At 39.4% G+C, this 144,179-nt stretch overlaps 2 protein-coding genes across 2 annotated transcripts; one reads left to right on the top strand and one right to left on the bottom strand.

The window, feature by feature from the left end:
- Positions 1–31,680: 31,680 nt before the first annotated feature.
- LOC126365780 (U3 small nucleolar RNA-associated protein 18 homolog) lies at positions 31,681–108,660 on the bottom strand. Its single transcript, XM_050008345.1, has 10 exons — positions 108,588–108,660; positions 82,613–82,774; positions 60,578–60,802; positions 60,036–60,219; positions 59,665–59,850; positions 56,498–56,695; positions 44,258–44,426; positions 38,323–38,621; positions 31,955–32,094; positions 31,681–31,872 (listed from the first exon to the last, which is right to left on the bottom strand). The coding sequence occupies exons 2-10, from the start codon at positions 82,762–82,764 to the stop codon at positions 31,848–31,850; spliced, it is 1,578 nt and encodes a 525-aa protein (XP_049864302.1). The 5' UTR covers positions 82,765–82,774; positions 108,588–108,660; the 3' UTR covers positions 31,681–31,847.
- Positions 108,661–108,855: 195 nt separating this feature from the next.
- On the top strand, positions 108,856–112,914 carry LOC126365783 (nucleoside diphosphate kinase A). The gene is made up of 4 exons (XM_050008359.1): positions 108,856–109,127; positions 109,205–109,306; positions 112,493–112,605; positions 112,708–112,914. Exons 1-4 carry the CDS (start codon positions 108,951–108,953, stop codon positions 112,826–112,828), a joined length of 513 nt encoding a protein of 170 aa, XP_049864316.1. The 5' UTR covers positions 108,856–108,950; the 3' UTR covers positions 112,829–112,914.
- The last annotated feature ends 31,265 nt before the right edge of the window (positions 112,915–144,179 follow it).

Genomic DNA, 144,179 nt, shown 5'->3' with positions numbered 1-144,179 from the left:
ATTTGAAAGTGTTCGAATTCGTAAATGATTTTTCTGATCAGTCAGTGTTAGATTCATGGCACTAAATCTGCATTTACATTCAGCTGTAGATATAGATAAAATTTTTACTGCTTTCACAAGTTCTTTCTCATGAGTGGGTTGAGTTCAGGATTTTCTTTATAGATTTGAAGATCTAACTAGTGATGCACATGTGCTTTCACTTAATTTAAAATGCACCTTCTTACATAAACAAGGAATTTATATGCCTCCATAAAATGTCAATTCATATTAGCCTGAAAGCCTCTTGTATGAATTCAGTATGACTCCACGTCAAAAGATATGCAAGTTTTGAAGGAGTTTTTTATATTGTCTACCAAAGACTGAAAAAAATTCTTCCAAAATGTTTGAAATTTGTCATATTCAATGTCAGATGGTTCTTTAATTATGACTCAAATGAGTATGCACTTTTCCTTCAACTCTTCTACTATCATCTTAGTTCGTGACAAGTCATTTATTTCAGTGCTTCATGAGTTTTTATAACCATGTCAGTTTCTTGTTTTGCATAAAGAACGGCAATACTTGCAGAACTTCCAGTGCCTAGAAAAGCACGACTAATTCTGCTACAAGCAACTACTTTGTGAAATATTTTAGCAGCCTTTTTAACAGTCCTTCAATTTCAGTGCTCTCATGAATTCATCGAGAACTGTCATGACTCAGTTTTTCCAAAAAGACTTCCAAGAAAAACTCAAACAGCAATAAACGATGAAGCAATGTGAAACTTGAAAAACACAACCTACTTTTAACAGCTGAGAAGATAACTCTTGAGAAACACTCTGCAGCAATTCTGATTTTTAAGATTTAGAAAACAGATAATATAAGGAATCTAAAAAGCCTGTATACTGTATACATCTGCCACATCGTTCATAACATCATTGACAGTTGTAGTTGAGTCGACGTAAGTTGATCCCCGACAGCTGGCAATACTGTTGCCAGCTTTCAACTACGAACTGCAGGGGGGAAACAATAGCTGTCTATACAGCTCTGACAACACTGAGACTTTCCGCAGAGACATTTACAAAAGCACATAAAGTGACTGGTTGCAGTAGCCATGAAGAGCTGCTACATCCAGCCCATTGCAGCTCTCAGCAAACTTTTTACGACAATTCAACTATAGTTCCATTTTGTGGATCATACATTGGATGCAATGTCCTTATGTAAATGAATATGTAATTGAACATCTACACCTTTGTAAGGTGCAATCATTGTTGATGTAGCAACATGGTTTTTTAGTAGATCATATTTAATATTGTATGTTTCAAGAGTTGGTAACAATGTACTGAAAATACCATCTCTTTTCCTACTTTCTAACTCAACAATATCGAAAAAATATTTTCAAGCAACTCCCTCAAAGGACAAACATACATATATTATTAGACAGGTTTTACTGAAAATCGTTGTACTTTTGTCCATCATGGTACTAAAATTCATACTCTATTTTATAAGGAGAGAGAGAGCAACATTATTTTTTATTTCTTCTTCTATAAACGTAATATTTCGACATGAACGGTCAGTATTATTCATATCCCCATCTAATAATCCTCTTAACTTTTCTGGTTTGATTACTGCAGTGTGTGAGTTGAATGATAATTTCTGTTTACCTATTACATATGCAGATCTGGAAAATATGTAGCTTTCACACAACTTTTCACTTTCACTTACGCATTTCTCTGTACTTTGTTTTTCCTTGTTGTATATGATTTCTAGATATTTCACATGTGATTTCCACTTTATGTGATTATCGATTTTGTCATTTAGGTTTTTAACGCTATTAGCAGAAAGACAAGCTGCAAATGATTTTCGGTATGTACATGTTCCTTGCTGTCTACTTTAAGTTCACAAACTTCTAAACACTCTGTGCATATTACCAAGTTCCCATCACTTACATCAACCAAGGCTTAGTCTTTTACTATAGGATAAAGCGATGGTACAGTTACCTTCTGCAATTTCAAGCCTAGTGTTACTCCCATTCCTGGCCTGTGTGATGTCCGAAATTAAAAAAAAAAGGGTGGTTGGTAATTTTTTGTTTTTGTTTTGTTGAAAGGAAAGAAAGAAAAAAGGGTGAATAAAGGTGAAGGGAAGTGGTTCTATTTTTACTGGAATGAACTTATTGATGGACATCACAAAAATTTATTTTACCTATTTTTTTTTTTTTTTTTTTTTTTTTTTTACTCATCGAAGAAGACAACCCAACACATATAAAAGAAATCATCACACTAATATTATCCACAGAATGATCGTTTCACAAGACACTTTCTAGCTCGACTGACTCTTAAGACTGAACAAGACTCGACTGACTCTACTCTCTCTCTGGACCACAGCCTCTTCACGTCCCTCTGGACCAGAGATTTCAACTGTGAATAGCACGCCGATTATTTAATTATATTAATTCCAAGACTTACCAAGCGGGAAAGCGCCGGCAGACAGGCACATGAACAAAACACACAAACACACACACAGAATTACGAGCTTTCGCAACTGGCAGTTGCTTCGTCAGGAAGGAAGGAAGGAGAGGGAAAAATGAAAGGATGTGGGTTTTAAGGGAGAGGGTAAGGAGTCATTCCAATCCCGGGAGCGGAAAGACTTCCCTTAGGGGAAAAAAAAGGACAGGTATACACTCGCACACACACACACACATATCCATCCGCACATACACAGACACAAGCAGACATATATTTAATATATTTTTCCCATGTGGAAGTTTCTTTCTGTTTTATTTACATCGATTATTTAATTAATCGTACAGCCGCTGGGTGCGTGCTTGGCGCGTCATTTAAATGGGGTTAAATGCACACCGCGAGAGGCGTGGGCTAGCGGTGTCTTACAGGTATGCCACACCTGAGACTTCTCTTTATTTGCAGTCCCTGAAGATTCACTACTTTCTCTTTGTTTTTAACATAATTAACGTTTTGCCTTTTAGATTCACCATCTATTTTAAAGCTTTTAGCACCGCAGTTGGTATCTCAACTGTCACTGTTTGTACAAGTTTGCAGTAGTGCACACTTTCTGGGCACAGCTCCACAAATTTAAATTAAATATTAAGTTTTATATATATACCCGTTGAGTGACAAACAGCCCCGGTTAGGATGGGTAATTTTAAATCAGAGGATGGGGTGGTTTGATGCAGACAGAGGCAGATCCCCCCTTGGTTCTCCACTGCAAATCCCACATTGCATTTTATACAGCCTATCTCCTTTCAAAGCAAATAATTTAAGTTACTGTCCTCATCAAAAACTTTTCAGGTGTTGCATACAGCTGCTATTCCAGCACAAATAATAAAATTTCTATCCCTTTTTTATTTCAGTTGGGGTCATTCGTCGTAAACTAAAAAATAACTTATTCTGTTTGCTATATTATAGCTTCTAAAACTTTGCTGTCCACAATGTTTGCATTTATAGGCTCTTTTACTAAAGTTATGCATCCAGAAAAATAGTTTTCAATATCAGTAACATGAACTGTGCAATCCCTGTCCAATAACTAACCAATCTGTACATTGTTACCTGACTCAATGTTATTGCATGTCATCATGGGTTATATGTCTGTTACAAAGCTGCTTATACCAGTTCCGTTCTATTGCTAGCCTTCGTGTCCTCAATACTGACCACTTCTTCAACTATATTGCTCACCTTGACCATGTGACCAGTCGTTACTGTTATGCTGATCATTTTGCCCACGTTGCCAGTTTCCATGACCGCCTCCTTGATGGAGTGCACCAAATATCCACGGATCTCTGCTTGTTCATGACTGGCGACAGACCCTTTTAAAATGGCCTGGTTTTCTACATCTGTAACACAATTGCTACTGGTAGCTCGTACTGGTTTCCTTTTCAGTATGAAATACTTTTGATTTTACACCTTCGCTTCCATCCTTACTTTTAAACCCATCATCTGAAGTTATTATGTTTGAATTTATTCAACTGTTTGATCATCTTATTTCAAAACATCAGCCAAGTCCCAATGTAGCTCAAAGATTACGTCAAAGTTCTTAATATATATTTTTGCCATGCATTTTCTGTCACTTCCACACCTGCTAATTTTAATTCATTCACTGTTTTTTCCAAAAGTACCGAAGAATATTGCCATCTCACTACAGGCTCCTAACCTCGGTTAGACCAACTTGTTTCCACAAGTTGCTCTGCTATCGATTCCTTGGAGCTCAAACTTCTTTCTTAATGGTCTCTCAAATGTAGTTTTCTTATCACTCACAAATTACAGTTACTTGTTCGAAATCCTGTAGTTCATTTCAGTCTCAGATTTTCTTCTCAAATACCTGCGTCGCCAATGTTCGTTTTTGATCTCGAAACAAATGTACAATATTTCTTCATTTTCAGATACATCTCCATTTGCCTTTTCCAGTTCCCTAGTCCTCTCCATCAAATACCGGTATCTAAATGACAGGTTTATCTAACTTCATGAATTACACTTCTCAAATTACAGTTTTCTTTTCAGTTAAAACCAACCACTTCTTTTCGAACAACAGCCTTCATTTTAGGGTTCCAGACCTTGATAAAAACACGATCCTTATATGATCGCTTTCTGGTCCTGTCTACCTGACTATTAAGATATATTAAAAACAAAGATTCCAAGACTTACCAAGCGGGAAAGTGCCGGTAGACAGGCACAATAAATAAAACACACAAACACACACACAAAATTTCTAGCTTTCGCAACCGATGGTTGCTACTTCAGGAAAGAGGTAAGGAGAGGGAAAGACAAAAGTATGTGGGTTTTAAGGGAGAGGGTAAGGAGTCATTCCAATCCCGGGAGCGGAAAGACTTACCTTCGGGAGAAAAAAGGACAAGTGTACACTCGCACACACATACATATCCATCCGCACATACACAGACACAAGCAGACATTTGTAAAGGCAAAGAGTTAGGGCAGAGATGTCAGTCGAGGTGGAAGTACAGAGGCAAAGAAGCTGTTGGAAGACAGGTGAGGTATGAGCGGCGGCAACTTGAGGTTGAGGTCTGGCGGATATCAAGAAGAGAGGATATACTGAAGGGCAAGTTCCCATCTCCGGAGTTCGGATAGGTTGGTGTTGGTGGGAAGTAACCCGGACGGTGTAACACTGTGCCAAGATGTGCTGGCCGTGCACCAAGGCATGTTTAGCCACAGGGTGATCCTCATTACCAACAAACACTGTCTGCCTGTGTCCATTCAAGCAAATGGACAGTTTGTTGCTGGTCATTCCCACATAGAAAGTGTCACAGTGTAGGCAGGTCAGTTGGTAAATCACGTGGGTGCTTTCACGTGTGGCTCTGCCTTTGATCGTGTACACCTTCCGGGTTACAGTACTGATCTTTCCTCAGGAACGGTTAGACGCATAAAGTTGATATTTATGTCACATCCTGAGGTTTATGGTCCCTTGGTGGTGAAAATAATATAACCTGCCATTTATGTCACATATTTTGATAATTGCGAAATCTCTCATAAAATCACATGGGGGCTTACAGTTGACATAGAGTTATGAACACTGGTAAGAAGCAAGGTTTCAAGGTACAGATAAGGGGAAAATCCTAAAATTGTTAATTTGTAACTACCACATGAAAAAAATATTTTTGTCTTTTATTTTCTGACTCTTTTTCTGTCTGCTAAGAACCCTTTATCTCATGAGTTACAGTAGCAAATGCGAAATCACACAAAAAGTTTAAACTTAAAACTTAACATTAAAATTTCTCGAAGGTCTTGGAATTCCCGGGACCTATATCGTAAGAGTATCGACATTGATAAAAGACAAAAGTTGTCGAGATTCTAATCCTAACAGCATGAGACCTATATGCATTTGGCCGATTTTTTAGTTAACAATTGCCATTTTCTATCTTGTTAAGAATATTTACTAACAACTAGGTACATGTAATGTACATCACTCTTTACGCACACAACACAATCCTGAAATGGAACTGACAACTGTTCTGTAAACGTATAGGCCTATATAGGCACTGTTAAGGATGTACTCTCGACCACGTAGCAAGTCACTGTTTTCAAATGTCAGCGATCTGGTCATTTTGAGTTTCTGGCTGAACTCATCTTCTGTATTAACGTAACATAAGGTGTGAAGTCTCCTTGTTTTTATTCTTTTGTCTCGCACCTGTCTTCACATATTTCCTCGTCCTTTGTAATTTCAGTTAAAATAATGAGGTTACTTAAGTTAATTGATATTTTTATTTAGAAGCAATTGGCCCCTATTCATTTACTGGTACCCCTGCTTTGAACCTGACAAAAATACCTTATTTCAATGCTGTATTTTTTCAGTTGTGAATGCAATGGCTGAGGTGAGCGGGCTCGGTTACAAAGTTGAGGCTCTGTGTGTGTGTGTGTGTGTGTGTGTGTGTGTGTGTGTGTGTGTGTGTGTGTGTGTGTGTGACAAAAAGCAACCTTGGTTGATTGAATTGGGAGAAACATTCTTTCGATTCGGACAATGCCATGGACAGGTTTAAATGTGGCTGTAAGAAAACATGGAAGGAATGTGTGTCATCTGCATTAAAGTCCATACTCACTGGCCACTTAGTTACAGAAAAGGGTTTCCACCTAATTTTGCACATTACGAGGGCTATTCGGAAAGTAAGTTCCGATCGGTCGCAAAATAGAAACCACTGTGAAAACCAAAAAGGTTTTATTTGCAATTGTTAGCTACACCTTACAGCTACTTCTCTATATAGACATCGCTCTGACTCTTAGACATGTGTAGCATTGTGCCAACTTTCCAACACCCTTATCACAGAGGGTAGCCACCTGTGCTTTCCAACAATTCTCTACACTCGTTGTCTGTGTCAAAATGTTTTCTTCATAGCTAGCAATTAATGTGAGCAGAGGTGAAACTGAGGACAAGCCAATTATGGGCTGTGGTGTGGGTGATCAAATACTGAGCATCTTCATTGCCCTGCAGAGTGCGGCCAAAAATTGTCATTAAGAAGGAAATGCATGACTGTTGTGTTATGTGGGCTGCACGATATCATGCGAAATCTCTCACCAGGCCCTCATGCTTGGCGAGACACACTATTTTCTAGGCACCGTTACGTGCTCACTTTGCACTCAAAACTGAAAAGAGCAACGTGCCGGGCTCAACAGGCACACTAAAAACACTATGCAACACATCTGTGCCAAATTTTTATCGGATTCTCAAATATTTTTCCATTTCGCAATCAATCGGAACTTACTTTCTGAATAGCTCTTGTAAATTAGTAGGAAAGCTGCTACTTGGCAAAGGTCTTCTGCTTCACCAATACATGTCTACTTTTTCCTTAGTGGTAGCTTAGCATTTAAAAGAATAAAATTATAGACACTGCCTGACAAAAAAGTTAACTGCACAGAAAGGAGAAGACGAAATGAAATGAAACTTCGCGGGCTGATGGGGTGTGATGTTATTTCAGTGATTACAAAGTCAAGTCAAATTCGTAAAGACCTTGGTATATGAACACACTTACCAGTATAATATTACACCCCTCTCTAGCCTGGATGCATGCACTGGTTCATTTGGGAAGTGTGTCATTATGCCATGTGTGGCAAATTAGCCCACAACTGCTGTCACTAGTCCTTGATATCCTGAACACTGGCATTTGGGCAAATCTGACATCCGAGCTGGGTCCCACACGTTCTATTGGGGGACAGAGCTGGGGATTTACTGACCACAGGAGTACCTCAACATTATGCACACAGTCGATAGTCACTCGGAGAGAGAGAGAGAGAGAGAGAGAGAGAGAGAGAGAGAGTGTGTGTGTGTGTGTGTGTGTGTGTGTGTGTGTGTGTGTGTGTGTGTGTGTACGCGCACGCATTGTTCTACTGGACAACTGCACCACTACCCAATGCATGAAAGGAGGCAGGATGGATGTCCATGATGTACCATTGTGCTGTCACAGTTTCTACAATCACTACCAGCCATGAAATGAAGTCATACCTGTTGAGCATCATAAGAACCAAGAGTGACAGCAATCTGCCTCTTCAAAACAATGAACAGTCGATACCATATTCACCAATGCTGGTCATCCAGGGTAGTGTAGAACCGTGATTCATAGCTGATCACAATGTGATGATGTTCATTAGCTGTCCATGCTTCTTGATCATGACACCACTCCAACTGCAGTTGTTGGTGTTAACAGTGGCTTAGGACACTAATTCCCTAATCCAGTTGCTGGTGGTCTAATTAATGGTGTGGATGACAGGAAATGTGGCAGGGTATGGATTACTAGTTCTCAGATTAAAGGCATAGATGTGGAGTCAGTTCCTTGTTCTCAGATGGAAGGCACGGATGTGGAGGTATTATGATGTGCTTGGGACAAGTACGATCCATCTCCCTTGTGAGAGCCAGACATGTCTGACCAGAACCCTGCACAATCATGTCTACCCCCACATTCCCATGCTGTCCAGTGTCACATCTGAAAGGCCCACAAATTTGGATACTGCACAATTTGAGCAGCCAGCCAAATGGAGACCCATGATGAGACCACTTGCAAACTATGTCAGTCAGATGCTGATAATGCTGTCTCACGCAAGTATGCAGCATCCCCGTGTCTTCCGCAGTGATCACTCGACATCTGACACTGCTCGTGCCCCTATGTACCCTACGCAGACCAGGAATCAACACTAAAAATGAAGACCATTAATGCACTCTAATGGCCGTTCTACCTTTCACAGGGAACTGTAACACTAATCATATCCATACTCACTGATGGTGTGTACGTGACATCTGAACATGTCTTCTGGGTGCTTCTCTACTTTTATCAGGCAGTGCATTTCAAAGAAAATAGTTTTTATATACATCTATAACAAAGGCCTACTACTTGATGATGATTTGGGAGAATGACACTAAACAGCAAAGTCATCATCAGTGCAGTACTACTAACACTGCAATGTACACTGGTGTCTATGGAAAATTATCTGGGAAGGTGTGTCATGGCAAGACTGCAAAATTACCATTTCATACAGCAATTGTTAAAGCCACAGTATTGTCTCGTTGCAAATCAGCTCCATAATGCTACAATTGGCTGGATGAGAGGTTTAGTAGAATCAGCTCTGAAAGTGTATGAGAATCTTAAAATAACTAGAAACTTTGAACTCCAGATAGCAAGGGGTAGGGGGCAAGTGCTTCCTCTTGCGAATGCCTATGGCCATACAGCTATTGGGTATTTTGGCTCCCAACCAGATAATTTGCTGAAAAAATGGCTGATAAGGTAGGTTCTTAATTTCCTTTTGAATTGGTAGCATTTCCCAATTTCTTGCTATATGTAAGTTGGGAGTTTGTTGACTTTTGCACTAGAGTATGTAAATTTGCTTGGAACTAAAATCAATGGCCTGGCACAGAAATTAGCACACTAGATTTGCATTTGGAAGCACAACATTTCAAATTTGCATCTGGCCATCCAGAATTACATATAATCTTCTTCCTTCCTTCCCAAGGAAAGAAGGCAAAGTCTAGAAGTAAATTATTTGCGTCTTATACTGGGATTATTCTGTCTGATGTTGATTTGTAGAATCAACAACCAATAGTGTTAAGGAGTGGATTTATTGGGAAGTTAATGTATGAAATCCAAAACGGCTGATGAGGCCACTACAAGATGAGGAATTATTTACTCTACACAATATTCTTACTGCTAGCTTCTGTTGATTAGATACAAGATATGTCACAAAAGTAAGTTCTGCTTTCGAAAAGAAACTCTAAGACATTGTTTTTAGACCAAAATTTATCAAGAAAGAGCATTTTTAAAATATTTTTCTATACAGTTACCAGCTAAGTTTAGACATTTGTCACACTGAGAAACCAACTTCTCTACACCATCTTCATAGAATGACTCCACTAGAGGAGCACTACCACTGCAGTCAAAGCACCTTCCTCCAAGATCAAGACCAAGTGGTAGATGAAAACATGAGCTGTACGGTGCGTTATCAAACTGCTCTCAAACACGTTGTTGAATAAGCTTTTGAGTGACACCCACAGAATGGGAAAATGAATTCTCTTGAAGTAACAGAATGTCTTGACAGAGCATTCCACATTTTTTGTTTTGAATTGCAGACCAAAGCTTTCTCAATGTTTCACAATATTGTACCACATTCACGGTTTCACCTCTGGAAGTAACTCAACAAGCAGAGTGCCCTGTCTGTCACAGAACTCAGTGCACAGGAATTTTTGTGTTTTGGGGGACTGAGTGCCTCCACTCCATCTACTGTTTTGATTCTAGGGTGACATGACAAACCCAAGTATCACCACTGGTCACAAGTCTGTTTAAGAATTTACCTCCCTCATCGGGTAAGAAATGTCGAAGTACTGCCAAGTCGCTTTATTTTGTGGACACCTGTAAACATTTTTGGAACCCAAAAGGAACACAATTTGCAAAAATTTAAGCAATTTACAACAGTCTCATACAAAAAAACTTTTTGAATTTGTGGTAATTCATAGCAAAGCATTCTTATTGTGAACCATCTGATTTCACGAATTTTCTCTTTCACTTTCTCAATCAAGCCTTCACTGACAACAGAAGGCCACCCCACTCCGTGCTTCATCACAAACACTGCTTTATCCATTACATATTTGTCTCACCCATTTTCTCAACATTCCAGTCAGTCATCGCATTTTCACCACAATTCTCTACAAGTTGAATTTCAGCTGGCTTAACATTTTTTTGCATTCAAAAACTGTATTACAGAACACACCCCACAGTCAGCAGGCTCAGAGTTTATCTCAAAACACAACAGAAGCCAACTGTAAACGTGTCAGTAGAAAGACAATGAGCCAGAAAGATGAGTGCGAATGTGCAGAACTATGACACTAGAGTTGTGATGATGATACAATGAAAAGGTACTTAATTTCTGCACACCTTGTACTACAGAAGCATTTTTTTTAAACAACAGGTTGTGATAACGTGTCATATTTGCCACCATCCTTGTCCTTTAGGACAGCACAGAGATATCGCAAAAGTGAAAACATTGCTAAATAGAGCTGCTTCAGTACATTATCAATATGTTAACTTCATTTTAACTTTTTATCCACCTGGGCCCCTTGAATTTTTGTGATAAGTTTCACTGATATCTACCTTTAGTACCCAAAATCCATCTGATCAGCCAGAACATTATAACCACTGACCTACTATCTGATACAAACCTGTCCAGGCAATAGTATTGTCACCTGCCGAGGATTGATTGCCAGTCAGAGACATGCTCGGTGCATGTAGCACCAGTGAGTGTGCTGTCTCTGTGTGAATGAGGCGGGCATGTGATATATCACAGTTTGACCAAAGGCAGATTGTTATGGCCCAAAGGCTCAGCATGAACATTTCGGAAACTGCACAACTTGTTGGGTGTTCGAGAAGAGCTGTGGTGATTGTCTTCAACACATGGCAAAACCAATGTGAAACCACATCCAGACATCATGGGGTTGGGCAGTCACCCCTCATTGCATATGTTGGACATCGTAGGCTGGCCAAATTGGTAAAACAGGACAGGCGGCGAACTGTGGCGGAGCTAACATCAGACTTTAAAGCTGGGCACTGAACACTGCTAAGGGCCTCCGCAGTCAATGATCCCTGCATGGCCTAATGTTAACATCACATCATCAGTAACTACAACAGAAATGGGCATGCGAGCATTGACACTGGACATTGGCACAGTGGCAGAGCATTGTGTGGTCTGATGAAACCTGATACCTTCTTTGTCATACGAACGGGAGGGCATGAATCCTTCTTCTTCCAGAGGAACAGCTCCTTGACACCTGTACTGCGGGATGGAGACAAGCTCGGTGCAGTTCCATTATACTCTGGAGAACAGTCACATGGGTGTCCATGGTTCATGTGAAGCTCGTGCAAGAAACCATGATGGCAAGGAATATCATACACTGAATGCAGACCATGCACACCCCTTCTTAACGATCATGTTTCCTGACTGCAGTGGCACTCTTCAACAAAATAATGTGCCATGTAATAAGGTCAGGAGAGTTATGGAGTGGTTCAAGAAACAGAGTATCAAGTTGCAGTTGATGTGCCAGATCTGAACCCAATCAAACATATCAGGGACATGACTGAATGTGGCGTAAGAGCTCATCGTCCCCCTCTGCAGAATTTATGGGAATTAGGTGATTTGTGCATGCAGGTGTAGTGCCCACTCTCTCCAGCAAACCTACCAAGGCCTCACTGCTTCCATGCCAGGTCGTGCTGCCACTGCTATCAATGACAACTGTGAACATACTGGCTAATAGGTAGGTGGTCGTAATGTTGGGGCTGATTAGTGTATCTTGTTCGATAAGAGCTCCTGAAAAAAAAAAAGGGTATTGTGGAGAAACCCACAGCTTGATAGTTGTTTCAGTAAAGTTTGCACTGGCACTTACATTCTTTCTGAGGCTAATTAAAGTATGTGTGTTGCATGAAGTATCAACAATAATTAATGTTGTGGCAGTGTGTGTTATATGTGTGTGAAAGGAGATCTTTTGCGGTACGTAACAAGCAGCTGGATGAAACTGAGAGCAGAATAATGCTGACTGTCCAGCAAATCTGCGTGTTGTTCAAACTAGAAGCTAATGTAGTGGCCCTGTTAGATGCATATGAAACAGCTCGAGATATTTAGGTGAAATTAAGTAGAAGTTTCAAACAAAACCTAAAGCAAGCTATCCGTGCTGTTCAGTAAGAACTTTTTTTATTTTATCATGAATCAAAGTATTGTAATCTTCATTGCAAACCTTTGGTTTGAGAATAGCTTTACTTTCAATGTAACTCAAGCCAATGATGATGAGAGTCACACAGCCAAAATCAAAAGGGTATACTTACACATTGTTGTTATGGTCACGAGTCCAGACTGGTTTGATGTAAGTCTCCATGCTGGTCTATATGTGCAAGTATCTCCATCTCTGTGTAACTACTGTAACCTACACTCACTCGGATTGCTTACTGCAGTGTGCAGTGAAGTCCTGATCTCTCTCTCTCTCTTTTACAATTTGCCAAATTAATTATTCCTGCTTTGGCCATATTGTGCCATGAAACTCTTCTCACCAAACGAGTGTAGTATTTCCTCATTGGATACTCAATCTACCCATTTTATACTCAGCATTCTTCTATAAGACCACATGTCAGAAGCTTCATTTCATTTACATATAAAACTGAACTCCAGACATATTTTCAGAAGAGTTTAAATTTTTATCTGATGTTTAATGCACTTTTTTGCTATTGCCAGTCTGCATTTTATATGCTCTTTAATTTGGAAGTTGTTGGCTGTTTTGCTGCTTAAATAGCAAAACTTTTAGTATCTCATATCCAAATCCAGTCCCCTCAGCACTGCCCGATTTAATTGGCTAGACTTCACTACTGTTGTTTTACTTTGTTTCATAATCATCTTATAACTTTGTGGGTCACCAGAAGAACATCTTTGAATGGTGATGAGCACACAGACAATCTTCTTTTTCTTTGATTTTTATAACAAATAAAAGCAGCACTGTTCAGTATCGTCTATCACAGAGTCAGCATGTCCCTGCGACACACAGAGCACTACAGATCGGCGCAATGCTTTGTTGAAGCACATCAAAGATTTATGACATGACATTGAAAACACAGAAAACGCTACATTGACCTTTTCTATCGCATCAAGGAATGCCATTTGGCAGATAACAGTAGCAAGACAGAAATACACCCAACACAATTCATTCCTGATAAACCTGCATTAGGACTTGCATGCTCGATCTGACTTTTCAGCACCGTGGCATTTTAAACAAAAATAACAAATTTATGATCGCCGTTAGTGCACTCAACAATAAAACAGCAACAATCAGCACAGAAGTATACAAATTTTAAACAGTTACTCTTTGAGCGGCTACGTCAGCCGGTGTAACAACATATCCAACAAGCATTACTTGGTGAAAGGGAGAGGAAATAAGTCGCTTTCAGAATTTTGGCAGCACTTGCAAAGCTTAGTTGACAAAATCAAGTTGCCAGATATGACACTGCAACATATATGGGATGTACAGTTGCCAGAGGCAGTTAGAATGTCTGTGGCTCTTTCTGATATAAGCAATATTTCATCATTGCTCTCACTAGCTGACCAGGTTATACCTCGTTAGACGCAGGGCATACATCATCTGTGACGTTCGAATGCAGCAGTATGGGCCTGCAGGAGGCAATAGCGATAACGACTACGTCAACTATCGAAAATTACTCAACAACTGCTCGAGCTACAAAATTACATTGACTGCTTGCAGTGACAGATATCGTCTTGCTTGGAGGCAAGGCAGGCATATACATGAAGAACAAGGAAGATGGCTTCATTGTGTCTAATGAGCTTATCTGCTGGTATCGCTGTCACTTCAGAAACAAGGCGATGCAGTGCACATCTCCCTGCACTCACCCAAATGGCGAAAGTGGCTGGCAATAGGTGCCGCCAGTCACGAGTTCGAGCACCAGCGCCTTCCACTGTGAGGTGAGAGCAATGAGAGGCAACTGCTGGTAAGTAACCTTTCTTCTTTACCCTCGCTGTCCCATCGACACTTTGTCACAGACATTAAATCCGCCCACACCTATGTTCGGACATGAGTGCATTGCCTGTCAGTAGTTCCAATGTGAAGCTTCCTCCATCTCAATCAAAGCTCACAGTAGAAAACCAAGCTTCAATAATGACTTAAGGAAAATGCCATATAGATGTAGACCTTTGCTTCTAAGAATGTTTACCATGGACTTCTGTGATTGCCGATGTGTCAAATGCAATACTGGGAGAAGATTTTTTGCTTCATTATGCAGATGAAGTAGCTATTGGCTTGTCAAGCATCCACTGGGGTACGCAGTGCATTGAAGGCACCATAGATCAAGGTTCTCTGCCTACATTCGATGATAGACGGGATGAAGCCACATATAGCAAACTGTGAATCCAAGCTGTGTGCACAGACAGTTACACACAAAACGGTGCATCACATCAGGACTACACCCAAGCAACCAGTGTCTCTGCACCTGTGCCGGTTAGCTCCTGATTATTTTGCCACAGCGGAGGCAGAATTTGAAGAACTACTGTGCTCGGGATTCATCCACAGATACAGTAGCCCACGGTCATCACTACTTCATCTAACACCCATACTATTCCCGATCATTATCCAATACCACATATTAGGAATTTAAGCACATGCTGTCAGGTGTGACAATTTTCAGTGTCATCGATTGCCGGAAAGCATATCACCAGATACCAGCTACAGCTGCTGTTATACCAAAGATGGCTGTCAAGACACTATTTGGCTTATCCGAATACCACCATGTGCCATTTGGTTTGATAAATGTGGCATAAACTTGGCAATGTTTTATCAACGAAGTACTGAGAGGTTTACCGTACTGCTTAGCATACCTCGACAACATACCGGTCTTTTCGGTATCCAAGAAATTCCATGAACTGCAACTAAAGACTGTTTACCAAGGCATTGATTCATACAGCATTTTGGTCAATGAATTGAAGTGTTTACTTTGATGGCGTGAGATGCCATTCTTAGGATACTCATTGATGACAGCTGGTATTAGCCCACTGCAAGATAAACTTGCCATTATCGAAGAGATGACTCGCCCCATTGATCATCACCAGCTATGCTGGTTCTTTGGAACAGTTAATTTCTATAGACATCATCTGTCTAATGTGGCAGCCATCCAGGCACCTTTGACATCAATACTAGCCAGGAAGGACACAGTGGCAAATGACCTTTGCAGTTGAGACTAGAGATGCTTATGTCATTTGATAAGATCAAGGCATGCCTATGTCAGTCAATTATGTTGGCACACCCGGTTCCTCAGACGCAACTGGCAATTTTTGTTGATGCTACCCAGCAAGCCATTGGCACAGCTCTACACCAGTGCATCTAAAGTCACTGGCAGCCCCTGGGCTGTGCTTCTCCATAAACTCATGTCATCAACAGTTAAATGGAGCACTTATGACGGGGAACTGCTGGCAATTAACAAAGCTGCCAGACACTTCTGGCCACAAGTGGAAGCTAGACCGTTCACAGTTTTCACAGACCATAAGCCACCTACTTTGACCTTCAGTAAAATCACAGATGACTGCTCACTGCGACAATTTAGACAACTTGAATTCATTGCTCAATTCATGATGGACCTGCAGCATATAAAAAGGAGCTGAGAATGTCGTAGCAATTTCCTATGTTGGTGACAGGGCTTGTGCGGAAAGCTCCAGTGGCGAGTTGTATCCCGCTGTGAAGGATGGGGTCTAGCAAGCGCAATGCAGAAGGGGATGCCGAACAGTAAGCCAAGCTCCCATAATCTATATGGGACTGAATTAACACCTGGTACAGTCATAGAAGGGTAGACCGATCGACACCCCAGCTGGTGTGACTCAAGCAATGAAGAGCATTAAGATGCCGCCAGCACATTTGTTTAAGCTGCCGAATATGAGGGAGTATCAAAAACCAATCCCAAAAACCGATGCATCTCCACCACAGAAAGAGGTTCATCGTCAAGATAAAGCCACGGCTCAGGGTGATCAGTGCGACACCGGCAGAAATGCATAACATAGGCCTTGCCAGCTGAAAACTGGAAGCCATGCGCTACAGCATAAGACTGCATCTTGTGGATGGTGCCCTGCAGCTGCCATTCAGCGGCTGCAATGCCAGTGGAGCTATGGACAGTGGAGCTATAGTATGGGCAGAAGTCATCAGCATAGAAGGAAGCTGAGACAGACGTTCCCAGCACTGCAGTGAGCCCATTAATTGCAAATAAAAAGAGGCCGACGCTCAAGACAGCGCTGCAGTGAGCCCATTAATTGCAAATAAAAAGAGGCCAACGCTCAAGACAGATCCTTGCGGGACCCCAGTCTCCTGAACTCGGGAGGAACTATGGGAGGCCACAACTTGCACACGGAAAGAATGAAGTGACAGAAAATCTTGTATGAAAATCAGGAGCGGGCCCTAAACACCCCACAGATGAAGCGTGGAGAGGATGTGATGTCGCCATGTCATATTGTATGCCTTCCGCAGGTCAAAAAAGACGGCAACCAGATGCTGACAGCCAGCAAAGGCCATACGGATGGCACACCCCAGACAGACCAGATTATCAATGGTAGAGCGGCCCTTACGGAACCCACCCTGAGGCAGAGCCAGAAGGCCCCAAGACTCAAGTAGCCAACTGAACCTCTGGCTCACCATGTGTCCAAGCAACTTACAAAGAACGTTGGTGAGGCTAATGGGGTGGTAGCTGTCCACCTCCAGTGGGTTCTTTCCATGTTTCAATACGGGAATTACGATGCTTTCCCACCAACTCGACGGGAACTCACCCTCAACCCAGATTTGGTTGAAAAGATCTAGGAGGCGTCGCTGGCAGTCCACTGAGAGGTGTTTGAGCATCTGACAGTGGATGTGATCTGGCCCGGGAGCCATATCAGGGCGAGCGGCTAGGGCACTTTGGAATTCCCTCTCACTGAACAGAGCTCTGAACGATTCAGGGTGGCATGTGTGGAATGAAAGGCTACGATGTTCCATCCACTCTTTCAGAGAGTGGAAGGGTAATTCACAGAAGCGGAACTCTGAGCAAAATGCTCCACTACGCAGTTTGCAATCGTGTCGGAGTCAGTACAGACTGCTCCATTCAGTGAAAGCGCAGGTATGCGGACAGGGGTCTGATAGCCATAGTTGCCTAGTCTTGGCCCAAACCTGCGATGGAGAGGTATGGAGGCCAATGGTGGAGACATACCTTTCTCAGCACACCTGCTTGCATCGGCGAATGAGGCGGCGGGCTTGTGCACGGAGCTGTTTAAATGCGATGAGGTGTTCCAATGATGGATGCCACTTATGACGCTGGAGGGCCCGCCTGCAATCTCGGGTGATCACCATGGCACAGTCCTCCGCCGAGGGGACCCAGAAGAACAGGGAAGTGCAGATTCAGTGGCAATAATGATGCCGGTGATGATAGAGTGAACCACCCCATCAATGGCATCATTGGAAAGAGGCTCAATAGTGGCAATGGAGATGAACAAGACCCTGTCAGCCTTATTCATAGCCCATCTGCAGGGGCACCCAGAAGAGTGACACTGTGGCAGTGACAGAAAGATCTGAAAGTGGTCACTACCACACAAGTCATCATTCACACTCCACTAGACAGATGGTAATAGGCTAGGACTGCAGATCGAAAGGTCAATGGCTGAGTACGTGCCATGTGCCACACTGAAATGTGTGAAGGCACCATTATTTAAAAGAGGAAGGTCGAGTTGTGCCAACACTTGCTCAATGGCGCTGCCTTGGCCTGTTGCCACTGATCCACCCCACAGAGGGTTATGGGCATTGAAGTCATCCAGTAACAGAAAAGGTGGTGGCAATTGAGCTATCAGCACAGCCAGGATATGCTGTGGGACACCACCATCTAGTGGAAGATAGAGACTGCAGACAGTAACAGCCTGAGGCATCCACACCCGAACAGCGACAGCCTCTAAAGGTGTTTGAAGAGGAACACACTTGCTGTAAGGAGAGTGAAGGATGTGGATGCAGACACCACCAGATACCCTCCCATATACTACCCGGTTCTTATAATAACCCCAATATCCATCGCCGGAAACCAAGTTTCCTGAAGGGCAATGCAGAGGAAAGGGTGAAAGCTGAGAAGTTGGTAGAGCTCAGCAAGGTGGTGGAAAAAACTGCTGCAATTCCACTGAGGAATGAAATTGTCCATGGCCGAAAATGGCGTGAAGGGACCGAGAAGGCAGATTACACTGCTGGGTCATCTGCTACCACCGATTGAGTATGTGTGTGTGTTTGACATCCATCATGTCTGAGGTTCTGGCGAGATCTAGGTCCTCAGCGGACGCCAGAATCTCCACCTCATCTTCAGATCCAGAGCTTGTAGGTGGTTGTGGGGTGGTTGCCACTGCAAGTTCCTTGGTATTTGAGGTCTTCTTCTTTTGACTTTTATCACTGCTCCTTGGGTTTCACTGGCTGGGAGGGCTTCACCTACTGAGTCTCCGGGACTGAGGAGGATCGTAAAGCCCTACGACCAGGACCAGCTGCTTGTGGGCACTTACGCCACTGCCACTGGCGGGCATCACCCTTCCCACTGGTGGAAATCTGAGAAGGGAGGGAAGCCAAACGTCTCCTCCTGAGCGAGAGGAGCCGAAGAAGTTGGATGATTCTCCGGCTTAGTAGTGGGGATGGACCTCCCCGGAGAGAGAGAGAGAGAGAGAGAGAGAGAGAGAGAGAGAGAGAGAGAGAGAGAGAGTGGTAGCGGTGGCATAAGAGGTAGTCATGCGAACAGGATGGAGGCATTCAAACTTCCACTAAGCCTCAGTGTAGGTTAGTCGGTTCAGCGTCTTATATTCCATTATTTTCCACTCTTTCTGTAAGATCCTGCAGTCTGGTGAGCAACGTGAATGATGCTCTCCACAGTTGACATAGATGGGAAGCTGGGCACATAGAGTATTGAGATGTGATGACGCCACAGTGGTACACCATCACCTTGACCTTCTCAGGTAATGTATCACCCTCGAAGGCCAAGATGAAGGCACTGGTGGCAACCTGATTATCTCTCGGACCCCAATGAACATGCCATACAAAATGTATGCCTCACTGCTCTAAATTTGCATGCAGCTCGTCATCAGACTGCAAAAGAAGGTCCCTATGGAATACAATACCCAAGACCATATTTAAACTCTTATGAGGCATGATGGTAACTGAAACATCCCCCAACTTGTCACAAGCAAGTAACCTTCATGACTGGGCAGATGATGCTGTTTTTATCAGAACTGAACCTGAGCTCATTTTGGACAAGCCCTCCACCTCCCCAAACTTGTCCTCTAAATGCTCTACAAAGAACTAAGGCTACATGGGCACAAAGGATTCCCCATCAGCTCTCGTACATAATAGGTAGTGGGGCGAATAAGCTACACTGCCATCCTTAGATTTTAGTTCCTCGCATGGTGTGGCCAGGGAGGGTAACGATTTGGGGTTATACACGTTTGCATTAAATTGAGCCCTTGAACGCTTAGAGACTGCTGGCAGCTGGCCACCAGCAAGAGATGATGTACCACACTTCATTACGCGTCATCTGCCCTGATGCCACCCACTCCGACTAAGGGGCCTCCCCACAGGCACCACCCAGCCTCAGCAAGGGCCACCTGGCAGGATGGCCATTGCTGGGGAGTCCCGATGCCCGAGGGAGATGGGTATCTACTACTTGACATATGTGGGGAGTTAACGGCACAGGCATCAGCAGAGCAATCCCTGTGTTGTCAGGGGGCTACAACCAACCAACAGGGTACATGGCGGCCCTACCCCAACAGACTGGCTACCGCGCTGGATATTAGGTGCAAGGAAATTCATGGTCATCGTCTCCGCAGAATGCGACACTGCACAGTGAATGGTGGAAATCGCATCCAGGAATGTATCCTCGCCCAAGAGATGGAGGACGAGCGGGACTGCAATGCGACAATGAGAAAGCTGGCTAAAAGTCTCAATGCATGACAGACACAATGCACCATGTAACACGCCCTTCCCCAATTGGCTTGCTCTTCAGAAGAATTTTGAAATATGGAGGTCAAACCCTACAGGGGACCATCACATAAAAGCCAAAACATGCAGGACTCCTTTTAGTTGCCTCGGGCCTATTCTTACCCCCCCAGAACCCGCAAGGAGGGGGGGCTGATTTTTCACATTACCAAAGCGAAATTACATTGTTCGCACTTATTATACAAAAATACGTCCGATAACATCAGAGACGAGCTTATGACTTCACACTCTGTGGAAATCACAGTACTGCAAAAGGTTTACAATTTTTCTGAACAAATGAATTCCTACTTTTTTTCATTACATTATTATTTCATACATGAATCCAGAAATAAACAAAGTAAACAGTGCAGATCTGTGTAATTAATAATAGAAATTTTAAGTGTGCAAATAATTCCTAATTAAAAATGTGTCGAAAAAAATAATTTTAACTGTACATTCAGAATTAGTACTTGTCGATTATAACAAAAATATTTTATAAAGTAACTCGTTTTCATAAATTTTAGCTTGAAATATACATACTGTGTATAAAATGATATGGAAGTTTTCCAGGGTGTATACGTAGACAAGGAGAAAAAAATTCCCGGATCTCCCGGTTAAAAATACATTTTCTCCCGGGTGAAAATACACTTTTGCCATGTTAAGTGACTGTATACTTTCCCTCGGAACTGTAAAATTTATCCTTTGATAGGATATGCTTTTATACAGCAGCGTAGTTTCCGGCACTTTATAAAACTATACACAGGGAGAAAAAAACAAGTTTTTGAAAGATCATTGATGTGGAGCAACAGGTACGCTGCATATTATCGTATTACGGAGGAATAAATTCGAATTCCACCAACAGGAAAAGTTAACGGTTTAAACTACACTCCTGGAAATTGAAATAAGAACACTGTGAATTCATTGTCCCAGGAAGGGGAAACTTTATTGACACATCCCTGGGGTCAGATACATCACATGATCACACTGACAGAACCACAGGCACATAGACACAGGCAACAGAGCATGCACAATGTCGGCACTAGTACAGTGTATATCCACCTTTCGCAGCAATGCAGGCTGCTATTCTCCCATGGAGACGATCGTAGAGATACTGGATGTAGTCCTGCGGAACGGCTTGCCATGCCATTTCCACCTGCCGCCTCAGTTGGACCATCGTTCGTGCTGGAAGTGCAGACCGCGTGAGACGACGCTTCATCCAGTCCCAAACATGCTCAATGGAGGACATATCCGGAGATCTTGCTGGCCAGAGTAGTTGACTTACACCTTCTAGAGCACGTTGGGTGGCACGGGATACATGCGGACGTGCATTGTCCTGTTGGAACAGCAAGTTCCCTTGCCGGTCTAGGAATGGTAGAACGATGGGTTCGATGACAGTTTGGATGTACCGTGCACTATTCAGTGTCCCCTCGACGATCACCAGAGGTGTACGGCCAGTGTAGGAGATCGCTCTCCACACCATGATGCCGGGTGTTGGCCCTGTGTGCCTCGGTCGTATGCAGTCCTGATTGTGGCGCTCACCTGCATGGCGCCAAACACGCATACGACCATCATTGGCACCAAGGCAGAAGCGACTCTCATCGCTGAAGACGACACGTCTCCATTCGTCCCTCCATTCACGCCTGTCGCGACACCACTGGAGGCGGGCTGCACGATGTGGGGGCGTGAGCGGAAGACGGCCTAACGGTGTGCGGGACCGTAGCCCAGCTTCATGGAGACGGTTGCGAATGGTCCTCGCCGATACCCTAGGAGCAACAGTGTCCCTAATTTGCTGGGAAGTGGCGGTGTGGTCCCCTACGGCACTGAGTAGGATCCTACGGTCTTGGCGTGCATCCGTGCGTCGCTGCGGTCCCGTACCAGGTCGACGGGCACGTGCACCTTCCACCGACCACTGGCGACAACATCGATGTACTGTGGAGACCTCATGCCCCACGTGTTGAGCAATTCGGCGGTACGTCCACCCGGCCTCCCGCATGCCCACTATATGCCCTCGCTCAAAGTCTGTCAACTGCACATACGGTTCACGTCCACGCTGTCGCGGCATGCTACCAGTGTTAAAGACTGCGATGGAGCTCCGTATGCCACGGCAAACTGGCTGACACCGACGGCGGCGGTGCACAAATGCTGCGCAGCTAGCGCCATTCGACGGCCAACACCGCGGTTCCTGGTGTGTCCGCTGTGCCGTGCGTGTGATCATGGCTTGTACAGCCCTCTCGCAGTGTCCGGAGCAAGTATGGTGGGTCTGACACACCGGTGTCAATGTGTTCTTTTTTCCATTTCGAGGAGTGTAACATACATAGTGTTGTTACAAGAAAAGAAAAGCTTTCGCATACAATATTTGTCTCGGAAGATTAATAAGCTACAAGAGAAGCTAAGCTTTCACTTATAATGTTGATCTGTTTAGCGCATGTTACACTTGAAGTGCGTCACACAAATACGCCAGCATAATTTTTAATACCGGCATAAATTTCTGAACTTCTGGGCTCGAAATTCTTCTAAATGGCTCGTCATCAAAGAGTTGATTTTTAAAAGACGGCAAACACACTGTGATTTAAGAAATCCATCGTACATTCTCGCATATAGTTCATCTTGCGTAAAAGGAAATTTAGTTCGCAATATTTTTCCGTGACCTGTTAGAAACAGATTCATTTCAGCAGTTGTCAGAGAGCTCCAGATAAGAGGTGTCACCGTAGGAAGCCCGTTTAAGTTCGCAGTGTAAAATATTAAAAGATCTTACATTGTCATAAAAGAAACAAGACGTCAGACGATACTTCAAGAGCGTCAGAATTTCGTGAACCATACTAAAATGCATAGTTCGCCTTACAGTGCACAATCGTATGTCCAGATTCTAAATGACTTAGGCCTCGACCAGATATGAAGCTTTTCAGTGTGGTTTTCGGGACTTAATACTTTACTGGTACTCCAATAAAATTTATCTCATGTTTGGTTCTTTATTATGGCATAATGCCATACCTGCTAGAAGATGAAAACGTGCACCTGAAATGCAGCGAACAGTTGAAACTAGCCTATAGTGTGGAATAAATTGACTGCCTCAGCAGGAAAGCTTAATAAAAGCCAAATTTATTTATCAAACCGACAAAAATAACTTCATTGTTCTGCAAAGCTATTAATGCTTGACTGTCAGAAAGGTGGAAATAAAATAAAACATGAAACTAGTAACATAGTTTGCCCTTTCGTAATTATGTGAATGTATTTTAATTCGCTTGATAGCTCCCGCCCACAGAAATTCGTTTTCATTTGACGTGAGAGCAGTAAACGAAGAGGAAACAGAAAAAAATCACTAAATGTAAAACGGTTCACGTGGAGACTACCATCCCCCCCCCCCCCCCCCCCATCTACATCAGAATGTAAAAAATTAAAAAACTTCAAAAATAAGTTCATTTTGTAGCGCACATCTTTCTGAAGAGTCTGATACATAGAAGATATATCTTCGAGGAAATGTAAGACACTTTATTTGGTCTTAAGTGTGCATTGAGGTGCCACCCATCTTCAAACAATTGTTATACCTCACGTCACTGTATTTCGCTCTGTGGAATTGAAACGTGTATATTTCATATTGGATGCCATCAAACTATCCTGCTCCCAATCTGACAGTTTGACATCCTGCCCTCTTTTTTTTCTCTTTTATAAAAAAAAAAAAACTCGCAATTAAAACTGGATAGGATTATTTGTAACCAGGAGAACAAGAACTCTTCAGAAAAACTGGTGTTTGAGCTTAAAAATAAAAAGTCATCGCCTGACTACTTCCGTGAACGTCTTTATTGGACAGAGGTAATCTGCAGTTTGTTAAAACATCTTTTCAAGATACTAACCATCCCACTCAATGGATTTTCCAAGTTCTTGGCCATCTTGGGCAAGATTACATCATCATCATCAGCAATCCTCAGAATATTTGTTTCTTCTTCCTGAATTTCAATTCTCTTTGCAAACTGCTCTTTGATTTCTTTTACTGTAAGCTAAATGAAAATACTGGGTAATAGGGTGGTTAATCTTTTATGCTCTCTTCTCAATTAGTGCCTTATTTTTATTTCCTCTGACTTTTATAACTGCAGATTCTTTTTTTGCGTGGTAACTTCATAATTTCAAAGAGTTTATACCAATTAAACATGTTTTCTATACCTACAAATGCCTTTCTTAAACCCACATTCTAAGATAACAGATAAGGACAGTACTGTTTTGTGTGTTCCTACCTGTCTCTGGAATCCAAGATGATGATCCCCCCCAAGTTGGTTTCACCAGTATTTTCATTCTTAATGTTAGTGACTTACTAAACTGATGGTTTGGTAATACGTCTATCAGCACCTACCTTTTTTTTTGTATAAGGATTATTACATTCTAGAAAGCTGAGGGTATTTTTTCCATCACATATATCGCACATTTAAGATGGAACAATTTTATTGTGGTTGGGTCTCTGAATAGCCTTAATAATTATGAAGGTATGTTGTCTACTCCAGGTGCCTCTTTCTTTCAGTGGTCTGTCAAATTCTTCTTTCACTATTGCAACCCGGATCTGATCTTTACCCACTCACTTTTCCCTTTCCATAATTTTAAGTTGCTTTCCTTTATATAGCTCTTTACTTCTATTATATTGACATATGCAACAGTGAAATATTAAACCTGACGATGTGTGTTTGATTTTAATTCTTTGATTCCCTGATAAATGGGAAGCAACAGTAGAATACTGATAATGGTACTCTGTGTGTTATTGTTAACTGTAGTTAATCACAATGACAAACAAATGAAATTATCTGTCAAACTGAGAAATCAGACATTTTTTTAAAATGCATGGTAAATGGCATTCACATTACCCATAACACGTGCTTCCCACTACTACCAAAAATTTGTTTTCAGTGACATCGGCACCTGACAGCAGTTTTTTTATTCAATTCATCCAAGGCATTTGTGAAAAACAGTTTGGTTAAGCACGAGGGACTACCGAAAATTTAGGCCAGAATGAGACAAAGTGGAAATTCTCTTACACAGTGACCAATGGCCTAGGTAAAAGTATAAAGAGTAGTTCAATAGAAGATGAGTAGAAGGAAAAAATTAAGGTAGGAATGAACATGGAGTGTAGCAAAAGCAGGGGTTAAGAAGCTATGGACTAATCATGAAATACTTGAGTTTATGGGTGGTATATTTAACTGAGGTATGGGGATCCAAAGGCATGAGGTTTGATCTCCAATCCATGAAATGATCTTTTCTGCCAGTTACCAGCATTTTCACCTCTCAATAACTTGTTAATGTAAAAACTGCCACATCAAACTGTCATTTAGTGTCCATATTGGATTGTACGTCTCCCTTCAAGTGGGTGGATAAATAAGTTCAAAGGTCAAAGGAAAGCATATAAGTATCACCTCCAATAGGATCATGGCTAGTAAAGCAAAGTGGTGTCCAGACAAACTTTTGGACTGGATGCAGCTTTATGCCACTGTTTTAAAACTGACACAGGAAGATATTAGTATAGCATATTTAGGAATGAAATTAACAGGAAATGCAAACAGGTTAAATCAGAATGTATGAGAGGATCATAGAAAGATACTGAGAGAGATATGACTGTAAGAAAAATGACACATCGTACAGGAAAATTAAACATAAGATTCGAGAAGTACTGTCGTTAATGATTCTTCTTCATTTCTTGTAAAGTAGGCAATTTTAAATGGTCTGCTGACGGAAGAAAAGTACCTTCACAGCATTTATTGACAACAACGAATTTTGACTGCAAGCCATTAAAAAAAGCATATACATGTCAAATAGCCTAAGGGATATCGGGGTAGCATCAGCAGAATATGTAAATTCTTCTTATGTCTATGCATTAAAGCAATCTGCAAAACATTGTTATGATCCATTTAAATATAAGTTGGCTAATTTTAAATTAATTGAAACCAGTTCATTTACTGTGTCCTAAAACATATGCGTAGACACTGACTAAATGGGATGCCTATAGTTCACTTTCCATCAGTCAGAAGATTTACAAAGTATGTATATTCAATCAATTTGCCTTAACACTAAGTGACAAATATGTACATTTGAAATATTCACAGTTAAGCATCATGACATTTATTTTGGGGTGAAATGTGTGACACATTTTCCATAAAAACAAGAAGATTGTCCACAGCTCATTGTTACGTGTGTGTTAAAATATGTAAAATGGATATTGTCACCTGATTTATGTGTGAAGCTGCTTAACAGTTAGATGAACTGGAAGCATGAAGTGACATTGGCTATTTCCTAAGATGACAAGTCTAGCAGTGTGGCAATCTTATGCGAGTACATTGGCGTGCTTGTTCTCGTAACGGGTCGAGGAAAAAGGAGCAGCAACAAGAAGAACGACAAAAACAACTTTTACTTCCATAAACCAGGAAGAAGAAAATAAGCAGGAGTGTGGTATTCCATTAATTCTTTTCAATTTCGATGCTACATTTGCCCTTTTCAGCCATGCCTTCACAGGATATCACTTTTTTTTTAATCAAGGAAAAGGGTAATTAATATACCTTATGGAGCAACAGCCACACCTCAAGGTGCAAGCTGCTGAATTTGTTAAACCCTCAGTCTCTCAAGACTTAATAGCACCAACAATGGATGTAGCAAGGTGGCACTCATTGCAATCCTACCATCAGATGCAATTTTGGCTGGGGAGGAAAACTGATCCATGCTAGTGGGGCTGGAAGAAAAACTGAGGCTTGTTTCTCGTAAGCATGACGAAATATGCTTAACCACATGCACATACAAAACAGGATGCACAGTAGTATGTGGGTGTGCAATTCTGGACTGAACTGCTCCTCAACATGCAAACACTGTTGTGGCTTATCTTGTGAGAACACTCCAGAAATTGGGTTCAACAAGGGTGAGGAAGAGATCAAAGGTATGGTCCAAGATGAGGGAGTTGGTGAAGGCATGCAATGAACCCTGAAGATTGGATGCTGGAGCTGCTGTAGTCTCCCAAATGACCTGGATGGAATTGAAATTTGATAAAATGTTAATATCTGATATTTAATTTTTTTTACATATTATCACACCCTTTCATTTTTTTGGGTTTAGTTTTGGCAACCCATTCTTACCAATTAAGGCAAGGATAAAATTAAATAAAAATAGACACATAGAGAAAACACGTGTGCTCATTAGAGAGCACTCTTCACAATAGAAATTTCATTTCATTGCATAATTTTGACATAAAAGTAAAACAACAAAATTGAACTGCTTTGGCTTATATAAACATTAATAGTGATTTAAACGGAGAAACTAGATGCTTTTGCAACATGAAATTTCATGCTCTAAAACTTTGGTAACTTGACTTTAGAGATACATTTGTTGGAGCCAACTTTTTAGCCAAATTGGTAAAAATGAGTGAACTTTGACAACTGATTGCGGATGAACAGCTGCACCAATTTTCACATTTAAATAGATGATTCAACACAAAATGTAATGTTTTTCATTTTGGTAACGATAACATTTTCAGTAGGATGCAGTTTCCAAGTAATAAGCGAAACACTATAAAAGGTGCCAATTTTTTTTCTTTTTTTGTCACAAAAAGTTGTTCTGCAATTTTTGGAGGTTGAAAGCTTGGATTCAGCATACTCTCAACTATATACACAAGACAAAAAAATAAAATAATCTGCCTCGCTTTTTGCAAGCAAAAATTCCCCGTTACCGGACTATGTAATATTAAACCCATGATAAATCTATGATGTCAGGGATCAAAAGAATACAGTACCTTCCAGACAGGAACACATTTTAACTGGGTTTATGAAATATACAATACTATAATGTAAAGCAACAGCTGGAAAATCGTCTTTTGTCACCTAAACTGGCCTCGGCAGCCAGAGACGTTCTCTCTCTCTGTATCTGTATGTGTGTGTGTGTGTGTGTGTGTGTGTGTGTGTGTGTGTGTGTGTGGCCAAAAGTGTACTTGTTTGACAGTATTTTTGTTGTGCCTAGCAGTGACTCGACATCTCTGCTACATGGTGAGCAGAAATGTCAAATATAAGAAAATATGTGATACATTCAACCTTTGGTGAGAATCACTTTAAACAATCAAAACTCCAGGTAGGAATAACAACAACATAGAAAAAGACAGAGTGCCACTAACCGTAAAGACAACATGCTAAGCTGCAGCCAGGCACAATTAAAAGACACAAGTACGTTTTCGGCACAGCCTTTGTCAGAAAAAGACAAACATACACCATTTATTCACACAAGCAAGCACACCTCACGCACATCTGGCCACCACATCCAGCAGCAGCAGAAATTCTCGTTTTGATCTGTTAGGTAGTCTGAAATCTGCCTTCTATTACTCTTGCTAAACAGATAAACCTTCCTCCCTTTCTTTATTTTCCTATTAACTTCCATATTCAGGGATGCTGCAACGGCCTTATGATCACTGATTCCCTGTTCTGCACATACAGAGTCGAAAAGTTCGGGCCTGTTTGTTATCAGTAGGTCCAAGATGTTATCTCCACGAGTCGGTTCTCTGTTTAATTGAGCGAGGTAATTTTTGGATAGTGCACTCAGTATAATGTCACTCGATGCTCTGTCCCTACCACCCGTCCTAAACATCTGAGTGTCCCAGTCTATATCTGGTAAATTGAAATCTCCACCTAAGACTATAACATGCTGAGAAAATGTACGTGAAATGTATTCCAAATTTTCTCTCAGTTGTTCTGCCACTAATGCTGCTGAGTCGGGAGGTCGGTAAAAGGAGCCAACTATTAACCTAGCTCGGTTGTTGAGTGTAACCTCCACCAATAAAAATTCACAAGAACTATCCACTTCTACTTCATTACAGGATAAACTACTACTAACAGCGACAAACACGCCACCACCGGTTGCATGCAAACTATCCTTTCTTAACACCATCTGTGCCTTTGTAAAAATTTTGGCAGAATTTATCTCTGGCATCAGCCAGCTTTCTGTACCTATAACGATTTCAGCTTCGGTGCTTTTTATCAGCGCTTGAAGTTCCGGTACTTTACCAATGCAGCTTCGACAGTTTACAATTACAATACCGATTGCTGCTTGGTCCCTGCATGTCCTGACTTTGCCCCGCACCCTTTGAGGCTGTTGCCCTTTCTGTACTTGCCCAAGGCCACCTAACCTAAAAAACCGCCCAGCCCACGCCACACAACCCCTGCTACCCGTGTAGCTACTTGCTGCGTGTAGTGGACTCCTGACCTATCCAGCGGAACCCGAAACCCCACCACTCTATGGTGCAAGTCGAGGAATCTGCAGCCCACACGGCCGCAGAACCGTCTCAGCCTCTGATTCAGACCCTCCACTCGGCTCTGTAGTTACCAATCACAATCAGTCATAGCAATAGATTAATGTACAACTGAAGCTAAAGTTTAATTACGAAATTTGAACATCCTGTGTATCAAATGGGGCAAGATCCATCTTGAGGAAACGTTCATGGAGCTTAGGGCATAGTGAACCTTCTTGTGCATTGCTCCAACACAAAGAACAACTGTTCTGATCATTTGGTTATGGCGACACATTGGTTAGCACAAATAACTGCATCTGTATTGCTCTGATTATTTTTACCTTTTGTAACATGGGTGAGTCTACAGTTGATACTTTCACATATCTGTAAAAATATTAATAAATTGCTTATGCTTGTTATTACACCATGAACTCTTGCTCACACTGATCGATCAGACTTATACGAACAGTTGTACTGATAATCACGTTGAATGAGAAGGAAGTTAGTTATCTTCTTTTCAGATGATGCTATCCTATTTGTCAAAGTCAAAAAACGATACTTAAAAAAAGTTAAACAATTTTTTAATTTCAAATACCTATATGAGGAATGGGTTTTTCACTGCCATAATTACTTTCAACAGAAACATTTTTAAATATATTTGTGTCTTTTTGTCCCACACTTGACAGAGAATGTTTAGTCAAGAAGCATATATCACATCAATATCTACTGGTTCATGGTTTTACAGCTGAGGAAATACTTAATCCTTAAATACAAACTAACAAATGGACAAATGATGTTTTGTTTTTTTCCTTTTCTAACTAGAAATTAAAATCATTGCCAATGACTTATTGATTTTGTATTCTTAGAAATTTGAAAAGCTTTGCTACAATACTACAATGATGCCTTGTATTGAGAGGGGAAAAAATCATGTTATTTATCTAACCAGGCTTGTATATGAACTGAAAATTTCTTGGCACGTATGACACATGACCTTAACACACAGTAGAATAGAAAGTACCCTCTGTCACACTGTGTATATATGCAAAAGATGTTACAAGTAATGTTACCGATACATTATGATGTCCCTATGTATCTTCATTAGCAAACTTAAGTTATAAATCTGCATTACAACCATTATTGAGAATTTTTTGGCTCTTATTAAAGGGTTTTCTTTATCTCTTGAACTACTGTAATGTTCTATATATAAAATATTAAGAATTATTCAGCACTGCCTTAAGCAAAAGGTTGCAAATGACGAAAATAAGCTGAGAGTCTTTTAGTTTCCAAACCAACATCTCTTTTACCAAATAAAAAGTGAGAAGACCTAAATCACCTACAACTGAGTTGTTGTGTACAAAAAGAGAGCAAGAACAAAAATAATTACTTCATATTAATTTGTCTATTGGAAGTGGGCAACAATGGAATTAAATAGAGGGATGAAAAGGCAACAGACTCTACTGAAACGAAAGGCGGCAAGAGCAAGGCCGTAACATGGGATAAGGATACAGGATCTAAATAAACAAGACACAGCTGGGAGGGTATGCAAAAGATAAACTGCCTAGTGGAAAAGACACTGACAACAAGAAACGCTGAACACTGTAAAGCCAAGTTGAGATTAGATGCTTGTATGCTGAGAGGTGTGCCAGATGGAGAAGCAGCAAAGGAAGGGCCAACATAACAGATTCAGGGCATCAACATTAATGCTGATGGGACAGAGCAAAATGGCTGTTGGCAGAAACAGCTATTGTCATTAAAGGACTCATCAACTAGTCAACAATGGCTTAATTTATTTATGGACAGTAAAATATTTGACAATGACTGCTAATTCTTATAGAATGTCCTCTGGTGCTGGTAGGCACTGCAAACAGACTTTTCTCTTGGAGTGAACATAGTTTTGTTCTGAAACAATCATTAATAACTGTAATCAAGTATTGTGTAAAAGGAAGGACAGGAAAAAAAACTAACTAATTACACATAAGCGACAACAGTAATAAGTTCTGTAATTATCAGTATATTCACTATTATTTTGTCTTAGATCATTTCACATTTGACAAACATGAGTTACTGATATACACAAATGCAGGAAACGCGTAATTATGGCAATTCTGTAGTCAATTATCCCATAATGTTGACTTCATTAAAATAACACTTTTCTTCCTTAGTAGTTCCCATAGTGTTTCAGCCTGTAAACAGAATAATGGGTCTCACAATTATACAAAGATTTTCCATTTTAACACTGAAGAAATTTATAAAGCAAATACAAACCTGTACAGAAGAGCAGTACTTTTGTTATTTCCCACAGACAAATAACCACTGTTTCTAGAGAAGTTCAGGCACTGTGGCCTGGAAATTTTTGACTCAAATGCTGGAAAATTGCTAAAGACAGTCATCGACGGGAAGTGAACCTGAAACATACAACCATGAAAGCCACAGATAGGTCGAAAATTTTAATATTAAATCATCATAATTTTTCCTGGTAAGAGTGCAAAGAAATAATTGCCAAACATTATCCCTAGAAGATACAAAAGAGAAACCTATATCAAACAGTTAAAATCTGCGTGTGCTGTCATTTGTGAGAAAATTGGCACGTTAAATAAATAGCTATTAAGTCAAACTGTTTCAATTTCCTAATCTAATCTATAGGGGGGGGGGGGGAGAGACCTGAAAACAGTGAGTTCTGTATCAAATGTGTTTCTATTATTATGCCAAATTACAGCCTTAAACTTCTACTTTCCTGGATAAAAAAGTAATCAGCAACTTCTAAAGTTAAATTAAAAACTTTTAACTGAGTAAAATATATTTTACTTCCAGTAGATTTGTAAAACGTAAAGCGAGAAAATTTATTTTGTCACCACAAGCAAAACAGTTCAATTCACTGAGAGAAAAGCAAAGCTAAAGCTTCAATTACACTGCATCAAAATAGTGGACAACTCAGACCTGAAAATGGAGTTAGGAGAGGTAGCCAGATTTAACAAAAAATTTATTCTGTTTTCAAAGGAGATGTCTGTAAATCATTAATTTTCAGTTAAACAGGAATAAAAATGGAATTAAATAAAGCTTGATAAGAGAAGAGCTGCAAATTAAGAATGATGATTAGTAATGACTGTAACAAACCAACGGAAGATGGCAAATGAATGAAAAAGAGAGATGATGACTGTAACATAGAGACTACCATCAAACTGAAAGAGACAGGACATATAGACAGATGAACGTAAAGAAGATGACCTAAACACAGTCATCTGCAAGCCAGCCGACCTCCCCCCCATGATGTGGGAGATGAACTGCCGTGGGTGGGAAAAAGAGACGATAATTCGGATGCGCAGGAGAACTACGAACATGGGCAACGTGTCAGCAGACTTGTTGTAAATGCTTCTGTTGCTAGACGAATGCCACTGTGGTATACTGGGTCGAGTAAACGCAATGCTGAGGGCGCCGCCGAATTATAAACCAGACTCCCATAGTAAAGGCGGGATTGAACAACGGCTCTCTAGAGCTGCAGCAGCATAGAGCAATCTGCACCCCAGTTTGTGTTGTTCAGGCAGCGGAGGGCATTGAGGTGCTGCCAGCACTTCTGCTTAAGCTGACGAAGGTGAGAAAGCCAAGTCAACTGCGCATTGAAAACCAGTCCTAAGAATCGATATCTCTCCACTACAGTGAGTGGATCGTCATTAAGGTACAGTTTTGGTTCCAGATGAACGGTAAAATGCCGACAGAAGTGAATAACATATGACTTTGCGGTTGAAAACTAGAAAATGTGGGCTAGAGCCCAAGACTACACCTTGTGGATGGCTCCCTGTAGGTGCTGCTCAGCAACACCAGTACTGGTGGAGCAGTACAAAATCCGGAAGTCGTCTGCATACAGAGAAGGTGAGACGGATGGGCCTGCAGTTGCTGCTGGACCATTAATGGCCACTAAAAACAGATATATACTCAATAGAGAGCCCTCCAGGACCCCATTCTCCTGGATATGGGGGGAACTACAGGAGGCACCAATTTGGACATGGAAAGTACGAAGTGACAGGAAATTTTGGATAAAAATCAGGAGGGGGCATCTGAGACTCCAGTCGTATAATGTGGCAATGATATGATGTCGCCAGGTGGTGTCGTGAGCTTTTCGTAAATCAAAAAAGAACGCAAGCAGGTGCTGGCATCTGGAGAAGGCTGTTTGTATGGCGCACTCGTGGGACAAGATTATCTGTGGTAAAGCGAGCCTGGCAGAAGCTGCCCTGACATGAAGCCAGTAGGCCACATGACTCCTGGGCCCAACCCAACTGCCGACACACCATATGTTCCAGCAGCTTACAAAGAACGTTGGTAAGACTGAGGAGCCGATAGCTATCAACATCAATTGTGTTTTTACTGGGTTTCAGCACTGGAATGATGGTGCTCTCCCACCATTCTGATGGAAAGACGCCATCGCACCAGATCCGATTGAAGGTGACGAGGAGATGTTGCTTGTAGTCAGATGAGAGATGTTTAATCATCTGACTGTGGATCTGATCTGGGCCAGGAGCTGTGTTGGGGCAATGTGCAAGGGCACCGACGAGCTCGCACTCTGTAAATGGGGCGTTATAGGATTCACTGTGTTGTGTAGTGAGCAAGAGGTCTTTCCCTTCCAGCTGCCAGCTGCCGTTTGAGAGTGCGAAAGGCTTGGGGGGGGGGGGGGGGGTAATTCTGTGACGCAGAGGCTCGAGCATAGTGCTCGGCAATCAGGTTTGCATAGGTAGATAACACACCATTTTGTGTCAGTAGATAACACGCCATGTATGTTAACACCGAGAACACGTTTGATCTTTTCCCAGACTTGGGAATGTGACATATGGCACTCAATGGTTGAGACTTCTCTCTTCGAACACTCCTGCTTCCATCATTCGATAAGTTGGCGAATGTGGGCATGGAGCTGTTTAAAGGCTATGAGGTGCTCCAGGGAAATGTACCACTTATGCCACTGTAGAGCTCACCGATGCTCCTTAATTGCTTCAGTGACCATGTGGGGGAGACTCAACGGTGACAGCAGAGGTGAAAGTTTCCCAGTCTGCCTTGTTTAAAGCCCATCTGGATAGGTGTCCGTGCGCCTGACACCGGGGCAGTGACAGGAAGATGGGGAAGTGGTCATTACCACCCAGGTCATCATGTGCTCTCCAGTGGATAGATGGGAGAAGCCCTGGGCTGCAAATTGATAAATCAATGGCTGAGTAACTACCATGAGCCATACTGAATTGTGTGGCGGCCCCAGTATTTAAGAGGCAAAAGGCAAAGGTCGAACTAAGACAGTAAAGTTTCGACATCTCTGCCTCGCCCAGTAAGCAGGGTGCCACCCCACAGGGGTTATGGGCGTCAAAATCACCCAAAAGTAGAAAAGGTTTAGGGAGTTAATCAATCAGTGCAGCTAATACATTTAGGGGTACTGCACTATCTGGAGAAAGATATACATTGCAGACAGTTATTTCCTGCGCCGTCCTTATTCTCACAGTCACAGCTTCAAGAGGGGTTTGAAGGGGCACAGTTTCACTACAGACTGAGTTTAGGACACAAATGAAAACTCCAGTTGACACACTATTATAGTCACTACGGTTCCTGTAATTTTTTTATAGCCGCGGAGGGCTCGGGTCCGCATTGCCAGGAACCAGGTTTCCTGGAGGGTAATGCAGAAAGCAAGTGTAAAGATTAACAGTTGCTGTAGCTCAGCCAGACAATGGAAAAAACTGCTGCAATTCGACTGGAGGATGACGTCATCGTGAGACTGGGAAGGCATGGAACATTCTATGAGGGAGGTTACACCTCAAGGTCACCTGCTACAACCTACTTATTGCCTTAGCATTGCGTCTGAGGATCCAGCATGACCTAGATCCTCAGTGGACACCAGAACCTCAACCTTATCCTCAGACACAGAGCTTGTAGATAGCAGTGACGTGGGTGCCACCACAATTCCCTTGGTCTTGGGGATGATCTTTTTGGACTTCTCTCACTGTTTCTTGGGCTTCCGTGGCTGGGAGGACTTCACTGATTCAGTCTTCTGGACCGTGGATGAGTGTGAAGCCCTACAACCAGCATCTTTTGGGCTCTTCAGCCACTGGCAGGTGTCATATTTCCCATTAGCAGAAACATGGAAAGGGAGTGACCCAAGGGACCCCTTTCTAGCGAGAGGAGCCGAAGAAGACTTACACTTCTTCATCTCAGAAGTGGGGACTGATATCCCTGATGTTTGGGGGTTTGTTGCTACAGAAGTAGGTGGTGCGGGAGCAACAGGGAGGGAAGTGCCCCCCACCATCAAGGGGGCAGGTGTAGTCTTCTGGTTCTGAGAGACGACAGGAATGTGAGGAACTGATGGGGCGAGAACTGTTTTTGCAGCGGCGGCAGAAGAAATGGTCATAGCCACAGAATGTAGTCACTCAAATTTCCTCTTAGCCTCAGTGTAGGACAGTCGCTCCAGAGTCTCATATTCCATGATTTTCCTCTTTTTTTGTAAAATTCTGCAGTCTGGCGAGCAAGGTGAATGATGCTCTCCACAGTTGACACAGATGGGAGGCTGGGCACAGGGAATATTGAGATGTGATGGGCACCCGCAATCTCGACATGTGAGGCTGGAAGTACAGCAAGAAGACAAAATGCCGAACTTACAGCACTTAAAAGCATCACATTGGGGGGAGGAGATATATGGCTTGATGTCACAGCAGTTGACCATCAACTTGACCTTCTCGGGCAATGTGTCACCCTCGAAGGCCAAGATGAAGGAACCATGGCAACCTGATTATCCCACAGACCCCGATGGACGTGCTACATGAAACTAACACCTTGCCGCTCTAAAGTGGTGTGCAGCTCGTCGTCGGACTGCAAAAGAAGGTCCCTGTGGAGTATAATACCCTGGACCATATTTAAGCTCTTTTGGGGCTTGATGGCAACAGAAACATCACCCAACTTGTCCCAAGTGAGAAATGCCCTTGACTGGGCAGAGGATACTGTTTTTATCAAGACTGACCCAGAGCGCAATTTGGACAAGCCCTCCACCTCCCCAAACTTGTCATCATAATGCTCCACAAAAAACTGAGGCTTGATGGACGTAAAACATTCCCCATCAACTCTCGTACATACGAGGTACCAGGGCGAATAAGCTTCACTGCCATCCTTAGCCTGGCGTTCCTCTCATGGTGTGCCCTAGCCCGGGAGGGGAACGATTTGGAGTCATATTTATTACCACTGAGGTTAGACTTTGCCCACTTAGAAACTGCTGGCGGCGGACCACCAGCAAGAGATGATGTACTACACTTCACAGTGTGTCACTGACCCTGATGTCACCCACTCCGACCAGGGGGCCTCCCCACGGGCACCGCCCAGCCTCAACAACGGCCACCTGGCAGGATGGCCATTGCTGGGAGTCCCGATGCCCCAGGGAGATGGGCATCTACTCCATGGCATATATAGGGAGCTAAAGGCTCTGGCATCAGCAGAGCAATCCCTGTGTTGTCAGGGGGCTACAACCAACAGAGTACATGGTGGCCCCACCACAACAGACTGGCTACCGTGCTGGATATGAGGGGCTAAGAAGTTCATGGTCATCATCAGCACAAAAAGTGACACTGCATAGTGCATGGTGGAAAAGGAAGGTGTCCTCGCCCAAGAGATGGAGAATGAGCGGGACTGCAATGCGACGACGAGAAAGTGGGCTAAAGATGTCAATGCTCAATGGACACGATGCACCATGTAAGGCGCCCTTCCTCAATTGGCTCGCTCTGCGGGAAAATTTAGAAAGATGGAGGTCAAACCTGACAGGGGACCATCACATTAAGGCTGAATTGTGTGAGACTCCTTTTAGTCATCTCTTACGACTGACAACAATACCTCGGGCCTATTCTAACCGACCTAGTGAAGCAAGTGTAAAAAAAAAAAATCAGGTTGGGTAAATAGTGACGTTTCAGTTAGAAATTTGCAATACATGAAAAGCAGTTAAGAGAAACCTGTACTGAGCAGTTTCCTGGATGAAATGAACTGAGAACATTACTTGTGAATGAGCAAAAGCGAAAATTATTCATACAAATTCAAAGGGAGCACAATAAGCATCATGACCATCCAATCGATTGACAACAAAACCACAAAACTTAGGGACACATGACACAAAAACCAGAAGAGACTGCTCATAAAGGCACAATCCTATGAAACTTCATCAAACTGTCATCTTGCTGGGGAATGAAGATGTTTTGCAATATGCATAATGTTTCAATAACTGAAGGTAATTAACATTTTTCACCTGAACAAAATACAATTTTCTGAAGCCATATGCAGTGCTTTCAGGAAGTATATCCTGATGTTCTAAACCTTTCAAAATAAACAGGTTAACTGAATTACAGTAGTCAAAGAATAAGTTTGAGTAGAATAACAGAATGTTAACAATGTTCAGTAAATAATATATTGTCAGATATCTAAAATTCTGCATAAACATATTCAAAGTGGTTTAATGTGCACTCCACACAATATTATTAGCATGCAAAATCAAAATTTATAACAAACACACTAAAATAAAAAGTAATTATTTATGTTTGAATATACAAATTTGTGATGTATACGATCTGATACCAACTGCTTTCTGACAATACGACACTGTTTCACAGTAAGTATCTAGCAACATAATAACTTACCAGTTTTAAAGCGTTCTTCTTATCATCAGAAGCCATGGCAAGAATCTCAGATGATGAGTTAAACTGCAATGAAGTAACTGCAGTAGTGAGATTAAGTAAGATCTTGGCAGGTCGAGGAGCAGAACTTAATGTAAGGCTTGCTGATTCATATATATTTACGACTCCCGAACGTGACCCACAGGCCAAGTACTGTCCATTAGGAGACAATGCAAGGCTTGAACCAACAATGCAGCCATCATCAACAAATCTATGCAAACACGTCCTGCTTCCCATATCCCAAACATAAACTTCACCACAATCTAAAAGAAAGGAAATTAACCACTCTCAGATACACATTAAAAAGTTTTTATCTAGAATTTATTGCAAATAACTCAGGGGTACTCTCTCTCTCTCTCTCTCTCTCTCTCTCTCTCTCTCTCGCACACACACACACACACACACACACACACACACACACACACACACACACACACACACATGCGCTACTGTGACAGTCTGAAGTAAGCAGCAATCTTGGAAATACAGAAGCGGTATAGGTGTGAACAGAGAAGGGTGGCAGGGTGGAAAGGTGCTATCATTGCCCGTGGGAGCATGCAGGGACATGGTGGGGACAGAACACAGCTGCCAGGTACACTGTTGGGCTGCATAACATCTCTGAGCGAGGGGGCAGGAAGGATATTTCTCATTTCAAGGCATGATGAGAGGTAATCAAAGCCATGGTGGATAATGCAGTTCAGTTGCTCCATCCTGGGTGGTATTGAGTCACAAGAGGCATACTAGTCTGGCTGGACAGTGGATATATGGGGGTACAGTAGATGACAGGACAGACATGACACAAAACATCCTTTTCTGGATGAGGTGGGGTGGGCTATTTTTGTCTATGAAGGATGTAGTCCAATAGCTGAATGTATCTAGCATTCATTTCCATTGTGCCCATTGATCATTAATTGCCACTATGGAAGGTCTTCAACGTTGTACATCATTGATTGACTGCCTTGCTGTTGTAGTTATGTAAATAAACACTCTGTTAAAATGACTGGCGTGTATTTCCTTACTTTCTGAACTTGACGGAATTTTGTGGTGCTAAAACTTGTGAACAGGGAGCTTGAGGGATGTCATTGGGCAATACACTGCCACCTTCTTGCAACTGATGGAGGACACAGCTGCTAGATTAAAAAGATTCCACAAGTGTGTGCTGTAGAGTAGGCACACTACACAGAAGATTACTGATGCTGACCACTGCTCTAGTGGCTGAGAAGAGAATAACCATGGCCCACATAGCCTGCTGCTGCCATAAGAAAAATACTAGGAAATGTCTTGTCTAACCCAAAAAAGATCATATCGTTGTACATATTTAATTTAAAATTACTTGTCAATTGGAGTGTGGTAGGCACTAGCATCTCTGACCAGTGAATAGCTTCATTTATTCAGTCTTGGCTTACTTGAAACAGTGGAATATTTTGACAGCATGCACAGCATTTATTTTAAATGCTAAGAACAACAATGCCCCTTTAAGAGTTATAAGGTTTGGAAAGAACACAATCTCATCAAGAGAGGTCTTGTCATGTGTCTAGTATCCAGACTTAAATAATGTTCATATGACACACTGTAAGAGGATATTAAATATCGCAAGACATGCTTGGAATAAGAGTTGTTACTTCTTTCACAGCTTGATGACATTTTACACCATCTTATCTCGGATGAGGAGTGCAACAAGGACTTAGTTCTTTGCTACGGGTATTCTGACAAGCTGAAACATTCAATTTACGAGGCCCAGAAAGGTATTAAGGAAAAACTTGTCTACTTCTACAGTGGCATCATGTGCGACTGATGCAATCTCGTTACTGGTTCGGATCCCTATGCCAATTAAGTTGCCATGTATTAAGTTTGAACCATTCTATAGAGACACTGAGACCTGGCCCAGATTTTGGGAACTGTTTAAAAGCTGTATCAACAGGAATGCTTCTATGTTTCCTATTCTTAAATACATGGTCCTAAAATTAGATTACATTAGATTAGATTTACTTTCATTCCAACTGATCTGTAGTGAGGAGGTCCTCCAGGATGTAGAACATGCCAGAAAAACAATAATACATGACAAATATTTACAACTAAAATGAATAAGCTAATGTACCTTCCACAGGTCCCACGTGTAATGACTGACAGTTTTTTTTCTTCCCACTATATGAAAGGATCATTTAACAACACTCATTTACTAAGATCACACTAAATTTAAAATAAAAGAGTTTTATTATTTATAAGATGATAATAATATAATAGAATTACTAAAATACTTATTTAAATGAACACATTACTGCACTGGAATGGTGCAGAAGTTAGCCACACACACACACACACAAAATCTGTTGGTTCTACTGAGAAATTCATCAATGGAGTAGGAGGAGTTGGCCACCAATAAATTCTTTAGGCTTCTCTTAAACTGAATTTCACTGGTTGTTAAGCTTTCTATGGCTGCTGGCAAGTTATTGGAAATGTGTGTTCCTGAATAATGATATCCCATAGGTTACCCCTAACAAGTGGGTGATGGCACAGCAACCGCACAGAACTGGCCCACTCAGAGTATTTACATGAATCGTGATCCACTCGAGCTGAATCTTCTGAAACTTTTAATACGGCACTCACAGAATGCATTAAACACATCCAAGCTCTGGAATACTTAGATAAGTAAGTAAGTGCATATGGCAAGGTCCTTGTGCCAAAAGTTTGCGCACTTTTCCTACAGACATTTATTGGCATTGGATAATTAAAAGCAAAAGAGAGAAACTATTCAAAGGAGACATGCTACACACTGCCGCATCCACTCTCAATGTCAACTTGAAGCAAGGTTGTTTGAAACACAAAGACATACCGTGATGCTTTACTGTGTGTATTGCAAACATAGAGATAATGGAGAAAAAGACTACAAGACAATAAGGGACATTCCAGAGGGCCTCAAAAAACTATGATTAATAGATTTGATCTTAATCAAGGCCACACTGTCCAAAGACGTTCTGAAGAAAGAAAGAGCTGTCTGCTCTTACTGCAAAGGGAGTCATCACTGAACAATTTGTGATGATTCAAACTATCCAAAGCTACCCCACAAACAATCTGATTCACTCATCATCCCAGTTAATAGGTCAGTGGGCAATACCATAATGAGATCCACAAGTTTCACACATCTTCAGACAGCAAGCATATCTGTATTAGGGTCAGCAGGAAAGCTTACTCATATGTTGTATTTTAAAAGCAGGCAGCAAAACAATTTTCATTTGCTAAAATCTAGTTGATTATATAAACCTACGGATATCAATATTCGGCCTCTGTCAGTAGATGCATTTGAACCTTCTTTGACATCCATGCCTCGCAGATTTGTGCGATTCAAGCTAAGCAATGCTCATGTTAGGCTCAATGTTTTCGAGAGTATACATAACACCACAAAACATCCAAGTGTGCCCAAAGATGTTGCAGTAAACATTTCCTACACTTACAATTGGTGGATTCCGCTGAAGGGAAAGCTGATATTCCTATAGAATTACTTATTGGAGCCGATCACTAACTGGAAATAGTGGACAATGCAGTGCCGATATGCATTTCTCCATCTCTAGCACAGTTTCTCTCTAAACTTGGGTGGATCCTCAGTGGATTTTGCCTGGATGTTTTAGCTGAACACACAACCACTAATCTCATTAATTTAACTGAATGACACTACACACAGCTTTTGGGACTTAGACTCTATTGGAATGAGTACCAATCAAGAACAATTAATGAGTGAGAAAGAGGCAATAGTACTGAAAAAGTTTCGGGCAACACACATGCTCGCGGATCAACGATGAGTAGTTAGCTTCCCTCGACTATCCACTGTTGTACTACCTAATAACTTTTACAATGTTGAGAGGCGTTTTGCTGCCTTACAGAAAAGGCTATGCAGAAATGGTGACCTAAGATGCACTTATGACAATTTAGTGTGAGAATACGTTAAAAACAATCACAGAGTTGATTCCTTCAGACGAATCTATTAATTCATGTTATTTGCCTCATGAACTGGGCAAGTGAGAAAGACGGGGAAGGTCTATATGTCACTCAGGTAACCCAAAAATAAATGCAGGTTGAGGAAAAATAATCTGGCAGTTAATGGGTTATGACTCGTCAGAAATCATGCCTACTTTGTTGCCTGATGTGATTGAGGTCGTTTTAAGATTCTATCTGTGACACCTCATAGTCACTGCCGACATCGTTCAAGCTTTTCTGCAGGTTTCTATATCCTGATGGTAGAAATCGTACTAGATTCTTCAGGTCCAAGCCCAACAATAAGAAGGTTGAAGATTACATTAATGCAAGGCAAAGAACAATTTACTGATTCTCATGTCTTCCTTTCGACCTCACATCCAGCCCATTTCTGCTTTCAGCAACCATTTATGAATTAGCAGACACTTGTCAGTCCCAGTTCCCTGAACAGCTGCTCTACTGTATTAGAACATGTTCATGGATGACTTTGCTGCATGAGCTGAATTGGAAAGCAGCCTCTTGCTATAGCATGAGTTAATTTATAAAGAAAATACAACTGATGTGGTCAAAGTGAGTGACTAATTCACTACAATTATCCACTATTTGGAAGGTGGAAGGAAGATATGCCGAAACAGGTCACAATTCTAGGGATGACATGGAACTCAGAATAAGGCACAATGTCAGCGAGTCAGCAACAAGTCACCAAAAAGAAATTTACTACAAGCAACAGCAGGTCTTTATGATCCATTGGGATTAATAACTTTGATATCCATCACACTAAAAATTCTGTTTCAAGACACTTGGCTGCTCGGACTAGGCTGGGATAAATGCTTGCCTCACAACTTACCAGTTAGATGACTCAGCTGGATGCCAAACCTCCCGGAGCTACCTAATATTACTATTCCAAGGAGGAGCCAACTGTCAGAGAATGACTGTACCTACATTAATATTTTCTGTGATGCATCTGAGAGAATATGACATTGTCATATATATCACTTCTAGTGGTAGCATTGCCAAACTAATGTGCATTGAAAGTAGATTAATGCCTGTGAAAGAAAAAGTACTTCCTTGGCTTTAACTGCTAGCAGCACTGATGATATGGAAAGTCAGCGACATTGTACATCGTTGTCCTGCGTATTTTATTTTTGTACCTGTTTGTATAATATTGTTAACTGCCTTGTTGTTGTAATCACATAAATAAACCCTACCAAAGTGATTGGTTTGTATTTTCTTACTTTCTGAACTCTACAACAACAGCCTACTCTATATGATGAGCAGTGATCGGCCTTTCCACACTGTTGTTGATCCAACCTGGATTTTCCATTTTTTAATGATACATTCTACCTACTTCAAGAGGCTGTTTAGTTGGGTCCTTTAATCAGTTGAATCTTATAGGAATGCATTTGTACATAAAATTTTACAACTTCGTGTATAATGCTTCTCCAGCTTTTAAATATTAGTGGATAAATTTCTTTGGGCCCCTCCTTTCCCCACCAGACTTATGAATGCGAATACACCGATAGAATATTTATTTTCACAATTGACACTGTATTCAAACTTCTTTGTTACTGAACAGTACATTTCTTTGGAATACTGTGTCAATAAAAGATTCTTCTCATAACATCTCTCACATTTGTAATATCTTCTCAGCATCACACACACACTGTTCCCATGCATTGCCTCCAAAATTACTAGCTAAAAGGAACAACTTTGATTACACAAAGATTAAAGCTGCCAATACAACAAAGACAAGGCAGTGTATAACTCAAAAGGTGTGAAATTTTTGGTAACATTTTGCAATATATTCATCAACATAATGTTAAGATTACTAATTGAGTCATAAACAAGTATCATGAGCTCTTGCTTTTATAATTACTAAATATTGCAACAGGACAGTAGTAACAATAATGTAACACAAACTGAATCATACCGCCATGAGAAAACAACCGTGACCCATCTGCACTAAATGCGATTGACGTGACTTCTCCATTCATTTTCAATGTGAAAAGATATTCATCTGTGTGGGCAGAAAGGAAATGAATATTGCCAAATTTCCCACTGACAGCTATAAGATGTCCATCTGGTGACATTTCAAAGTTCTGAAAAATAAAAATGTTGCAATTCAAAAAAATTTTGTAATTCAGGCATACTTCACAAACCAATGTGATACTGATACAAACATAATATTAACATAACTAAAGCGTTTTGGCTGTTGCTTAACTCAGAGAAACTATGAATGGTTTTATGAAATAAATGTGCATCAAATCAGCTTTACAGGTACTACCCATTTTGCTCATAACTAGGACCCAGATTTTTACGTTTTTACAAAACAGATTTTAGTTCTTTATTTTTTCAGAATATCCCCTTTTACGTTTAAACAAACTATTTTAGTCTTTCTGGAGACCATCAATGAAAAAGAAAAGAAATGAACAGATACTGACATACAAAATTTTATTGTAATTTTAACTAAGTTATTCTAGTTCTTTGTTGAAAATAAAAAAAATAACTCTTCCATAAATCAGTACGAACCGTTCCCTAATGTTCCAACTAACATGAAATTTTGTATTTTATTTTGGTATTGCAGCACACCATTAACCACAGTCTTGTAAAGTGGAACATATTTCCATTGTCTCTCAGTGCATTTTTGTACAAGAGGTTAATGGTGCTAATTTCAATGAAACAATTGCTCATGGCCCCTAATACAATCCACCTTTGAACTTTCCCCCCCAAATAATGGTGAACACTTTCCATTTACTCATATCACAGATTCCTCAGAAGAATATTTAGTGACACATGCTGTAACCTCTGAGCCAGGTATTTCTCCAACATATATCTGCAGCTCAGAGCTCACATTTACAGTATTTTTCAGTGGTAGATGTGGGGCCACTAGGTGTCGAACTGCAAAAAGGAGATGTAGGAAGCGAGCTCTTAAAAATGCCAAGGATGCAAGATTCTTGTTATTCTTAAGGGCTATCTTTGCTTTCTCGATAAAAGCTGATTCACTAGAGTCTAACGTGTCTACTGCCTCTTTGTTTTTTTAGTAGTGTTTGACACAATACAGAGCCTGTATACCAAGTCGGGAACAATTTTTTCCTTATCTGACAGTACTTCGCACTATGCTTGTTTGATGTGGGGGTTGTGTCCTTCAACACATGCCACGTTTGCCAGTTGCCTGTTAGCATTTTTTCAGGTGAGATTGTGTTTTTAGTGAAACTCAGTTGAGTGACACAGTGCAAGTGCAAAATGCAGCGAACAACTGAACAGCGGTACATCACCAAATTTTGTATTGGATTAGGGAAATCTGGTATGGAGACGGCCATGATTTGCCAAGTGTTGAAGGATGAAAGCACATTACCCAACCCAGAAACAATGCGGCAAAGTTACAAATGGCACACTGCGGCACCACCTCATCCAAACAAGCTCGAATGAGGAAATCCAGAGTGTCAGCCATGCCCAATTGATCATACAGAAATAATTCTACTGGGATAGAATTCTTTCACCGTTGCTCCCACCTTTAACACACAGGCAGCACAGTCTGTCACCAACAGCAATAATTTCTTGTCCATATCTTCTCCTGGCCATAGGATGCAAAGGGCAGTCCTGGCACTGAGGGCTACAGTACTAGGCTTCAGCTTCTGTACTAGAGCAGGTGGGGTTTCCCTGGTGCCACAGAATATAATTTCCCCACTACATTACCTATAAATATTCCATAGCTGCCAGCAGTTTCATCGACTGATAGCCAAATATAGTTGTCACCAAAGGCTGTTTTAATATCAGCAATGCGTTTCAAATCATTTCTGCACAATGTCTACTCATTTGGTATACTGTGGCTGCTGATATTTTCCAGGAAGCCCTTAAAAGCATGTTCTTTAGCAGGTTCCAGGGTGTTTTAGCTGACACTCAAGCCTCATATAAGTTTAGACTAAAGCTGTCAACTGTGCTAAAGGACATTAATGGTTGAATTTGTTGTTTGTTCTTCTTCCTAGCGATGCTCGTAATGTGAGCTGTGGAATTTGTGTGATGTTGAAAGAAAAGTGACCTTTCGTCATTTCAAAAAAAAAAAAAAAAAAAAAAAAAAAAAAAAAAAAAAAAAAAAAAAAAAAACACACTAAGAAATGGCAGTAACTAAAAAATAAAAACATGATAATGTAAAATATCAACTTCAATTGAATCACATACACATCTGTAAACAAATTCTAATTTTCGACTTGAAAATCTGAGGGAAGAAGACTAGCAAGAAGAATGTCGTGCACCTCACAGGGAGCCATTTCTGTCACTTGAGAAGATCAACGATTTTTAATTTACAGTTCTTGAAAACTCTAAATGAAATGGCTGAATGGTGATTTGTTTTCAGCGACCTTTTGATTTTATTGCATACCTCATTCCCATTTACAATCATTACTGTAAAAACAGGAAGAAGAAGAAGAAGAAGAAGAAGAAGAAGAGCTATTTCTGTCTTATCTGTTCCCAGAACTTTTGTCTCTATGAAGTTATTTTTCTCTGCTTGCTGATATTGTAAAACCAAAGCAACCAGACCAACTGTTTGATTACAACAATGTTAATAATCGAATATATTTTATTTTCTGCTATTTGTTTCAATTGAGCCATATACATTCTATTACTTCACTCTGGTTTGATTCTAAGGATAGCTGCAGCATGATTCTCAGGATCGCTGCGGCACACCACAACAGTGTAGCCCCACCGAATCTAACTTAATTTGTGCCATGCTCACCCAGTTCCCTCATTCTCTACCAAAAATTACATGTTTCAAGTGATCATGAAAATTTGGTGAAATTTGTGAGATGCTCGCTATAGTGCAAGGAGTTCAGATACATTACTTCACGTGGCATATTCTAATGACAGAACAAATGAAACAGACCATGTTCACTACTATACAGGCTTTTTAAAATGAATGTCTCATAACAGTGTGTCCGCTGGGTGAAAGAAAGTGTGTGGTAATTGTTATAACTGCAACCATGCTCAGTGTCAATAGCTTTAGTGGAACAGTATGTAGACTGTCTGTAGGAGAGGTTTGATTCTGTGGACTGCCAAGTGAATACTGTACATTTCATGTGGACAACACTGGTCATTGCTGCAACATTTGTTAGTGCATTAGAAATATAATTAATACATGCATAGTACATTACTGTCACCCTTTCACCCATCAGATGTAGGAGAGATGTAAAAGTTCTTTGATTTGTTTGTTCCTGTAGCACTGGAACTATGTAATTCTGCACATATAATCTTATTTAAATCATTATGTAGTACTCTAGGAGATTTTAAGTAAAAAGTTTCCTGATAATAGTAAAACGTTGTGACATGAGCCTCAGAGACCTATCATGATCTATGATCACTCAACTGCAGCCCACAACTCAATGCAAATTGGTCAGAGCAAGTCCAAATCATTCACTTTTTGTTTGGTAGTGTCCAAGATATACTCAGTAGGATATGTGTGACGCCACAGAAGCACCCTCATTTGTGTCAAGTATTACTATACAGAAACAACAAACCAGTGCATTGGCTGGTTGGAGGTACAGGTCACTCGCAGATACTCATGATGGGATAGTAGGTTCCTGTATCATTTGCCATACCCTGACAGTGGCGTGTACTGCAATTCCTAAGTTCACAACCTTTTCTCATTATTTAGCATAGCCACACATGTAGAAGCTTTTGTACCCCTTTGTGAATGATGGTGTGATTACTTTCTGTCCAAGTGATTTCAGTCATACTAACTGTTCTTAACTTTGTGACAGCTGATAGTGACCCCCATCATCAATGTACTGTTGCCCTTGGCAATTAACTGTAGTGACAAAGTTCACCAAGATCTGAAATATTTGTGGTAAGAGAACTGTTCAAAAAGTATCTGACTTCTATTTGTAAAATCAGTCTTCATTCACACACAGTTGTTTGACACTAGTCACCTTCAAAGAACTCCCCATTAGCTTCTAAACGCCTCTCCCTCTCCCAATACTGCTGCGGGTGTTGGAGGCATAGCTGGCAAGCCTCTTTTGGTATGGTGTGCAGCTACTCTGTGGAATTCTGAATAATGTTCTGAAATCTGGTCCCTTTCAGATCTCTCTTAGTTTAGGGAAAAGACAGAAGTCACTTGGTGCTAGGTCAAGGGAATATGGAGGCTGCCAAATCACAGCCATGTTGTGTTTGGTCAAAAAACTCTACATTAGTTGAGAAAGACAAGGGTGTGTGTTATTGTGGTGAAGGTACAACTGCCTGCAGCCCACAAGCCTGACCATTTGCATCTTTCTGCTTCACAAAGGTGGTAGTACTTCCTATTGAAATTAGTAACATACTTGTGATGAACTACACCACTGGAGTCAAAAAAGGCAGTCAGCATGACTTTCAAATTGTTGTGGGCCTGCCACACTTTTTTGGGTATCCAGGACGATAGACGCTATCATTGCAATGACTCAAACTTTGTTTCTAGGTCGTACCCATAAACCCAGGACTCATCACACCAGTGATTGCCGTGCTAAAGTTGAGATTACTGTTCATAGTATAGCATGTCCTTTACAATCTCTGAATGAAGCTGCTTCTGCTCAGTTTCTAGCAGCTTTGGCACAAATTGTGCTGAGATCCTCCTGAGGTCGAAATGTTCTGTACAATGGAATGAATGGATGGAACACTAATTCTAACCTCATCTGCAAAAGTTCTCTGATTGTGATTCATCTATCCTGGGTCCTTAGTGGTCAATAACCACCTCATTTGCAGATGTTGAGGCCTTCCTGAACATGCTTCACTGTTCACTGATGAGCAGCCATATCTGAAGTAGTTGTTCCTCTTTCTTATCTGTGCTGTACCTATTGATTCATCCCCAAACACTTGCCAAAACTTGTTGACTGTGTGAACTTGAGATTTGCCAAGCTTGAAATAATATTTGATGCAATAATGTTGTTCCATTTTTGCTGTCATTTTGCACACTAAGCAAAATCCAATGATTAGCACTTACATGTGTTCACATGTCAACAGCAGGCCATCAACTGGTTGTTTCTGCAGTCGTGAGAAAAGTCAGGCACGCGCACTACATATGCTTACAAATATGAAGAACACAAGCCTTCTGATACCACTGTTGCTCTCGACAACAAAAAATCAAGTCAAATGCTTTTTGAACAGTCTTCTTACACTCATGGCACTACATCACGTGAAAATCCAGTGTTTGCACAACCATCTAGATGGAGTTTCTCAAGTGTTGGGTACCCAAAATCTTGACATGATCCTGAAGTATGTGGTACAAACACCACTTATAAAAGTGGCCAGTATGAGGCCAGTACAAGGTTTGATGACACTCCAGTCACATGACAAACTGAACTACTACCTTCACTGTGCCACCTGGAAAACATTGTCTCTTCAACACAGGATTTCTCACTTATTTATCATGATAGTAAATGTGAGCTTGTTCGCAGATAATGGAGTAGTAGATGACATTACCACAATGCATTTCTTTAAATGAAGTATTATTTCATGTGGTAACTCATTCTGGATTCCACCTGAAAGCTTATCACATAAGCTGTTCAGCATTATTGCTTCATTGGATGATGTTATATCTCTCTTCATATTTTCTTCCTTCTCTGTCTCAATCAGACTTATGACAGCTCACACTTTAATGCTAGCATTGATTTCTCAATCCTGTTCTAGTGTTCATCTCCTTCATGTCAATCTCTTCTAAGGGATCTGAACAGAGAACTAAAGGAATTTGTGCCAATGAAGAGATCACTTTTTGCAGTTACATCGCAATGAGACACTAATTCTGCAATCAGATATTGGTTTGTAAGGCACATCCAGGAGCAAGTACACACTAAGATCATGATTAATCAATGATGAGGAACAAGCTGATGTTTAAGAAAATAATCAGGAAGAGTCAATGTACAAAGTACTGCGGAATAATTGTTTGCATTCAAAGGTCTCTGAGGCTTTAGATTTTATGATAATGGTAACCATGGTAGGTAGCTGGGTTCAGTAAGAATGAACATCCCTAAAAAGGGTAATCACATCAGTGGGACAGACAAATATAGGCAAGAAGTAGGTAAATGTGAACAACTTTGAGTAGCAGAAGAAATATGACAATTGTTTGATGGAAGAAGAAAATTAAAAAGTTCAGGAGAAAAGGAATTAAAAAAACTGGACATCTTTGAAAAACACATTGCAAGTCCAGAATTTATTAACTTTTCAACAATTCTTTAATATAAAAATAATTTTGAAATGGACATTGTAATATTTTCAAATTTTATGTCAGATCTTTTGAAGGGATTTTCAGCAAGATTCCAAGACTTCACATACAAATAGGAAGTGGTTTGATTTTTAATATCGCCTTTTGAATTTTCTCCCGTGGCAGAATGTACTGAGTTCTGCATTTTAAAGCCTTTACTCCAAATGGAGATAATGAACTCAAAAGAAACACCTTCCCTCACAAACATTTAAAACAGTGTTCACTGCAGAATTATGGGGTATAGCTCATACAGAATGCAGTGGCCGATGCGCAGTGACCAGTTTGCATCCAATGCACTGGGTGAGTTCATTTGTATGTTCAGAAGAGGAGGCCGATAAATGTTTACCACTTTTCGGCCGGTGAGAGATGTCAGAATTGAGGTGTGCGCCCTGCAATCTTTCTCAAATGATTATGCAGAAACTATTTGGTAAAAGAATTTCATTTTTGCTTTACTTATAGCTTTGTATTTCAGGTTCATAATGATGTGCCCATTATTTCATTAATGGTTATAGTTTTGTGATATTTCCATGAAAGTAACACAATGTGAGAAATTCATAAAAGTGTGCAGTGAAAAATAGAGGTTGCTATGACTTTGCGTTTGGTGCATATAACGTAATATGTTGTTGCATATGAAATTTGGCTAACATATTGAATTTTTCATTAGGCTTGGGTAGAGGTACCTATCCGTCACCAATCTCATGAAAACTGATCTGATGTAGCACCCTCATTTGCAATCGCACAGCAGCAGCAATTAAGCCATAGTGAAATTTAACAATATTCCTCATATTTTATAAACAGTTTCAGATATCAAAATGAGACTTTGGTTCATGATAGCACGCAAAGAGGACAGTATTTTACAATATCATTATTACGTAAAACTTGATTATCTACCATGTTATTGGAGTAATTACACACTTTTTTGATGATGATTATGATTGGTTTGGAGGGCACTCAACTGCATTGTACAAATTCCCAATATTTGTACAGCCCAATGATGAGGACAACGGAAACACCCAGTTCTTGGGCAGAGAAAATCCCCAACCCAGCCAGGAATAGGACCTGGGATGACGTGATCCAGAGGCAGCAACGCTAGCCACTACAATACAAGCTGCGGACTCACTTTTTTGGTGAAAGAGCATAATTTTTAATGGCCATCGATAGCCAGTGAAACGAGGAATGCTATGGGTTTTGGAACAACATATGTGACAACATTGCTATTTCATAAGCTACCGACTTTCCTTTTCCTCAGTTCCTCACTTAACAAAATTAATAAATCACCTTTTCAGAATTCTCTCGCAATTGTGTCTGCACAACATGGTAGTGAGGTGAGACAGTATAGACTCCGCTGTGTTTTGGCAACAGAAGCAAATTTGGACATGTCATCCAGAGGAATGCGAGGTTTTACTCAAAATTCGTCACACGATGCTTCTACAAATGGCTAACAAGCCAGGCGAAAATAAATCTCTGCATTTTCCGCGGAGTTATTTTTAGATACTAACAAAAGTAGAGGTGACCGTAGATCTTTTCGAATGGTCACCATGCACGTGTGGGCGCGAAGGGACTACACTTAACATTTACAGAAAATGTGTGCGAAGGTTTCAGTTTAGAATGGCACTTCCCTTCCAGCACTTTGCATTTCCCCTACAATGCCTGCCCACAACCCCCATCACTACCATTCTCTCCACGTGTTCCCTGCTGTCTGTTTATCTAGCGGCCACGGCACTCTGCGCGGACAATACACATGTCCCAGACAAATATGTAAATTGCTAAAAATTAGTCATTTATCTGGCTACTACATTTAGCTCCACATATTTTTGTGAAACTTCATTTTCAAAAATTAATTTTCTGAAGAACCAATATCGCTCAAGATTAACAGATGCCCACCTTGAAGAATTCTTCATATAAGCTGCTCCCCGCATGAAAATAAGTATAAAAAAAACTGGCTCAAGATCACAAATGTGATTTCTTCCACTGAATATAATTATGCCTATCTATTGTATTTTGTATTATTTTGGAAGTGAAAATTAAAATAAATGTGTTATTTTTGTTTAACATTGATAAAAATTTTCGAAAGTTTTCGCACCCTACCTGAGATCACTTGCCAACAGCTGCTCTAGATCAATGGTCATCACACTTTTTTGCTCAAGAGCCAATACTGAGATTTTGGGGCGGCACCTAAGGTTGTATATGTGATGACCATCATCTTAATTAGTAACCTACATACATTAGTGAGTTAGGAGGCCTCAATAGTCTAGTTAATAGTAAGGGAGCAATAAATTGGCCACCAGCCGCCTGATACTGATAGGAACCATTCGGAACACTGTGTGCTGACAGTGGAAGATGAGGCACTTGGTGTTTGCAGAATACACCAAAAAATCTACTGTCTAAGAACTGAAGGGTAATTTATCTGTTGGAGATTGTAAGAATGACAATGATGTGATATGTGCACGCCCTTCTCCTCTGATGGGGCCAGTAGGATAATAGGAAACTACTCAGCAAACAGCATCGTCAATCGCCACATTCCAGTGGAACACTTGTGCTGAAAGTGAAGAAGACAATATTTACAAGTTCATTATTTGTCTTTTAAAGTTATTTCTCACGAAAAAAAGCACTACAGTACTGTACACACTGTCCTTTGAGGTACAGTACTGTAGTACTCACTATTAAAATAAAAAAACCATGTTGTAACAGTAACCCTGCTATAACAATATCATTTTCATGGTCCCACGAACATTGTTTTATCGAGGTTTGACAGTACCATAAAATAGGGCCGAGAACTGTGAGCCACACGAACACTTGATTGGGGCTGCATGTGATCCACTGGCTGCAGTTTGACCACTGCTCTAGTCTATCTGGTGTTATTTGAGGATATAAAGTTAACAATAGAACAAATCACTTGTCCAATGCTGTACAACGACCTTGCTATGAGATTCAGAAGTAACCACTGCACTGGAATACATCAGCTCACTGCATATCAGAGCACAGAAATTGGAGTGGCTGCAAGAAAATAATTGTTTGGCATTCAATACATGGAAGAAGTTCTGCTACTCTGACAGGTCACACATACTTTACATAAGTGTTGTAGCGTATGAGAGTGTCGGAAGTACATAAGGTAATCCATCCCTTCTGTCACTAGGGCAATGTTCAGGCAGGTGGCTGCGGTAGTCATGAGCATAAGTTTTTCAAGAAATGAACTGAGGCCCCAGACAAATCTACTATGACTAACCCAACAATAACTTTTATCCTGACCATGGTAACCATACTAGCCTAAACTGTTTACATGTTGATTCAACTCCTAATTCAATCGATTAAAGATGCATGTATGCCGCTACCAATACAATGTGAATCCCAATCAGTCTGTCTTTTGAGGAAACAGTAAGACCAGGCCTGATGATTTCAATGCTTTCTGCTCCTCGTTTCATCTAGATCCTGGTAGCATGTATAATTAGCCACATAGCTTTTAACAATTGTGTCAAACTCTGAATATGTCTAAAGTTGATCGCTAACAATATTCACATGTACTGGGAGCACTTCTTGTGGTTTGGTATTTCTGTGAGCTGTGATGTATTCATTGCAATATAGTGATTAGAGTCACTGTCTAGTGTGCTGCAGGTTGCCAGTTCAAACCCCGCCACCAGGGATTATTTGTTACTTAGTTTGTGATGTCTGGAAGGTTATTGTATATCTTTTCTTTGTGTATTCTGAAATATTTAATCTGTATAAATACAAATATTCTGGAATAGCCTATGTTTGTAAAATAGCTGCACTCTCCGTCCAAGAGAGTTCAGTTCTATTCTGTTCTGTTCTGGTTGTACATTGGAGCCAATAATGTATGTGCTTCCAGAAGTAAGTACTGTATTTCACTGCCTACAGATTTAGATTTGATTGTGGTTTCTATGTGATAAAAGTTTCATTCCATCAGTTTTTGGTAAAACTCCACATTGCTTGGTATTCCAAGACCACTCCTTTCTTCCCACATGCATAAAATTACTTTCTGACTGTTATAAAAAAACACAGATTTATTTCAATAGTTATAGAACTATGCAGCTCATGTGTTGTGAAGCAAAGAGGGAACAAGTTCATAGCCACAGAATAATTTTATTTTATTGTTTTAAACCTATACTGCAAATCAAAGAGACAATGAATAATCAGAAAGCTGAAACTTCCTGGCAGATTAAAACTGTGTGCCCGACCGAGACTCGAACTCAGGACCTTTGCCATGGCTAAGCCATGTCTCCACAATATCCTTTCTTTTTTCAAGAGTGCTAATTCTGCAAGGTTCGCAGGAGAGCTTCTGTAAAGTTTGGAAGGTAGGAGACGAGGTACTGGCAGAAGTAAAGCTGTGAGTACCGGGCGTGAGTCGTGCTTCGGTAGCTCAGTTAGTAGAGCACTTGCCCGCGAAAGGCAAAGGTCCCGAGTTCGAGTCTCGGTCGGGCACACAGTTTTAACCTGCCAGGAAGTTTCATATCAGCGCACACTCCGCTGCAGAGTGAAAAATCTCATTCTGGAATCAGAAAGCTAACAGGTGGTATGCTGAAATATAACCTGATGAACAGACAGACATGTAGTCTTTTCTAAAACTTCTGTCTGCCTCTTGGCCACTTTACACAACATGAATGCACCCCATCAATTGTAAATCACTTGTTCTGTAACACTGATTTAGTCCATCAATGTGGGATCGTTGGATACACAGAGTGCAGAAGAAACTTTGTATCAATGTCATTGCAGGTTGGACAACACTGAATCAAGTAAAACTCAACAGATAAAAAATAGGTTGGAAACACACTATTGTGGGGTTGCACACAGAAAATTTGTGGCAAGCAAGCAGGAATTTGTGCACCTATCCTACCTTTCTCCAGCAACTAACTGTTACACTAAAGACCCCACAGACCATTCAATTTGGTTGCTTAAGATGAACAATAAAAAATATAGCTTTGTATATAGAGCTGGTTACATAAGATAAGATTTTGTGATTTTTATATAATTTTGTTATTTTTAGTGGGCAAAGCTTGACTATTAAATCAGCTGCAGTAGGAGTACTGTAACACTCCTACAGTCAGATAGTTAGCATGAAGTACTATACGCTGTAATGTTGCTTATGATTAAATCCAATAGTCAGGTGCTTTAATTTCCACTAATGTACAGATAACAAGAAAATTTTGTTTCTAAAAACTAGAGCAGTTTCGGTCAAACAAGACATTTGTGAAAAAGAAAACAATTTAAATTTAATACGCATCACTTTCACCAATACTTGACTCAATCTTCCTGACTAAAATTGCTATAAAGTTGGTGTGATTAAAAATGTTACAGCCATACACTGTACAAATTTTCCTAACAACTCTTCATGCACTGCTGAGCACATCCAATCCAATTCACTTACTTGACAAATTTTTGGAAGATACTGATTGTCTAAAATTTGATGTGATAGATTTTGCATCATTTCAGTAAAACTATTGTGAAGTTGGCAAAACATAGCCTATTTCAGATGTCTCTTGGGAATCAAATTTCACAATACACCAGCAAAAAATTAAACAGTACTTCATGAAAGTTGGCAAATATTTCATAATTTGACAAATTCTCCACAAATTATTAGTAGAGGGTTGAAAGATAACAGTGACCCATGAAGCACTCAGTATTTCTTATCAACTGCAGCGTAAAAAAACATTGACCAAAGTCATTGTACAAGATTTAAATGTCCCTGATCCACATTCTGTTATTGTTGTACTACTATCATAAAACCTTTTTTACTGTCTCCTTGTATCCTAGAATTTATACAAATTCATCTCTTAAGCAACATTTACTACAGAAAGCTCTACCACATCATACCAACACAATAGCTAATTCAGAGTTTCGCATAAGTATTAAATTAATTTCTTTTGATATTTAATTGCCTTTTGGATAGCTTTACTACAATCATAATTACTATGTTCAAATAAATTAAAAATTTACCTTCATATTTGTAATATCACCTCCTTGCGACAAGTTGACACACATACTCTTTCCAGCTATCATGTCATACTTGTAATAATGACTATGATGCTGAGAACCAACAATAAATTTTTCTCCATCCATTGTAAAATGAGAACAGCGGATTGGAAACCGCTCAAACTGAACTGACTGTAGTTTTGTATTGTTATGGCCATCAACCTGAACCAAAATTAAAAGCAAGTTTCATTGGTAACAAATCGTTAAGTATCTGCAATTTCAAGACAACTAAATTACATTAAACATTCTAATTCATTTAAAAAGCTATTTAAAAATGTTTCATCAGAAGCTTCATATCATTATAGTTCCCCAACTATCACAGTACTTTCCACCGTTGAAAATATTTTTCTTCTTCAACTCGTCATAAAAATAATTACTCACATTTCAATATTTTATTCTGCTTAAAATGTGGAATAAAGAGAACATTTTTAACAGCTGGATAGGGGACAATCTCCCATATCCTCGGCTGTAGACTATGGCACAGCCACTGTCTACGCAGCAAGATGTCTCTGCTATTTTCTCCAAAAGGAAGAGGAATGTAGCATCGAGCTGGTGCCTTATGATCAGTCACATGCTACACAACAGAGCGCTGTGGGTTGAAACCCAGTCAAAATATCTGCAAGTTGATGCAGCTCATCTTGTTTGAGACACCTGCTGCATTATGAGGGTACCAAATCCACTAGGTACATCCAGCACTAACTTGTGTCTGTGAGCTATGCGACACCAGACTAACTTCCCAATATTGCTTCGCCTGGGCGGCCCTTTATAGCAAGCTGCCCAACAGCTCAACAGTCATACCTCAATGTCTCAACTCAACATCGGAAGTGCAGCCAACCTACTCATCAGAGCACAGTGCTCATCAGTAAAACTAGGGACCTCACCAGTGCCGTGTATAAAGACTCTTCCTGTGGCACTATTTCTCAGTAGAGACTGACAATGTACTCTGTAAATTCAAAAACTGTTGCAGTGTTTGTGACAAATCTTCATCAGATCAGGAAAATCTGTATGTTGTTTTGACTATGAAGGTGTTTCAGTGTGCTTTCTATACACACTACTGGCCAATAAAATTGCTACACCAAGAAGAAATGCAGATGATAAAACAGTTATTCATTGGACAAATATATTACACTAGAACGGACGTGATTACATTTTCACGCAATTTAGGTGCATAGATCCTGAGAAATCAGTACCCAGAACAACCACCTCTGGCCATAATAACGGCCTTGATAAGCCTAGGCATTGAGTCAAACACAGTTTGGATGGCATGTACAGGTACAGTTGCCCGTGCAGCGTCAACACGGTACCACAGTTCATCAAGAGTAGTGAATGGCGTATTGTGAAGAGCAAGTTGCTCGGCCACCAGTGACCAGACGTTTTCAATTGATGAGAGATCTGGAGAATGCGCTGGCCAGAGCAGCAGTCGAACATTTTCTGTATCCAGAAAGGCCCGTACAGGACCTGCAACATGCGATCATGCAATATCATGCTGAAATGTAAGGTTTCGCAGGGATCGAATGAAGGGTAGAGCCACGGGTCTTAACACATCTGAAATGTAACATCCACTTTTCAAACTGCTGTCAATGTGAACAAGAAGTGACTGAGACATGTAACCAATGGCACCTCATATCATCACGTTGGGTGATATGGCAGTATGGTGATGACGAATACACACTTCCAATGTGCGTTCACCCTGATGTCCCCAAACACTGATGCGACCATCATGATGCCGTAAACAGAACCTGGATTCATTCGAAAAAATGACGATTTGCCATTCGTGCACCCAGGATCATCATTGAGTACACCATCGCAAGCACTCCTGTCTGTGATGCAGCATCAAAGGTAACCGCAGCCATGGTCTTCAAGCTGATAGTCCATGCTGTTGCAAACGTCATCGAACTGTTCATGCAGATGGTTGTTGTCTTGCAAACGTCCCCCTCTGTTGACTCAGGGATCGTGGCTGCACAATTTGTTACAGCCATGCGGATAAGATGCCTGTCATCTCGACTGCTAGTGATACGAGGCCGTTGGGACCCAGCATGTCATTCCATATTACCCTCCTGAACCCACCAATTCCATATTCTGTTAACAGTCATTGGATCTTGACCAACACGAGCAGCAACATCGCGATACGATAAACTGCAATCGCGATAGGCTACAATCCAACCTTTATCAAAGTCAGAAACTTGATGGTATGCATTTCTCCTCCTTAAACAAGACATCACAACAACGTTTCATCAGGCAACGTCGGTCAACTGCTGTTTGTGTATGAGAGATCGGCTGGAAACTTTCCTCATGTCAGCACGTTTTAGGTGTCGCCACCAGCGCCAACCTTGTGTGAATGCTCTAAAAAGCTAATCATTTGCACATCACAGCATCTTCTTCCAGTGGGTTCAATTTCGTGTCTGTAGCACGTCTTTTTTTTTTGGTGTAGCAATCTTAATGACCAGTAGTGTAGTAATAAAGTGTTATTGTTCTTGGGTACCTTGGCGCTTTTCTCTGCTTGTGTATGCATAACCCACAATGGGATACTACACAATCTAATAGTCTGAAGGTTGTATTTAGCAGTCCCACACAGCAAATGATGAAACATCACAAGAAGGTTATGTATGTACATCAATTCTACCATTTCGTAGATTTGGTGGACAAATTCTTCTGGTAGGTCCTTCAAAACCTTTTTTATTGTTTTGTTTTGGAATTAAAATTAATAAAACAATACTTTCACTGAAATTTGTTTCATTGTACCACAGCATACAACCCATGCAGATTCATGTATGTGCATATGGTTGTACCATAATTAGTTATTTCACTCTATTTTCCAATTCCTGCTTATTCCTTAACATGTAAAGGTCAGTGTAATTTTACTTATATTCTCATATGTCTGATGACATTTTTGTAATTTTTTATATTTATTCAGAATATTAGAGAAATGTTCAAATCAACTAGCATCTATTTCATTTTCAGTGCTACCATGTTTCATTAACAGACACTCGACAAATATCAATGTTGACAGTAAATCAATTGGAAATTAAGGAAATAAACATTAAACTGTCTTATCAATGCTCTTACAATAATGAAGTTGTGTGCTTGATCTCTTAAAACCACTCTTCAAGCATACCTACAAATGGGCATACCTGGAAAAGGGATGCAACGCCAGACAGACCAGCAACTAAAGCTACAGTTGCTGACGGATGGAACTGCACAGATTTAATTACAGGCCCCTCACTGTAAGTGTCTCTATTTAGGTCTTTCAGTCGCTTCAGTTCTATTGTTCCCCGGTGTAATATAGATGACTTTTTGGCAAGGAAGTTCCCACAATGCTGCAATGAAAATTAAGTAAATTTATTTGAATTAAAAAAGGAAAAATTCCACAAAGTCCAAATAAAGACAAGGATAAAGGGAGAATGGGAGAATGGGAGAATAAGAAATAAGAGGCAGATGGTCAAATGGTTGTATGTATGGACTGAAAGATAATATTTTTTAAAAGATGCAATAATTTTAATACCTGCAGTAATTCATTATCTGATTCATCATCTGTATCATTTATTTTATTTGATCTCCCCAGTTCTGCCCACTTAGGAACACCCATAACTGATTCAAATTTTCGTTTGAGAGCATGGGTGTACTCATCTGAGGATGTGCTTGGTATTGCCAACCTTCGTCCTTGGCTTGCCAATGCTTCTTTGACACTATAAAAAAAATATACATGATGATGTACAACGAAGGTCATTGCATCATTCAGTAAGACTTAAAAGCTACTTCCATACAAATGTGTATGGAAATGAAACAAATAAAATGTATGTAAGAAGAGAGTGTAATTTATACAAAGTAAGCAGAAATGATTCAAGGTCAATAAATAAACTGAATGTGTAGTGTTTACTTGATTCAGAATATTACTCTGTTACAACAAGAAACATGAAATTATTCCAAACAGATGCTCTAACAATCCACTTACATAACAACAACATGAACTGAACAGCACAAAGTGCACTGATGGTCACTGGTTTAGCAGAATACATTTCTGTGTCATTTGATGGTAGTACTTACCATATCTCATTATCCTCATCATCATTCCAGGCAGGTTGTCTCTCAGGTGAGGCGAGAGTATCAGATGCTGGAGAGCTGTCAGAGTCTGGGCTATCATCCCCTTCATCAACACCAGAGTCTTCAGGATCAGAACCCTGTTCTAATACACGAGATACATCATCAGATTCCCATCGGTTGACATTCTCTATCACTTCAGATGGGTCTCCAAATACGAGTCTCTCCAGCCTGGAAGAAAGTTTAAAAGGGACGTCGTGAAATTAAGTGCAGTTCAACTCCCCAAGAAAGACAGGAAAAAGAAGGTCATGTTTGGCTTAATGCTGAGAGATAAAGATAGCCAGGAAGAAGGGGTAGGTACAGAAAGAGAGGAAGTTCAGAGGAGAGGAGGAAGGGGGGGGGGGGGGGAGAGACGAGAGGGTGCTCACATGCATGAAAAAACAAGTAACTGTATCAAAAGAAAAATTCATTTGGAAAAAAAGTACAAAGAGACAGTTTAGTTGCCAGTTATCTTCTAGTGGCAAAGTTCCAGCACTACCAGTACACATTTAAAAGTGAAGAATCTCTTCCTAGCCTTTAGAGCTATTAGTTCCTTCCTCAGAAAGGAAAGAGGGATTGGTTGGGAAAGGCTTCAAGGGAGAGGCTGGTCACTCAGAACCCACGATGAGATGGACCATTCTCCAACAGGTTAAGGGAACTGCCGCCGTTTAAGAAAGTAGGAATAGCCGTTTCACTTTTAAATGTTTCAACTGGCAGTTCTGGAATGTCACCCCAAGAGGGCAAGTACCGTTCACCCATTAATCATCTTTGCAATTTTACATGTATGAAAGATTTCATTTCAGATATAAGTCAAAATAGCAAGATTTGATGTTTAATGTTCCGCTGACTATAATATCCATCACAGAATCATGAACAGGTTTAAAATAGATTCTTTTTTAAGTTATCTTTAGACGTCCCACTGAACAATTTTAAGTTGGATACAGATGGCAGTCTTAGAATTCCTCCCTGCAGTTATTAGTCACACAATTACATAAGGGACTTACACCCTGAACTTTCCCAAGGCTTGTTTTGAAGTACATTAATTTTATAGGCTATTATTACAATGACGTTGCCATTAGCAAAGGCATTTTATGATCCATTGCCAGCATAGGTTTAGGCTGCTCCTAATGAGGAGAACAGATACCTTTTGTTGCCATTCCTCTGGAGTACAGGCACTACTGGTAATATAATATGAAGACAGTTCTTTCACTTTTTCCACTGTTGCACCTATTGTATTCTCTTCCACTTTTAAAATTGTTGACTGTCTTCAATTGTTACCCTGGCAAGGGGCCCTTACATAGTGCTACCATCTGAAGTTAGATGGATCCAGCATGCTGAAAGCATGATACGTACAGTATGCTGACAATGAGGAGGTAGTGAAGAGAATTGGGGAGAAGAGGAGTTTGTGGCACAACTTGACTAGAAGAAGGGATTGGTTGGTAGGACATGTTCTGAGGCATCAAGGGATCAACAATTTAGTACTGGACGGCAGTGTGGAGGGTAAAAATCATAGAGGGAGACCAACATATGAATACACTAAGCAGATTCAGAAGGATGTAGGCTGCAGTAAGTACTGGGAGATGAAGAAACTTGCACAGGATAGAGTAGCATGGTGTTGTAACCGCAGAAAAGCCAAGTCTAAATGCAGTTGTTCTCAGACGATACACCAGAAATCATACGGGGAGATAGAGTTAACAGGGGACGCCAGGCGTGTCAGAGGGGTCACAAAAGATAACGACGCAGCCAGATAGCTGAGGCGGCGGTCCAAGCGGCCAGGCAGCTGCGCGTGATAAGCAAGGAAGCAGACTCAGCTATTAAGATAAACAGGGCGCTCTGGGCAGGTCCCTTAATAAACAATAACTTGCAGTACCAACACTCTTGGCTAGAGGGAGAAGTCTGGGAGCGGAGAGAGAAAGAAAGAGGGCCCTAGGTGGGGACCGCACTACGTCATGAGGAGCCAATGAAGGGCTCAGGACGCAGTGCGTGACCATATAGGGAGAGGCCCCTCTACCCCTCCACCCAGCTTCTGAAGAAAAGTACTGAAGTTAATACTAAAACAATCCCTAATAAGGAAAAGTTGCACTCGACGCTACGTCATGCCAAGCGCTGGCGGGGTCGAAGGGGAAGAGCTAACAAAACTCGGAGGCACGCCGCTCCGGGGATCTCTCTCTCTCTCGGGTTTAGGCAGCGACGGTAGTCAGCGTGAGTAGCAGCCGACTTGGGCTGTGGGCGGGCTGCAGGCAGACAGTTGGAGATAGTCGCCGATGAGCATTTAGGCAGCGATCGCGGGACTCTGACGTAGGGTGCTAGTGTGGGCAGCAAAGTGCTGGAAAGTTCTATCAGGCAGCCAGAACGGTGGAAGTCAGTCACCGTCTCTGTAATGGGCTTGGCTATTCTGTAGGTACAATCACTACGCAGTTAGGGTGATCTGTATTCTTTATGAATAAATTAGAACTTTTATAACGTCCATACGAGTTTACTTCTACCAACATCCTAGCCTTGTACCTTCACACCAGGGAATTTAACATCTTAGCCAGATCAAAAGTCTCCCTCTCAATTAGGTCAACCGGCTAATTCCCGTTTACGAACCGTGTCGCTCAATCCCTCGCAAAACCCACGCTTGGGACGCGACAAACCAGTCTCAGGACTGAAGACAACAACAACAACAACAACAACAACAACAACATACGCATTGCAGACCATGACAATGACAAAAAGAAAGGAGAGTACAATTCAAGACAGTGAAATGAAGTTGCTAAAAAGTATATTAGGGAAATGAACATGCAAGGAACAAAATTGGACTAATAAGCTGAATGAGAGAATTGAGAAGAACACATCAAAATGGTTATGACATGTCAACAGAATTTAAGCTGGAAGAATTCCAAAACAAATGCCGGAGGCAAAGTTTGACACCATGAGGGAGACCTGGAGCAAACTTTGCTTGACAGAATAAAGACCAGTTTAAGAAGAAGGAATCTAGATCGGAACAAAATAGTTATAGACGAAGAATTGTGAACAGATAGGGGAAGTGGAGAAGTACCATAAATATACTAACTCTGCCAATTTCTGGATGAAGGGAAAAGATGACGATAAATATCACGTAGAGTCAAATGGATATAATAAATTCTATTCTTAACATATGTTAAAAGATTGAAAAGTGCCTTCAAAAATGGTGATACATTTGTGTCTTAAAGATGCTGCATAATCTCTTTACTAAGTCTCCATTAGAGATACATGAAGCCCCTAACTACCTGGGTTAATGTGAACCCAAAACAGATAACTGAAAAAAACGTGGATACTCCAATATTAGTATGCACTTCTGTTTGAGATGTTGAAATTAGTGTAGGCGTGTCCTTTAGGTTCACCGAGCGAGGTGGCGCAGTGGTTAGACACTGGACTCGCATTCGGGAGGACGACGGTTCAATCCCGCGTCCGGCCATCCTGATTTAGGTTTTCCGTGATTTCCCTAAATCACTCCAGGCTAATGCCGGGATGGTTCCTCTGAAAGGGCACGGCCGACTTCCTTCCCCATCCTTCCCTAATCCGATGAGACCGATGACCACGCTGTCTGGTCTCCTTCCCCAAACCAACCAACCAACCTTTAGGTTCCGGGTTAAAATGGCTATGTTTGATGTTACTGAAGAATTCATTACAAAAAGCACCAGCTGTTGTCTTTGTTGGCATTAAATTTCTCATCCTGAACAGCACTTTCTTGAATCCCTTGACGACATTTAAATCACGTCAGCCATCCTGATGAACTATCATATTTTCCTTCAATCTCATGAATTTCACTGAACTCTCCTCGTTTCTTTATTAACATCTGACGGGGAACAGGAATGCCCCTTCTCTCTCTTCTGCCTCAACCACAAGTGGATTGAGTAACTGATTTAGTTTTGTTCAAGCTGATGCTTTAAGGCACTTACACTTTCATGGGTTGGCTTGGTTATCAACCTCGCTTGCAAAATTTAACATTTTCTTCTTTATTTTCCTTATTTTCCTTTAAGTCTATCCCTGTCTGTATGCCCATCTCACAAACTTAAAAAAGTTTTACTGAAGATTCAGCATTTTCTAACATTTCTATAGCTTTGTCATCTTCCTAGCATGTGGATACTGTCTGTAGGTTCAGCGACAACAAGAAATGTGATACAGGTTAACATTTACTGTCAAGTTTTATTCACAGAAGCTCCACTATTACTAACATCTGTTGGCAACTAAAAAATACACCCAACAATGCATTCTTTATGGCACTGTTAAACAATATGCTTTCATTTCTTATCAGCGTAGAGCAAGAATGCTGAAGAAAACTATCCCAGAAGAAACCTAATTTCTTTTTTTTTTCTTTTTCTTTTATTTTCCTCTTGGCTTGAAGTGGGTCACAAATATTTTGCAAGGGTAGATCACAGAATGTACAAGATATAATTGGAAACAACAATTAAAATACTTCACAAATTTCCCACAATGGGACTGGGAGTTGCAGCATCTTCTGGAGGTAAAACATGAGTTCCATGCATAATACTCCTAGTGTACGCTAAATGAAAATATTCTTTATAACTTTAACAGAATACTTCACGTTTCTTTTTTTTCCAAAAAAATGCCCAACCATATATAGATAATCCACAAACTGGATAACATACTTGAAAAATATGTAGACTAAATGCACTTGTTACCATTGCTAAACTGCGAAAGAGACTGCAATTTAAAAGAGGGGGTAACACCTCACAAGTCTGTTAAAAACTGTGTTCAGCTGATAAATGGTGAAATTTAACAAGGATTCATTTTATTATAAGTTTCAGGCCACTGTCACAAAGAAAAACTACAAATATTCAAGATTGCTGGTACAGCCATTTTCCACAGCAAGTATATAAATATTGTCAATCATAATTAAGTCCTTGTCAATCATAATTAAGTCCAAATCCAAAAGCATGGTCATGAATGAAGTATAACACTCAGCACTGAAATCCCATAATATTAATATCTGAACACAAGTCTCCAATACCAGAACATCAAACATTTAAGAGCTACCAGCCTATGCTTTGTGCACCAATCAGGTGCTACGGTAGAAACAACGCACAAAAGTAACAACATTATGTGAAATTGAATTCCTGGGGTATTCATGTTTACATGCTTCATTTGCAGTTAAAATATTTATGCTGGGAAGCTACAATGTGACAACATTAAGTCAATGAGATTGTCAACAGTGACAGTCAACATATCACGGTAACGAAGCCTGTAAACAACATATATTGGTGTCGTTATTTTGCTTACTTTTCTGTGAGAATAACTGTGTGGTCACTTCCTGCTATTACCAGAAAATTTGAAGTAAGTTGCTAATTTTTAATTTTTGTCATTTTGAATAACTACAACTTCAGACTTCCCTTACTAAGCAGAAACTATTTGTTTTAGGGTACTCCTAGAAGGAGAAAGCTAATGGGTTGGAGTGAAATACACACAATTTTTGCATAGAGAAAGTAATAGCAATATTGACATTCATAATGATAATGAATCTGTTTCTTTTAATTATCATAATATTAATATGTGAGCATCAAAAATGGAAGTACTGATTTTTAAAATTAATTGTATATGGGAGACAATGTTGAAAGGAACATTGACATAAATGTGCACAAAAGAAAGGATCATATGTATACATAGCCATAACGAGAGATAAAAGGAAGATGGTAGAAATGTCAGAGACAAAGGAAAACACACACACACACACACACACACACACACACACACACACACACATACACACACACACACGCCAGAATGTATATTAACGAACAGTTCTTCCCATAAGTGGACAAGGAGAATGTGCTAATGACAGTATGTGTTGAAATACAACTTACTCACACACACATCCATGCAGCAGCAAAAGAAGTGAAAACTGACGAATAAGAATTCATTTTATCAACAACTCAAGCTTTTATCAAGGCTAATATTCCACTGGAAAAGGCTGATAATCCAAAGCTGAGAGAGAGAGGATGAGCACTGTGTAATATTACACATTATTTAGGGGGAAGAAATATGAGTTTAATTAATATTCGTGCAAGTTCGATTGCGGAGCGGGGGTTTAGCAATTTTCTTAGTGGTATTAAAATTGACAGGTGCGGTTTTGTGTAACAAAATGTAGCTGGGAGGAAAGAGAATTTGTTCATGCTTGCCTTGAACCCACCGTCCCACTTCAAAAACTATTCTTACTTTTATAGCAAGACTGAGACAGTTCTTGTGAATCAGGAAAGATCGGACTTTTCGGTGCTGCCAACTGTCATGCAATGCGACCACTATGTTGGCAATTAGAAGTCCTGTAATCAAACCAAATTTTCTCACAATATTGTTTACTCCATTTACTCCATTTACATAGGAACTGGAATCGAATTGAATACAGTTTCCGTATTCAGTATGTTAGTTATTATTCTGATGAATTTTAGTGAACTGAAAACAATTATACACAAATGCAAACACAGGTACAACACATGTGGCACAAATTAAGATCAAATACCAACAGGAGCTTTTTAAAATTGTTATCAGTACCCCATGAAAATTTAATAATCATGTTGTTATGCTCTTTTTCTCATTCCATGATACTTACGTATTGGTAATGAATGCTGGATCCCTAATTCATTTCAAATACAAGAAGACTAATAATTTAATTCCTTACATGGTTTTAAATAGTACTCTAATATCAGGTCTACTGACATTTTTAAGATGCTGGAGACTTGTTCTCAGCTGGAAGACTGCAGAGCAGTTCTGTAACTTGAATCTTTAAAGAGGAGTAGAAGGAGGAAAGGTTAAAAGAAACTGAAAGATGAGTGCATTTCATTTCTTTGTAATAAAATGACGTACAGAAGATGACAGTGTGTGTTCATGGTTCTGAACAAAGTACTTAGTAGTGCCAATGGTATAGTTCAGAAGCTGTTTGTTAGGGTAGTGAAAGTTATTGCAAATGCAAAAGCTACAAAATGTTCACAAGCAATGGCGAGCGTACTTCAAAAATTTGGAATGAAATGTAGTTTTTATAACTCTGGATTCAACCTGTTACATGGGCAAGCATATAAATGCAACTACGATTTTAGTTTCAGAAGGATTTCTACAAACAGTGCTGCACTTATAATTTAAATCTGGTGGGCAGTGTGTGTTGGTTATGGTACTCAATGGTTTGAATCATTGTGTTGTGCAGGCAAAACATATCTTCCTTAACATCCGAAAGAGAGTGCATGCATACAGTCAATTCTTAATTCAGAAATATGAAGCTGAACCCACAAAAGCTAAAATTTTCCCTATTCCTGTCATCACCAGGTGGATCTCATGGTTTAGAAGTGTTGAGTACATTGGAGAATATCTCAATAATACAGTATAATTCATTGAAACTGTTGGAAGATGAGAGTGTTGCTGTAAACTATTTTAAAGCCTTGACCTCTAGTGAAGTAAAAAATTGAATGCCTAGCTATTTTTCTTATTGAGCATTGTTCAAAACTGTTGCAACTGGCTATTGACATTAAGAGTACTCCTCCAAGATACCATATTCATGTTCTATGAGCTAAGTTTAGTGACCTTTCAAAGAGATTTACATTACTAGAGATTGCTTTTTTTCCCCTCCCAAGACTACCTTGGGTTAACTTCATAAATTGCCAAAGCAAATGCAAGTTTATTTAACATCCCTGTTCCAATCTGTAGATAGAGCAAGTCTGATAAAACTGAACCACTTAATGGAGTGAGACACAGGAAAGGCTCTCATTTCTTCTATCAGTAAATTGTTTGACCCAAGAAACATAAAAGGTGATTTAGCCAGTGTTGAAATCTCTTGGTTAATGAAGCAAATTTCCATTCTACAAGAACTTTCAGCATCAGAATGTCTTGCACCACAAATAATGTTCAGGGATTTAGTTGCTAGTTCTTACAGAAGAGGTAAAAATGTTGACATGATAGTTTATTGTTCTTGTTCTTTCCCTGAAATCAGAATATGGACATTTTGCTGCAATAAAGGCTTTGTGGATCCATCAGTAATGTTGATAATGAGAGGTAATTTTCAATATATTGTAATATAATTGATGACAGCAGAACAGCTCTGGCTCTCAGTAATATGGAAGTCATGATATCCCTGGCTTTCTTAGACTGTCTTTGAGATTATGGACTTAGGCTAGGCCCTACTTATTAAAGTGGCAAGATAAAGGTTTTCCCCACATTCATGCCTTGATTTGTGTGTTTTCATCAGATGTATAATTTTCATGCTTTTTAAATTTATGTAACAATAAAAGATGTTTGATTGCCTATATCAATGATTTTTGCTTTAGCCTTTAGTGCTGAAAAGTGAAAATAAAATTTAGCAAAATTACTGACAAAATGATATAAAAATAGTAAAGAAGTACTGAAGAAGCTTTTTTAAATGACAAAATCAGGGAAACGCATTCACTACAAACAGATGCCTCTATGCACTGAAATTCCAATTCCACAAACACACAAATATTACACATATAAGAAATTCTGATAACTTTCCAGAAATGATAAATATTATATAACAAATGATTGCTGGTGGTTGGGTTTGAACTGGTGACCCACAGCATGCAATCTCCTGGAGACATATTGACCCACTGATTCAGAAGCTCTCACTGGAGCCAACTACTGCACACTGAATCTAGATTGTGTCACTAATCTTCATTATGGCAGTGCTGGCAGGTCCCCGTGTCGAGGTCATGTGGCCACATCCTCTTGATTATGATGAACAATGAGGGTAGCCTCTTCTGTCACAGGCTTGCAATTGTTGATATGTATCTGGTTCCTTGAATTAGGAGCCCTCATATGCCAATTGCACCTCTGGATGGTAGTAGGCCATTATACAGAGGACACGGACTACGCCTCTGTGCTTTTGTCTTGTTGATGAAGGGTATGAGTATAACATATCAGACAGGGTACTGGTCAATTCAATAACAAATCCAATCATATAACGAACACTGCATTAAACTTTGCTGGGTATCAAGTTCGTTGAAGGCTTCCACATGCAAATAATGGTCAAAATAAAAAACTTGTAACATACTGTATTTGCTCGAGTATTAGAAGGCCCTAATTACAAGATGACTCGCTTATTTTCATGACGCTCCTAGAGAAAAATTTATTTTCAATATCTTCTGATTAATGAAATTAAAACAGTTTTATTGCCATAAAATAGCTGCCAAAACGGTTAACATAATACCTATATAAATTTCTGCAATTTATTGATTGCTTAAATTTTGATAAAACAAGGAGAAATACACTAAATGAAAAGAAGTAATTAACATTAATTTGAGGACCATTTTCTTTTCTACATTTTTCACTTACCTACCCTGACGTCCGTTTTATCACTATTTTTAATCATCATGATGCTAAGAGTGTAGGTGTGAAATTTATTTTGGCAAATATTTGGCCGTTCTTCCAAATATGTTGTGAGTTCTGAGGTTGTGGTTACCGAGGGACCTGAGAACACAGCCGTTTTAATTGATTACAGATCGGATTTCCCTTCCATGGTGACATGGGGATGTTAGTGTGTCCCTTGTTTTCAAACCTGCCACTCTTCTCATTGGCTGCACAGGCCCAGGAGCCTTCCTTTTACCGTCATATGTAGCTGTGAGTGTCGACAACTTTGCAGCATGAAACACGTACGCACGCCACTGGCCCCTGCCTAGACTTTTACCGCCTCCTGCAGAAATTAATGCTGCTGTTGATTACTTGTCCAATTTTAAAGTTAATTCAATTCGACTACAAACTGATTCTGGCAAAGTGCAGTTTGAACATGGTAGTTGTTGCTAAAAAGCCAAAGTACACGGGATGGATTCCCATGGTTGAAAACACGAGATAATTTGCTTTCAACTCACTACCCACCTCCCTGCACTCATCTAGGTCTTAGTCAAGCTGGTATCTATGTTCCACTTCAACCCTTCTGTAGTTTTGTGTTTGAGCAAATCTGAAACATGAACTGCAATATCTTTTAGCGTACAAGTCATATATAACAACAGCAACTAATACATAAATTAAAGATCGCAATCACGATTCAGACCATTTTCAAACTTTCACTCGTCCCATGATCTACTGATGTCTGTTTATACTATCGGCAAGACAGGTCTTGCCACTGTAGTTTATTCTTGTGACAACGATGACAGTCAGTTTCATATGATTTATTTCATTATGAATTAATTTTCCTTCTTGTATCTTCATAATGTCACCACAATGTTTTAGAGCTGATTAAAATCTGGTAACGCTTTTACTCAGTATTCTAATATGTGAACAGTGTCCGAAATTCTCCTTTGCAACCCACTTAGTAAATCATTACAGTCCCCCATAATCAAGTAAAGTGTTGATCTGGGTTCAGAAACTAATAACATTTCTTGAAAGTCAACATTTCTGCTTTTAAATGTTACCTTTACTTTAAAAAAATGAAACAGCATTAATGTTTGCACACAGTATCAATACATGTATGGAACTTTCATTGCAAACCTGTTCAAATGCAACAAGTGTTTGTAAGATGATAGGATTTTGTGCTATTTTCTGCTGTGTTTCACAAAACTGTCAAATTTTAAGCAGAGAAAGAGACTGTTGTAGTGGCTAATTCATAGTTTTTCATACATCCCTTGCACTAGTGCCGCATGATTCAAATTTCACCCAACTGTTTGAACAACGTCAATACTGTATCAAGCATTCCGGCGTTTCGGGAAATCTTGAGCCGTTCAAATGACCCTGCCCTTCCGTATTCTTCAAAATAAATCTCCATGTGACCTCAATAGCCAAAGATTCATCTGTGAATGTAAGACAACCCCTATATAATCTATATAAATAATGTAAAAATGTTAACATCGGCAATAGTTTAATCTGGGAATATAAGATAACCCTGTATTTTCTGAATAGTGAATTTTGGAAAAAAAAAAATTGTCTTATAATCAGGTAAATATGATTAACATCTGTGATAGCTATACAGTACCATGATATTCAACACATATTCTTGCATTTAGTAACTAGAACAAAGTTTGTTGACAAGCCATAATTACAGCCACATTTTAAACAAACAATTTGCAATTTAAATAACAGCAGCACTTAGTGACTGGCCGCTATTGTGGTTATAAGAGACTAAAAAATCAACCTGAATTATTACAGGATATTAATGACACATAAATTAATGAAATACATGACTTCCAAATTTACCTATTACAAAAACTACTTGGGTAATTCCATGCCAAGTGGTCATGATCATCATGTATTTTAACAAAATTCTGTGTGAACACACACGTTTTCCCAATAAACACTGGACTAGTTTCACAATTACCAGTAAAATACTTGTGGAGATACAGCCATTTAACTGACACCGTAAAGCAGCATTCAATAACTTTAAGAAACCTTGAGACACTACCTCGGCAATATTGTCTCCAAAGAAATAAAAAAAGATTTCATAAGGAATTTTCATGTGGATAATTCGAAGCAAAGTTGGTCAGAAAAATGGCTGTTTGAAAAAATATGGTGAGTTTAGTTTTCTTTAGCTCTGAAAATAAGTGAATGATAAATCTGAAACTTTGTGTGTTATGACTTACAAAAAAATGGATATTTTAACCCAGTTTAACAAAAAATTTCTGCCAACTCTTTTAAACAATTTTCATTTAAAAGATCATGTTCCAAACCATCTAAACAAGTAGGTTTGTGCCCATATTCTGCTGATACTTAAATTAAATTTAACATTTTTATTTTGTTTTACGATTGTTTAATACTCTCAGGGGAATGTAATATCAAAAATCCTGATGAACAGAAAGTGAGCTTGAGCCAGAACAACTTGAAAAAAGACAAAAAAAGAAGGGCACCTTTAAAGTTTTGTAATGACATATTTCAGCCAGTTTTTCTGCTGTCATAAGTAGTTATAAACTTCAAAATTTAACCATGCATCACTGAGGGATCGCAGCAATAAAATTGTTGCCAAACAGTTGCAACACACATTCTACAAACTGCCTTCTATTGTTACATCCTTGTAGCATTGTGTAAAGTTTGGAAAACTTCACAGCAGTCTGACTCTCCCTCTTTTCTTTTCCTTTTCTTTTTTTTTGAAAGGATTCATCTTAATGAAAATTTTCAATGGCAGTTTTTCTTTTGGGATGCCACTGATGTACAAATTTAATTCCAGTCTACAGAATAGCATATTTTGTGTTTGCTGTTTATGTGGAACATAAGTACACTGTTGTAAACGTGTTTCTATAAATGTGTAGATATAGTCAATGATGGCTTAACCACTACTAAATTCTTTTAAAGAGAGAAAACCAGCACCTCCGTCTCCATACAGTCCATGCCCTAAGCTATGCAACAGGTACCTTGGGTGGGTTTCAATACCAAAAAATATGATGCCTGATTGGGTCTGTTTCCACAGGGTCCCAAATCTGATGAGCCAGTTCTTACAGTGTCCCAGGCCAAAGCTAAAAAATATTTCTTTTCAGATCTTAAGCTTATGTTTACTACAAGCTGCTTGAATCCTTTAAAGATTTAATTAATCTGCTGTTGAATATCACAAGGAAAACTATACTGAAAGCAAGATGATATCACTGATGGAGCTGGAATAACTGCAATATTGGGTTGTTTTAGAACTCAGCACTTGCCACTTCCTTATGGCGAATACAATGAATTTGCTGGGCCACGTGGATGCATAAACCATCCTTCTGCTGAGGAAGTCTAACAAAGGATTCCAATCCACCACTCTTTTTCATAAATGCATTTAGTATGTTGTCCTGCTTGGAGATCCGATGTTAATATCTCCTTCACTACCAACGGAAAATCCATGATAGAACGTAACAATATTATGAAAAGGATAGTTGCTCCTCACCATAAAGTGGATATGCTGACACACAGGAAGTAACAACAACAAAAAAGTGTTTTTGTTGTACCTATCTGGATTTGGCATCTCTGCTGTATGGTGAGTAGCAACTATCCTCTCCATAATACTGTTACTCTCATTCACTACTCAAACTTAATGTTGCCACAAAAGATGATGGATCATTCTAAATTCTGATGACCTGAACTGTTTCATCGGCTGGTAAAAGTTGAGATTTTTCTCTAGCTCCTGCTAAAGTATGCCCATATTCAAACCCGTCTTCTTGTGGCCCTCTATTTTGTTCAATTTATTCTTAGCTGCTGAAAGACAATTTAATATTGTTAATGTTCTCAGTACAGAAGCAAAACACATCTAAAGGTATTAGAATCTGTCTATGAACTGGCCGTACACAAATGAAGACAGTTTTTGAAAGTTTTATACTGGATATCAGAGCCATCTCTGAAAAATGGATATGGAAATCTGAGCAAACTTCCTTTTTAAAGGTTTGATCAGTTCCTTGATGAAAATGTTGAGCAGTAATTGGTCTTGCTGCAGTTAACGCAAGATCTCAAGAGATTCCATCTTCTGTTTTTGAGTAAAATAGATGACAAATGGATGGATTGTTGGCTAACCATTTTCCCAAAGGAAACCTTGCACTGCATCCTGAATAATAAAATGAATATTTCTCAGTAAAATGCATTAGGATAGTAAGCTCATCTTTCTCTGGATCTAATTTAACAACATTAAGATACAAACTTAGATGTCTGGCGATGTAGTGATGGCTTGACCAACTCAATTTTTGTACATCTATTCTTGTGCTTGGAGGTACTTCAGCCATTCACTTATATAATACAATGTAACATCTACAGCCATCCTATGATGTCATTTATTATATTGGCTACCATTTTTGGTGCTTCGGTGCACCACCTTCAGGCCTTAATTGATGCTGAGAGGATCCATATGCACACTCTATCAGTGGCCAACATCTATAACTGGTTTTCAGAGACTAGCTGTAACAGCAATGTTATCTCTCCAACCATCAACTATCAGTAGTTGATAGCTGATGGCTGGAGAGACATCATCATTGTCACAGGTAATCTGTGAAAACCAGTTATAGATGTTGGCCACTGAGACACTGTGCAAACAGATGGTGTTAACCCACTTAGCTTGAGCTAAGGCCCGAATATGGTGCACAGAAGCACTGAAACTGGTAGCCATATAGTAAATGATGACATAAGGATGGCTGTAGGTGTCCCATTTTATTATATAACTCAACTTTTATTCCTATTTCTTCAAAAAATACCTCCACTGTCATTTGTTTCGTGTCCAGAATGTTCTAAATGGTATGGATCCATTGCTTACATCAATAATTTCCTTTGGATCTGTTGTATGACATATCTAGAAACAGAAGAAGCTATAGCTTCTGGGCTAGGACACTTTTCACAGTGATGTGGCACATATTCTTGAAATTCCACACTGCAAACTGCTGCACTGAGAAGCTTAAGTGATTACTTCACATTATTAGACAAACAAAAACTATCCTTATTACTGCCCTTTAATTTTTTATGAAAGTATTTTTTAAGATGTGTGGAATTCACGAGATGTTAAAGAAAAATAAAAGACTACTTTTTTGCAGTTTTTTGAGTTTTTCTGATTCAAGCTCATTTTCTATTTATCGAAACATCTGATTTTACTTTCCCCATGCTCTAGAAAACAAATGCAAAACACAATAAAAGTATCTCATATTTAATGTGAGTACCAGCACAATATGGGCACATTTTCACCACACCATAACCTCGTCTTTTTTTTATAGCCTTATATGCTCACATTGCTAAACCAAATCTTGTTTTTAGGTGATTTAGAACATGGTCTTTCTAACGAAAAGGGTTTTAAAAAGTCTGCAAATAATAATAATAATAATAATAATAATAATAATAATAATAATAATAATATGCTCTCAATGTAAACTGTGGAACGCAGTATGAGAATGAAACTTTATATTCTAAGATCTTGTGTTGGTATGTTATTGCAGTTAAAGTTTCAGGTTTACCCCAAAATTATTTCTGGAGATATAAAAAGCTTAATTTCACCTTTTTTCTTTAAGATACCATTTTTTGGTTGACTGCTTCAAATTATCTGTATGAAAATTGCTCATGAAACCTTTTTCATTGTTTATGGAAGAGAGAGCAAAACATTCTACAAAATGGCCTAGTTCTGTTTTTCGAAGAAAATATTCCTAGAGATATTATGTCTCAAAGCTGCACTATGAGGCCAAACAAATGGCTATATCTCTGCAAGTATTAAACTGATGAAAGTAGAACTTTATCAATGTTCATTGCAAACATGTGTCAACATCCACATAAAATTTCATCAATACTCGTGATGGTCACTGGGAACTTGTCCGAAATTAGACCACTTGGTTTGGAGTGGCCTAACTACTTTTTTAGGAATTTATAGCTCATCAAGAAAGATAGGAGGAGGAGGAGGAGGAGGAGGAGGAGGAGGAGTATCCAGAATGCATTTTATTTCTTGCCAAGCTTGTTGTTATCAGAATATGTAATATTTAAATTGTGATGTAATTCAGAGCACACCTGATCTGTAATCATAATCCGAATTCTGTTCAGATTTTTACTCTGTTAATTCAATACACAATAATTAAAAAGTCATGTTCTGAGGAAAACTAGAGCTTTAAAATGTATATTTGTCGACCAAGTTTCAAAACAAATATCAGGTTCCAATTACCCATACTAGTAAACGCAGAAACCAAGAAATGCTGTTTCCGTAAATAATGCTCACTACATAAGTACAGAACATGTTCATGAAAATTATCAACATCTGATCTGTTTCTATCATAAATATTGTTTTCTATTTATAATCTACGTAAATATGCAAAAATGTAATTATCAATTGTTACTGTCAGCCAGCCATATTGGAAGCCAAGACACTAACTTGCACTCAGTTTTACGTCACTATATTGGGCAGACATGCTTTTGAAGTACTCGTTGATGCTCAAGTATCATGCAATTATGGTGCCTGGTGTGAAATCCATCACATTAACTAACGTAGTCTCAAGGAACTAGTGGACTAAATGAACTTATAAAACGAATTATATCACCACAGTTTTTATTTCAAATAGACTTAGGCCTATTATACAGAACTGAATGGAAATAAAAATGACCATCGGTCACTCAACAACGCAGATTCAGTATTGAGAAGATTGGCATAACTCAAGTAAAGCAGTCCTTGAAACTTCTGGCATTCTACCAGTTACGGATTTTATTATGCTACATTCACGTAACATGATTGTGCTTACAGATTCTAGTCAAGACTTCCGAATAACATTTCACTATGGAGCAGAAAACACAGGGTGAAGCTTGCAGTATCTTGCTTCGCTTTGTTGTATGCAAATGTCAGATGGGCAGCACTGTGTCTCAATCCCTTTGTTCAACATCAGCGCACACCGGAGGGGGCGTATCTCCCAATGTCTTATACGATACTAGTCTCGAGAGGGTAAGATTTCCAAGATCAGAAATCACTACACAGTCTGCTCTTGCTTAAAAACAATGTCTTCTACAAGTAACCTTGCAATTTCCAGAGCTTTCGTAGTTGGCACAGCTTTGGTGCCACCAAAGCAGGTAAAGTAGTTTGTCAACTTTGAGAACCTTCCCAAGAGGCCGATTGCAATTTGGTGGAATTACACAAGGTGGATATGATACAAGATGCCACATAGATAATTATGACATGTGCTTCCAATGCTGGTATTCCTTACAGTGGCTCGCATACTGTCTAACTGATCAGTAGAGATCTGGCCAATAATGCCTTTGTGTTATTCTGTCTAGCTTCACAAATCCCAGGTAACCAGACATTGGAGCATCACGGAAAAAACTTCAGGATAGTTGGCCGCTGATGAGGTGGGGGGGACACAAAACCATTTCCACCAAACTTGATCATAGTTCCCCCTCATATGGTATGTGTAAATAATGTAATGAGAGTGATTTTTTCCTCCATTCGTATGATTCCAAAAACGTTATAATTCAGCATTTTCTCCTTCAAAGTACTTGGTTTGAGAAGGTCATGACACTGGAGACTTTTCTTCCACTATTCATAACAATTCTGGAACTCCGATCCTGAAATAACCTCGAGCTGGTCAGTTACAGCCATTTGAATGTTGTCCAGAGCCCCAAAGCAACATTCCGGAAGTGCATGTTCAATCTCAGAAAGAGAGAAATGTCACAAGGACAGAATACGAAGGCTGAGGAGCCATAGGAATGCTTTTACTGGCCAAAAAATAGTTTACTAATATCACTGTGTGACAAGGAGCATCGTAGTGATACTACAGCCACTTCTTTTTGACAATTGGTTTCTAATGAAGAGAGGCAGGACACAAATTCAACTCTGCACCAGCCTTCCGACTGTCAAATGAAGATCTGCATGAACATGATCCCGGACTTGGTTGATATTTGCATCACTACCGAGACTGAAAGCCTTCCACTGTGGAGTTCATCTTAGTCTGCAAATGCCTTAAACCACAGAAATACCTAGGTTCTTGACAAAATAATGTCTTTGTAGGCCCACTAAAATTTTGTGACCATTTTTGTTGCGCTGGGTTCAAATCCGAAGCAAAATATAATTGAACACTGTTGTTTGAAATTCACATCACTCATTGTCGGAACACACAAGCAAAGCCTTCTTCACCAAAAATTTGCTACACACAACCAGTATGCCACTACACTAGCCAATCCAATGCACACTGATGGCATCTCACATGTCCACCTGACTCCGCTCCAAGTCCAGCTTCAGCAGCATTGCCAGAACAAACATTATGCTATCAGCTTCATTACTTTATTTACAAACCTCGTACAATGACTCGTTTATTAATTGAAATGATTCTTTTGGCAATTCCTCCTCCTTCAAGGCTTCTATGGTTTTCAGCAATGCTGTATTTTCCCTCTGTTCAGCAGTAATATCAGTTAATGCAGCAAGGGCTGAGATGTCATCCACAATGCTATGTTTTGCCAAACTAGTCCTTGAAAGGTAGCTTGTGTTCTTGTGTTTGCATTCACTTTTATATACTGCGGTGACATTCTACTCATGAAGACTCAGTGCTCAGCTCAACAGTTAACCTGATGGATCCTTCAGGCTTGTCACCTAGCATAGAGTATGTTTATACAAATACAGCTGGAACTTGTGGATGGTCCAAGCAACTGCAAGGTACAAATTCTTGGTTGTAGTGTAGTTCATCGCTAACTTGGAGAGTACCCTGAAAGCATAAGCTATCACTTTTTCAGCATCCGCATGAATTTCTACTAGAACTGCAAATATCCCATATCCAATAACATTGGTGTGAAGTTCTCTCTCAGCATTCTCATCATACGAGATTTTGATACTTTCTTAGGGATAAGCAAAGATCTTTCTTGCACATTGTTCCAAGGAAATTGGCAGCGCCCTGCAGTTCTTGTATGGGACGTGCCCTGGCACAGAACTACTTCATGAATCACCAATATTATGAGTACATTCTGAAAAATATTCTCACATCGTGACTGTGCTGAGGGGTTGAAAATCTGTGATTTCTCTTTTATCTCTGGATAGAGATCTCCATCAAAATTCACTAGATCTCCACAGTTTATATTTCCTGAGTGGCGAAGACCCACTATTTTGGATTCATGCAGAGACTTTCAGCCTTGAACAACCTTAAACACGTTTGTCAGGAGGTCTAATTATTCTGTACTTGTCTTCAAAATAACAACACCATCATCTGGATAGAAAAGATACTCTGTCCATTTAAAGTTCAAATAAGTTTGTCCCTAGAATGCCCGTGTAATCCTCCACCTTGACAAGGGCCACAGGAGAGGACCAAGAATTTGTGGAGGTTCAATGATATTGTCTTTCAGCATCTTCTCCACTTCCTCCCCAATTACCTGCAGTCCAGCTGGCAACACCCCATATGAGAGCTGGCTGATTCGTGGATGGTCCCCAGCACTGATATGGTGTCTTACCACGAGCTGTTTGATCTGTCTTCTCTCAACTCTGAATTTGAAAGCAATAAAAATTAGCACAGAACAGCTAACACTCATAGATGTTGTTCCTCAGTCAGGCCAGATCCTATGGGCAGTTCAATAGTAACTTTTTCCAATGCATTTCCTGTAATGTAACAGAAAACAAGTCAACTGCAATAGCACTAAGCTGTCCTTTTTGGACTGGTTCGATTGTTCCTGTACCCATTCCTTTAGAGACAAGTTGTGTAAGCTTGTAATGATAAATAATTCAAAGTTGCTCTTGACCAACTGCAATGCCTACAATCACTACTGGATCATATATTTCATTTGAAAGTCCGAGTGGTTTTTTGCAGTCTAGAAAAGCATCACTATTTAGCTGAACATCTACACTGACTATTGGGTCTCTTCTCATTCGTGATCAGAGGACAGCAACATATGCAACAGTAAAGTACTGCCCTGGGCGATTTTTGTTACGAGTGCTTATTGGAACAGCTTTGTATATCTGGCGCCATGATCTTCCACAGTCTGTGACTGCTTGTGACACCTGCATGAAGTGCCATCTAAAAATAGCATTATAGATACATTCTGCTAACACGACAAATTCAAAGGTCTATGTTCTGTCCTGTTATTGTTAGTTATTTTAGCAACATGTGTTCCTGTAATAGTGCAGGAAATAATCAAATGAAAACAGTCGATTCAATCAGTTGTTGGACAGCAATCGACCCATTTGGTTGTAACTTTATATATTGCTTGAATTACTCATTCGTTCTTTTCAGTGAAATCAGTCTACAGGAGCAACCAAATGGAAACAAACATATCAGGCAGTTGTAGCTTTATGTGTACCAGTTGTATTATTATACATTAATTTCTTTTGAGTCAAACCAGTAACTGGGCACAACTGAATGAAAATAGTTGACACAATCCTGTAGTGTTTAGTGTTCTGACTGAGTTATTCATTTCTCCTTTCTTTCTTTTCAAGTGAAACCAACCAGTCTTTTTTAGTTGTACCTGAGTGTCCCACAGACTCCACGTCACTGTCCTGCTGCTATCAGGGCCAGGGTAGCAGCCGGAGCGAGGAGCTGGCCAGCCACCACTAGTGCAGGTCCTAGTAGTGCTGCACTCGTCAGAACTGTACTCGCACCAGCCACCGCTCACTGCACCCCTGGCCCTGCCAGCAACAGGAGAAGGCTATAAGCGGCAGCACCACTTTGTGCCTGCCCCCAATGACCCCCATGGAAAATGGCGAAAAAGTATGGAAGTGAAATCACTCAAACCCAGCGAGTGAGTGAAAACATTCATATAGCTGACACGGCTGCAGATACGAGTTTCATTTGGTTGTTTCATTCAACGGAAAAAAATCAACTGAAGGAAAAAGCAGTACTCTGAATATTTGGTTGTCAAAAACAGTCGGTTGTCCCATCACAACCAGTCAGGTGGGCATATTTCCCATTCACATCCTTCAGCACAATGATTTTCATATCACAGAACATAGTTTATTTAGCTAGCAATTTTTAAATAAAAATGTAGATCTGGCCAAACTTTTCATTTCTGTTGCTGTGAATTAGACTATGGAATACCTCTACGTTCAACTTGCAAACCTTGTCCACTAGAATGCAAATTTTGCATGAAAGTTAAATGGTCATAGTCATTGCATTTGCCAATAATTGGGTACAGTAACGTTGCACTGTAGATTGTAGGCAAAAGGTGTAAAATGTCTATCGCCTGGATAGACGCTGAGTAGTGTCAGGTAGCTGGTGGCTGCCAGCTAGCGTCTGCTCCCTCCAGAGGAAACTCTTGCACAAAAATTGTTCTCATCTGGACAGACAGCCATAAGCTCTTTCGTGGAAATGTTTCTGGAAGTTTTGCAGTTATTGGCAAGTTAGACAATGATGTAAATTATCTCTGGGCTTCTATCTGACTAATACTTGCAGCAAAAAGATGAAATGCAGTTAAAAAGTAAAGAAAGAGTGGGTCAAACTCTCAGCCTCTTGTTTACATAGTGTGCTGTTAATCATTAGACTACAAGCAAATTCAGCACCAAAAGACCTCTAATGGAAGTTAACAGTTTCTGTACAGACTTTAGCTTCCTACTGTGTTGCCAGTTCATGCAGATGGCTGGTCTCAGGATTCTGAGGGGCAGATAGTTTTGTTAGTACCTTAAGTGAACAATTCGGACTTGACTCAGGGGCATCTGAAGAAGACAGCAAGTCATGGCATCGAAATATCATGCGAAAATGACACGAACAACAGCGCAGAAGACCCAATTATTCAACATGTCAATTCAGACTTAGTCTCTATGTCCGCAGGACAGGCACTTTATGCCACAGACTGTACGTACAACCACACCGCTTGCCTCACCAGTCTAGGCAAAAAATTTTAAGATCCAAAGGTGGGGCGATATTTCTGCATCTGTGCTATCTCCGCACCCTGAAACACACTGGGAGAATACCAATTTCAGGAAATGGTGGTTTCTGTACTCAATATCTAAGAGGTGGTTCGGAAGGTATAGGTCCTCATTGGTTATTACTATACTGAATTGGACAAGATTTGCTGCAAAGTGGCTGGTCTATCACTGAAACAACAGACAAAGGTTGATTGTGATCCTGTTACCAACAAATAGTAGCCCAAAGCAAGAGACTATGGTGGTGGCACGTATTCAAAGCCTTGACATGCTGGATTCTGAAAGTGCCTGCACAACTTCGGAGATGAAGTTTCCCACACATTTGGCATCTGGGACTTGGCCACAATGAAATGCGTCGATGTTGGGCACCATGGTAACTTGATCACAATATGCAAATAGCAAGACGGCTTCTGTCCAGCAGAGATATCTTTAATTCAAATGCTCGTGAGTTTAAATGTTAGTCACGCCCTGTTCCAAGAAATATACATCTACGCATAATAGATATTGCTGCAAGCCCACTAGATACTATGTCAACACAAAAACCAACTTATTTTGTATATAGATATTGGCATTCAAAATTATTTTACTGTTAGATTATAGGTCGAATGGCACCCCCCCCCCCCCTCCCACCACATTGTCAAAATAAATTATTTTCTCTCAACAGAAGAAACTCCAGTAAACTCAAGTGAAAAATAAATATATTTAATTACTTTTCTGAAGACAATGAAAGCACTTTACACAGGAAAAAGAGTAACAATGATTATTTCAGTTTTACTTAATTTGATAAAATAACCAACCTTCGTTCTTCTTCTTTCAGTGACTGTAAGGGTATCACATTTTCTGAATGTTTCTTTTCTCGTCTCACTTTCCTTTCACGCCTGTTCTCACCATCATCCTCATGCTTCCGCTTTTTTGGATGTGTTCTAATTCTTGGAGAATTGCGCAACATTGTTATTCCCCTAAAAACAAAAGACGGTGCTGTCTTAATTATGTACAATGAAACACACATGCATATTTACACTACACGAAAAGCATAAATTGTGTCAGGAGGTGTTGGTTTTCCTTCCTGTCTCATAAAACAAATAGTGAAAAGTCAAGGTTTGTTCAGTATCTTACATTATGCGTCAAACTCAAAAATATTATCAAAACATAAGTAAATCACCTGTGGAAGGTTTCCTTTCTTAAGTTACAAAGTCATTTCAATTACAAATTGCAGTATCACTGAGGGTTCTAACTACATACATTCCACAAAAAGTACACTGTTCATATGGTGATTCTTTATCCCAATTTGATCAAAATTTTCATTCATTTACTGAATAGCGTCAGGACTAAAACCACAGAATAGATACTATTGTGCTGAAGCTCCCTTTCGCTAATTCAACAGAACGCAGGAACTTGTCATGATGTCCAGCCAAGAACAAGATGGGAGAGATACTGAGTACAAAGTTTCAATAGTTGCTCAAAGGCTCAAACTATCTGTAACATTATGATATACACCACAATTGTACTGTACTCAACACTGTAACCACCCTACCATCTAAAATTATAATAAAGCATATTTGAACATTCTTTTTTCTCTGGATAGATATATCAGCCTGTTGAAGATTGTCCCTTACTATGCATATTTGCAACAATTACGCATTTGAAAGCAAATAGAACTGCTCATAAACTAGCGACATACAGGATAACAATGTGCAAAACAGACAATTATTATCTACACAAGAAGTGGCATAAATTAACCCTTAAAGATCCCGTGTCAGGCACTTCTGATACAACAAATTGCCCCTCAGAATCAAATGCATTGAAAACACATCAGTATTTATAAATAAATTCTGAGGGTATTTAGTCTCTTCCTCTCTATATAGCCTAAAAGAATAACTATAAGCTAAACAGTTGAGAGGACCCCCTTCAAAAATGAAATTAATAAGACAGTTACATAACTATAAACCAGTAATCATAAATATACAATGTATGGTACCTTATCATTATACAAGAATGATTGCTGCTGCTTGTTCTTTTTTTGTTTATCCTGATACCTTTGACAGGCATGATACTACAAAGTAAGGCTGTCAGAGTGTAAGACAGCAAAGATTAGTTAGTATGTGGTAACATTGTGAAAGTGAAGTGGTGAGAGTGAATAACTGTGAAAATGTGAAGTTGAGTTTGTGAATCCATGCAGATATCAATGTGTGAGTAAGCAAGGTTTAGTTTTATTCTTAAAAACCAGGTTTGGCAAGATTGCTTGTAAATCTTTTTATTGGCCAGATCTGTGCATTTGTCATTGAATCTTGTAACACTTAACAACAGCACGTGGAAATCGCCCATGGCCTGACCCCAACAAAGTTTTTAGGTTAAAACTCTTGTGTTCAGTAGCTTATTTAATAAATACATGACATTTATCGTAATTATAATTGCTACAATCAACAATAAGAACAGCTTTTAGTTTACACTCATTGTTGAGTTATAGTGATTGTTATAACTGAAGGTGTAGCAGGTCAACAATCACCACTCGCAGTCAACCGGTAAACAGTGTGGTGAGTGGAAGGTAATATCTTTGTGGCATTTGACAGAATGTACAAGAAGATGAAACTGACAGATGGCAAAACTAGAAATTTGCTTGAGAGTTAGGACAATGAATTTAGTCGTGTACTATCCGAAAGCTCAAGCAGTGAAACTGAAGATGTAGTCATGGAAATTCCAGATCAAGTATTTTCTGACAGCAGCGAGTTGGATGAAAGTGAACAGGGTTACTTTTAACAGATATGTTGGAGTATGTTAGGATGTGTGTCTCAGTAGAGTGCTTAATTTGTTGGTGTTTGGTTCTATTTTCATATTTTTATAGAAATTCAACCAACAAGAAGACGGCCCAGGACGAAAGCACAAATTGATCAACTTGAAAAAGACATGGTGGCTCCATCAAGTATGATATGGAAGAGAAGCCCTTACATAAATCAAAGGAGATCTACATCTACATATGTACCCTGCAATCCACGATATGGTGCATGGCGGAGGGTACCTCGTACCACAACCAGTATCTCCTCTCCCAGTTCCACTCCCAAACAGAACGATGGAAAAATGACTGCCTATATGCCTCTGTACGAGCCCTAATCTCTCTTATCTAATCTTTGTTGTCTTTCCACGAAATATAAGTTGGCGGCAGTAAAATTGTACTGCAGTCAGCCTCAAATGCTGGTTCTCTAAATTTCCTCAGTAGCGATTCACGAAAAGAATGCCTCCTTTTCTCTAGAGACTCCCATCTGAGTTCCTGAAGCATTTCTGTAACACTTGTGTGATGATCAAAGCTACAAGTAACAAATCTAGCAGTCTGCCTCTGAATTGCTTCTATGTCCTCCCTGATAGGGGACCCCAAACGCTCGAGCAGTACTCAAGAATAGCTCGTATTAGTGTTTTATAAGCGGTTTCCTTTACAGATGAACCACATCTTCCCAAAATTCTACCAATGAACCGAAGACGACTATCTGCCTTCCCCACAACTGCCATTACATGCTTGTCCCACTTCATATCGTTCTGTAATGTTACGCCCAAATATTTAATCGATGTGACTGTGTCAAGTGCTACACTACTAATGGAGTATTCAAACATTACGGGATTCTTTATCTTATTCATCTGCATTAATTTAAATTTATCTACATTTAGAGTTAGCTGCCATTCTTTACACCAACCACAAATCCTTTCCAAGTCATCTTGTATCCTCCTACAGTCACTCAACGATGACACCTTCCTGTACCCCACAGCATCATCAGCAAACAGCCGCACATTGCTATCTACCCTATCCAAAAGATCATTTATGTAGATATAAAACAACAGCGGACCTAACACACTTCCCTGGGGCACTCCAGATGATACCCTCACCTCCGATGAACACTCAACATTGAGTACAATGTACAGGGTTCTATTATTTAAGAAGTCTTCGAGCCACTCACGTATTTGGGTGCCAATCCCATATGCTCTTACCTTAGTTAGGAGTCTGCAGTGGGGCACCGAGTCAAACGCTTTCCAGAAGTGAAGGAATATGGCATCCGTCTAATACCCTTCATCCATGGTTTGCAAGATATCATTTGAAAAAAGGGCGAGTTGCATTTCACAGGAGCGAAGCTTTCTAAAGCCGTGCTGATGCATATGCTTTCTAAAGCTCTGCTGATGCGTGGACAGAAACTTCTCTGTCTCAAGGAAATTCATTATATTTGAACTGAGAATATGTTCGAGAATCCTACAACGAACCGAGGTTAAGGATATTGGTCTGTAATTTTGAGGATCCATCCTTCTACCCTTCTTATATACAGGCATCACCTGCACTTTGTTCCATTCGTTTGGGACTTTACGTTGGGCAGGAGGTTCACGATAAATGCACTCTAAGTAAGGAGCCAATGCAGTAGAGTACTCTCTGTAAAACCTAATTGGAATCTCATCAGGACCTGGCGATTTATTTATTTTCAACCCATTCAGCTGCTTCACAACCCCAGGGATGTCTATCACTATGTCCTCCATACGGGAATCTGTAAGAGACTCAAACGGCGGTATGTTTATACGATCCTCCTGCATGAAAGATTTCTCAAATGCTAAATTTAAAATTTCAGCTTTCGTTTTGTTGTCTTCTGTTGCCGGGCCAGACTGATCAGTGAGTGACTGGATGGAAGCCTTCGACCTGCTTACCGATTTTACGTAAGACCAGAATTTCCTTGGGTTTTCAGCAAGATCTTTTGCTAAGGTATGACGGTGGTAGTGCTTGTACGCTTCACATATCGCTCTTTTTACACCAGCACGAATCTCTACTAACTTTTGCCTGTCCTCATTCTCCCGATCTTTCTTGTACCACAAGTGCAATTGTCTTTGCTTCCTGAGCATTCTCCGGATTGCGCTGTTAAACCATGGTGGGTTCTTTCCATCTGTAACCCCCTTTTTCGGCACATACTTCTCCAATGCGTGGTTTACAATGTGTTTAAAATTTGCCCATAATTCTTCCACAGCTAATGAAGTCGATTCATTTACTAAGTGGGATGCTAACAACTGCTTATCTGCTCTTCCTAGTAAGAATACTACTCTCCTAGCCTTCTTGACCGACTTTTTAACTTTCGTAACCATAGTCGTAATGACAACATCATGATCACTAACTCCTGTCTCAACACTGACACTGTCGATGAGGTCTGTTCTGTTGGACGCTGCCACATCTAAAATATTTCCATTCCGCATTGGCTGTCGATTTAGCTGCTCAAGACAGTTTTCGGGTAATGTGTTCAAAAGTAATTCACACAACGGCTTGTCTGTACCACCTGTAATGAATCCATAGTCTATACTAGGTAGGTTGAAGTTGCCTCCGTCTAATATAGCATGATCCAGGTACTTCTGCGATACAGAGTGTAAACTCCCTTTGAATGATTCTAGAACTGTCACGGTGGAACCTAGTGGCTGGTAATGCCATTGCTAACATAATGAGAACCCCGAAAGGAACTAAGCCAAGGATAAAACCTGATACACTAGGTAAAGCTTTTCTCATTACTTCGATGATAACATTTTGATGTGTACCAATCAAAAGCTTGGCCATCTTAGGGAATCTTCTGAAGATATTTTCATAAAAAATTTGAAAGGGAAGAAATTGTGTCAGCAATTGGAATTATATTGGACTGTGGAGTCCATAGACAGAACAAGGACAGTTTACGTGATATATTTAGTAAACAAAACTTTCCGATGTACCGAGCTTCATTTTCGGAGCATAGACTGAGGCTCTTACCGAAGTGCTTGCGTTTTGATGATGCTCAAACTAAAGTAGCTAGAGAACAGACCGACAAATCTGCTCCTATCAGGGATATATGGAACATGATAGTTAGTAAATTTCCTGAGTTTTATAATCCTAGTGAGTCAGTCACAGTGGATTGAAGAACTTGTGACCTTCCATGGGCGATGCCCATTCAGGCTATATATTCCAACAAAACCAGGAAAATATGGAATAGACATGAACCTGTTATGTGATTCAGATACGAAATACTGCTTTGTTGCGGATCCCTACGCTGGAAAGCACGCTAATGAGAAGAACCATAACAGTGGCCCTAAAATAGAAGATTGAATGAAATATCTAACTTGAAACAATCTGGAAGAAATGTTACCATGGACAGAAAGTTCATTACCGTTCCACTCGCATCTGATCTTTTGAAAGAGAAAATAACTACAGTTGGTACTATTCGAAGTGACATTTCTGTAAAAAAGGCTACATCCGGAACAATCCGATTTGCCTTTAGTGATGATGCCACTTTAGTCAGTTAAGTGCCTAAGAAAGGAAAGGTTGTTACAGTATTGTCAACCCAAAAACATGATATGAATGTGATGGAAGAGAAGCCAGACATAATCCTATTCTACAATTGTACAAAGTCTGTAGTGGATACATTCGATAAGTGTGTAAGAACGTAAAGCTGCAGTCGAGCAACGCGTCAATGACCAATGGCGGTGTTTTTCAACTTGATTGACATTGCAGCATACAATTCATATGCTTTATTTCAAGATACACAAAAGGAATGGACAAAGAATTACCTGACAAAGAGTTCTGGAATAAAGAAGTACTTGAAAGATCTTGTTCGTGAACTTTGTGACCTCAACATGAAAAGATGCGCTCAATATGCTGTAGGCCTGCACTCAAAATAAACTACACATTATCAACTTTTGGGTATGAGTGTAATCAAAATCAAGGTGCTGTGAGCAGAGGAAACAACGTTACAGAGCCTCGACGGAAAGTAACACATGCACCTGTGCATAATCTGCCAAAGAAAAATGACGCTGTTATTTATGCGCCAGAATCAAAGACCGTAAGTACAGGAAGGCTTGCACTTCTTGCAGGAAGTATATCGGCCCTGCACACACCAAGAAAGAAGAGGTAGTTCATATTGTAAAGTATTGTGAAATTAATACAAATAAATGTAAAAAAACTTAATTTTTTACTAAAAATGTCCCAGAAACCCTTTCCCAGTAATAATAATCAACATGTGATTTATCCTAGATAGAGAATGTGTGATGCTTGTGGGGTCAGTCGCTGACCCCTCCCATTGGCGTTGGCCAGTGCAACATACAGCATTAGTATGCAACTGTTAATGAAGTAGTTATCAAATATAGATGCATTCACAAGAGTTTGAAGCTCTTCACATTGTAACTGGGTTCACACAATACTTAGTACTAAATGTTGACTCAAAATAAAAATCGATAGTGATGCGATTTTTGGTGAACATCGCAGTGTTCACTGAGAAGACATGCTGCATGGGGCCAGAAGGAGGCATATTTATAATAGTAAAGAAGAATCCTTCACAAATTGTACTAAATGCTGAGTTTTGATGAAAAATTGTTTAGACAAGGACATTATCAAGGATGGGTAGAAAGTTATAGCTTGATCTTCTTACTCACTACTAGCATAAGTTGCAGAAGTAACTGAAAAATTTAGAGGACACTGCATTTCACTAGTATTTATGACCCTTAGCAAAGCCATAATAGTAGGAGAATCTTTTCCGCATCTCCTAAAACAGTGAATAATTTCAATTTTATAAATCTGGGATTAGACGAAACTCCACCTCAACCTGTTCTAAAAGCTCTCTCAAAATTACCTATACAACTGATAATTCAGAAAACTACCCATGATAAAAATATATATTTGTCAGTAAAACCTGTAACCAAGCACTTCAAGGATGCCAATATACACATGGAGATCAGTGACATTCATGTAACTGTAACAACAATGACCACCACAGTACAAAATGCTACAAAAACAAGCAAATGTGGCTTAATTTCACCAGAATAGTTAAGCAAGGTCCAAAAAATATAATCAAAGATGGGACATACAAAAAAGTTAAGGAATTACACCACCTACAAAATCGGTGAAAGTAGAAAGCCACAGATAAGAAGACTTTTTCAAAACATTCAATGTATGAAGCCTTCAGTAGCAAAATTGTATTGCAGAACACGTCTGAAAATCCTTGTTTCACAAAGCCTCTCCGAAAATCCTAAGAACATAATTTTGATATTATCAATGGATTAAATATTAGTTGGCTAGAATCTTGCAGACATATTCTATAACCTCACGTCTCAAAGAAAGCGTTTGTCATAATCCCCTCAAATACTCGGATAAGACCAATATTTAAGAAAGGTAACAAATCTGGCTCTGTAGACTATGGATCAATTTCACTAGTCCCAGCATTAGCCTAAGTCTTTGAAAGCATCATGCACCATCAAATGTATGAATACCTACTATTCAATAAGACATTAAGTTTCTCACAAAAAATGAAGGAAGATTACAGTTTAATGAACCTCTGATGTCGAGGTCATTAGAACTGTAGCACAAGCTTGCATTACAAAAGGATGGGGAAGGTAGCTCACAATCCCCTCTGCATGGAACATTTTTGGGGAATCACAGAAAACTTAAATCTGGATAGCCACATAGGGATTCAGACAGTCACCCTCCGGTATGGAAGTCCAGTGTGCCAACTATGCCAACTACCACGCCACATTGGTCGGTAAGCATTATGGAATTCTTCTTTGGGGAAAATCTGTTGGGTAAAAAGATGTAATCCTCTGACAGTGTATTTTTGGTTTGTGCAAATTAACTTCTTGCAGACAGTGCTTTATTGAGCACAGCAACTTACAATCCCCAGTCTATACATACTCAAAGCACTTATGCAAGGCAAATAGAATGCCCACATGTATGAAAGCAGGTCAGATGTGCACTCATATGAAACCAGAAACAGGAAATTATGACATTCCTTGGAGGCATTTGAGTAAAGCCCAAAATAATTTTGTACATGCTGGCAAAACATTTTTTAACACTATATCACATGGTACCAGGGAGTTGCATGAAAATCAATTTAAAATGGTGGCAGAGACATGGCTGAAAGAGAAAGCATTCTATAGTACAAGTGAATTCAGACACAACAAAATTTTATGCTCTTATATACAATGAAAAATATGATACTCTTTTGTATAACGAAAAATGAACATTATTGTGAACTAACAAAACTGTGACTGTGATCTAACAAAATAAAAACGTAAGACATACAACAAAATTTGTGTGTGTAAACGGTGTAACTAATTATGGATGAGTACAAGATATGCAATATTTATATAACAGTACCTATATATGTTAACCTTTTGTATAATCATTTGTATAACCATGGTTTACTGCAAATGGTTGAAAAGAGAAATATATTTGCTACAGAGACTGATGTCCTGTGTTACTTCTGCATATGTAGTGACAGCTTATTTTGCTTTTTTTTTTTTTCCGACCTATTTTAAGGAAGACTATGGACAAGTATGCTAGGAAGAAAAAAAAAAGTTCTTGCGATACAGAAGATGCCAATCAAAGTAATGGCAAGAGTAATCGTAAAACTCATTGGAAATCTCTGTTCATCAAGTATAAGATTTTGACAGTAATCAATTTTTATATTCTTGATAGTTATAATTATGTACTTGCTGAACTACCTAATTTAATTTTAACAAATCAAAGATATGATTATAATACAAGAACTTCTCTGATCCCAGCACAAACTAGATTACCAAAAACTAATAACAACTATGTGTACATGGCAATCAAATGTACAGTATAACAAACCCCCTTAAGCACATATGCCAATCAAATTATTTAAGAAAAAGTTGCACAGTTCTTGTTATCTAATTTACTTTATTCATTAAAATAATTTTTAGGAATGCCCAAGTTGAGTATAACAATGTAAAAATATAATTCTTTAAAATTAATAAGTGTACTGCCAAAGTCTGTGTGTACTAATGCTGAATGACTAATAGAAACTCTTGATCAGAATCACATGGACCAAGTGCCAAGTAGACACTGGCAAGACAAATGGTCACATTTTTATTTTTGTATTTGAAAGTTCCTTCACAGAGCTTAACTGAGGTACATTCTCACTATTCAATTGCTGCACCACTACAAAAATTGGTAAAACAGATATCAAAAGCCATAGTACTGAAAAGCCCAGCAGCCTGGGAAAGAGCGTTTCCCACATTATCTGAGAAGATATCAGTTTCCAGTGATTAGAAAAGGTGAGAGGTCTTACTCAGCTTCAAAAAGATGTAACACAGTGAATATCCACAGAACTATTGCAGAACTACTGTTCTGTTCATGAATATTCTTTAGAACCCCCACACATCCCTCATGTAGACAACAAAGATAAAATCTGACGATTAAAAGTTTGAAAGCAGACAAAAAGGAAGGCCTCCACTCCTGAACATGCAGTAAGAAACGTTAATGTATTTTACAACACAAATATTCTCTAATACATACATTATATAGATTCAGTAATAGGACTCCTATTCCATAAAGAGCTCTGCATTTTATGCAGTGATATTTTCTTTGTTATTATTAGAACTATCTCAAACAGCTGTTTTCATTTTTTTCCTTCCCTCTTTCCTGACGAAGCAACCGCCGGTTGCGAAAGCTCGAAATTTTGTGTGTGTGTTTGTGTGTTATTTTATTGTGCCTGTCTACCAGTGCTTTCCCGCTTGGTAAGTCTTGGAATCTTTGTTTTTAATATATTTTCCCCATGTGGAAGTTTCTTTCAATTTTATTTACATCATTTATTTATTTTATTTCTTCGTTTCGTGTCCTGGTGATCCTTGTTGTGAACACATCATAGGATATGGAACATATCAGTTCTACAAATCTATTATGGTATTATGCAAGTAGTACTACTTTCATAGTTAAGAATTCAACTTAGGTTCTATTACATAAAAATAAATTTTGCGGTTAAATAAATTTTACAGAAAATATATCACACAGAAATAAATACATTTACAATAGTAAATAGACACAATCACACATGAAGATCTGGCAATGTATCTGAGAGTTACAGGTACATCAGTACTACTCATGGTGGATCAGAACTCTCCTGTAGTGTAAAATGGTGCTTGCAATAGGAAATTTGATAAGACGTTTCTTCAAAATTTGTCATCTACTAAACTCTTTGATCTGTGAAAGGAGAGCACTACAAATTTTACAACCACTACGTGGGAATTTAAGGAGATGGGACCTGGATAAACTGACTAAACCAGAGGTTGTACAGAGTTTCAGTAAGAGCATAAGGGAACAATTGACAGGAATGGGGGAAAGAAATACAGTAGAAGAAGAATGGGTAGCTTTGAGGGATGAAGTAGTGAAGGCAGCAGGGGATCAAGTAGGTAAAAAGATGAGGGCTAGTAGAAATCCTTGAGTAACAGAAGAAATATTGAAATAATTGATGAAAGGAGAAAATATAAAAATGCAGTAAATGAAGGAGGCAAAAAGGAATACAAACGTCTCAAAAATGAGATCGACAGGGAGTGCGAAATGGCTAAGTAGGGATGGCTAGAGGACAAATGTAAGGATGTAGAGGCTTATCTCACTAGGGGTAAGATAGATACTGCCTACAGGAAACTTAAAGAGACCTTAGGAGAAAAGAGAACCACTTGTATGAATATCAAGGGTTCAGATGGAAACCCAGTTGTAAGCAAAGAAGGGAAAGCAGAGAGATGGAAGGAGTATATAGAGGGTCTATACGGGGGCGATGTACTTGAGGACAATATTAAGGAAATGGAAGAGGATGTAGATGAAGATGAAATGGGAGATACAATACTATGTGAAGAGTTTGACAGAGCACTGAAAGACCTGAGTCGAAAGTAGACCCCGGGAGTAGACAACATTCCATTAGAACTACTGACGGCCTTGGGAGAGCCGGCCCTGACAAAACTCTACCATCTGGTGAGCAAGATGTATGAGACAGGCGAAATACCCTCAGATTTCAAGAAAAATATAATAATTCCAATCCCAAAGAAAGCAGGCGTTGACAGATGTGAAAATTACCGAACTACCCGTTTAATAAGTCACGGCTGCAAAATACTAACTCAAATTCTTTACAGACGAATGGAAAAACTGGTATAAGCCGACCTCGAGGAAGATCAGTTTGGGTTCCGTAGAAATATTGGAACACGTGAGGCAATACTGACCCTATGACATATCTTAGAAGCTAGATTAGGGAAAGGCAAACCTACGTTTCTAGCATTTGTAGACTTAGAGAAAGCTTTTGACAATGTTGACTGGAATACTCTCTTTCAAATTCTAAATACAGGGAGCGAAAGGCTATTTACAATTTGTACAGAAACCAGATGGCAGTTATAAGAGTCGAGCGATATGAAAGAGAAGCAGTGGTTGGGAAGGGAATGAGACAGGGTTGTAGCCTCTCCCCAATGTTATTCAACCTGTATATTAAGCAAGCAGTAAAGAAAACAAAGAAAAATTCAGAGTAGGTATTAAAGTCCACGGAGAAGAAATAAAAATGTTGAGGTTTGCCGATGAGGTTGTAATTATGTCAGAGACAGCAAAGGACTTGGAAGAGCAGTTGAATGGAATGGGTAGAGTCTTGAAAGGAGGATATAAGATGAACATCAACAAAAGCAAAACGAGGATCGTGGAATGTAGTTGAATTGTCGCGTGATGCTGAGGGAATTAGATTACGAAACGAGACACTTAAAGTAGTAAAGGAGTTTTGCTATTTGGGGAGCAAAATAACTGATGTTGGTCGAAGTAGAGAGGATATAAAATGTAGACTGGCATGGCAAGGAAAGCGTTTCTGAAGAAGAGAAATTTGTTAACATTGAGTATAGATATAAGTGTTAGGAAGTCGTTTCTGAAAGTATTTGTATGGAGTATAGCCATGTATGGAAGTGAAACATGGACAATAAATAGTTTGGACAAGAACAGAATAGAAGCTTTCAAAATGTGGTGCTACAGAAGAATGATGAAGATAAGATGGGTAGATCATGTAACTAATGAGGAGGTATTGAATAGAATTTGGGAGAAGAGCAGTTTGTGGCACAACTCAACAAGAAGAAGGGACCGGTTGGTAGGGCATGTTCTGAGGCATCAAGGGATCACAAATTTAGCACTGGAGAGTAGCGTGGAGGGTAAAAATCGTAGAGGAAGACCAAGAGACGAATACACTAAACAGATTCAGAAGGATGTAGGTTGCAGTAAGTGCTGGGAGATGAAGAAGCTTGCACAGTATAGAGTATCATGGAGAGCTGCATCAAACCAGTCTCTGGACTGAAGACGACAACAACAACAACAACAACAACAACAAGAACAAGAACAAGAACAAGTGGACCCCCTTCTGTACCGTATGCAAATTTTCATGCTCATATTGAATATTATTTTTTTTCTTCTAATACCATGACACTGATACATATTATTAGGTTTGAAAAGAGGTTTTTTTTCCTTTATGAAGGGGGTGTAAAGCTAGTTCGTATCCGTAGTATAACACTACACATGCGGCTTGGGTAACACTAAATGAAATAGCACATACTGGCAGTCAGATAATCTGACAATCTTCTGACTATAAGACACTTTCTAAAAAAATTATGTCACCAGGCAAACCAAATGGCCCTTCTGAGGTCCTTCTGACCAGGAAACTCGGACCTGCAGTTCAAATTTGTCACATACACATAGAAGGCATAAGCTATGCTAAGTGTCAGTTTCTATCAAAACTATTGAAAAATGACAACATTGACTTGGTTGCTATATAGGAAACCCATTGTGATACAGTGCAAAAACTAATTAAAAGGGGAAAAATACCAGGCTATGAGCTGTTGGGAGCGACCTATCATAGGTCTTATGGAGTAGCTACATATGTCAATATGGAGTAGCCACATATGTCAAAGAAGATATTGAAAATGCTTTCCTAATTTCTACATCCACCAACAAAGACATTCATAATGTTGTCACAAAAATCAGAATCATTACTGTCTCCAATATTTATAAGCCACCTGCTACACCTTGACCAGTCCACGTTCTTCAAACTCAATCACATCCTGCTGTATACGTTGGGAATTTCAATAATCATGACCAATGGAAGATTAAGACAATGATGCAAACAGAAGCATTAGCAAAATGGGCAGAAAACGAATACTTATACCATGTATTCGATGCTAAGGATCGATTTACATTTATATCAGCTACCTGGAGACAGGAATACAACCCTGGCCTGTGTTTCGTCTCGTCCAACAACAGAGACCAACCTCTCATGGCCTCGCATAGAGTCCTGCCTGACTTTCCGCACAGCCAACACCATCCAATCATAATAGAGCTAGGAACTCAAATTCCCCTAATTACCTCTATTCCTCACCCATGATGGAATTTTTAAAAAAGCCAATTGGACTGGGTTCTCCACAGATCTGGACAAATGTTTGGGATGGATACCATCTACTAGCAAAAATTACCAAAGACTTGTTGGTGCCATGATAAGCACGGCCAAGAAGCACATACCAAGAGGGTACCGCAAACAATACAGCCCTGAATGGCCCCAAACCAGCGAAGAACTATACCAGAGATCAGGAAATAGTGGATGAAATGCTTCACAGCTTGGATGTTGCCAGAAGACAAAAATGGATGGAAACAGTAGAAAGCCTCAATTTCCAAACATCTAGCAGGCAAGCATGGCCACTGCTGAGAAAACTAGGGAGCAGCCCACCAGCACAATGACAAAAAGCAGCTGTAAGACCAAATGCCATATCTGCACATCTAGTTAACACGTCTAGGACAAAAAAGGATAAAACACATACAATCCAAGTGAAGCGAGAACTCAAAATCTTAAAAAATGAAGTCACAGAAACTGAACACTCTCGCCCTTTCTCTAGAGAAGACAATAGAAAAAGCTCTGAAAATTGTCAAACCAACAAAGGCACCAGGTTTCAACAATGTTCACCCTGAATTCATAATAAACTGTGGCAAGAATACAAAAGTATGGCTGGCTCGATTTTTCACAAACATCATGCCAACTGGCAATATCCCACAAGAACTCAAACGCTCTAAGGTAATAGCTATTCTAAAGCCTGGGAAGCCAGCTGACAACCCGAAAAAGCTACAGACCAATTGCCCTGCTGTCTGTAATTTACAAATTACTAGAGAGGCTAATATATAACAGAATTAGCCCAGAATTGCTCAGGGTGATCCCAGTTGAACAGGCAGGCTTTCGGCCAGGAAGAAGTTGTACTGACCAGGTGTTGTCACTTACTACTTACAATGAGGCAGAATTCCAAAGAAAATTGATAACATCAGTGGCCTTCATTGACCTCTCAGCAGCTTACGACACACTGTGGAGAGAAGGCATCATGTACAAAATTCTCCGAGTAATTCCTTGCAAATCTGTAGCATGCTTAACAGACAGCACGCTCAATTATAGGGTGTTCCAAATAAGTATGAGCACTGACTACAGCTCCGTCAAAAAACCTAAAGAATGGCTTACCACAAGGACCAGTGTTCGCTCCATTGCTGTTTAGCCTCTATATTGCAGACCTGCTGGAAACACAATCAAGAAAGTTCGGGTATGCCGATGATTGGGCCCTCGCTACAAGATATAGCACACTTGAAGCATTTGAGGACATCCTAACGAAAGACCTGAAGACAATGCCCAAATATTTCCGTTAAGTGGAGACTTCAAACAAATGCTTCCAAAACAGAGGTTAGTTGCTTCCATCTCAACAACAAATTTGCTGAAAAGGGACTCAACATTTGATTTGAAAACACCATTCTCAGGCACAATAAAACTCCGAAGTACTTGGGCATGACCAGGACAGAACCCTATCTTTTAAAGATCACCTAACAAAGACTGCCAAAAAATTAAAGACAAGAAACAACATTATTCAAAAGGTCTGTGGTACTACTGGAGAGCAACGGACTCCACTCTCCGCACCTCTGCTTTAGCAATTGTATTCTTGGCTGCCGAATACTGTGCTCCGATTTGGCTAAACAGCCCACATGTAAAAAAGGTGGATGTCCAGTTGCATAAAACTCTAAGGATGATTTCTGGAGTAATTAAACCCACTCCAACGAAATGGCTCCCAATATTAAGCCACATTCTGCCGCCACACCTGCGACATACTGACGCCCTTGTACGTGAATACAAAAACATCATGGGAAATCGAAGCCTGACAATCCACCAAGACACTGAGTCTGCAAACACTAACAGGCTTCGATCTAGGAACCCGCCAACAACAACAGCAAGGACCTGTGTACAAGAAGGTTTCAGTATCACAAACGCATGGTCTGAAAAATGTAATGCATGGCAAAATCATAACATGCCTTGCATCACACAAAAGCCACCTGGTTTTGACCTACCACGCAAAATGTGGTCCTCTCTAAATAGGATTCGAACTCGTCATGGAAGAAGTGCTTACTCCCTGTATAACTGGGGTAAAATACCATCCCCTCAGTGTAACTGCAAAGAAAATCAGACCATCAGCCACACTGTTGGGGAGTGCTCCAGAAGAGCCTATAATGGGAGCCCCAACGACTTCCTGCTCGCAACTCCAGTGTCGATAGATTATATTAATAGACCTAATTTTTGTTTGTAATCCTTAAACTTTGTTATATTAGTGATGTTTGTTTGCAATTATTAACGTTTGTTATATTAGTGATTTATCTGTTTCTTTCTTATGTGTCTGTATTGCCATCTACATCTACATCTACATTTATACTCCTCAAGCCACCCAACAATGGGCGGCGGAGGGCACTTTACGTGCCACTGTCATGACCTCCCTTTTTACTGTTCCAGTCGCGTATGGTTCGTGGGAAGAACGACTGCCGGAAAGCCTCTGTGCGCGCTCGAAACTCTCAAATTTTACATTTGTGATCTCCTCGGGAGGTATGAGTAGGGGGAAGCAATATATTCAATACCTCATCCAGAAACGCACCCTCTCGAAACCTGAACAGCAAGCTACATCGCGATGCAGAGCACCTCTCTTGCAGAGTCTGCCACTTGAGTTTGCCAAACACCTCCCTTTATGAAATACATCAGAGAGAACATACACTGTTGAGTGGACATGAAGATTTTGAGTTTCTTAAAAGGTTTTTGCATGTGGCTTGGGTGGATTCCACTCTTGATTCCCATGGCTTTTTCCTGTGTGCATAGCACTTTCCAAGTGAAACTGTCGTTCCACTATTGTTATTTTGTAATAAAACCTGGCATAGTTCAAATAAAGTAGTCACTTATATATATATATAAAAAATTCCTACAGGTGGCTTCAGTTGTCTAATATGAGTATGATTCCAATAGTGCCGTTTGTTGGATGCAGAAGTTCCGCTGTTCACCATGTCTGTCTCAATTCGGGTGTTTCTAATACCATTTTTCTTTCTGGATGTGCTTGCTTGCTGCTACTTGATATAAAAGTAATACAAAAAACTCATAAGTTCATCATTCACTTTCGATTTATTTCACAGCGAAGTACAACTTTGTTCCACGACTGCATCTCAACCGACTACAGCCGACTCTACAAATGACAAAGAAAGACTCTAGCTTCAAAGATATTCCACTCGACACCCAAACCTCCGCTTGTAATAAGTCTCTTTGATATTGTTTGTCATATCCACCAATATCAATCAATATATTGCAATTTTTTAAACATAATAGTAAATTAACATAAAAAATAAGTATATTATAATTTATAAAAATTCCGACAAAAATATAAGAGAAAAACATTCACCACTTCGCCCACTAAATTCGGTATCGATAACTTCAGTTGAAAATAATACATCTCCCAGATCCATTACACAAACAAGTGGCTGATTTTATCAAAATATGATTCCATGTGCCATAATGGGATGAAATAACAATAATAAGCTGATTTAATGGTGTCACAGTCCTATAACAACAGACAATGTATTTAAGTTGCAGGATTCAGTCTTTTACACAAATCCAAGATGTGGTTTGACCAGTATAGTTTGCTATCTGTATGTATACCCAGGTTTTTTGAACTACCCATCCAAGCTACCTGCAGATCACCTAGTTTTTCTCGCATTTCTTTATCTTCCAAGGTTATGTGAAAATGGGTATTTTTTGCTATTACTGTAATTAACAGAAAGAGCATTTATGTTAAACCAGTTCACAATACCCCTACAACCTTACTAGCCGAAACCTCAAGTTTTTCTACTGAATTATCAACAAGTAGTGTAGTGTCATCAGCAAAGATGAATTTACAATTATCTGAACAAAGACGTAGATCAGGAAGGTGGCTATGAACACCTCGCCCCACAGCTAGCTTGCATCAGTATTTGTTCCACAGATTGCCATCTACACACTTGCTACTAGTTTTTCAAGGCATCTCAATCATTCCAAGAGTCATTATTTGTTATACCAGTTCACAAATAAATTATTGCAATTGATTCAGAATTGCTCTTTAATTTATACTGAGAGAAATTCAAACTGTTTCTAACATGCTTAAAGACTTCCCATCCTACATAATGTTGTAATTTGGTACACATGCCAGAGGCTGATACTACTGTGAGCTTTTCCATGAGAAACCAGTTTGGCAGTTTTAGTGTCACGACTCTTCTCACTATTTTAAGCAGCTTCCCCGTTGGCCTCGATTATCTGAATGCTCCTCCGTTCATTAAATGTTCTCTTAAGATTGTTGTAAATTATAAATTTTTTTCACTTCTGTAACTGTGCATAATAGTATTGTGAGGTTGCCACAATTCATTTTGTGGGATATAGCAATGAAAGGCAGTGTTATGGAGATTTTTATAGTAAATGCCAGTGTCAACCAGGTCAAGAGACAGCTGTGCCCCTTCAAAGGAACAGTCCTCACATTTACCTGAAGTGATTTAGGGAGATCATGGAAAATCGAAATCAGGATGGCTGCTCATGGGTTTGAACCACTGTGGTTCTGGATGCGAGTCCAGTGTGCTAACCACTGCAGCACCTTGCTCGGTGGTAATAAAGAAAAGGCAAAAATGTTGGAAGTGAAACACTACATCATCATGCACTCAGAACAAAATTGTCCATGGACGTAGAAAAACCTAGAAAGAGTAACTGGGTTATAGATTAAAAAAACTGAAATGTGGTATCATACACGCTGCATGCAGCCAAAAAAAATAATCCCTAGAGGGTGTGTAGAACAAGGAACACAGTGCTCAGAGAAAATAAAGTGGGAAGATGGAAACAGTACTTGGACACACTTTACAGCTGCTCACAGAAGAAATTAGGCTAACCAAAACTAAGGAGATTCAACAGAAATTTCTGTTTCAAAATGTTTGGGTACAAATTTGAAGGGAACAAATCCCCAAGTATTTATGAAATAGAGCAAAACTCTGATGGGCATCAGGCAAATACTTGTACTGCATGTGCCAAAAACACTCAAGAGTACATTATCAAAGAATGGAAGAGGAAATTGAAGCAGAATAGGAAGGATCAGTTTGCTTTTACAAAAAGGAGGGGCATTTGAGAGGGGGTACAGAAAAACTGTATAATATGTTCTGCTGACATCAGGATTAGTATTCAAAAGTGAACAAAAATTGAGACAGGTGCTTAATCAAATGGAAAGTATGATAGCTAATGACCATAATATGAACACAAACAAAAACAAAACTTAATAATGGTGAGGACTGCAGAGGCGTTTAAACTTTAAACACAGACAAGAGACATTTTTAGAGGTGTGTGATTTTTGCCATATTGGAAGTGGAATAGATGAGGAAGCAAGACTCAAGAAAAGTGACATTAGTGAAAAAATTCGGTACTGCACCATTAATCTTATGTCATTAACATATTTTACATTAAAGCCTCAAGAAATGAACAATGGACAACACAAAAAGTTTGTTGTTGTTGTTGTCGTCTTCAGTCCTGAGACTGGTTTGATGCAGCTCTCCATCCTACTCTATCCTGTGCAAGCTTCTTCATCTCCGAGTACCTACCGCAACCTACATCCTTCTGGATCTGCTTGGTGTATTCATCTCTTGGTCTCCCTCTACAATTTTTACCATCCATGCTGCGCTCCAATACTAAATTGGTGATCCCTTGATGCCTCAGAACATGTCCTACCAACCGATCCCTTCTTCTTGTCAAGTTGTGCCACAAACTTCTCTTCTCCCCAATCCTATTCAATACTTCCTCATTAGTTATGTCACAAAAAGTTAGCTAAATCAAAATCAACGTACTAATGGTACCTTCATGTGAGTAGGGGTTCTGGGCATAGATGTCCTTTTCACTAATATCTTCAAAAATATTAAAAACTTGAAATACCAGACCACAGTAGGATGACAGGTGTTTTCATAAAAGGGATGAATATACCATAACTAATGCCAAATATAAAAACAAACAAACACTGTCCGAACAGGCCTTGAAGGCCCAACAGTACTGACTGGATGCCAAGTCATCCTATGCCCTTAGGCACCACCAGATGTGAATGGGCATGTGGTCAACACACCACTCTCCTGGCCATTGCCAGTTTTCATGACCGGTGCCACCACTTCTCAATCAAGTAGCTCCTCAATTGGCCTCACAAGGGCTGAGTTCACCCCGCTGGCCAACAGCACTCGGCAGACCCAGACAGTGACCCATCCAAGTACTAGCCAAGCCGAACAGTGGTGGGTGATCTGACGGGAGCTGCTGTTACCAATGCGACAAGGCCATTGGTCTAATGCCCAATATAAGCAATAATAATAAAACAAACATCGTTAATAACTGCTTGTCCTGCCATTCGCAAATGCATGTAATATTATGTTGATAATTATTATTTTACAACCATCTAATCACAATTGGACAAAACATTTTTCTCTTGCCATACATATTTTGCCTTCATTAATTGCAAGGTATCTTCAGTATCACACCCAGAAAGCCATAGCACAAAAATCCCATGTGATAAATGAAAACACACACACACACACACACACACACACACACACACACACACAGGGATAGATCACAAAAATATATAGAAAAAAAGGGCACGCAGATCACGGGTATCACTAAGACAAAGTCAACAGTTCGTAACACCATCCAAAACATATCAAGTAAACAAACGTTCATTCCCCGGTGCTGTGAAAAAGAAATCTCTCATGGCCGAAAGCAGAAGAAGAAAAACAACATGAGCAGACCAGCGTCTATGAAATTTGTAAGTAGAAATTATACTATCACTACAGCACTCACACCAGCAAAAAGTGCCAGAAGCATTTATAACCTCAATATAAAAGGTCCAAAATGTTTAGCACAGTAATTTAACACCAAGGATGCCTTAGAAATAACAGGTGAAACATGTATGACAAGAAAAAAAAAATTCAGTCTTAACTATCTATTATTATCAATATCATAATAAAAAAAAGATTGTCACTACATACGATTAAAAAGGGACCACTCTCAGTAAAGTATAAATTGTCGGACACACAAAAAAAGAAATAAAATTTAATAGCCCTCGGAGTAACCCTTTGACGAGCAAGTGTAAAATACACACAGAAAAATACTTGCCTGTGCCCTTACATGAGAGAGAGAGAGAGAGAGAGAGAGAGAGAGAGAGAGAGAGAGAGAGAGAGTGCACGTGAACCCAAAACCATTACATTCTACAATAACTTTCCTACAACAAAGAATGTCACTTCATTTCTTTGGTTTCAACAATTTAAAGCCAAACTTTCACATACAACCTAACCTACACAACAGTTCAGTCTGTCACAACTTCCATTTAATCCACACAGAGCCAAGAGTGATGTCTCTGGACAAACCAGAATGACAATATGGTGATTTTGAAAAATGAAGGAACTGTATAACAGTTGCTTAATCCACAATCTTTTATTTTGTACATGACCGGTTGTGGAACACTTGAAGTTCCATCATTTACAGTAAAATACATAAATAAAACAAAATCACTTGATCACCTGAGGTTATTACCAACCCAATGTTGTCATGGAATCAAAGGTTCTGTGTCAAAAGGGAAAAATGCACAAAAAATTCCACGACAACCGTTTCCCTGTTCTGCATGACCACAAACACAAACATAGTTTTCAGTTTGTGTTCCAGCTCGTGCAGCAAAGGTAAATGAGTTTTTCTGTTTGTGTTCCCATTACACAGCATGGGCCAATAATTGTTACGGAATTTTTGTCCCTTTCATCCTTTTGACATGGAACATTTGGTTCCATGACAACTCTGGAGTGAGGTAACCTTAGATGATTAAGTGACTATCTTTTTACACCAGATGATGGAACTTAAGTGTTCCAAACTGGTCTTGTACACAAGAAAACCTGTACATTAAGCAACAGTTCTGCAGTTTCTTGATTTTTCAAAATGGACCAGTATAGCTTCGGCTGCCCCATAAGAACAACTCTCTGTACAATATTGTGATCTTCAATATATTCAGCATCTCCAAAATACATATGAAGAGCAAGTCACGACCCAAAGAAAATAAACAATACATATAAACAAAACACAAGAAACTCTGCAACTCCAGCTACCCATTACAGTGCTCTTTATCCAGCAAATTCTAGGTTGGGAATGGTATAGTACTTCTCCAAGTCTGCATTGATGGAGTTACCACCCACATAGGCATTTTAAAGCTGCTGCCAAGCTCACCACTGGAGTGGAATCCGTGTACCTTTCCTGCCTATATCTACCGCATATCACATGGTCAAAAGTGACATCATTAGTGAAGTGAATGCGGAAAACTGCTTAGGTATGATGGCCAGGTTGGCTGGCAAACTGGTCCCATTGTCAGTCTGCAACACTGATTTGATCTGGCATCGGCGTACCTCCCAGTGTCCCAAAAGCAGGTGATTTTAACTTGCTATTCACAAATGTTACACACATTAACAAGTCAAACAAACCAAAACAATGAAAAGGTCATCTACACATAATAAAACAATGCCACAAGTGTGAGAATAAAACGGACGAAACATATAACACAAAACCGAAAGAAAAGAAGAGCGGCTAAAAGTGGGCAGTCCGGCAAAAGGTGGATGACTGTCATTTGGGAGCCACAGCGACAATGAGGTGGGTCCTTGGGACGAAGTAGGTAACCATGCATTAGCCAAAAATGTCCAATGCCGAGCCGGCAGAGGACAACTGATTCCCTGCAGGATGTGTGCATGGAAGACTTCCACACATTCATAATCTCCTTAATGATATGCAGTTTGTTGTGCGTGCTGTTATGCCATTCTGCCTCCCAAAAGGGGAAAACCCTGTGGGAGCACGTGATATGGCCACCAGCTCTGCAGTGAAAACACTGCCGTCAACTGGCAAGGAGTGCTGCTCAAGTACTCCATGAAAATATGACAAGCCTACGTGACCATCAGCCATTGGGCCCTTGGTGTAAACCACTTCAGAGCCCCGGAACACGTCAAGAATCAAGAGGAAGTGACATCAGAGAGGGGCGGGGTTAACGGAGTCCTTGGCGCCATGCAAAAGGTCCAGACAAAGCTGCGGCCAAGACGTACACCATGGAGGCATACATGAATGGACCGCAAGTAGAGGTGGCAAAGGGAAGGACTCTAGCTCGGAGAGAAGGGACCGCATGTGAACAGCAATCGTTAGCCTCGATCTGTGCTGCCGATGTGGGAGATGGACTGCCACAGGCGGGAAAAGGAGACGGTAATTCGGATGCTCAGGGGAACTATGAATGCGTGCTGTATAACTGGTGAGCAGTTGCGCACGTCTGCTCTGCAGTGGAGGGACACCAGCCTCCTCCAGTACACTGGTCACCGGACTCATCCTAAAAGCTCCTGTCACTAATCGAACCCCACTGTGGTGCACAGGGCCGAGTAAATGCAATGCTGAAAGCGCTTCTGAACCATAAACCACACTCCCGTAGTCAATTCGGGATTGGACAAGGGCTTTGTAGAGCTGCAGCAGCGTACAGCTATCTGCACCCCAATTGGTGTTGCTCAAGCAATAGAGGGCATTGAGGTGCTGCCAGCACTTCTGCTTAAGCTGACGAAGATGAGGGAGCCAAATCAATCGAGCGTCGAAAACCAGTCCTAGGAACTGGTATGTCTCCACTACAGTGAGTGGATCGTCATTAAGGTATATATAGAAATGCAATAAGTAGTGGGTATCACAATGGTTGTTTAATGTCCAGCGAAATTGTAAATACAGATCTCCCAATTGTCAAAGAATATAAACCTCAAAATAGTCATATTATTTGCTGTGTGATCAATGTGCGAGTAGCCCCAATCATGCAGGTTTTCCGATGTCCCTCTCCCTGTTCCAATAATTCAGAAAAGTTAAGTTCGATTATTCATTAACCGAACAGATGCACATGACATTACATTACATGAAATTCAAAGTGATACTTGATACTGATGGATAGAATCAGCAGCACTCGGTGTGTGTTTGCTGATAACACCATAGTATGCAGGTAATTGTCGTAGAAGGTTACAGGATGAGTTGGTCAAGTTTTTTTATGGGTGCTTGCTATAGATGTAGAAAAAGTTAAGGTAGTGCAGACAGATAGCAAAAACAATCCTGCCATGTTTGAATCCAGTGTCAGTAGTGTGCATGGTCATGCCGATTAAATATCTATGCTTAACATTGCAAAGTGATATGAAATGTAATGAGAATATAAGGACACGAGCAGGAAAGGTGAATGGTTGACTTCGGCTTACTGGTAAAGTGTCACTCATCTAAAAATGAGACTACATATAGAATGCCAGTGAGACCAAGTGTTGAATGTTTGGGATCCCCATCAGGTGTCAGTTAAAGGAAGGCACTGAAGCAATTCAGAAGTGTGCTGCTACATTTGTTACTGACAGGTCTGATCAACACATAAGTGTTATGGAGATGTTTCGTGAACTTAAACAAGAATCCCTGGAAGGAAGATTGCATTCTTTTTGCAACACAATGTTGAGAAAGTTTAAACAGGAATTTGCAGTTGACTGCAGAATGATTCTACTGGCTCCAACTAACATCTCACATAACAACTGCAAAGAATAGATTACAGAAATTAGGGCTTGTAAAGAGGCATACAGAAAGTCCTTTCCTTTGTTCCATTTGCACGCATTTTCATCAGCAGTGTATGTGAAGTGGAACATTAATGACATGTGTGACTGTGGTGTACATGGTACCCTCTGCCACACACCGAGTATTGATGTATGTATGTACGTACATAGAATCAGTGAATAAAGATGTCACATGAAATAATCAAGTTTCTTTATAATATCAAATCATCTTAGGGAAGCTACTAATGCACAGTGTTTTTCAAGAAACACTAACTAATGAATACAATTACTGGTAAATTATCATCTGGCATTTTCATCAGCATCGTATGTGAGGTGGAACTTCAAAGTAAACAATGACTTGGGTGATATGTGACTTCAAATTCTTCACAATATGCATACCAAAAACTTCTGAAGGGAATTGCACTATTGAAATAGCCTGGTAAAGATGTACTGTGCTACAACGAAGATCAATGATGTAGAGGTATTACAGGGTAGGTCATCCATGTCAAATACAAATTTAACTCCATGTTCAAAAATAGTTCGTGTCCACTTTGGTATGAGTTTACGGACTACTGACATTGCAGCTTTGGTGCTAATAAAAGAAAAAAAAATCCTTGAATTGTATTGTTTGAATCTGAATTTGATAAAACATGAATTAATCTACAGAAAATTAAAATTATTTTACACCCTAAAATATAATTTACCACCCAATTTAAAGGCTATATATAGTAGAGGGAACTATTATACACACACACGCTCAAGTGTGATGTTGCACCCCCTGAAAACTTGGTTTTGGAATCCGACTGATCTGTTGTGTAGCCAGAGGTCTAGGATAGGTTAGAAGGTGATAACTGGTTGTGTGTGAGTCAGAGTCAATGAATTTAAATGTCAAATGAAGGTTGTGGTAATAGACTGACCTACGTGAAGTAACCTAATGTTTAAATTCACACCAAATTTAACTGTCTTCATGAGAAAACTTAATTTTGGATGCCAAAGTGCTTCACTAGGTAACAGTCCTGGAACCAAGGTGCCACTCAGCACTAGGCACATACGCAATTCAGTATCAAAGATGAAAAAAAGCAATAAGTGACCCAAAAGTCCCAGGACCTATGGAGTTGTAGTCTGACACTTATCCATCATATTACTGAACTACACAAAGTTTATTTACATGTATAAAAAGAACAAACAGCAGTGGGTACAATAATGCACCCAACAAGTCTACTCACTGAACATTGTTTCCAACTGCAAGATAATGAAAGAAGAGGCAGTGGGTAGATTAAGATTATCAAGGATGATGCAGAAAGGTGCAGGTATGACATCAGCTGTAGCCTTTTTTGTTTTTTAAAGAAACAACCAATAAATACATATTAAGCCATTTAGAAACACCATGGGAAACCGAAACTTGGATGGTCCATGAAAACAAGGTTGACACTTGGAATGATGGCTGATTGAGGCAACTATAAATAGCAAATGCCTCTACAGATGGTCCCATATGCCACAGAGTTAAGTGTTAAATTAGTTTGTGTGGGCAATATGATTTACTGCCATACATATTACATGCTGTCACAGTGTTTTTCCAACAGTATATTGCATGATATAGAAAGGGTAAAAGCATCCTAAACAGAACTGCATTTATATATAATAAAAAAAATCTTTTATTACAAATGTGACTGAACAGATAAAATTGTAACTTATTGCATACAACTTTATTTGCAGTCTGTGTAACATGCGCAACAAAACGTATTATGCGACTTATTATTTATTTGCCCATAGACCATTTGGTACAACAGCATCAGACATGAGAGCGAACACACACACACTCTTTATCCAAAACGCCTACAAACAGGCGGTACAAAACCTGAATATTATTTCATGAATTTTAGGAACACTAGTCTTAATAATTCCAGTAGTACTCATACTCTTGCCAAGCGAAAACGCTTAATATTTAATGGTCAGCGATTATTATATTAACTTGTTCTTATGTAAATAAACACTCTTAAATCCGAACATACGCAACTACTGAAAATTCACAACAAACATTTTACACTCACCCGACAACTCTGACAACCTCCGTACCAGAGTTGATATCAAAAAATGTACACGAATCCAAAGATGATTGTACTATCGAAACTGCAATACCAATGTTGGAAAAAGTACATCAACTTAAAAAATATTTTAGAATTATGTATGAAAAGGAAAATAAAGGCAAACTTACCACAGTTGTCAGTCTTACGCTTACATCTGTGACCAAGTCAAGACCTTTTTTTCTAAATTGCTCTGGATATGTCTCCATTCAGCCGAGTCCACATTTTCTAATATCTGTGACCGCACAGTAGTTCCCACCGGAATCTCATAAAACCCAGTACATTTTACCGGCTTCCTTCTCTGTCTCCTGAGTTCCTCGTGGACGTCGTATGGTTATTTGTACTGTTCTGTATATTTTCTCCCTGTTTTCTAAAGCAATGGCAGCAAACAAGGAACGTACATTTATTATGGTGAAACCAGATGGTGTTCAACGAAATCTTGTTGGTGAAATAATAAAACGATTTGAAGCTAAAGGTTTTAAACTAGTAGCGATGAAGTTTGTATTGGTAAGTTACTATGATAGTTACTAAAAGCATATTTTCCTCGTTTACGTATGTTACATTGATCAAATTTCTATTCGTAGCCGTCGGAAGACCTGCTAAAGAAACATTATGCTGAACACATTGGGAGACCTTTCTTTGCTGGACTGGTAAAATACATGTCTTCTGGCCCAGTTGTAGCAATGGTAAGTGAAAACGTTCATCTAATGGATCCCGAGAAACAAGTACTTGTAATTTTAAATAGCGATGTGTTAAATATGTGGTGTATCAGAAAATACCACGTGGCGTTAAATTTTTGCGACTTCTGTCAAGAACGTTTCGGGTTTCAGTTGTGCTATCATCAGCACTTCAACAGTTTGTGAATGCTGAACCAATGCACTCTCTCTGAATAAATAAGTTTCTTTATTCCTTTGCTGGCCAGCTCTAGATCAGTGCGCAGAAACTATGGAAAAATTTGATTACAAAAATTTAATAACATGGCTTCCCAATACCCTGGAGGAAAGACCTGCCTAATTATCGATGTTCTTGACTATAAGGTTTCGTTCGTTTCTCTGAAAGTACGTGCCATTGCAACACACATTTGACAACGTTAATGACAGATATTGACTGGTTACCAATTTTAGTCTCGGATGCAGTCTGCCATTCCATGGAACAGTTCCAAAACAGTGGGGTCTCATAACCGCCCGACCGTAGTTACCCCATAACCATCTCTAGCATTTTCCTCAATTCAGGACTGCCGCACAATCGTTTCCCTTCAGCCGAAAGGGCAAGTACATAATTTGTAAAGATTCTCATATGGACGAGACAGAGTACTTCTGTTGTGGAATGGGCTACAGTGTATCTCACCCCCCCCCCCCCCCCTTTTCACCATGAAATGTTGATCTATAGTGCCTGATGTCTTCATTCACAGCAGGTTTAGGGCCTAACTTGTTTTAACAACTAAAATTGCAATGTAAATTTTAAAGAAACATATTGGGTAATGAGTTTGGATATTACTATAACATGTCGTACATAAGTTAAGAAAAAGGCAATGTGGTACCCTTCTACCTTTGTTGCAGCTACCGTTACTTATCAATAACTCATTGTTCCCTCCTTAATATACACATCCTTCACCTCTAAAATACCTGCCTTCAAAACAAGCACTGGACACCCTCTGCTTTGCGCTTGGAATGTGCACTGTTGTAACGAGAGACTCACTGTATATAATTCATTCCCTTATTTTATAAATTTTATTCAGCTGTAAGTACAGCTAGATGACTAGTAAGAGGTATTAAAATCAACCGGTTATCACTTACTCCTCAAATGTAGCATGTGAATTTGTATACTGAAGCCATTCTGGACTTTAAATAAACATAGAATACATGTTAGTGTAGTTGTGCATCGAAAGTATGACTTTAATTGATAAAAGTGTTAGCACAATTTTAGTGGTTTCATTGGGGGCCAAACCACAGATATGTGCCGTGGATGGAAGAAGCACTGTAAATGACAAATTAACTTTCTTGAAGCCACATTGACATATAAATCTGCTCAAATCACACCACCATGAAATTGTTGAATGGATGATATGGCAAAGAGAACAGTTAGACATCAGATTAAGGAACATAAAGAACTGGAATTACTAAAAATCTGCAATGCTAAAATCAAACATGCTCTTTGCATGGCATGCAACATGTAATCTTGATGTGGATAGAAAACAAACTTGTGCATATAATTATAATATAATATGTATCATCTGAAAATGTTTCATAGCGTCGTCCAGCCTACACATGAGAAGAGGGAACTACACATCTTTGTCAATGCCTTTTTTTTTCTGGTGCCTAATCATGTAAGACCCACACTTATATCAATTTAAAAGTGATTAAATTACTAATGGGGTGTTTCTGGATGAACAGTACTCAGTTTGACCGGTTAGATTCAGATTCAGAAATGTCTGTTGCTAAAGCTTGAGTAAATTGAAGCTACATCTCGCTATAAATTTTGTTGTGCCTAATTTGCTTTTTCCGCACTTCCCTGTGTTTTTAAAATTTGAAGCAGTATAAAAGTGAGGGAGAACTAAAATACATGCCCATGTTTTTGAAGGGTAGCTCTTATTTCACATTAGCTAATATTCTGGTAAATGGAAGTGAAGGTGAATCTTTCATGTAAGAGCAGTAGTGCAAAAAATCCTCAGTGTACAGGGGAATCTAACATATCAACATCTATACTTCTTACAAATATTAGGCTGTCTGAATTGCCATATTAATTTGCTGTTTGACCTAATGGTAAGACATGTCAAGGATAGGGGTCTAGAAATAGTTTGTTTTCTATTGAGTTGTTCCTGCATTCTCTTCAGGGAAACAATGAGTTTTCAGTCTCTCTTTGGGTGTTTGAACATCATTTGTCCCAAATGCTGGTTTGGCAAAAAACACCCTCAAACCATACGCTAGAACTACGAAGTTTAATGGAACAGGAATACTGTTAAGTCACATTTATCCACAAAACATGTGAACCCCCTGACACCACTTACTCTGACTCATCTTGACGTTAGTACAAAAGAAACTGTCTGCAACACAGAAAACTAAAAACTATAGCTGATACATTTTTGTGTAAAGTTACACAGCGGAGACAGTTCCCCTGCCATTGGTTAAGGCTTTATAATTTCACAATTGATCAGTATTTCTGTGAGCTGATATTTACTTAAATTGTAAAAACCTATCTGAAACAAGAAATTTTAAGTTATTGTTTACTCTACAAGAGGGGACACTGTTGTGGGTATTGTAACTTGAATAATCAGGCATGCAATAGACTAGCTTGAATCAGCTATTTTTTAACTTGTTTAACAAGGATTTTCTTTCTTTTTACTGTGAAACAAATGAGTTATGAAGTAGTATAGTTACACTACTACTGGAAAAATGTGTGGGAGTAAAGAGAGGGATAAGTGCAACAAAGAACTGTACTGTGGCTTGTATATTTTCCATTTCATTAATCTGATATTTTCAGTATGTCCCACACTATTTTAAATGGTGGTATTCACATTGATCAAATGTTTCTGAACATTTGAAGGTAACCTCTCTTGATACCCACTTGGGTGGGTTATGGTAGCAGAGTTAATGCTTTTGTGTCTTAATCTACAACTGTTTTGACAGTGTAAAGATTTGTAGGTAGTTAATATTTTTTTTATTGGTGTGTTGAAAATAACAATTGTGGAAATTGTGAGGAGCAATGTTGCATTGTACAAGGTCTAGGTTAGGTTGTAGTGTCATACTTGCACACTGCCTTTGTACACGTACACACCATTAGCTTGTATGTAAATGAAGAGTTGTAATTCTGTCACATGTATTGACTGTTCAAACATAATCTTTAAACTAAAAGCACTTTTAAATTTTTCACAGGTCTGGGAAGGATTGAATGTTGTCAAGACAGGGCGTTTCATGATGGGTACAACTAATCCGGCTGATTCAGCACCAGGTACCATTAGGGGTGACTTCTGCATTCAAGTAGGAAGGTAAATTATACAAACAGAACAATGTGGTACATAACACCTAATTAAACTATGTAGTGGTGTTATACCATGCTGAATGTGGATCTGATTTTGTTCTTTCTGCAGGAACATCATACACGGTTCAGATTCGGTGGAGTCAGCACAGAAGGAAATAGGCCTCTGGTTTGAGTCAAAGGAATTGGTTGCTTGGCAGCCAGCAACTCAGGCATGGATCTATGAAGACTAATTGAATCTTATATACTGTGTACATTCCAGTTACACAAAATGCACCATTTATGTGATAATAAATTTTTCAAAAAAAAGTGTAATAATGCATTTATAATGTGTAGATTACCCCCCTAAATCTGCTTCAAATTGCCCAAGTAAATTATTTTAACTTAAGAAACTATAAATACAGGCTCACAATTAGTCTGTAATTAATAGTTGCTGAAAGGTGATACGGAAAACAAATGGATAGGGAAATCTGTAAGAGTATTGGGTAAAGGATAAAGGTATCTTCACAAGAACCAAAGAAACATCTCTGGATGTAACAGTATCTGCCTTCACCAACATTGCCAAGTACATTTATTTGTGTCTACAAATAAACAAGTGTTGCACTTCTTCCAAGCACTGAAAACTTGATAGGTTGGGGAAAAGTTAAACGTGAACAGAAATAACACTTCTATTTAATGCTTCATGAAAGATAGTTCATACCATTTAGTAATCTTTCACTAGGACATGGAGTGAATGGATGAATTGTAGGTGGAGAAACGTGTTTGGTAGCATTGGAATTTGTCAATGAATTTCTGTGTCCTTTCATTCTCATGAATGTAAATACGTGTTCCCCATGATTCACAGGCCCGAGTGTCTGATAATAGGATCTAGGCACATTTATGTGGAATAGCCCAACATGTTTAGCCCAGTAGACAGCTCATCAAAAACCAAATACATGTGAAGCCTTAAAACAAGAGGATTATGTACTGGACTGAAAAAAAGGCAGAATAGAAACAGTGAATAGTCAAAGAACAAAGTGTGATAGAGCAGCTGGAACAGAAATGTTGGTAAATAGTTAGTGTTGGGTTAGCACACGGGTGTGCAGAGTTCAAATCACTATCGTGCAAATTTTCTTTTCGCTTTATTCGAACTTGCGTCTGTCGTGTTGTGACATGTTTCAACAGTGAGGTGTAAGGCAGATACCTATGAGTTGACTCTGCATAACTACTCTATTAGGAGCAGAAAGGAAGTCTCTTTTGTACATGAAATGCAAATGTTTCAAGCCAAGGCAACAAGTGCACCGAATCCTCCACTGGAAAACATGTCTGGTGTCATACATGACATTGACTGCACGTGTGTCAATGAGATAGTAACCTCTTATTGACATACCTGAACTGCACAACTGGTGAGTGGGTGGGATATGCCTCCTCGCCCAGTAGAAGTGTTCATGTGAATGTGATCTCTCCCGAAGGAAATTATGAAAACCTAATAGTTCGTCACATAAGCTGCAACAAATTAATGCAACAGTTTCACAATTGCACAGTTTCTGTGCTCTGTCAGAATGTGTTTCTAACTTTTTAAGTTGTTTTGGAAGTATTGACTCTTGTGACATAGTTCACATGTTTTTTTCATTTCTGTGAGAAGCCTGTGGTACCTTGTTTGCTGTCTCTATTAATCACATTTACTTATGACTGTAGTGTATTCTTACTACATGGCTCATTCTGTAACCAATATATAACATGACAAGAGCCAAGACTACAGGAAGAGAATACACATTTCAAGGACTGGTTGCTATCTGTGGTGCTTTTTCTCCTTGAACTGTTCACTGTTTCTAATCCCCCCCCCTTCCTTCCGTCCTCCATAGTTTAGTACACCACCTTCCTATTTTCACACTTGATTTGTGTTTGGTTTTTGACGGGCTATCCACTGGGCCCTCTTTATCACTATATTCATAGCAACAAATGAAATACTTGCTTTGTATATTGATGTGCAATAAATAGGGAAATGTGGGCCTGTGAACATTTAGAGAATGTCCCATAAATAGGGCAAGGTTTCAGGTACTAGTATTTAAAGCTGAAATACAGTGGACATGGGTCCCTATTTGAAGATGATGAAATATTTAAAGAGAAGCAACAGCTAGTTTACCTTGATTGCAGGTATAATTGACTCTTGTTAATTTTTGCTGGATGATATTTGTTCTTTTGTTAGGGGATAATACCTTTGTCACTAAGTTTGGTATGCATTGGATCATTTTTTTTCTTTTAGCATTATCTCATTAGCCACCTCTCTGCCATCTGGGCTTACACAAACTTGAAATGTATTCAGATACAGTTTTTTTGTATTAAGATGAGAAATCTCTTATTAAGAATGTGTCTTGCAGTTAAGATGTCATAGTACTTATTTTTACACTGGAAGCACATAGTTAAAAATAGAACACCCCTCCCACTAAAGTGAAGCTTTAGTTATGGGTGCATATTTTTGATGTGGAAGCATCAGTTTTTTTTTCTTTTTTGTAGTTCCTGTTAGAACCAAAGACTGCATAGAAGTGCCACTGTAAACAGATGTCTTCTTCTGATTCAGCACCGTATGTGCTTTCTTACGCACTGTGGGGGGGGGATCACCGATAGCCAGGGGCTGCGCGCGCACGTCCCAAGGTCGGAAAACATCGCTCTTTCAAATGAAAACAACCCCATTGTCCTCTGCCTTACGGTTTACGGGCTGCTAAAAACTTTCGGCATAGCCCTCATACTTGACTGCCTTCATCCACGACTTGAAGGATGTCATGTGAGAAAACTTTGAGCTCAATTTCGCAAGACTGAAATTTTTGGAGGAGGTCATTCTGTTTGAGGTACCTCATTATGTTTGAGGTACCTCATTATGTTTGATGTTCTAAGGTTTTACAGCAGGTGAATGTCAAGGATATTGGACAGTACGTTAGTGGATCACTTCTGCTACCCTTATTGCTGACAGTTGTGACAGTGCTTTCTTCTTATTACTGGGCACAGTCTTTTTGTTTGAGGGCTCTTTGATACATTATGGTTAAAAGAAGGGCTAACTCGGTCACAAATTCTGTACAGAATCTCACACCCCCTTTATTGAATTTCAGCATTGTCAGCTGTTTATCATTGCCACTGACACTACTTCCACTCAACTTTACAGTGACATGAGAAATACACTGGAGTTATAATATTCCTGCATTTTTATTTGCAAAGAAACACTTGAACACTGTGTTTAAAATTTCTGTTTTTCCTTTTTTGCTCTCAACTGGCATTCCTGTTTCAGCTGCAAGTGTCTTGACACTAACTTCAGTACCACAAACAGCCTTTTCACATATGAGCATAATTTGTTTGGCTTTTTGCGAGAGATTTTTTTCAAAATATTCTTTCACAGCACTCACTGAAGACTCCATGCATAGTTTTCTTGACAACCAAATGTGTTTCGTTAAGCATCTGTCTATCTACAGCCCTATGCTGTGTTTTACACCTTTTATGAAGTAGCTTTTTTTCTGTACAATTGCCATATACCATGGAGGGTCCCTACAACCATGAACTGTTCAAGGAACATATCTATCCAGTGCATACGCATCTATCCATTTGAACTTGAGCCACAGTTTCATGTGTCCCAGTCCAGAGCTAAATGTTTAAAGTTCTTCACTGAGGCACAACATTACTGCCCTTTTTGTAATTTGCTGAACATGTAAATCTTTCCACTTGTTTTAGCTAATCTTTGTACTTTAGTAACCAATGCTGCTACTACTATCTCATGGTCACAAACACCAATTTCAACAAGCACATTCTTATATAGGTTAGGTCTAGTTGTGAGCTATTACACCCAATACATTTCCAAATTATCTGTTTTAGTGATTTTCAGAGAAAAGATTTAGTATTGTGTCGAGGAATGTCTTGTCTTGCCCACCACTTACAAAACTAAGTATCCCAATTGATTTTTGGGTGATTAAAGTCTCCTCTGATGGTGACGCTATGATTGGGAAACATATGTACTGTGAACAGAGGGTTTTTTCTCTAAAGTTTTTGGTTACATCTAGGGGTGTGTGTGGCTCGATACTCTGAGTCTTGCACAAACATTCTAGCATCCTGCTTCAATTTCAATCTTAGTGAATCTGAGTTTCTTGTCTGCTGTGACGAAAGCACATCCTCCATTTCCCATTAGCTTTCCCTTTCCCCAAAAATCTCCCTGCAATCAATCGCAGGTTTTAATCAGCTTTCTTTACTGAGCATCATGTGAGAACCACTGCTTCAAACTCTGAAACTCTGTTGCTTCAGCAGGATTGCAGTACTCTCACTTGTCAGAGACATTTCTTTGGGTCTTACACTAATATTTTGTAATCTCCCACAGCTATCATTATCAGGTTTTAAGGGTCAGCTACCTGATATTTAGTGCACTCCTCACCCATGTAGGGGGATCCAACAGTTCTCAGTCCTATGGCTTAAGTCCTGGAAGTTGCAGCCTAGATTGTCACAGAACCTTCAAAGTCTCTGGTTCAAGCTTTCTACCTGGCTCAGGACCAGGAGATGAAATCAGACCATATGACAATAGTGATAATTATTTGTAGGATGAAAGTTCAATTTTGGGTATACACTGTTCCATTAATTCTGCAATTACATTATAGCAGTTGGCCTATACTTTGCCTTTTCCCTTCCTTTCTTTAAATTTCAAAAGTATTCATGACTTTCATCCCTACAATACGACATAACACATGTGACATATCATCTACAGATCAGAGGGTGGAAACAGCAACATACCTCCACTACAACACTGGAAAGAAAATGAAGTACGTAAACAATGATTCATGTCAGTTATCAATAGTAGAAGTGTTGGGCCATGGGTTTGGGGTACAGTGCCTGTATGTGAAGGCCTCTGTGAGACATTCTGCATTCTGATCAAGGGAATCTCATTGGTGCAGATATGCCATCCACTCATGGCCAGGCTACATGGAAGTGGTTTTCGTTTGTGTGGAAGGGAGACAGGCAACCCATATATAGGTACAGCTGATGGTTAGTAGTATTTATATGGACACACTATTACCTCCACATTTATACAAGACATCTTATTTCATGTAATTGTTTTCTAACTATGTAAACAACTTTTGTTGTATCACTAGTATGAAACATAGATATACACATCATTTCTCTGGAGTGGTATTTATCATCATAAGAATGTTTTAAAAATGTAACTCACATTCCACAGGAGATGCAACCAGCCAAAACTGGGAAAAACTTTTAAATGTATGTTTGTAAACAAATATTTGTTGGTATATGGGCCATTTTACTTAAGCTGAAAATAGCCAGTGGTGTAGATTACCTTCCAGTTTATGTTCATTGCTTATTTCTTATGGGTTGCATTTGTCTCTGTTGCTAGTCCTCTGACTGTCATTCTGTTGTCAGGTATAGCTCTTACAACTGCCTACTGCCTCCCACATCACTCATTCAGTGTACATCATTTTGAGGCTGTGCTGGCATCAAAACAAGGATAGTGATTCTATGAAGTATGGCCAATCTAACCAGTGAAATGGAGTCCTATCATCCCATGTGGGAGAGGACTGACAAGATGTTCTCCTATGCTTCAGCCAACAGTGTTAATCAACAAGCATTTGTAATATATGTCGAACAACATCCTAAATGCTACATTTCATCTGAAAACATGTTCAGCAGATTGTTCCAGTGACTTGCAGACATGAGAACATTTGTAGCAAGGGTAAGGAATTGCAGTAAACTGCGTACAGTTTGCACCCCAGATTTGCAGAAATGAATGTTCTGATGAATACAAGGTGATTATGGAACTAGTGTATGAAGAAGTGGAGATGATGGAGACCACAAGATCAACATACCAGATTACAGTTATGCCAATGGATGCTGATGATCTGCAATTCACAGCTTACATTTTATCTATAGCTGAGGTAGGATGCACACAGAATAGAATAGTAAATTGCAACAATAATGATGTGTGGACAGATGGAAATCCTTGAGTCATCGTGAAAGCAAGACATAAAATATGCTTTAGCATCAACTCCCAGATTTCTGGAAAGTGTTTACATGGGATCCACTGCAGACTGTTAACAAAGGTATAATCAAACAGAATAGGTTCCCAGATGTGTGACTGGCTCAAAGACTTTTTAAGTAGTAGAACCCAATATGTTGTCCTAGATAGCAAGTGGTCATCAGAGATGGGGTATCATGAGAAGTGCCCAGGAAGGTGTCATAGGACCACTCTTATTCTCTACATACATAAATTATCTGTTGGACGGAGTAGGCAGCATTGTGTAGCTGTTTGCTGATGCCACTGTGGTGTATAGGATGCTGATGTTGAATTACAGTAGGCGGGCACAGGACGACTTAGACAAAATTTCTAGTCAATGTGATAAATGACTGCTTGCTCTAAATGTGGAAAATTGTAAGTTAACACAGATGAGGAGGGAAAAGTAAGCCCTATAATTTTCAAATACAGCATTAGTAGTGTACTGCTTGACTCAGTCAAATCAATTAAATAGTAAGGTGTAGTATTGCACAATGATATGAAAAGGAACACATAAGAAATGTGGCAGGGAAGGTGGATGGTCAACTTTGTTATTGGGAGAATTTTAGGAAAGAGTGGTTCATAGGAGACCATGTGCAGAACACTAGTGCAACCCATTCTTGACTACTGCTTAAATGTTTGAAACTCCACCAGATTGTATTAAAGGAAGAAATTGAAGCAGTTCAGAGGTGGACTACCAGATTTGTTACCAGCAGGTCGATCAACATGTATTATGGATATGTTTTGTGATCTCAAATGAGAATTCCTGGAAGGAAGAAAACATTCTTTCCTTGAAACACTATTGAGAAAATTTACAGACCTGGCATTTGAATTTGACTGCAGCAGACATTTAAGTAAGGAAAATGAAGGTAAGATGAAAGAAATTAGAGCTTGTATGGAGGCATATAGATAGTCAGTTTTCCCTCACTGTATTTGCAAGTGGAACAGGAAAGGAAATGACTAGCAGTGGTACAAAGTACCCTCCACCATGCATGATATGGTGGTTTGTAGAGGATGTAGATGCAGATGGAGCCATCAGAGAGGTGCAAGTCAATGTCCAGGAAGATAGCATGTTGGACTGAGGAGGACCAGGTGAAGTGAATTGGAAACTGGGTATTGAGGCTGTGGAGAAATGAGGATAAATAAAGTGTCCTGGCCATGGGTTGAGATATCAGCAAACTGAACTATACAATGGGTTTAGGGTTTTGGGAGGCTAGGAAGGTTTCATCTAGATAGCCCATAAACAGACGCATAAGAGGGTGCCACATAAGTGCCCATGGCCATTCTACGAATTCGTTTACTTATCTTCCTATCACAGGAAAAGTACTTATGTGTGAGAATGTAACTGGTTATTTGTATAAAAAACGAGGTGGTAGCCTTGGAGTCAGAAGGAGGTTGGGAGAAGTAGTACTTGATAGCAGCAAGGCCATGGGCATTGCGGGCATTGGTGTATGGGGAAGTGGAATCAACAGTGGTGAGTAGGGATCTAGGTGGTAAGGGATGGGGATGGTCGAGAGGTAGTGAAGAGCAGTTAGTTGGAAGTGTTGGTCGACAAGAGGGAAGATTCTTGCAATGTGAGCACAATAACCAGCTATAAAGGGGCATCCAGGACTGGTGAGTTTATGAATTTTGGATAGCATGTTAGAAGGTGGGTGAATGGGGGGATTGTTAGGGTGGGTGAGAGAGCAGGGAAGTGGATTGAGAGGAATGATTCTGGGATGGGGCAAAGAATTTGAGTAGGGATTGGAGAATTGCTGGACTTCTGGGAAGGAATCAGTGTGGCAGAGCTTGTAGGAAGAGGACTCAGACAGTTAGTGGATGCCATCTGTCAGGTAGTCACTAATTCATCACAACAGCCCTTGTCTGCAATGTGGATGATTAAATCAGAGTCCACCTTAAAGTTGTGGATGGATGTTCGTTTTTCTGTTGAAAGGTTTATGATCTTGTGAAGGGTCCTGGAGAAGGATGGTGAGTCCAAGCTTAGAGGTAAGGAATTTCTTGGAAGGTAACTAGGGAATGGTTACTTGATAGCAGTGAGGCCATGGGCATTGGGGATGTTGGTTTATAGGGAAGTGGCATCAACAGTGATGAGTAGGGATGTAGGCACACAGTTGGTTGGTGGTATGAACTGTGAAAGGCAAGGTTCATTGTTGGGATAAAGTTGGCTTTGGGTGAAAGGTTTGGTAGCCAATAAGTGTTTCTGATACAGTGATTGGGCGAAGGAGGGTAGGTCTTTACTGAGTCCAGCATAGTTGAAATTTGGTGTAGCACTAAAGGTGAAGCCTCTGGATAGGACTGAAACTTCTGTAGAACTGAGGATTGTTTGATAACAGTGTTTTTCCTTTGTTTAGGTTCTGGGTTTCAAGGGATGTTGTAAGAGAGTTCCTTCACCAAGTTGTAAAAGAACCTTCTCATTTCTATCTTGTCATTCCACTTACAAAATATTAAATACTTGCTATGCCTGTATTTTAATACTTATGGGTGTCTGTGTGGCTGAGAGAAAGCTTGTTACATTTCTGTGACATTACGTGTTTCTATGCACCTTGCATCAATCAGTTACAAGTGATTGGTGGGCACCCTTCATTTTTGCTATTAAGCTATTTATTGTGACATACATGAGAGATATATTAAGGGTTTGCCAGTAATGGGAGATACTTGCAAAATTAGTGGATGATCTCTGATATATTTGTTGCAGTAAAACCCTAAAGTGTGGTGAAAATTTTGTTTGACTGCTGGGATTGTCAGATTGAAATGCTGAGAAACCTGAGGTGGCAGATGCTCGAAGACAAGAGTGCCAACTGTCCCTTGTAATACTACTTGCAAAGTTTCAGGGATCAGCATTATGTGCCGAATCTGGGAAAGTACTACAACACCCTTCATTTCACTCTCAATGTCTGCAAAGACAAGATTAGACACATTATTGCATGCACAGAGGTATTTATGCAGTCATTCTGCCCATGTGCCTTATGTGTATGAAACACAAAGAAATGGAAAATACCTTCTGCCATACAAAATGGTTTGGACAGTATACATTGAACAGCAGGCATCATCTCCTTCATTAGAATTTCTAGTGGAAGCCCAGTACTGCTCAGGTATTTATTTATAGCTGAGTGTCCATGACCACATCACACAGTGTCTGGCCTTGCGCTTAATGTTTATTATTTCATAGCTCCTGAAATAGTTGTTGTATGATCATGTAATTTTATAGGTACATTCAGCAACACATCTGGATACTGTCTGCACAGCAACACATCTGGATACTGTCTGCAAAATGTGTTGTGAATGAAGTTAGTAGCAACGAAATAATAAAGTTAAATGACATGCATGATGTGGTAATTTTTCAGGCACCTGGTTTATGACATCATATATCCTGAACTATGGGTTATCATGATACAATGACATAAATCTGCAATTACATTCAGTGGTAATACCTGGATGAATATAAAGTCTAGGAATTCACATGTTTTGGGTGACGCTTCTTTTTCACCCCAATTGCCATCCCTTTGATAGGTAGATGGTTCTTACCCCACAGCAATTGTCACCTGTCAATAAGCACACACACACACACACACACACACACACACACACACACACTCACACACACACACACACACACAAAAAGTAGTAGCACAAACTACTTCAATGTATCCGGGAGGACTGTATATTTGTCTTTTTAACAATTGCCTCTTTATTATGGCGTATGTGGAGTCACACTCCATTTGAGTGTGTCTTTTCTCTAAAACCTTCTGGGTTCTAGTTATGTCCTCCTGTTTTGCTAAATGAACCAGTGGATTACTCATGACTGAGATGCAATTTTGATACATGCATCCATTGTTATGGAACTGGAATACAGTTTCTTAATTATCTTGGATATTGGTTCAATAAAATACACAATTTTTTTAATGTCCTAGGCAGTAAAGTAGTGGACCTTTAATTTAATTTTTTATATAACACAGGTGCTTGTAATTTGAAGGCCCATACTAATCACCCTGACTGACTCTGATTTACTAAGGCACTTGGCTTCTTTAACCTCATTTTTATTGCCCATATGCAAAGAATATTCATTCTTGGGAAGATTGCCTGTCTCGTATGAAACAAAACTGTTTATAAGAGCATCAGTAAGCCCTTTGTGACCGCAATTTTTTTTATATTCCCCATAATTCTGATTTGCTTTGTCAAATATGCTCCAGATATAATTTTTCGAGAAAAACTGTGACAATCATCCAAATCAAGTCTCAGTAACAGTGTTAGAAACTGAGATATTGAATTCCTTCCCACTGTAACCACCACATTCTCATAGGCACAATGTATTCCGAGATATTGCCTTACAGACAGATAGTAGTTTTCTTTGAATTACAAAATTGTAACACAACGTGAGTGAGTGATGTGAATTGTCTGATTTCTTTTATGTTTAACAAGACAAGTCAATGTGACACCTGATGAACATTTTTCTGTCGCTCCATGACATTTCCATCCAGAAATTATCTGCTGTTCTGAAATAATTTTTATTTAGAGCAGCGAGTTTACATGTACATAGTGCTTTCATTATTCTTTCATTCCAGGGTACTATAGGTCTTTTTGTTTCAAATTCATCTTTTCCCATGGCCGAGTAATTGTGCCCATCATACATTTTTCTTTAATTATATACTGTTCTGACTGCCTCCTTCCTTTTCGGCATTTTCATGAACTGTTTTCTTTACTTATTATATTGCTAACCTGACATGATAAATAACTGATTTAATTATAATTAATTTACTGACATTTTGATATATTATCATGATTATAAACATAAAATGAACATTAATTTATTAGATTTTTTAAATTTTGGACACTTTTAGTGTTGCATCAATAGATTTTTTCATCACCACCACTCATATTGCTGCTATACTTCTGCTTAAACAACTCTGGGTTATAATTATCAATGCTGCCACCAGACAAAACATCTTTTACAGTATCTGTTTCAACAGAATTTTTCATTTTATCACTTTCTGTTCTAATATTAGTTCACACATCATTGAAAATATAATGTAAGCTATTTCCATTAGCTGCAAAATCTTAGTATTAATATACCAAAATACAGCTTTGATATGGTTTTTTTTACCTTCATTTATTGGTCGACAATTGGCACATCATGGGCAGTCACCAGTCTTGTTGTTTTCAACATATATGTACTGAGCACATGTCCTCGTTTTACAGGTTTAAGGATGAGTTTTGTTTCCTCTGTCATATCTGACAGTAGATTATTTACTGTAGGACCTGTACACTGCATACAAACATCCATCTGCATTGGCTGGCATCAAACCAGCTGCCCCAATGGGACAGTGACTTCTCTGGCCATGATATAGCTATTTTTATTGAGTCTGTAGAAAATATTAACAGAGATGTTAGGCCTAAATATTTCATTAAATTCAGACATTGTATATCTTTTAAGAAGCCCCACGAACACTGCTATGTGCAGTAGAAAACATACAGCTCCCCATGCATTCAAACAATCCCATTTATAAGCATCAATACTTGTATTATAACAAATTATTGTTACTGTAAGTACATGCATACCTTTAGTTACAAATAAGTAATGTATTCACAACACAATGTAACTTTTCAATGTACACATAACACCGCTAACTAAGAGATAAGAGGTTCTGAGCACAACCAAAAGTGTGCAAAAGATAAGAGGTCTGCATTGCGCTGTACTGCAAGAAGTTCATGCTCTTAACAGGTTGCTGCATATTTTTGTGCACTGGTTACTGAAATTGCGTGGTGCTCACAGACAAATGGAGTTATGACATTTTCATTGTCTACCATCGATGTCCATGTTCATAATATGTATGGATTACTGAATCCTCCTACATATATCTTTTCCTGTTTGTGTCAAAACATACGAAATTTTATTTCTTCCTCAGTCAGTTTGGCAATAAGCACAAAGTTTGTTACATACAGTTGTTACAAGCATGCTGTTGGCTTAGTTTTGCTTTGTTTCAAAGTCAACTAACACACTCCCACACCAATGCACGCACTCTACCTCGTGAAGAGGTACAATACTTCTATGAAGAGTTCCGGAAACTGCCTATGCCATGATCTTGTCATCCACCACAATTACCCGATGTGTCAAAAACACTGCAGTGAGATCCTCTTATCCTTTGTTGCACTATATGTTGGTGCAGTTGTCAGTTATTGTTTTATTTTTATGGTTGGGTGTACTTAATCATCATTGAGTTCATTTGGGGATGAGATGGTATAAATGAAGATATCATTCACAAGCCATGGCCAGCTCGCTTCCTGGACTAAACTCCTATTGAACATTATTGGCATCTGCATAGGAAGATACTTGACTATTCATAGAGACTTTTCATATGCTATCATAGATTTACTTTTGAAACAGAAATCATCGCTGCAATGTGAACGAATGTACAGTCACTGAGGATGTTTTAAATGAGGAGTAGGAGTTGCATTTCAGGCATTAGATAGATGGGTAAATGCACGAGAGTTACAGAATAGATTGCTGTTCTGCTAGTCTGGGGAAGAAAAATGAATAAATAGAAATGTCATTCTGCCACTCTGGGGGAAATGGTGTGCAAGAAAAATATGGGGCTGTATTTCTTGTGCCCCTAATATCCAAAAGTATGTCCTGATATTTAGATCACTTTATGAGGGGCTGTCCACCCTAGAGAGGTACTGTGCATCACAATGAGATTTTGCTATTAAAATTCTAAGAGTATACATCTCTATAAGAGTTGATCAGTACATCACTTTTTCCTATGTACATATCGTGAGAAGATATTAAGGTAAAGTTACAGAGATTTGAGCTCACAAAGAGATTTACTAACAATCATTCTTCCTGCAGATCATTTGTGATTGGGACAGGAAAATGCGAGAGGGGTGTTGGGGAGGGGGGGGGGGGGGGGAGCAGTGACAGTGATACACAATGTACTATCTGCTAAATACCATAAGGAGGCTTGCGGAGTATAGGTGTAAATGTAGGTGTAAGTACAGTCAAAGGAAAATATCTTAATGTTACCTTTGTGTGTGTGTGTGTGTGTGTGTGTGTGTGTGTGTTTTGGTGGATCAGCAAAAAAGGTAAAATCTGTGGTGCAAGCCTGTGAACACACCACTGGCCTGACTACAGGTAGACTGCAGTGTTTCTTTGCCATGGCAATAGGGGATGGGGGGGAGAGGAGATGGTGAGTCCATTGCCCTCACTGAATCTTGCCCCCCACCCCCAAGGAAAGATCTCTGGTAATCATTTGCTAGCAGACTGAGTGGACCTGGTGTCAACCTGAAGGGTCAGCAATGAGGTAAGATCCCTGCCTCTCTCCAAGATTGAATCCTAAACCTCCAGGAGCAGAATCTAGCATCTAGTGTTGTACATGCTAGACACCACAGCTGCTCATGAGTCAGATATCTTTAATAAGCCTAAAACACCAAAGTATGACTTCATGAGTATTGTGGGTCATTATAATACAAAACTTGAGAAAAAGAGGGTTTTTATGTGTATTTGGTAAAGACTGCGTGCATGAAAAACAAGCTATAATCACCTGACAGTAACATAGTTTGTGGCTCCAAATAACCTTAAGGCAGTAAACACCTACCTTCTGAAGGAAACTATTTACAAAGGAACTTATAAAAGCTCATGAAGCAAATGAAACCAACCAAATCAACCATATTCTAATCACATACAGGGATAACAAATACTGACTCATGAGCTACATGGAGAGGACGTAGGAATACATTGCATAGGTGAGGAATGGAATTGTGTTAAGAACACATTTTTACATCCAACACATAAACAATGAGTGAAATAAGCAATAGAAGGAATGGCAACTGGTACATGATGGGTATAGCTATGTATGGAGCAGAAGAAGAAAATACAGCAAATATGTCTCTAGGGGAATACAACAGACAAACATGTCTTCTACAATGAAAAGAGCACCAAATCAGCAAGAGTGTACACCACAAAGAAAAAGAGGGGTTCTTAGAAACAAGAGAGGACGCAGAAGAGCACTATTATAGAATGAAATTGGGAAAAACGCCTGAAAAGTGAAAAGAAGGGGCGAAGAATACAGCATAAAATGTACTGACAGGAAAGCATGAAATAATGAACAGAAGTGAAGAATATTTCAGGATGATTGGGGTGATCCCAAAGAGGATGAAATATTTCCTTATCACATCAGAATCACACACTGATACACCTAGACTTTAACGAGTCACCTAATGCTTGGAAAACTAAAAAGCACCTGGAAGTTTTGGAACTATAGCCAAGCTCCTGAGAAAGGGAGGAAGTGCACTTCACGAAAGAATATTTCATCTTTTTTAAGCTGGTAAATGGTACGAATGAAGAACTGCATCAAACAAACATTTGGGTTGAGCCCAAACAAAGAATACAGGAGCAAGAAAACGCCACAGAAAAATAAACCTCTGGTGTCATCCAGCTATTCTATGAGGGTCATTTCAAAACTAATGCCTGCTACTTATTTGTGTCAACTCTGAGTGTCTAAGCCAAATTACACTGATGTAAGACTTAACTTTGAAATTCCCAGTGCAATTTCCAGTATATCTTGGAAGAGTCAAAATTTTAAATGTTTTAGAAATGTTCACGGATGATTGCCTAATGGCAACTGTTTTAGTATTCTTATTACATTACAAAAAAACATTTAAGTAATTTTTTGCAACACTTGAATTTATCAAGAAGATCACACCATAATATAACAGAATGTGCACATTTACATAGTAAGCAAGCAACTCTGTTTCAATGTTGCAGTAGCTTCTATGCATTTTTACGATATTATAGTATCTACTCATCCTTTTTTAAACAAGTTTTACCCATATTCCATCATCTCTTGGTTGTGTATCAAGATTAGTATTTTTTCTTCTACCGATATTTCGGGTGATAATTTCACAACCATCTTCAAGCTGTGTTACTGGAAGACTTTCAACCACTTGACACAATACGGTGGAGTAAACATGTGTGCACAAGGGACAATATTGACAGCAACAAAGTGTCAGTCATAGATAAAACCTTGTGTCTGAGAGTAAAACAAAGTAAGCACAGAGTTAGCAAATCCACAGTGCCTACAAATTATGTGGTTGCTTATTAAAATAGATGGAATGTGTTGGAATGCCAGGTAGTGAAGACTTGGAACAATAGTTCCTCTGAGAGCACAGCCATGAAATAATTGGTTTCTATGATTTGTCGAACAGGAAATAATTATCTTGGTTAGCAGATTGTCTCCTAATTGCATTTCCACAGCACCACAACACATGCGATTCATTCTAATAAGCAAGCACCTAATTTGTTAGCTCTGTGGATTTGCTGACGCTATGCTTGCTTTGTTTCACTCTTATATGTGTCAAGTTTTATCAATAACTGCTCTCTTGTTGCCAATAGTGTTAACTCTGGCACATGCATGTTTCCTTCACAGAACTGTGTCAAGCGATTTAAATTCTGGAAGCAACTTATGTTGAAGAAGGCTGTAAGATTATCAACCAAAACATCAGAAAGAGAAATAACACTACACTGGATGCACACCTGAAAGATGATTGGATATTCTATCCACAAGGAAAGCTACAACAAAAACACATTGTTTTCATCTTAAATAGTCTAGTCCTAGAAACTTATGTCAGATGTTTGTTCACTGTTACAGCCCACAAGTCAAGTATTATACTCACTGACCTCAATTTGCAGTAGGATTTTGGTACTTGAACACTATGAATCACCTTAAGAAAAAGACCTATTGATACATAACCAACACGGATTCAGAAAATATTGTTCTTGTGCAACACAGCTAGCTCTTTATTCCCATGAAGTGATGAGCGCTGTCGACAAGGGATCTCAGATCGAATCCATATTCCTAGATTTCCAGATAGCTTTTGATACCGTTCCTCACAAGTGACCATTAATCAAATTGTGTGCATATGGAGTATCATCTCAATTGTGTGACTGGATTGATTTCCTCTCAGAGAGGTCACAGTTTGTAGTGATAGATGGTAAATCATCGAGTAGAACAGAAGTGATATCTGGCGTTCTGCAAGGTAGTGTCATAGGCCCTCTGCAGTTCCTGATTTCCATAAATGATCTAGGTGATAATCTGAGCAACCCCCTTAGAGTGTTTGCAGATGATGCTGTAATTTACCGTCTAGTAAAATCATCAGAAGGTCAATTCCAATTACAAAATGATCTAGAGAGAATTTCTGTATGGTGCGAGAAGTGGCAATTGGTACTAAACAAAGAAAAGTGCAAGGTCATCCACATGGGTACTAACAGAAATCCGATAAATTTTGGGCATATGATAAATCGCACAAATCTAAGGGCTGTTAAGGAAGATTGAAAATATTTCCCAGATTCATAGCAGTAAATTACTTTTTTGACAACAAATATGTCAGAAGAAACTTTAAAAAAAAGTTAATGTAAATCACATCAGTCTGAGAAGTTTGGAAGGAGTTCCAGAAATTATTAAGCTGATTCATATGATGACATACATAGCATATGATGACATACATACAGTTTTTTCCTATCAACAAAAAATTCTTTGATGATGATATTATTAAACTGGAAACTCTATGGAATGATTTTAAGCAGGGAATAAACAAAGCAGTAATTACCTAATTTATTTTTAATATACAGTATTCTAAGCATTGTATCAGATTCACACTCTTCGTTTCATCAATATACATGCTTATGTCTTAAAAATGACATGACTGTTGATAATATGGCAACACATCAATGTTTGTATAAAAATGCTTCATAAAAGAAGGAAAATGAGTATGTCTCAAAAGGCACCTGTTCTGAGTTCAGAGGAACAAAAAAGGTAGCAGAAAATAGTGCAGTAGTTAGTGAGGTGGACTTGCATTGTAGAGGTCCAAGTTTCAATTCCTTACCCACTCACTCAGATCTATAATTTCCTTGGTTTCCCAGAATCGCACAAGTATGCTCCCTTAGAAAGGGACATGGCTGATTTGATCCCCATCCTTGCCCACTCTGAGCTTGGGCTCTGGCTCTAAAGACCTCACCATAAACAGAAGTTAAACACTAAGCTCCCTTCAATCTGAAATTATTACAAAAATCTGAATCATATAACAAAAAAGGTGAAATTTGTATGGCAGGATTGGCCAGCAATTGCTCAAGAGACATTTGCCATCACTGTTTACATATTCTTTCAAGTGGATGCCATTTAGGTTTACATTGTCAGCTGCTCCAAGCAGAAGACATGCACTATTGATGCTCCACAATTTTTACAGTTTTGACTGAGATGAATTGAAGCTGCAGTGTTCATCTTCAGTATGCCAGTGTAGAAGTTGCCACAGAATCTGCTACATAAAAAATCCATGTGACATGCACTTTTATTTACATATAAAAGCCAACTTCTCAAGTTTACTCTGTGTGAGAAAGCATGTACCACATTCATTTGTGAATTTGAATTTCTAGATTCTGATATTTTATTGTTCATGTCACTTCTGCACAATCTTACACTGATTGTGTCAGTGCTTGCATGTATCTTGATATATTGTGAAATTTCAAACACCTGCAAGTGCTGTGATAAACTCATACTATTATTGTCAACTGTATCCTACACTTACATTGTACTCTGTTACTTTTTTTTTGACAACAGCAAGCCTATTTTCATTTTTAAAAAATCGTCTCCTGATTTCACTGTATAGTTACATGAGAAATAGGTCTATTTTGAGAATTTTCTGATGTTAACAAAAGTATCCTTTCGAAAATTTTCGTAAGTTATAAGTGTTGTGCATAACTTACTTCATAGCAAATCAGCATTTGTGAGTTATAGTTACTGTCAAAGAATAGTTCTCACTGACTTTCAGTGTTTATCAACATGAATACATTTTTGAGTTTTTGAAAGTTACGACTGTTGTGCATAAGCCATTTCACAGTAAATCAGGATTTGTGATTTAGTTACGCACCACATATTATAACTAATATATTGTGTTACATCTAGTTTTCCCTTCTAAGAGGAGTGTATGTTATCTAATTATCATAGATTAAGGCTGTTTTCAAGATCGTTAGCATCTACATGCCTAACTTCACAAAGATTCAAGAAACTAGCAATTTTTACCACAGTTTTTCCTGTCACCTTAATAGAAACCTCATTTTGTGTACTAACTGCTTCAGTTCTTAAGGAAAATTATTAATTTTTTAAGCTCAGCAGATTGAAAGACAACTAGCAGGATTAATTTAAAATTATTTGCTCATTGCCCTTTAACCAGCCACAATGCAGCCCCACTGTGAATGCTGTTCTCAAACATGGGACGTGTTAGCTAATATTTGTAAGTAGCTGGTAATCGCCCTGACTACTGTCAAAAGATTGATGGCTACTGAGAGTCATGTACCAGGGGTACCGCAGGTTCTTCAAGTACTATCCTCTCCAGCAGATTCTGTCTTCTCTGCAGGAATTATGGGATCTGTCATTACTCATCCACTTGACTGCGAGTGGCATGGTAGCGCTAGGTCTAGGCTTCCTGTACAGGGTAGACAGAGACCAGTGAGAACTCGGGGTGTTTATACCAATCTCTGCAATCAACAGGTTCACTCGAACTGAAACTGAGCCAGTGGGACTCATTTCACCCATAGAGAAACCTTCTTTGTCCTGTGTTGAGGAGGCAAACCCAAAGCACAGAGGTGCATTAATCATCAGCATTTCAAACATGTGTCACATAATGGTGCCCCTTATGGAAGTGGTTGTAAGGACAGGAAGGAACATCAAATGCACTAAGTACATATGCCTGAGGGCAGGAGGCTATTCTGGCAGCCACTGATTGAATAAGGTGCAACCAATTGCAGATTGTGTCGCACATTGGAACAAACGATGCCTGTTATCAGGGCTCCAAGGTCATACTTGGATCATTCCAGCAACCACCCTGGCACATGAAGTTTCAAAGAAGGTCACATTTTGCAGGACTGTCCCCAGTACTGATCTTGGCACCCTGGTTCTGAGTCAAGTGGAAGGACTGAACCACAGACATCAAAGGTTATGTGGCTAGCTGGGTTGGGACTTCCTAGACTTGCACCATATGGTTGAGAACAGTAAGACAGCCCTAAATGGGTCAGATGTGCAGTACACGTCAGAAGCTATTACCCAAGTAATGGAATTTGTTTAGGGTGCACACAAGGGTTTTTTGGATTAGGTGACTCTCCATCCAGCAACCATAATAACAGTTGTAGGAAATGCAAATATTAGTGTAAGGTCCAAAGGAATGCCTCCATCCAAAAAGAAAGGGGCATTAAATCCTATTAATAAATTCTTGAAACATTCGCAACAAAGTGCCAGAGTTTGAAGTGCTCCTGAAAAGCAGTGAAGATCACATAATACTAGAGACAGAAAGCTTGTTAAATCCTGAAGTCAACAGCAGTGAAATTTTTGGTGAACATTTAAGTGTAACTCAAAAAGATAGGCTTACGGGAAATGGAGGTCGTGTATTTGTCACAGTAAGACAAGACACTCAAATCCACCAAGATAAAAACTTAAGCTGCATGTGATATTGTTTGGGCAAGACTCAGTATCAGGGGTGGACATAAAATTGTAATTGGATCCTTCTGTGGACCACCAGACTCACCTCCTGAAGTCATTGAAAGTTTTACAGAAAACCTCAGTTTGCTTGTATTTAAGTTCCTTAATCCTACTGTAGTCATCAGTGGAGACATTAATCACCCAACAATCAACTGAAAAGCTATGGTTTTGGTAGCGGTGGGCATGACAAGACATCATTTGAAACATTATGAAATGCCTTCTCTGAAAACTAGCTAGAATAAATGTTTTGGAACCACACTCATGACAGAAATATTGGTAACAAATAGGACTAACCTCTTTAAGGAAGTCCACACTGAAACTGGTATCAGTAACCATGATGTTTTTGTGGCAACAATGATAAGTAAACTAGATAAAAAAAAAGGTGGTAGTGTCATATCTCAACAAGGAACTTGAAACTTTTATCACAGGACAGCAGCATGCACAAGGACTATGTCTCAAGTTTAAACGAGCAGTTGAGTAAGCATTGGACAAATATGCAACCAGTAGAACAGTTCATAACGGGAGGGACCATCCATGGTATACAGTCACCACCAATAAACCTCTAAAGAAATAGAGACATCTGCATAATAGATGCAAAACAAAGTGCACAATATAGATACAATGAAACAAGTGTAACTGATATGAGAACAATATGTGAAGCCTTTAGTGAATACCATGGCAGAATTTTACCAAATGATCTTTCACAAAACCCAAAGAAATTCTGGTTGTATGTAAAAGCTTTTAGTAGCACCAAAGTTACAGTCCAGATACTCATGGACAAAGCAGGAACTGAAACTGAGGTCAGCAACGCAAAAACTGAAATCGGTAACTCTGTTTTCAAATGTTCCTTTACAAAGGAAAGTCTAGGGGAATCGCTCCAATTTAATGTTCGAACCTCTGAAAAGATGAAGAAAATAGATATAAGTGTCAGTGGCATTGAGAAACAGTTGAAATCATTACAACTGAACAAAGCTCCAGGGCCTCATGGAATCCTTATCAGATTCCATACTGAATTTGTGGGCAAGTTAGCCCCTCTTTTAACTATAATCTGTCATAGGTTCCTGAAACAAAACTTCATCCCAGGATTTGGAAGAGGCACAAGTAACACCCGTTTAGAAGAAAGGTGGTAGAAATGATCCACAAAACCACTGTCCAATATCTTTCATGTGGATTCAAGATTGTTTTCTTCAATGTTTGTATATTTTGAGTGTTTCAGGGATGTCTAGTTTTTTGCATTTAGGTTGGATATTTAGAATACTGATACTTGTGTTATTAACATGGTATTTAGTTTCATGCAGGTGGTTGGCTTTTGTTGATGTGTAGTATTTTTTGTTTCTTAGTGCTCCCATGTATTCCTTAAATCTGTCTGCCCTATGTAGAAACAGCTGCACTCCAAACATTCAGTTTTGTAAACACAGATACTCTTGTGTTGCTGTTGTGAGGTAATTTCTGCCCAGGCTTGTTGTCAGTGGTGAAATATATGTTTATGTCTGTTCTTTTGAACACATTGGCAATCTGAAATGCAATACTACCCAGAAATGGGATTGTATGAAAGATCTTATTTTCTGTTTGTATTTTTTGTGCCATGAATGTTTTTCCATTATTGAGTGTTTCAAATTGTCTACTATCTAGATGTTGTAGCCACTTGCAATGGCTGTTTGTTTTACTATTTCCATTTCTTGTTTGTATATAATTTCAGATGATGGTAGCTGGACTGCTTTGTTGACCATACACCATTTTGTAGGCAGTGGGGTGACAAGAGGTCTTATTGATGGTAGTGTGTGTTGTGGTAGATTTCTGATAAATTTCAGATTATTCCAATGGTCAGGTCTAGAAAATTTATGCTGTCATCTACTTGGTGCTAAACTGTGATTTTCATCAAAGCTCTGGAATAGTTGGTTTAACTCATTGATATCATCTTACATGCCACTGATAAAAGTGATGCTATTATCTACATATTTGTGATAGTAAATAATGTTTTCTAAGGTGTAGTTTTCTAAGCTGTTTGTAAATATTTCTGCCTGTAACCACCGGAGGTATTCTATTTTAGTTATTTAACTTTCGCATTTACATTTACATTCAGTCTGCACTCAAAGACCACCACAGCACCATGCTCTGAAATAGTGTTTTCTTTTTCTCTACCGCCACAAATTACCAAAAAGTCATAACACAATACATACATGCCATATTAATCCACACATGTCCACCTGATGATGGAGGTTTAAATCTTCAAAACACAACATGTAAATTAATAAACAGTGACTGGTAACAGTAAACTTGTTGCTTCATTCAATTCAGTATGCAAGCAACTGAATGCAAATATAAAACTGGAGCTATTTAACAACTGAGTTTATGGCAAAGCTCATAGACATCCTTTCATAAAAGATAAATAATAATTAAGGTAGGAGAGCTGATTCACAGACCCAGTTCAAGGCTCAGAGTCTGGATGGCACTGTTTTATACTCCTACACAAAAGAAGCATTACCTAATTTTGTTATTACCTTACAGGCATGTAGTGGAGGCTCCTATGTTTCTGATGTGTTAACCATATGTAGCAGGAAACTGTCATATCACAATTCATAACCTAGAGGAAACAAATAATTTGGTATCTGTGAAGTGCACTTCTGATTATAGTACGAGGGGTGTCAGAAAATACCTGGAATTTTTTTTTTTTTTTTTTTTTTTTTTTTTTGCACCTGCACTTGAGATAGGTGGTGGCAGTACTGGAGAAGTCTGACCTTGAGTGATGTAATACCATATGCGTCAATCACCTGGCAAACATAGTAGTAGGGAAAGTGTACAGATGCATTCATTGTACCCAACATGGATATCAAGTTGCAGCAGTGTGCGTCAATTAGATTTTGCTTTCTTCTTGAAAAAACTCTATCACAAACATTGGAAGTGTTGCAGCAAACCCACAAAGAGCAAGGTGAGGGGAAAACACGTTTTTGAATGATTTTGGGAGAGTGAAAATGACCTTGCAGATGCTCCATGCCCTGAAGGACCTTAACTTCGAAGACCAATGTCAACACAACTGATGTAATGTTGCAGGAAGACCATCGTTTATCATTAACAAAGATTGCAGAGATTATGAATATATCCTACAGATCAGCTGAAGACATTGTACGAAATGACCTAGCATCTAGAGAAGTCGCAGCAAAGTGGGTGCCTCATGTGAGCAGTGATGAACAGAAGGCTCACTATGCGACGGTGTGTCAACAATGGAAAGGAAGGCTTCAGTGAGAACCAAATTTTTTGGACAAGGTCATCGCATGTGACGCATCCTAATTTCATCATTGTGACCCAGAGACAAAATAGAACAGTGCCCAATGGAAACATCTTCAAGTCCAAGACCCAAAAAGGCCAAAGTTCAACCAAGTGCAGGAAAAGTCACGCTTCTTGTCTTCTTCGATAAGCAAGGAGGCACTGTGTATGATCATGTGGTGGATGAGAAACATACTGTTACAGCGAATTACTATTGTGAAGTACTGAAAGGGCCATTAAGGAAGAAAACTGCAACAAAAAGACCACATCTTGCTTAAATGGGGTGGATCCTTCATAAGGATAATGCCCTGGCTATTCATGTCATCAAGACTCAAGAAACAATCACTCAATTAGGCAATGAGGTGATGTCACATCCACCTTATTCGCCAGACATAGTGCCTGGTGACTTCAACCTATTTCTTGCAGTGAAAAAAGAGCTTTGGGGTCATTATTTTCAAAGTGATTGAGAGCTAAACAATCAAATTTCAGGTTTAGTCAATAGATTATCAGAAAGGAGCTTCAGGTAGTGTTATGAACATTGGAGTGAATGCTGCAATCATTGTATCATGTCCAAAGGAGATTACTTTGAAGGTCTGTCACGGGATCTGAATAAAGGTGAGCGGTATTTTCAACTAAACAAATAATTGCAGTTATCTTTTGACATCCACTCGTATATGTACAAAAATAATGCCAGTGTCACTGATTATGATAGTGATCTTATTAATGGTCAATCAGGAATGCTTCGACTTTTCTCTGATATGGCTATTGGCAGGATTGGTGGATGGCAAACTAGAGTTTCAATATCCACAAGGGATGCAGAGATTTCTTCAGCTAATAAAGCAGATAAAAATCATCCACACTAAAAGGCTTCTAAGTGAGCTAACTCAATTGATCACAATGTTAGATTTATAATTGATAATGGAAGTGTTGAATTAGACATTTCTTCACTTTTGGAGCAATAAAAGCTACTAAAATTACAAGCTCCAGAGTAGATATAGATATGTGTGGCTAAAACATTCTTTACAGCAGGATTTCAGTAGTTATTGAATAATACAGGGGTTTGTAAGTTACTAAAAATATGACACAGTTGATATTTAGAAACATCTATTTTATTTAATAATTTTTGTTCAACACTTAAATTCTGTATTTGATTACTCTGCGCCTCACTCTTACTAAAAGCATACTAAGATCTTTGTTTTGTGTTATGAATATCTTTTCTTAACATCATGATTAAACATTATTAAATGTGCAATTGTGTGTGTCAATTAACTTATATTCTCTCTGCAGATATTCAATGAATCCCACCATAATTTTGAAAATAAAATTTAAACATGTAGATCATAAATCTTATAAAGAACTTACTTATCAGTAAAACACTTCTCTTTAAAATATATTTCAAGACTTAGTAATTTATGATTTTGTTTTTGTCCAATGCAGTACTACAGGACAGACATACTTTTTTATACTCCTGTATGAGCAGAAGCTCCAATACTACAGGAATCATTGTTCTCATTGAGAAAAATGTGGAACTACAGAAAAGGATTTATGAACAGATATTACTAAATAAAAATAGCTGAGCTTTATCATGATCTCATTAAATAATCTGTAGGTAGCTTGTTTCTGGTTTTGATTAATCTCCTAGAATGTAAATATGGAAACATTAAACTGGTAGTTAATGACCAGTGAATGATCAAACTGAAAGCCTAAGACCCTAAACAAGTAGTATGCAAAGAACCTTATTGTGAGAAATGATCTACACATTAGAAATGAGAACTGCTTCATGTTTAATATTTTGAGCTTGATGTCCTTCAGAAACAATTTTTGCCCTGCCCTTATCTTTTCTTTTTCCTTTTTTTTCAGTTGGGTGCTTTTGCAAGCATGATCCAAGAAAGTATGAGAATGGAAGGATGCACAGCAGCAGAACTAATTCAAAGTCGACTATGAATGGCCCTTAAAGTACGTTGGTAGTTTGTTCACAGTTAAAAAAAAAAAAGAGATTCCTGTATAATGTTAGTCATTCAAATGTATCCCATCCAAATGTGTATCATTCATTTGTGCAGAATACTGATAAAATTAAAATTCTTTATGATTATTCTTTTACAGTAGTGGAATTGGAAGCAGTCTGCTGTCAAAGTTATTTATTTTATTTATTTACATGTCAAGTTCCGTATGACCAAATTGAGGAGCAAATCTCCAAGGTCATGGAACGTGTCAGCACATGAACTTACAACATAAAAGTAATAACAGATAAAAATAAATGTTCATGAACCTGAAAAAAAAAAATCAGTCCATAAGTTTAAGCAAACATCAGCAATACAATGAGAATCAGCTTAATTTTTCAAGGAACTCCTCGACAGAATAGAAGGAGTGACCCATGAGGAAACTCTTCAGTTTTGATTTGAAAGTGTGTGGATTACTGCTAAGATTTTTGAATTCGAGTGGCAGCTTATTGAAAATGGATGCAGCAGAATACTGCACACCTTTTTGCACAAGAGTTAAAAAAGTCAGATCCAAATGGAGGTTTGATTTCTGCCAAGTATTAACCGAGTGAAAGCTGCTTATGGTTGGAAATAAACTAATAACAAGAAATGACAATAAGGAATATACATATTGAGAGGCCAATGTCAAAATACCCAGACTCATGAACAGAGGTTGACAAGAGGTTGGTGAACTCACACCACTTATTGCCCGAACCGCCCGTTTCTTAGCCAAAAATATCCTTCTAGAATGGGAAGAGTTACCCAAAAACATAATACCATACGACATAAGTGAATGAAAATAAGCAAAGTAGACTAATTTACATGTCGAAGTATCACTCACTTTCGATACCGTTTGAATAGTGAAAATGGCAGTATTAAGTCTTTGAACAAGATCCTGAAATTGGACTTTTGACGACAGCTTACTATCTATCTGAACACCTAGGAATTTGAACTCTTCAGTTTCACTAATCATATGCCCGTTCTGTGAGATTAAAACGTCAGGTTTTGTTGAATTGTGTGTTAGAAACTGTAAAAACTAAGTTTTACTGTAATTTAACGTTAGTTTATTTTCTACAAGCCATGAACTAAGGTCATGTACTGCACTACTTGAAACCGAGTCAATGTTGCACACAACATCCTTTACTAACAAACAGCAAACAGAAATATTTTAGAGTTACCCATAATACTAGAGGACATATCATTTATATAAATAAGGAAGAGGAGCGGCCCCAACACTGATCCGTGGGGCACCCCCACTTGACAGTACCCCACTCAGATCCCACATCACAGCCGTTATCAACATTGTTAATAATGACCTTTTGCTGCCTGTTGCTAAAGTAAGAGATGAACCAATTGTGAGCTACTTCCCTTATTCCATAATGGTCCAACTTCTGGAGCAATATTGTGGGATCAACACAGTCAAATGCCTTAGTTAAATCAAAAAATACGCCAAGTGTTCGAAACTTTTTGTTTAGCCATCCAGTACCTCACAGGGAAAAGAGAATATAGCATTTTCAGTTGTCAAACGACTTCTAAAGCCGAGCTGTACATTTGATAACAAGTCTTTTGATATAAAATGATCAATTAACCTTACATACACAGCCTTTTCCATAACTTTTGCAAACAATGATGGCATAGAAATAGGTCTAAAATTATCTAAATTATCCCTTTCTCCCTTTTTATAAAGCAGCTTTACTACTGAGTACTTTAATAGCTCAGGAAACTGACCATTCCTAAAGGAAAAATTACAAATATGGCTAAATACAGGGCTAGCATGTGCAGCACAGTACTTTAATATTCTACTAGACACTCCATCATAACCATAAGAGTCCTTAGTCTTCCGTGATTTAATTATTGACTCAATCTCCCTCTTGTCTGTATCACAGAGGAGTATTCAGACGTCAATCTCGGAAAGGCATTTGCTAAGAAATTTATATGATTTCCTGTAGAAACTAAATTTTTACTTAATTCACCAGCAATGCTCAGAAAATGGTTGTTAAATACTGTACATATATGTGATTTATCAGTAACAGAAATATTATTACTGTGAACTGACTTTATATCATCAACCTTGTGCTGCTGACCAGACACTTCCTTCACAACTGACCATATGGCTTTAATTTCATCCTGTCATCATCATCATCATTTAAGACTGATTATGCCTTTCAGTGTTCAGTCTAGAGCATAGCCCCCTAGCATAGTCGCCCTAACCGCCGTCTGCTTCACGTCTGCTGTGCAGCGAGCTACCTTAATTTAAGTATTAACTATATTTTTCTTACTTGTCACTTCTTCCATGTGTTTTTGCTTTTAGGAAGCTTTAATTGTCAAGTGCAAGTAATAGTGTTCCATAGATTTCGTGTTTGTTTTGAATACAGTCAGAGAGAGTCCCTTTAGTCAGCCATAGTGCCAGTAGTGTCAGTGTCGCCCTAACCGCCGTCTGCTTCACGTCTGCTGTGCAGCGAGCTACCTTAATTTAAGTATTAACTATATTTTTCTTACTTGTCACTTCTTCCATGTGTTTTTGCTTTTAGGAAGCTTTAATTGTCGAGTGCTAGTAATAGTGTTCCATAGATTTCGTGTTTGTTTTGTATACAGTCAGAGAGTCCCTTTAGTCAGTCACAGTGCCAGTAGTGCTAGTGTTTGTTTTGAATACAGGTCAGAGACAGGTAGTGCTATTTTCATTGTTTTCTACAAGAAGTGGTTAGCAATCACAGTTTAGTCAATAATCAGCCGCCTTTGGTGAATTAGCAGTCTAGCTAAAAGTTGATTAAGTCTCTTCAGTAAATTGATTCCTTAGGATGGATAGAATGTGTGACTGCTGTGTACGGACGCAGGAGGAGCTGGCCACTCTTCGCGAACAGCTGAGCGTGTTGATGGCCGCGGTCAGCCGTCTTCAGGCTGCTGCCTCGGAGTGTAGCGGCAGTGGGGAGTCTGGTGCGTCGCAAGGTACACCCCAGGTGTTACATGCTTCACCCACTGTCCCTGCTGTCGATACTTCTTCGCGGGTACCGGGCGCGGTTGGGCCACCCTCTCCCCAAGGGGAGTGGCGGGTTCAGCGGCGTTCACGGCGCACGAGGCGGAGGGTCAATGTGGAGGCTGGCCGTGTGGCGTTGCCCGCTCTGCCTGTGAGTGGACATGTGGCTGCTCCTTCAGCAAGGTCCGAGCAGGCACACGGAGGGAGGGGTTTATTAGTTATTGGGAGCTCTAACGTTAGGCGGGTGATGGAGCCCCTTAGGGAAATAACGGAAAGGTCGGGGATGAAGGCCAGTGTTCACTCTGTCTGCTTGCCGGAGGGTCTCATCCGAGATGTGGAGGAGGCCCTACCGGCGGCAGGAGTAGGCAAAATGCAACAGGGAATAACAATATTAATGTGCTAATAGTAAACTGCAGAAGCGTCTATAGAAAGGTCCCAGATCTGCTCTCATTAATAAACGGTCACAACACCCATATAGTACTAGGGACAGAAAGTTGGCTGAAACCACATGTAAACAGGAATGAAATCCTAAACTCAGATTGGAATGTATACCGCAGAGACAGGCTGGACAGAGAAGGGGGAGGCGTGTTTATAGCGATAAGAAGTGCAATAGTATCGAAGGAAATTGATGGAGATTCGAATTGTGAAATGATTTGGGTGAAGGTCATGGTTAAAGCAGGCTCAGACATGGTAATTGGATGTCTCTATAGGCCCCCGGGCTCAGCAGCTGTTGTGGCTGAGCACCTGAAGAATAATTTGGAAAATATTTCGAGTAGATTTCCCCACCATGTTATAGTTCTGGGTGGAGATTTTAATTTGCCGGATATAGACTGGGAGACTCAAACGTTCATAACGGGTGGCAGGGACAAAGAATCCAGTGAAATATTTTTAAGTGCTTTATCTGAAAACTACCTTGAGCAGTTAAACAGAGAACCGACTTGTGGCGATAACATATTAGACCTTCTGGTGACAAACAGACCTGAACTATTTGAATCAGTTAATGCAGAACAGGGAATCAGCAATCATAAAGCGGTTACTGCATCGATGATTTCAGCCGTAAATAGAAATATTAAAAATTGTAGGAAGATTTTTCTGTTTAGCAAAAGTGACAAAAAGCAGATTACAGAGTACCTGACGGCTCAACACAAAAGTTTTGTCTCAAGTACAGATAATGATGAGGATCAGTGGACAAAGTTCAAAACCATCGTACAATATGCGTTAGTTGAGTATGTGCCAAGCAAGATCGTAAGAGATGGAAAAGAGCCACCGTGGTACAACAACCGAGTTAGAAAACTGCTGCGGAAGCAAAGGGAACTTCACAGCAAACATAAACATAGCCAAATCCTTGCACACAAACAAAAATTATGCGAAGCAAAATGTAGTGTGAGGAGGGCTATGCAAGAGGTTTTCAATGAATTCGAAAGTAAAGTTCTATGTACTGACTTGGCAGAAAATCCTAAGAAATTTTGGTCCTATGTCAAAGCGGTAGGTGGATCAAAACAAAATGTCCAGACACTCTGTGACCAAAATGGTACTGAAACAGAGGATGACAGACTAAAGGCCGAAATACTAAATGTCTTCTTCCAAAGCTGTTTCACTGAGGAAGACTGCACTGTGCTTCCTTCTCTAGATTGTCGCACAGTTGACAAAATGGTAGATATCGAAATAGATGACAGAGGGATAGAGAAACAATTAAAATCGCTCAAAAGAGGAAAGGCCGCTGGTCCTAATGGGATACCTGTTCGATTTTACACAGAGTACGCGAAGGAACTTGCCCCCCTTCTTGCAGCGGTGTACCGTAGGTCTCTAGAAGAGCGAAACGTTCCAAAGGATTGGAAAAGGGAACAGGTCATCCCCGTTTTCAAGAAGGGACATCGAACAGATGTGCAGAACTATAGACCTATATCTCTAACGTCGATCAGTTGTAGAATTTTGGAACACGAATTATGTTCGAGTATAATGTCTTTTCTGGAGACTAGAAATCTACTCTGTAGGAAACAGCATGGGTTTCGAAAAAGACGGTCGTGTGAAACCCAGCTCGTGATATTCGTCCACGAGACTCAGAGGGCCTTAGACACGGGTTCACAGGTAGATGCCGTGTTTCTTGACTTACGCAAGGCGTTTGACACACTTCCCCACAGTCTTTTAATGAACAAAGTAAGAGCATACGGACTATCAGATCAATTGTGTGATTGGATTGAGGAGTTCCTAGATAACAGAATGCAGCATGTTATTCTCAATGGAGAGAAGTCTTCCGAAGTAAGAGTGATTTCAGGTGTGCCGCAGGGGAGTGTCATAGGACCGTTGCTATTCACAATATACATAAATGACCTGGTGGATGACATCGGAAGTTCACTGAGGCTTTTTGCAGATGATGCTGTGGTGTATCGAGAGGCTGCAACAATGGAAAATTGTACTGAAATGCAGGAGCTGCAGCGAATTGATGCATGGTGCACGGAATGGCAATTGAATCTCAATGTAGACAGGTGTAATGTGATTCAAATACATAGAAAGATAGGTCCCTTATCATTTAGCTACAAAATAGGAGGTCAGCAACTGGAAGCAGTTAATTTCATAAATTATCTGGGAGTACGCATTAGGAGTGATTTAAAATGGAATGCTCATATAAAGTTGATCATCAGTAAAGCAAATGCCAGACTGAGATTCATTGGAAGAATCCTAAGGAAATGCAATCCGACAACAAAGGAAGTAGGTTACAGTACGCTTGTTCGCCCACTGCTTGAATACTGCTCAGCAGTGTGGGATCCGCACTAGATAGGGTTGATAGAAGAGATAGAGAAGATCCAATGGAGAGCAGCGTGCTTCGTTACAGGATCATTTAGTAATCGCGAAAGCGTTACGGAGATGATAGATAAACTCCAGTGGAAGACTCTGCAGGAGAGACGCTCAGTAGCTTGGTACGGGCTTTTGTTAAAGCTCCGAGAACATACCTTCACCGAAGAGTCAAGCAGTATATTGCTCCCTCCTACATATATCTCGCGAAGAGACCATGAGGATAAAATCAGAGAGATTAGAGCCCACACAGAAGCATACCGACAATCCTTCTTTCCACGTACAATACGAGACTGGAATAGAAGGGAGAACCGGTAGAGGTACTCAGGGTACCCTCCGCCACACACCGTCAGGTGGCTTGCGGAGTATGGATGTAGATGTAGATGTAGATAAAATTCCTCCATGTTCCCCTGTTCAGTGCTAACATTGGTGCCTCTTCTGATGTTAAACCTATTAATTCAAAATCATTCTTAACCGAATCCAGGTACCTTCTCCTTGGTCTGCCCCGACTCCTCCTACCCTCTATTGCTGAACCCATGAGTCTCTTGGGTAACCTTGCTTCTCCCATGCGTGTAGCATGACCCCACCATCTAAGCCTGTTCGCCCTGGCTGCTACATCTATAGAGTTCATTCCCAGTTTTTCTTTGATTTCCTCATTGTGGACACCCTCCTGCCATTGTTCCCATCTACTAGTACCTGCAATCATCCTAGCTACTTTCATATCCGTAACCTCAACCTTGTTGATAAGGTAACCTAAATCCACCCACCTTCGCTTCCATACAACAAAGTTGGTCGAAAGATTGAACGGTGCACAGATAACTTAGTCTTGGTACTGACTTCCTTCTTGCAGAAGAGAGTAGATCATAGCTGAGCGCTCACTGCATTGACTTTGCTACACCTTGCTTCCAGTTCTTTCACTATGTTGCCATCCTGTGAGAATATGCATCCTAAGTACTTGAAACTGTCCACCTGTTCTAACTTTGTTCCTCCTATTTGGCACTCAATCCGTTTATATTTCTTCCCCACTGACATTACTTTCGT

Source organism: Schistocerca gregaria, chromosome 1 (assembly GCF_023897955.1).
Source record: "Schistocerca gregaria isolate iqSchGreg1 chromosome 1, iqSchGreg1.2, whole genome shotgun sequence".
Taxonomy (NCBI): Eukaryota; Metazoa; Arthropoda; class Insecta; order Orthoptera; family Acrididae; genus Schistocerca; species Schistocerca gregaria.
Note: the sequence above shows the minus strand (reverse complement) of the source record. Positions and strands in the feature narration are given on the sequence as shown.

Excerpts from the sequence above, each read along its gene's own strand:
- LOC126365780 (XM_050008345.1), bottom strand. The coding sequence starts at position 82,764 with ATGTTGCGCAATTCTCCAAGAATTAGAACACATCCAAAAAAGCGGAAG. Across the intron at positions 44,427-56,497 it reads GTGATATTACAAATATGAAG|AACTTTGAAATGTCACCAGA; the intron begins GTAAATTTTTAA and ends TTTATTTTTCAG. Across the intron at positions 32,095-38,322 it reads AGAAGAACGCTTTAAAACTG|GTTCACTTCCCGTCGATGAC; the intron begins GTAAGTTATTAT and ends TGTATGTTTCAG.
- LOC126365783 (XM_050008359.1), top strand. The coding sequence starts at position 108,951 with ATGGTTATTTGTACTGTTCTGTATATTTTCTCCCTGTTTTCTAAAGCA. Across the intron at positions 109,128-109,204 it reads TAGCGATGAAGTTTGTATTG|CCGTCGGAAGACCTGCTAAA; the intron begins GTAAGTTACTAT and ends TTCTATTCGTAG. Across the intron at positions 112,606-112,707 it reads TTCTGCATTCAAGTAGGAAG|GAACATCATACACGGTTCAG; the intron begins GTAAATTATACA and ends TTCTTTCTGCAG.